The sequence below is a fragment of the Danio aesculapii genome, chromosome 24 (genome assembly GCF_903798145.1).
Source record: "Danio aesculapii chromosome 24, fDanAes4.1, whole genome shotgun sequence".
Taxonomy (NCBI): Eukaryota; Metazoa; Chordata; class Actinopteri; order Cypriniformes; family Danionidae; genus Danio; species Danio aesculapii.
The window spans coordinates 16344740-16448414 of record NC_079458.1 but is presented as its reverse complement, the minus strand read 5'-3'; the positions used below and the strand labels follow the sequence as shown (position 1 = coordinate 16448414).

At 36.6% G+C, this 103675-nt stretch overlaps 3 protein-coding genes and 1 long non-coding RNA gene across 4 annotated transcripts; all 4 read right to left on the bottom strand.

Annotated features, from left to right (window-relative positions):
• Nucleotides 1-2010: 2010 nt before the first annotated feature.
• On the bottom strand, nucleotides 2011-8605 carry LOC130218068 (mucin-2). Its single transcript, XM_056450101.1, has 3 exons — nucleotides 7297-8605; nucleotides 6977-7042; nucleotides 2011-2260 (listed from the first exon to the last, which is right to left on the bottom strand). The coding sequence occupies exons 1-3, from the start codon at nucleotides 8565-8567 to the stop codon at nucleotides 2011-2013; spliced, it is 1587 nt and encodes a 528-aa protein (XP_056306076.1). The 5' UTR covers nucleotides 8568-8605.
• A 6-nt stretch (nucleotides 8606-8611) lies between these two features.
• Nucleotides 8612-11301, bottom strand: LOC130218817 (uncharacterized). The gene is made up of 3 exons (XR_008835995.1): nucleotides 11255-11301; nucleotides 10973-11032; nucleotides 8612-9055 (listed from the first exon to the last, which is right to left on the bottom strand). It is a non-coding gene; the product is annotated as an uncharacterized LOC130218817 (long non-coding RNA).
• Nucleotides 11302-14641: 3340 nt separating this feature from the next.
• Nucleotides 14642-32600, bottom strand: LOC130218067 (adhesion G-protein coupled receptor G4). The gene is made up of 5 exons (XM_056450100.1): nucleotides 32454-32600; nucleotides 26887-26987; nucleotides 17305-17892; nucleotides 15290-15346; nucleotides 14642-14664 (listed from the first exon to the last, which is right to left on the bottom strand). The coding sequence occupies exons 1-5, from the start codon at nucleotides 32522-32524 to the stop codon at nucleotides 14642-14644; spliced, it is 840 nt and encodes a 279-aa protein (XP_056306075.1). The 5' UTR covers nucleotides 32525-32600.
• A 12532-nt stretch (nucleotides 32601-45132) lies between these two features.
• ptchd1 (patched domain containing 1) lies at nucleotides 45133-61133 on the bottom strand. The gene is made up of 3 exons (XM_056450740.1): nucleotides 60724-61133; nucleotides 54811-55474; nucleotides 45133-48547 (listed from the first exon to the last, which is right to left on the bottom strand). Exons 1-3 carry the CDS (start codon nucleotides 61069-61071, stop codon nucleotides 46896-46898), a joined length of 2664 nt encoding a protein of 887 aa, XP_056306715.1. The 5' UTR covers nucleotides 61072-61133; the 3' UTR covers nucleotides 45133-46895.
• Nucleotides 61134-103675: the final 42542 nt, after the last annotated feature.

Here is a 103675-nt window from a genome sequence, read left to right as displayed (position 1 = left end):
GTTGATGTGAGTTGTGTTGCATCATTGGGAGTCATTGGAGTTGTTGATGTGAGTTGTGTTGCTGTATTAGGAGTCATTGGAGTTGTTGATGTGAGTTGTGTTGCTGTATTGGGAGTCATTGGAGTTGTTGATGTGAGTTGTGTTGCTGTATTGGGAGTCATTGAAGAAGTTTTTGATGTGAGTTGTGTTGCTGTATTGGGAGTCATTGAAGAAGTTGTTGATGTGAGTTGTGTTGCTGTATTGGGAGTCATTGAAGAAGTTGTTGATGTGAGTTGTGTTGCTGTATTGGGAGTCATTGAAGAAGTTGTAGATGTGAGTTGTGTTGCTGTATTAGGAGTCATTGGAGTTGTTGATGTGAGTTGTGTTGCTGTATTGGGAGTCATTGGAGTTGTTGATGTGAGTTGTGTTGCTGTATTGGGAGTCATTGAAGAAGTTTCTGATGTGAGTTGTGTTGCTGTATCGGGAGTCATTGAAGAAGTTGTTGATGTGAGTTGTGTTGCTGTATTGGGAGTCATTGAAGAAGTTGTTGATGTGAGTTGTGTTGCTGTATTAGGAGTTATTGGAGTTGTTGATGTGAGTTGTGTTGCTGTATTGGGAGTCATTGAAGAAGTTTCTGATGTGAGTTGAGTTGCTGTATTGGGAGTCATTGAAAAAGTTGTTGATGTGAGTTGTGTTGCTGTATTGGGAGTCATTGAAGAAGTTGTTGATGTGAGTTGTGTTGCTGTATTGGGAGTCATTGAAGGAGTTGTTGATGTGAGTTGTGTTGCTGTATTGGGAGTCATTGGAGTTGTTGGTGTGAGTTGTGTTGCTGTATTGGGAGTCATTGAAGAAGTTGTTGATGTGAGTTGTGTTGCTGTATTAGAAGTCATTGAAGTTGTTGATGTGAGTTGTGTTGCTGTATTGGGAGTCATTGAAGAAGTTTCTGATGTGAGTTGTGTTGCTGTATTGGGAGTCATTGAAGAAGTTGTTGATGTGAGTTGTGTTGCTGTATTGGGAGTCATGGAAGAAGTTGTTGATGTGAGTTGTGTTGCTGTATTGGGAGTCATTGAAGAAGTTGTTGATGCGAGTTGTGTTGCTGTATTAGGAGTCATTGGAGTTGTTGATGTGAGTTGTGTTGCTGTATTGGGAGTCATTGAAGAAGTTGTTGATGTGAGTTGTGTTGCTGTATTGGGAGTCATTGAAGAAGTTGTTGATGCGAGTTGTGTTGCTGTATTGGGAGTCATTGAAGAAGTTGTTGATGTGAGTTGTGTTGCTGTATTGGGAGTCATTGAAGGAGTTGTTGATGTGAGTTGTGTTGCTGTTTTGGGAGTCATTGGAGTTGTTGGTGTGAGTTGTGTTGTTGTATCGGGAGTCATTGAAGTTGTTGATGTGAGTTGTGTTGCTGTATTGGGAGTCATTGAAGTTGTTGATGCGAGTTGTGTTGCTGTATTGGGAGTCATTGAAGAAGTTGTTGATGTGAGTTGTGTTGTTGTATTGGGAGTCATTGAAGTTGTAGTTGATGCGAGTTGTGTTGCTGTATTGGAAGTCATTGAAGTAGTTGTTGATGCGAGTTGTGTTGCTGTATTGGGAGTCATTGAAGAAGTTGTTGATGTGAGTTGTGTTGTTGTATTGGGAGTCATTGAAGTTGTAGTTGATGCGAGTTGTGTTGCTGCATTGGAAGTCATTGAAGTTGTTGTTGATGCGAGTTGTGTTGCTGTATTGGCAGTTATTGAAGACATTTCTGATGTGAGTTGTGTTGCTGTATTGGGAATCATTGAAGAGGTTGTTGATATGAGTTGTGTTGCCGTTTTGGGAGTCATTGAAGTTGTTTCTGATGTGAGTTGTGTTGCTGTATTGGGAGTCATTGAAGAAGTTGTTGATGCGAGTTGTGTTGCTGTATTGGGAGTCATTGAAGAAGTTGTTGATGTGAGTTGTGTTGCTGTATTGGGAGTCATTGAAGGAGTTGTTGATGTGAGTTGTGTTGCTGTATTGGAAGTCATTGGAGTTGTTGGTGTGAGTTGTGTTGTTTTATCAGGAGTCATTGAAGTTGTTGATGTGAGTTGTGTTGCTGTATTGGGAGTCATTGAAGTTGTTGATGCGAGTTGTGTTGTTGTATTGGGAGTCAATGGAGTTGTAGGTGTGAGTTGTGTTGTTGTATCGGGAGTCATTGAAGTTGTTGATGTGAGTTGTGTTGCTGTATTGGGAGTCATTGAAGTTGTTGATGGGAGTTGTGTTGCTGTATTGGGAGTCATTGAAGTTGTAGTTGATGCGAGTTGTGTTGCTGTATTGGGAGTCATTGAAGAAGTTGTTGATGCGAGTTGTGTTGCTGTATTGGGAGTCATTGAAGAAGTTGTTGATGTGAGTTGTGTTGCTGTATTGGGAGTCATTGGAGTTGTTGGTGTGAGTTGTGTTGTTGTATCGGGAGTCATTGAAGTTGTTGATGTGAGTTGTGTTGCTGTATTGGGAGTCATTGAAGAAGTTGTTGATGGGAGTTGTGTTGCTGTATTGGGAATCATTGAAGAGGTTGTTGATATGAGTTGTGTTGCCGTTTTGGGAGTTATGGAAGACGTTTCTGATGTGAGTTGTGTTGCTGTATTGGGAGTCATTGAAGAAGTTGTTGATGCGAGTTGTGTTGCTGTATTGGGAGTCATTGAAGGAGTTGTTGATGTGAGTTGTGTTGCTGTATTGGAAGTCATTGGAGTTGTTGGTGTGAGTTGTGTTGTTGTATCGGGAGTCATTGAAGTTGTTGATGTGAGTTGTGTTGCTGTATTGGGAGTCATTGAAGTTGTTGATGCGAGTTGTGTTGTTGTATTGGGAGTCAATGGAGTTGTAGGTGTGAGTTGTGTTGTTGTATCGGGAGTCATTGAAGTTGTTGATGTGAGTTGTGTTGCTGTATTGGGAGTCATTGAAGTTGTTGATGTGAGTTGTGTTGCTGTATTGGGAGTCATTGAAGAAGTTGTTGATGGGAGTTGTGTTGCTGTATTGGGAGTCATTGAAGTTGTAGTTGATGCGAGTTGTGTTGCTGTATTGGGAGTCATTGAAGAAGTTGTTGATGCGAGTTGTGTTGCTGTATTGGGTGTCATTGAAGAAGTTGTTGATGTGAGTTGTGTTGCTGTATTGGGAGTCATTGGAGTTGTTGGTGTGAGTTGTGTTGTTGTATCGGGAGTCATTGAAGTTGTTGATGTGAGTTGTGTTGCTGTATTGGGAGTCATTGAAGTTGTTGATGCGAGTTGTGTTGCTGTATTGGGAGTCATTGAAGAAGTTGTTGATGTGAGTTGTGTTGCTGTATTGGGAGTCATTGAAGAAGTTGTTGATGTGAGTTGTGTTGCTGTATTGGGAGTCATTGAAGAAGTTGTTGATGCGAGTTGTCTTGCTGTATTGGGAGTCATTGAAGAAGTTGTTGATGTGAGTTGTGTTGCTGTATTGGGAGTAATTGAAGGAGTTGTTGATGTGAGTTGTGTTGCTGTATTGGAAGTCATTGGAGTTGTTGGTGTGAGTTGTGTTGTTGTATCGCGAGTCATTGAAGTTGTTGATGTGAGTTGTGTTGCTGTATTGGGAGTCATTGAAGTTGTAGGTGTGAGTTGTGTTGTTGTATCGGGAGTCATTGAAGTTGTTGATGTGAGTTGTGTTGCTGTATTGGGAGTCATTGAAGTTGTTGATGTGAGTTGTGTTGCTGTATTGGGAGTCATTGAAGAAGTTGTTGATGGGAGTTGTGTTGCTGTATTGGGAGTCATTGAAGTTGTAGTTGATGCGAGTTGTGTTGCTGTATTGGAAGTCATTGAAGTTGTTGTTGATGCGAGTTGTGTTGCTATATTGGCAGTTATTGAAGACGTTTCTGATGCGAGTTGTGTTGCTGTATTGGCAGTTATGGAAGACGTTTCTGATGTGAGTTGTGTTGCTGTATTTGGAGTCATTGAAGAAGTTGTTGATGGGAGTTGTGTTGCTGTATTGGGAATCATTGAAGAAGTTGTTGCTATGAGTTGTGTTGCCGTTTTGGGAGTCATTGAAGAAGTTGTTGATGGGAGTTGTGTTGCTGTATTGGGAGTCATTGAAGTTGTAGTTGATGCGAGTTGTGTTGCTGTATTGGAAGTCATTGGAATTGTTGTTGATGTGAGTTGTGTTGCTGTATTGGGAGTCATTGAAGAAGTTGTTGATATGAGTTGTGTTGCTGTATTGGCAGTTATTGAAGAAGTTTCTGATGTTAGTTGTGTTGCTGTATTGGGAGTCATTGAAATTATTGATGTGAGTTGTGTTGTTGTAATGGGAGTCATTGGAGTTGTGGTTGATGTGAGTTGTGTTGCTGTATTGGGAGTCATTGAAGTTGTTGATGTGAGTTGTGTTGCTGTATTGGGAGTCATTGAAGAAGTTGTTGATGTGAGTTGTGTTGCTGTTTTGGGAGTCATTGAAGAAGTTTCTGATGTGAGTTGTGTTGGTGTATTGGGAGTCATTGAAGAAGTTGTTGATGTGAGTTGTGTTGCTGTTTTGGGAGTCAATGAAGAAGTTTCTGCTGTGAGTTGTGTTGGTGTATTGGGAGTCATTGAAGAAGTTGTTGATGTGAGTTGTGTTGCTGTATTAGGAGTCATTGAAGAAGTTGTTGATGTGAGTTGTGTTGCTGTATTGGGAGTCATTGAAGAAGTTTCTAATGTGAGTTGTGTTGCTGTATTGGGTGTCATTGAAGAAGTTTCTGATGTGAGTTGTGTTGTTGTATTGGGAGTCATTGAAGAAGTTGCTGATGTGAGTTGTGTTGCTGTAATGGGTGTCATTGAAGAAGTTGTTGATGTGAGTTGTGTTGCTGTATTGGAAGTCATTGAAGTTGTTGATGTGAGTTGTGTTGTTGTTTCAGCCGTCATTGATGATGTTGATGTGAGTTGTGTTGCTGTATCGGCAGTTATTGAAGAAGTTTCTGATGCGAGTTGTGTTGCTGTATTGGGAGTCATTGAAGAAGTTGTTGATGTGAGTTGTGTTGCTGTATTGGCAGTTATTGAAGACGTTTCTGATGTGAGTTGTGTTGCTGTATTGGGAGTCATTGAAGAAGTTGTTGATGTGAGTTGTGTTGCTGTATTGGGAGTCATTGAAGTTGTTGATGTGAGTTGTGTTGCTGTATTGGGAGTCATTGAAGTTGTTGATGTGAGTTGTGTTGCTGTATTGGGAGTCATTAGAGTTGTTGTTGATTTGAGTTGTGTTGCTGTATTGGGAGTCATTGAAATTGTTGATGTGAGTTGTGTTGCTGTATTGGGAGTCATTGAAGAAGTTGTTGATGGGAGTTGTGTTGCTGTATTGGGAGTCATTGAAGAAGTTGTTGATGGGAGTTGTGTTGATGCGAGTTGTGTTGCTGTATTGGAAGTCATTGGAATTGTTGTTGATGTGAGTTGTGTTGCTGTATTGGGAGTCATTGAAGTTGTTGATGTGAGTTGTGTTGCTGTATTGGGAGTCATTGAAGAAGTTGTTGATGGGAGTTGTGTTGATGCGAGTTGTGTTGCTGTATTGAAAGTCATTGGAATTGTTGTTGATGTGAGTTGTGTTGCTGTATTGGGAGTCATTAAAGTTGTTGATGTGAGTTGTGTTGCTGTATTGGGAGTCATTGAAGAAGTTGTTGATGGGAGTTGTGTTGCTGTATTTGGAGTCATTAAAGAAGTTGTTGATGTGAGTTGTGTTGCTGTATTGGCAGTTATTGAAGACGTTTCTGATGTGAGTTGTGTTGCTGTATTGGGAGTCATTGAAGAAGTTGTTGATGCGAGTTGTGTTGCTGTATTGGGAGTCATTGAAGTTGTTGTTGATGCGAGTTGTGTTGCTGTATTGGCAGTTATTGAAGAAGTTTCTGATGCGATTTGTGTTGCTGTATTGGGAGTCATTGAAGAAGTTGTTGATGTGAGTTGTGTTGCTGTATTTGGAGTCATTAAAGAAGTTGTTGATGTGAGTTGTGTTGCTGTATTGGCAGTTATTGAAGACATTTCTGATGTGAGTTGTGTTGCTGTATTGGGAGTCATTGAAGTTGTTGATGTGAGTTGTGTTGCTGTATTGGGAGTCATTGGAGTTGTTGTTGATTTGAGTCGTGTTGCTGTATTGGGAGTCATTGAAGTTGTTGATGTGAGTTGTGTTGCTGTATCGGGAGTCATTGGAGTTGTAGTTGATGCCAGGTGTGTTGCTGTATTGGGAGTCATTGAAGAAGTTTCTGATGCGAGTTGTGTTGCTGTATTGGGAGTCATTGAAGAAGTTGTTGATGTGAGTTGTGTTGCTGTATTGGGAGTCATTGAAGAAGTTGTTGATGTGAGTGCTGTTGCTGTATTGGGAGTCATTGAAGTTGTAGTTGATGCCAGTTGTGTTGCTGTATTGGGAGTCATTGAAGTTGTAGTTGATGCCAGTTGTGTTGCTGTATTGGGAGTCATTGAAGAAGTTGTTGATGTGAGTTGTGTTGCTGTATTGGGAGTCATTGAAGAAGTTGTTGATGTGAGTGCTGTTGCTGTATTGGGAGTCATTGAAGTTGTAGTTGATGCCAGTTGTGTTGCTGTATTGGGAGTCATTGGAGTTGTTGTTGATGTGAGTTGTGTTGCTGTATTGGGAGTCATTGAATAAGTTGTTGATGTGAGTTCTGTTGCTGTATTGGGAGTCATTGAAGAAGTTGTTGATGTGAGTTGTGTTGCTGTATTGGGAGTCATTGAAGTTGTTGATGTGAGTTCTGTTGCTGTGTTGGGACTCATTGAAGTTGTTGAAGTGAGTTGTGTTGTTGTATTGGGAGTCATTGAAATTGTTGATGTGAGTTGTGTTGCTGTATTGGGAGTCATTGAAATTGTTGATGTGAGTTGTGTTGCTGTATTGGGAGTCAATGAAGTTGTTGATGTGAGTTGTGTTGCTGTATTGGGAGTCAATGAAGAAGTTGTTGATGTGAGTTGTGTTGCTGTATTTGGAGCCACTGAAGAAGTTGTTGGTGTGAGTTGTGTTGTTGTATCTGGAGTTGTTGTTGATGTGAGTTGTGTTGTTTCTGGATTCACTGAAGTACCTGTTGGTGTGAGTTTTGTTGTACTTGGATACACTGAAGAAGTTGTAGTTGATGTGAGTTGTGTTGCTGTATTGGGAGTCATTGAAGTTGTTGATGTGAGTTGTGTTGCTGTATTTGGAGTCATTGAGGAAGTTGTTGATGTGAGTTGTGTTGCTGTATTGGGAGTCATTGAAGTTGTTGATGTAAGTTGTGTTGCTGTATTGGGAGTCATTGAAGAAGTTGTTGATGTGAGTTGTGTTGCTGTATTGGGAGTCATTGAAGAAGTTGTTGATGTGAGTTGTGTTGCTGTATTGGGAGTCATTGGAGTTGTTGTTGATGTGAGTTGTGTTGCTGTATTGGGAGTCATTGAAATTGTTGATGTGAGTTGTGTTGCTGTATTGGGAGTCAATGAAGAAGTTGGTGATGTGAGTTGTGTTGTTGTATCTGGAGTTGTTGTTGATGTGAGTTGTGTTGTTTCTGGATTTACTGAAGTACCTGTTGGTGTGAGTTGTGTTGTACTAGGATACACTGAAGAAGTTGTAGTTGATGTGAGTTGTGTTGTTGTATTGGGAGTCATTGAAGAAGTTGTTGATGTGAGTTGTGTTGCTGTATTGGGAGTCATTGGAGTTGTTGTTGATGTGAGTTGTGTTGCTGTATTGGGAGTCATTGAAATTGTTGATGTGAGTTGTGTTGCTGTATTGGGAGTCAATGAAGAAGTTGTTGATGTGAGTTGTGTTGTTGTATCTGGAGTCGTTGTTGATGTGAGTTGTGTTGTTTCTGGATTTACTGAAGTACCTGTTGGTGTGAGTTGTGTTGTACTAGGATACACTGAAGAAGTTGTAGTTGATGTGAGTTGTGTTGCTGTATTGGGAGTCATTGATGTTGTTGATGTGAATTGTGTTGCTGTATTAGGAGTCATTGAAGTTGTTGATGTGAGTTGTGTTGCTGTATTTGGAGTAATTGAAGAAGTTGTTGATGTGAGTTGTGTTGCTGTATTGGGAGTCACTGAAGAAGTTGTTGATGTGAGTTGTGTTGCTGTATTGGGGGTCATTGAAGAAGTTGTAAATGTGAGTTGTGTTGTATCTGGAGTCGTTGTTGATGTGAGTTGTGTTGTTTCTGGATTCACTGAAGTAGCTGTTGGTGTGAGTTGTGTTGTACTTGGATACACTGAAGAAGTTGTAGTTGATTTGAGTTGTGTTACTATATTGGAAGTCATTGAAGAAGTTGGTGTGGGTTGTGTTGTTGTATTGGGATTGATTGAAGAAGTTGTTGATGTGAGTTGTGCTGCTGTATTGGGGGTCATTGAAGTTGTTGATGTGAGTTGTGTTGCTGTATTGGGAGTCATTGAAGAAGTGTCTGATGTGAGTTGTGTTACTGTATTGGGAGTCATTGAAGAAGTTTCTGATGTAAATTGTGTTGTTGTATTGGGAATCATTGAAGAAGTTGTTGATGTGAGTTGTGTTGTTGTATTATGAGTCATTTGAGTTGTTGATGTGAGTTGTGTTGCTGTATCTGGATTTATTGAAGTAGCTGTTGGTGTGAGTTGTGTTGTACGTGGATACACTGAAGAAGTTGCAGTTGATGTGTGTTGTGTTGCTGTATTGGGAGTCATTGGAGTTGTTGATGTGAGTTGTGTTGTTGTATTGGGAGTGATTGAAGAAATTGTTGATATGAGTTGTGTTGTATCTGGATCTATTGAAGCAGCTGTTGATCTGAGTTGTGTTGTTGTATTGGAAGTCATTGATAAAGTTGTTGATGTGAGTTGTGTGGTTGTATTGGGAGTAATTGAAGAAGTTGTTGATGTGTGTTGTGTTGTTGTATCTGGATTAATTGAAGTAGCTGTTGGTGTGAGTTGGGTTGTCGTACTGGAAGTCACTGAAGTAGATGTTGATTTGAGCTGTGTTGTTTCTGGATTCACTGAAGTAGCTGTTGGTGTGAGTTGTGTTGTTGTACTTGGATACACTGAAGACGTTGTAGTTGACGTGTTAGTATTCATCGAAGAAGATGTTGATGTGAGATCTGGAGGATTTGTTGTGGTTATAGGTTGTGATGTTGAACCAGGAGAGGGATTGATGTTCTGATTCGTTATTTGGTTCTGTCCTGTGTAAGAAAATGAAAGGAATTAATTTTGATTACTACACCATGTATGTAGTCCCAAAATGCACTGTGAAAACCAGGACAAATCAATACTTACTACATGCCCTTAACAGAAGTTAACAAGCACAAAACATGAATCACGTGAAAAAAAAATCATCAAACATAATGGCAATCGAGAGGTGCTTTCTAAAAAGAACCCGTTTCTTTAGTTAACATGAATAAACATAGCTAGACAAGTTAATATATCAAACAGTAATAAATGATTAATGACTGAAATTTTGATGGTATATTCATTCATTTTCTTTTTGGCTTAGTCCCTTTATTAATCTGGGGTTGCCACAGCAGAATGAACCACCAACTTATCCAGCACATGTTTTACACAGCGGATGCCCTTCCAGCTGCAACCCATCTCTGGGAATGTTGATTGTATATGAAACAATCAAATTATTTAGCAATAATTTGCTTTTAAAAACGTCATAAAATGAATTTATAAAGCATAGTAGTTCTGCTGTTTATAAAATCCTATTTGGATATTGTACAAGCACACTGTCATGTCACACTCAATGGGCCCTATCATGCACAATAAGGCGAAAGATGTGTTTGTTGCGATTTGTTGCTATTTTCAGACCAGCACAACCCTAATTTTCACGTTTTGCGCCACATTGTTTGAATACCAAATCTATTTGCACCACTTTGTGGACTCATGGGTGTTTCAGTCTGAAAAGGAGGTGTGTTAAGGCGCATTGTTGGCACGTTGCTATTTTGAGGAACTGGAGACATATGCCACCACCATATGGGGCATAAAAATAGGATGTGTTTCCTAGTTATTTTTGTTCATTTTTTTGTTTGCTGGAAATTAGAATTGGATTTGGAAATAGTTTTGAAACAAATCTTTAAGCTTAACAAAAAAAATTATATATGTAGGCTAATGGATGTCTTTGGTGAAGTGCGTACAACACCATTTCCTTATCCACGAAAGTAAAGGAGTAAAGTAAAGAGAAAGTAAAGAGGCTGAATGGAGTAGCCTCATTCTTTATCCTTTTACAAAGACTGCCATTTAAATAGCAAATGCGCCATGGCGTGACGCAACGGACTCTTTAAGGGAATGGGAGATGAGACTGATTGGTTTAATGCACATTATGCTCAAACGAACCCATAACTCATTAAGAGAATAAGCACAACCGTGTTATACCATGCGCCAGGGTGCAGAGCGTATTTTTCCATCCTTAAAATAGCAAAAGTGGAATTGGACATGCCCTTGATGTTCTTGCACCATGTGCTTTAGACTTTTCGCCTAGATCATTAAAGTAGAGTCCAATGTGTCCCAATGTGTAGTGAATCAAGCTCATCACTATCTCTACCAGGGCCTGAATTCATGTACACAACCTACTGATCCACAACCCTGTAAGCTATGAAGTTGATTGAGATTCATGTTGTGTATTAGCTTTGTAGTCTGCTGCTTTAAATCCTTGAGTTTGTTAAAACAGGATGGATTCTAATAGGCTGTTTTTATCATTCATAAGATATAAAAAGTGATTCTAACAATATCGTTCTTGCATTATCATTATAATTATGATGTCAACTGCTATTCTTTTAAGGGAGTACTACACACAAAAAGGACATTTACCCATTTTCTCTCTATGTTGTACAGAAAAAAGTTGTTTTGAGCCAAGTTAGTATCCTGTAGTCATGGATTTCAATAGTATAATATATTTCCCCTATTCTAGGAAATGCCCATGCCAAAAATTTATATTTTTTTTGTGTTCAACAGAAATAAAAAAAATCTTATTATGGTTTGGAACCACTTGAGGGAGAGTAAATTGTGATTTAATGGCCCACTGACTAAAGGCGATTTAGCACTCACACACACACACACTTCAGCTTTTGATATTCAGCAACATCTTTCATCTGTTTACTGACCTTGGTTGATGTTGGTCTGTACATTCATGATTACTGAACTTAAAAGTGAGTAGAGCGGACCTTTGAAAGGCAAAGAGGAAGAAACAAAATATGATTCCACACAGCACCAAACAAATGACATGTAAAAATCCAAAATGCAAATTTATACAAATTACATTTTTTCATGAAGTAAACACAACAAAATACACTGTATTTTATACAAATTTCTTTACCCACAGGTTTGTGTTTAAGCTAGTTTTTGGGCCTGTGCTACTGTTGGTAAAGCAAAGATGGAACACATACTTATTGTTTGAGTAATATCCCGGCTGGAAGCTGCACTCTGGGATGCTGAAAGTAGGGAAAAAACATTTAAAACTTTAAATCAAAATAATTTCTAGCAAACAAACTGGTACATTTAATTAAGTACAGTGAAAGAATACACAAAGAAGACGTTTTTGTAATTGTGAAAAAAGTGATCGGTGGTTCCCAAAACATGGGTCGCGGGATTAGGCATAGGACGATAACCGTATTCAAGGTACAGCAAGGTACTGCGGTTTGGAAAAGTCAAGGTTTTAAAACCGTTAACATTTTCTGCTATACCGTTCCTAAGGTATGAGTACAATTTTTTATTTACATTTTCTTTTAGGACAACAGTGTCTCCAGCAGAAAAGGTCCCAAAAGATGCCATTTTAAACTGTAAAATAATCTGTGTTTCTAAAACAAATAAAGACAGTAGAAGGCAATCATTGTTTGAATTAATTATTTAGCCTGACATGTTTACTGTTCCAAAATATTTAAAATGTTTACCAAATTAAAATATATTGTGTCCAAAGGGGGAAAAGGTTTTGTATTTTACCCAACAGTAATCACAATACCGTGAAACTGTGATATTTATATCTAAGGTTATCATAACGTCAGAATCTTATACCGGCCCATGTTTATGCAGGATGATGACAGGGGGTTTCTTGGTTATTTCCAAAAGTGAAATAAATTTGATTAAACTATTAGAATGACCATATTTTATCCATAACCCACAGAAGATATAAATAGTTAATAGTTACATAAAAAAAACAACATGCAAATGAAAAGCCATCAGCCTTTTAATTCTTTTTATTTCATTGAATTAGTGCGTTTACGTCAGAATAATAATACAGCAATAGCGTCAGATGTGGCAGATTGATTTTATAGCATCAGGTTAAAATTTCTGACACCTTTGTGGCAATCAAATACATTAAAAACAAATTCAGACCACATCTGAACATTGAGAATGATCTCTGATTGGCGGCCTCCAAAAATAAACCAAGAATAGACTTATGCTGAAAACACTGTGCCCACCAGTCTCTTTAGGTAAGGTTAATATTAAATAAATTAATAAATGACTATAAAATTATATGGTTGTTAGACTGATGTGCTTTTTTCTGTTATCAGTATGCTTGTGTTTATGTAGGCCTATTGTTGTGCACGCAACATTTGTATATTTATAACCACCTTATAAGGAATAGAGGAATTTGGAGGTCGCGTGTCACTGGCATTGTTATTTTGGGGGTCACGGGCTGAAAAGTTTGGGCACCCCTGATCTATATAACTATTAAACTATTATAACTATAACTATTAAAGTATTTTTTGCTCTTTGCACTTGTGAATTAATTCAGATTCTAAATTTCATGTTGATGAATATGATATTAATGTACAGCTGATAGATATACAGTATACTCATATCAGTTTCCTTCATCGCAGTCAAATCTATCAACATCTGAACTTTTCCTCTATTCAAATGTACGCATCTGATGCATCTGTTTGCGTCATGCATTGTACAAGGGAAAAAATGCCTGTTCAGTGCAGCATGCCATGAGATCGAGAACAAAAACAATTTGCAGAGGAGTAGAAATGACATTTGACGTTAAAACAAACACTGACATACCTTCACTGGAAATGATCCAAATCTTATTTTTACTTGTAAACTATCAAGTAAATAATGCCTTCTTAAAGGGATAGTTCACCCAACAATAGAGTCCTCACCCTCAAGTGGTCAAGTTTCTTTTTTCTGTTGAACACAAACTAAAACTATTAAAAAATGTTGGAAGCCATTGACATCAATAGTAGAAAAACAAAATGGAAATCAGTGTCTGTTTTTGAGCATTTTTTAAAATTGTTTTGTTTGTGATCAACAAAAGAAAGAAACTCAAAAAAGGAACTGAGTAAATGATGACGGAATAAATTTTTTTTGGAGAACTATCCCTTTGAAGCACATTAATGATGATTGTTGTGTAAAATCACGGTAAATTGTAAAGATTAGCATACTGTAGATGCATCACATCTTTAATGGTAGCCTACAGATAAATGAAACAATTTTATATTTCCAGCTGAGTAATGGTAAAAACACTGATGTCCGATCAGAATACATTCTGCAATATGTGTTTCAAATAAGCAGAATGATACTGTTAGCTGGTGCGGGCATTAATATAGTTATGATTTTTAATGCAAGCAATTGTGACAGGCCAAACTGTGTTCCATTAATCATTCATTCATTTTCCTTCAGCTTACTCCCTTTATTTATCAGGGGTCACCACAGCAGAATGAACCGGCAACTCATGCAGCATATGTTTTACGCAGTGAATGCACTTTCATCTGCAACCCAGTACTGAGAAACGCATTCACTCTCACATTTACACATACACTATGGCCAATTTAGTTTATTAAATTCACCTATAGTGCATGTCTTTGGACTGTGCAGGAAACAAGAGCGCCCAGAGGAAACCCAAAGGGAGAACTCCACATAGAAATGCCAACTGATCCAGTAGGAACTCAAACCAGCAACCTTCTTGCTGTGAGGCGACAGTGCTAATCACTGAGCCACTGTGCCACCTTGTTACATTAATGCTTTCTGACGATGCATTCAGATCTAGATTCACAATCTAGGCAGGAAGAAAGAAACAAAAATGAATGCTAACAATTTTGTTTCATTCTGCCCTGCCTAGATTGTCAAAGCAGCATATTTTTAAAAAAGTTTTTGCGTTCCCTCGCAAAAATGTTTTGCATTATCTCGCAAAGATGTTTTGCGGTTCAACAAACACTTTCTATTCACTTCATACATGACAATCCTCATGTTTTTGCTGGGATTCTCCCGTATTTTACCATTCATTCCTGCTATCATCCAATCATGATGTATTTTCCCATATTTCTCCCATATTTTTAATCTTGAAAGCATGTTTAAATTAATATAAAAATGTCTGCATTTACTTTCCTTTTATCAAATCTGTGCATCGATCGTCGCCCTTCATATGCAACCTCTGAATCAGTATAAGCGCTGACTGACAGATGCGCTTCGTACAATTCATGGGGGTTCTCAGTACTGTCTCTTACCTAAAACAGCTGACTTTGTTTATGACAAGTAAATCCAAATGTGCATTGCTGCTCCAGGAGCTGTTTGAAAACCATTTATTTAAATGAACTGCTTCAGAGATGTGTTTGAAAATTCACCTAAACATTATTAGGGACTATTTGGTATTTAAATTTTTTTTTTTGTTAATTGGAATTTGTGCAATATCTGTTTAGTTGTAATTGGGTTAGATGTAGTAATGGATTAGTTCACCTAAAAATTAAAATTCTGTTATGAATCACTCACCTTCATGTACTGCCAAACCCCTGAGACATTCATGCATCATCAGAACACAAGTTAAGATATTCTGATTAAATCTGAGAGCTCTCCCGTCCTTCATAGACACAAGGGTCACAAGGTTCCAGAAAAGAAACCAAAAGCATTGTCAAAACATTCATATGAAGCTCCATGATTAATTTTGTTAGCAAAATTGTCTCCCGCATTAGGTTAGGATGCAAGGTTACGTTGTACTGCCTGTTGTAAACTCAGACCCTGACCTGAAGCAGGAGGGAAGATATAGGCAATACGTTATATCTATATATCTAAGTTATATATATGTTAGTCTATATCTAAGATAATATATATACAAGGTATAGTCATATTTACAGTTTTTTGGCACACAAATGTTTTTATGGAGCTTTTTCAGTTGATCCCCTGACGTCACCTGAAATATTTTGACAATATTTTGTTTTTGGTTCCTTTTCTGGAATTTGTCTCGTGACTGTTGCTGTCGATGGAGAATGAGAGAGCTAAAATATCTAAATTTGTGTTCTGATGATAAAGAGGCTCTCTGGAGATTGAAGTAAGATGAAGGGGAGTAATTAATAACAGAATAATCATTTTTGGGTGAATTCTTTAAGGTTATTCAATCTTATTATTCTATCTTTCCCAAGACATTTAGCCACAACCACACTACAGTACTACTCAGTGAAGTGAAATCACACTTGCACTGCACTTACCGTTGATGAAGGACGGAATTACCGGTGCATCGCGTTTCTTACGCAGATGCTCTATGCCTAGAAGATGAGATATAGAAATAGCATGCACAAATCATAGAAAGTCAAGAGCAAGAGTGCTGCTACCGCTGCCCTTCTTGTACTCTGCATCAAAATCAGATCTGATCATTTCAATCAAGACACACTCGCCGTCTGGCTGTATTTTGAAATGTTTCAAATATCCTGTAGGATATTTGAAATTGATTTGACTTCATAATTTCCTGTGGAGGACAAACTCGTGTCTTATACACTGAGCTCATGCCCTTCTGGAACAGAGAAGCCAGGTTTAATCAGATGTGTATTGGATGCATTTTACTCGCTGAAATACCACAAAAATAATGTTAAATAAATTCTGATGCAGGTAACAAGCAAGGCTAGTAATGTTGGAAAAATCAACCTGAGTCAAAAACTGTGTTTCAGAACATGATAACTTGTTTTTAGCTAGTTCAAGATAGTCATTAACTGTACATGACATGGTCTTAATTGAACATTTGCTATCCCAGTCTGGTAATTCACTAGTGTTTGCTCATTGTTAGCTGATTCTAGTTAGTCTTTAGCTGATTCTAGTTATTTTCTGGCCCTGTCTAGCCATTGGATAAAGTAAGCTGATTATTATTCGGCCCTGTCTATTCATTAGGTGGACCATGCTGGATATTATCTTTCCATGTCTAGTCATTAGGTGATCCTATTTGGCGATAAGGTGATCCCAAATATTAGGTGCACCAAGTTGGTTATTTTGTGGTACTATCTTGTCATTGAGAGATCCAACTTGGCCATTAGTTAGCTAGGAGTTATTTAAGCTGTTTATCATAGGGCCCTGTTTAGCCATTAGGTGGACCAAGCTGGTTATTAGCTGTCCATATCTAGTCATTATGTGATCCCATTTGGTCATAATGTGGTCCTAGCTATTAGGTGGACCAAGCTGGTTATTTTGTGGTCCTATCTAGCCATTAGGATATCCATCTTGGCCATTAGCTAGGAGTTATTCAAGCTGTTTATTATAGGGTCCTGTTTAGCCATTAAGTGGGCCAAGCTGGTTATTACTGTATGTGGTCCTATATAGTCATTAGAAGATCCAATTTGGTCATTAGTTGGTCCACGCAAGGAGTTATTCAATCTTGACCAAGCTGGTTATTATCTGACCATGTCTAGTCATTAGGTGATCCAATTTGGTCATAATTTGGTCCTAGCTATCAGGTGGACCAAGCTGGTTATTTTGTGGTCCTATATAGTAATTAGAAGATTTAGCTTAGTCATTAGTTGGTCCAAGCTAGGAGTTATTCCAATCTGGTTATTATGGGGCCCTGTCTAGCCATTAGGTGGACCAAGCTGGTTATTATGTGGCCATGTCTAGTCATTAGGTGATACAACTTGGTCAAAAGTTGGTATTAGTTATGAGTTATTCAAGCTGGTTATTATGGATTACTGTCTAGCCATTAGGTGGTCTAACTTAGTCATTAGTTGATCCCAACCAGTAGTTATTCAAGTTTGTCGTTACCTACAATCTAATTCAGCAGCAAAAATATGGTACCAGCTAAAGGTGATAACCACTTTAGACCAGCTAGAAACTAGCTACCATGTTCCAAAAGCACAGCTACTAGCTAAAGCTGATATTTCCAAGAAAAACATTTTATCTACAAAAGAACACATGCATGAAAGAGACTTTTCTTCAGAAGATAAATCATCATGCATGTTATGCATCATAACACTACATACAGAATGTCCCCAACAATTCACATGCTGTTTATTACAAACAAGACATCAGTTCTGATAGTTAATTCATCTTTAAACAGCTGGAGAGAAAAATACTTTGCATACTTTTAGTTCAGAGAGAAAAAAGTGCTTGAGGCTGTTGCAGAGTTGATCTGACGCTGTCTAATACACAGTCATTACGCAAATAATCATTGTTATTTTAAGACTGTCTCTGTTATACACTACCGGTTCAACAGGCTTTCCTCTTGTGAATCAGTGTTACTCACCACACTGCAGTGTGTAATCTTGGACTCTGGCCTGGGCTCGTGTGATAGCCCAAATTTGTGAATCCCAGCCAATCACTGTCCCATCTTCACAGGCCTTGTGGTCTCCTACATCATCCCATATGCGGAACAGGTAGAGCTCAGTTGTGGCCATTTTTACCCCAGGGGAGGCTTCATTTGGTTGGCAACCCAGCAAAAGACTCCCAGAAGAGGGGATTGCTCGCGCAATGGCAGTGCGCTGATATACTTCTGAATTTCCGCCTATTGTCAGACTAAAACTCTTGCTAAAGGCATCCCATCGTAGGCATATGTGATGCCAGCGTTGAGCGGTCAGCTGGACAGTGAATTGGTGTCGTACACCCAACAGCCAGGCGTACAGGTTGTTTTGGTCCCCCTGCAGGGCCAGTTCATATCGGCGTGTCGGCGCTGAGACATAGCTAAATGCAGTCCATGTTCCTTGGGAAAGGACCCGTATGTTCACACATATCGTTGTTTGGAAGAGCACAGGCATACGGCTCTGTCCCTGGAAGGTCCAGTGGTCATCGCATCCTTGCAGGACAGCTTTAGCATCAGACATAAAGAAGCCATCAGCTTGAGAGAGAGAGAAAGATATTGTAAATATATATATATATATGTAAAATGTAAATATAAGGTTTTTCATAGTACATTTTAAATCATATGTATAATTTAGAAAAGTAAGCAATCAGAGATATGAATAAAGTCAATTCAAACATGAATTTCTATTATCAAATGTATGTTTTTTTTCTCTGAAACACCTTTTTATCTTTTCAATTTTTTAACCCTATACAGAAAAACCAGGAGCATCATATGAGCTTCACATGTTAAAACCAAATATTAAAATCATAAGTAAAACAATGGTTAAATGTGGTTTTGAGGAATTTTGAGATGAAAATGTTCCAAAACTACATGTGAAAATGCTTCAAAACAGCACATGATATGTGTAGTTTTTTTATTTCAATCATTCATAACAGGTCTGCATATACACTCATTTATATACACATATACACATTTTAGGTACACCTGTCCAACTACACGTTAACGCAAATGTCTAACCAGCCAATCACATGACAGCAACTCAGTGCATTTAGGCATGTAGACATGATCAAGACGATCTGTTGCAGTTTAAATTGAGCATCAGAATGGGGAGAAAGGTGATTTAAGTGATTTTGAACATGGCATGGTTGTTGGTGCCAGAAGGGCTGGTCTGAGTACTTCAAAAATCGCTGATCTACTGGGATTTTCACCCACAACCATCTCTAGGGTTTACAGAGAATGGTCTGAAAAAGAGAATATTCAGTGAGTGGCAGTTCTGTGAGCACAAATCCTTGTTGATGCTAGAGGTCATAGGAGAATGGCCAGACTGGTTCGAGCTGATAGAAAGGCAACAGTAACTCAAATAACGACTCATTACAACCGAGGTATGCAGAGGAGCATTTCTGAATGCACAACACGTCCAACCTTGAGGCGGATGGGCTACAGCAGCAGAAGATCACACCGGGTGCCACTCCTGTCAGCTAAGAACAGGAAACCGAGGCTACAATTTGCACAGGTTAACCAAAACTTGACAATAGAAGATTGGAAAAACATTGAGTGGTCTGATGAGTCTCGATTTCTGCTGCAACATTCAGATGGTAGGGGCAGAATTTAGCGTCAACAACATGAAAGCATGGATCCATCCTGCCTTGTATAGTCAGTTCAGGCTGGTGGTGGTGGTATAATGGTGTGGGGGATATTTTCTTGATGCACTTAGGGCCCAGTAGTACCGATTGAGCATCGTGTCAATGCCACAGCCTACCTGAGTATTGTTGCTGACCATCTTCTGATGGCTACTTCCATCAGGAAAACACACCATGTCATAAAGCATAAATCATCTCAGACTGGTTTCTTTAACATGACTATGAGTTCACTGCAGTCAAATGGCCTCCACAGTCCTCAGATCTCAATCTAATACAGCACTTTGGGATGTGGTGGAACGGGAGATTCGCATCATGGATGTGCACCTGACAAATCTGCAGCAACTGCGTAATGCTATCATGTCAATATATATCAAAATCTCTGAGGAATATTTCAAGTATCTTGTTGAATCTATGTCCCAAAGGCTTAAGGAATTTCTGAAGGCAAAAGAGGGTCCAACCCAGTACTGGTAAGTTGTACCTAATAAATTGGCCGGTGACTATTTAATATATCAAATATTACAAATATATCAAATATCTTGGTAAAAGGCCTTGTTAATATTAATAATAATAAAACAAACCAAAAAACAATTGAGAGGTGGGGCAAGTTATTACATATTGATTAAACATTACAATGAATTTTTTGGAATAAAGATGAGGTGACATCTAGCATTGTTGAGCCGTATACTGTAGGCATTTAAATAGAATTCCAGACATTCTGAAATTTAATCATGATGTGAATGATTTCCCCATGCAGATTTTGCAATGGGTGTAAACTGGTCACATGAATTCGACACGAAGCTATTTGATATCCAAAATGACATCTGTGGGAGTTGTGCTTCATGCTACACCATTAACAACAGAAATATTACATTTTTGCCTATGAAATTTTATCTGAATTATGCTTTTGTAAACGCATCTAAACATGCACTACTGGTTCCAAACAACACCTGATATTAGAATGTAAATGGGGTCAGTGCTGGTTTCAGTTAAATTTAACTTGTTATTTTTAAGAAAAGGTTAGCATCATCTAGAATGACAACTTCTATCAAAGGCTATAACTGTCTGTTTGGCCACTGACATTTATTATATACAACCTACAATATGAACCACAAAATGTATGAAGACAGTGTAACCTTTCGTCTGACAGTAAAAATTATTCTGCTCTGTTAAATCATCAAAAACGTACCCTCGCACCTCTCCCTTAGACCTGTGCATTTTGCTCGCCACTTCCCCATGAGGCCTGTCAGTTTCATAATGCTTCTGTTTGGTGCTTTGACAAGCAAACAACCAGCTAAAACAGGCTGGCCCAGATTTAACTGAAAGGAACAACTTTAGCTCCCCTGACTGGCATATGTTGACTGATATTACATGTGTGAGAGCGTGTGATTCAGGCATTCCATGAATACTAAAGGCATGACGTTACACCTAGCTATGTCGAAACAGAGCTAGCTGCTAGAACTGAACCAGCATTTCCTGGACCTTAGCCAGTTTAGATGACATGTTTAATTATGATGGATAGATGTATATTCTGTTTATGCAACTTTATATTATCCTTTATTTAATTTCATAAAATGTCAATGTTGTCCTTTCTTTAACAAAGGTTTACCAAATTAGATTTCTAATTTACTAAAAGTAATGATGCTACTAACTAATCTTCCTTTTTAATCACGGTATAATATCGTTAATATGGCCTTTGCAATCTTAACTTTTTTTCCCCTGAAAAGCAGCAGCTTAATGTGACCAGGGTAAGGATGGAAGGATTAACCAACACAATCTCACGGCAATTCGTAACTTTTTCATTTAGTGGCTAATTCGTATGAATTCGTACGATCTAATTCGTATAATTTTGTACAATTTGCTCATCCCCCAATGACGGTTGGGTTTAGGGGTGGGGTTAGGTGCCACGCCTCCTTTTTAAAATCGCACAATTTCGTACGAATTAGCCACTAAACTGACAAAACGTAAAATACTTTCGTTTTCTCGTGAGATCAGGCTGGATTAAACGATTTCACTGTTAACTGTGCTATAATTCGCCACAGTCAATTAATCGTAAAGGCTTCTCAACAATGCGTTTCTGTGTGGATCAAAACTGCTGCAACTAAACAAAGTTATGCCAGCTGTGCTCTATTTAAAGTTCCGTGCTTGTACACTGAGGCTAATATGCACGCACACCGGATTAAAGGCTGATTTTAACTATGGCTGAGGCCGGGGGTGCAGCTGGGGCAGAAAAGTTTGGATGACAGCCAACGCTGTTTTGGGGCCCCCAGAGTTACTAGAGTTATGCTTTTCATAGGGCCTGTACCAGCCAGCGACGGTCTATTAACTAAGGGATGTTCACATTTCCGTCTTTTGTGCGGGCAAGTTTGTTGTTTCCACTGGAGGTGCGCGGCTGTCATTCATTTTTGTCTGTCGTTTATTTTCAGTGTAAAATTATGACCTACTGTATGTGTAAATGCCAAAAACTTTTTCAGTTATCGTAAAGTCCAAAGAGAAATGGACTACTGTTTGTTTTATTATTACTTTGTTAATAACAAAAGAGTTTTGATGTGATTTACAAAATTAAGTGTTTTAAAATTATGAATGCATAAAAATCATGATAACCATGATTATTTCTCAGACTATAATTGTACAACCAAAATCTATAATCGTTGCATCCCTAGACCGGGTGGTCGAAAGTAACATATTACAACTACTCGCATTACTGTAATTAATTATTATTTTCCAGTATTTGCACTCTTTTGAGTTTATTTTTAAAACAAGTACTTTTTTACAAATGTATTTCATTATTCTACTCTGCTACTTTTATAGGCCCATAGAAACGAACTGCCAGTCCTTTCACTCATCATTGCATGTAAAACTGAGCCTGTTTTTTTCCCTTCGCTATCGTCAATTGGTGAAGTTTGGGACTTCTGGAGCTGTGCATGATCGGATTTGTTCTTCAGTGTTTGGGTTTTCAGTAGTGAAACTGTAATTACACTAAACTGAACTAAATTGAACTTCAACTCAAAACTGGACTGAAGCAGTTTCAATTGACTAGAACTTCTATGTTAAGCGCTTTGACACAATCTACATTGTAAAAAATGAGGGGCAGTTCTAAAGGCCCACGATGTTTTGGGGCTTCCAGAGTTACTGTAAGGCTGACATTCTCAGCTTGCATCATCAAGACTGCATCCAGATATTATTGTCCGAGCCTGAGCACACTTACGTCATTGATGATGCGATTCAGTTTTTATTACAGTTTGTGTTCATTATAAAGTAAGAATGATAATAAATCCATGTAAAACAGTCCCTTAAAAGTGACGTCGGGTCAGTGCCAAAGTCCAATCGAACCACGCTCTGGCACACCTCTTCCAACCAGGCCAGGATCGGACAACTAAACCGCGTCTGGGCACGATTCGGAGCACTCAAAGTTGTCAAACAAACCGGAAAATGCACCCAGGCATTACACCCTAAATTGACAAAAAAAAAATTCCTCTTCTGAATGTGACTGTATAGTACATTGTTTTTTCTATGACTAACTGATTTTAGTGATCTGAATAGAGAAAAAGCTTTCTCTCTCATATGTAGTGTTGGTAACTGATTTTAAAAAATGGCTATTCTAGTCATTTAGGATGCAGTCACATTTACTGCTGCACTGCATATTTTTGCTAGTGTAATAAAGGCTGGCTGGTGAGTGCTGTGCTGGTCAACCTCACTCCACTGATCTCAAGAGGTGTTCTGGTGACAGACACTAGAGTCTGTGTCCTTTAGCCTCCTCATTAGAGGTCAGACCCCACATGACAAAATCGCAGGTCCAAGCCCCACTCGAGAGTGTGGGTGGATGTCAGACTAGAGGGGTTACTCTAGCAAAATCCAGTCATTCCACCAATCAGTTATTTTGCTTAATTATACTAACGGTTATATAAAAAGCTTAATAGAGCACAACAGTTGGGTTTTGCAAGTAGAAACGATAGTTATCACCTTATTTTTAAAAGTAACTGATTTCTTGTTATGTGCTCTGAAGTTGTTTCATGATTGTTTATACACCATTGCTGATCCTCTCTTTTTGCATTTTTAATTATTAAAACATGTAATATATATACTGCAAATTTGGCAGTAAACCTGTTATATTGTTTCAATAGATGCAGCTTTAAATGAATAGTACTGTAATTATTTCCTCTATTACAGCAGTTTAGCAGTATACAGTCTTGAACCTTTGTCTTGTATGAATCATAAAGCATTGACATTAATAACACAATTTTTTTAAAATAAAAAATTCAACATGTTTAATGTTATTGAAAGATGTATCTTACATTTTTCACTTTCTTATGCTAATAACATTAAACAAAAAAGAATATATTTCTGTGATGGCAAATTTAACATTTATTTTAAAAGATTCTGACTCTATTTCTTGTTATTATCAATGCTGAAAACAGAAAAAAAAGTTTTGTGTGAAAACCGAGATACATTTTTAACAAGATTCTTTGATGTGAAAGTAGAAAAACAATCAATTTTGAAACTTTAAAAGTGTCTTTACTGTTGCTTTTGATCATGTTAATGAATCCTGCTGAATACAAGCATTAATTACTTAAAAGAAAATACTGGCACCAAATCTAGTGCCCTTTGTTTATAATTCGAAACACAATCAGACACTTTCAACCTCTGCTCTCTAAGTGTTGTGTTAGTGCTTTCTCTTGGGGAATGAGGAATGAAATGGTCTGAATCACTTAGTCTTCACTGTGATCACTACTAATTAATTCATTAAGGCTAGGAGGACCATCATGCTGCAGGGCACTGGACTCCACATTATCTCATTCACTCTTTCTCTTGTTCTCCTTCAGCTAGTCACCCCCGGGGTGTGTGAATTCTCCTGGTAATGTTAGTAATTAATATTAAATCTGAACCAAACGTGATCAGAATGTAAAATGATATTATAAAACACAGTCCTCCTAAAATATGTGGCGAGCTTTCTTCAGCATAGAGTAACTCTTCGGCCCAGCTAACTTGTTTCTTGCAATTTACAGCATCCTTCCAATGCTATTAATCATTTTACTACTTGAACAAGTTTTATAGACTTGTACGGAACTGCTGGCAAGCGATTAGGCAAATGCAGTCTCTCTCTCTAGTTCTCTGTTTGTGCATTGCTCATGCAGAAACAATAATGATTTAATCAGCTTAGCATCTATGCGAACATCATTTGTCAACAAGAAATAAAACAATCTTAGATGCTGTGTGCATAAAAACACTAAAAACTGAAAACTTTGCATCTGTTCTGGGCTGGGTTCCTAGGTCCAATAAGATTTTCCAGCCCATTAACAACACAAAACCTATCCAAAATGAATAAAACTTAGGCTATTTTTTTTCTTGGCCAACCAGAGTCAATTGCTAGTATCCCACAAAGGAATTGGTTTACCATATCTTCTCTGATGTCTTGTAATACACATCGGGCCCCGCACATTCTTTTTTTCTCAAAAAGTGGACCTTTTTGCAATTATACGCCTCATTTTCTATTTAATTATGAAATTTAAGTACTGCATTTTAGTGACATTTTAAGCAATATTCTGAATTAGCTTGTCTGATGGTCATCATAACTACACTTTTTGACTATTTTAGCCAAAGTAGTATTGAAATCAATTCTAATATGGGTCACTTTCAGTGCTTCACACCTTTTTATTGGGGATTTTAGTTTTAAGAATAAGGTCCAAGATTTACAATAAGTGAAGTTTATTTCTAAATTAATTTCAAGAGGATCACGTGCTTATGAGTGTTGATTGATTTTCCGATCAAATGATTTCTAACTCACTATAAATAACCAGAGTTTTTTCAATATCTTCATCTTGATGAACCCACCCACTACCCAACCACCCCTATTCCCCCTCCTTTCCAGATGGGCGACACCGCGGTCTAGTGATTAGCACTGATGCCTCACAGCAAGAATGTCTCTGGTTAAAGTTCCTACTAAACCAGATGGCATTTCTGTGAGGTTTGCTCGTTCTCCCCGTGCTTGCGTGGGTTTTCCCTGGGTTCTCCGGTTTCCTCCCACAGTCCAAAATTAAATTGAACATACCAAATCGATACCATAGTCAAGCTCTTTGCGAGTACACCTCCCCTCAGCCATTCATATCCGTCATTAGCCAGAAGTAAGCCGGGGGGAGAACTACCTGAGCCCAAACTCCCCTGTCACCTTGGAAACGGGAGGGAGCCCAGGGCTCGAGGATCTCTTAAGCTCAGTGCTCTCACCCGGGAGAGCATGCCAAACATGCTTTATTATCAATCATCAGCTTAGTGAAGAACAATATAGTAGCGAAAGAAGACTTCTCTTACGTCAGATTGTATGTATAGCGGCATTTTGCTCTAAGCTGCTATCTCAGTAAGGGCAAATAATGACACGTGAGTCTGTTGTGAAACCTTTTTCATCTTTTATTTTCGTCACATCTTGTGCCGTCAAATCAGTGAAATAGCTCCATTGTTAATCACCAAATACCAACTCACGGTCTGAAAATTGTTTCCTTTTCCCTTACTCACTCCACCTACTACCTTGGCTGCCTTAAATCACAATTTGCATCGATAGAATAAAAGTCTAAATTCATAAAATCAAAACAATAAAGCAAATACTCAAACTTGAATAATATACAAAAAGCAAATACTCAAGCTTGAATAATATACAAAAAACAAATACTCAAACTTGAATAATATACAATAGTTAATCAAACGTAAACGTAATAATGATCAAATCATCCAATTGACCTATTTAGTCCAAACATAATAATAGAAAAAAGAAATGGCCCCAACAGTATGTTTTCTTGCACAGCTGGATGTTGGACACATGAAAAATATCTGTTAGCACTGGCCAAAAGTGATTAGCTGAAGTTACGCCAATAGAGGCTTGATCTTAAATCTTTTTTCGATGGGTTATTTTCACCATGATGGCATAGCTGTCAAAGTAGGAAAAGATGGTCCAATATTTATGCAAATGTGATCTTAGAATCGAGAAGCAGCACGACTGACAAAAATAATTGTGTTCTATTGAGGAAAGCAGGTGAATACCAAATGAGAGGATGATCACTCACGCGCACAGGTGATGTGATGCGCGCAACAGTTAAAAAGTGTATATATATATATATATATATATATATATATATATATATATATATATATATATATATATATATATATATATATATATATATATATATATATATATAAAATTTTTAAATTCTAATTTTCTTAAAAGGGTTCGACAATAAGAATGGTCCATCCTTATATATATATATATATATATATATATATATATATATATATATATATATATATATATATATATATATATATATATATATATATATATATATATATATATATATAATATATAATCCCAACCAATAATTATTTATTTTTGGTGTGGTCAGTCATAAATTTGGTAAATCCGAAATTTTGAGGCCTGAAAAGTCATGTGAAATAAAAACTAATTGCAATGCAACACTTTGCTCATGCACACTGAGCAAGCTCATACACAACACAAAAAAAGTAATATGAATGAGGAGGCATGCGGACATAACACAACATCTAAATCAAGTGATTTTAGCATGTCAAACTCAAATTTATGCATAAAAAATATATTTTCCCAACAACAAAAGTGTGGCTAGTGGAAATCTACTAGCCACAGTGGCTGGTGATCAAAAAAGTTCATGTCAAGCCCTGCATGTGATCAAGTATCAAGACAATGCTGTAGTCTGTACAAAACACTTCTCAAAATTGCAAATGATAAAACTTTTCAGTTTTTAGCTCATTTTTGTTCATGTAAATGTACTGTAGCCTGAATACTGTAAAAACAAAGTGTGCTGCTTTAGATCACAAGTTTGGTCTTTCTTTTCTCTTTTTTAGCAAAACTGCAGTATATTGTACTAACCTTGTGGCAGAAGGTGAATCCAAAGACAGAGGAACCAAACAAAGTGATGTTTGGACTTCTTGTATCGTCCACTCAGGTGCTTGCTATGCTTGTAAAGCATCCTTCCAAGAAAAAACAAACAAAAGAAAACTTTTCTTCAGAACGAAAAGAAAAAGTGTTTTCATCTAACAATAGCAGGGTGTAACTAGGAAAAGATCAGTATTGCTGTGAAACTTTAGAGTGTCAGACAACATGAAATAAAAATGGACCCTGTCTGTGTTCAGAATACACATTTATGGCCTAATGCTTGTGCTTGGGGTTTAATATTATCAAAATTATTATTTATGTAGGTTACATTCGTTGGAAGTACAATTTGCAATTCATGCGTCCTGTTCAATGCATTGTCCGAATCTCTATGTATAGAATTCTGCAACATTACAATATTTTCATATGTTTGATTAGGTTCTGTATTGTTTTGACCTTTCTAGCATTACTATATTTGGTTTAACCTTCATGAGAGAGGTATTGTTTAAGAGGCTTAAGCAGATGCCATGGTGTATGCCACATCATTTGACTATCTTGTAAAATTATAGACAGAATGATTTCTGAGTTATTATTAAATTTAGATTTAATCACCTGCAGACACTTTTATGCAAAGCGATTACAGAATAAAAAACACAGACAATACTTACTCTGCCTTACTGTACAAATTAGAATAACTTATATATTTGTTACACACTTATTAATGGTCAACACAAAAGAACAATTGAAAGATATTGGAATGTGCACTCAAGTCCTGTGAAATAGGAGTTTTCTGTGTCCTGCAAAAGTCCATGCTCTATAAAAGGGGATAAATGTCTTACTTGATTTAAAGATGGAAAGGACAGGAAACGTAAAATGTCTGAGGCTGGTTTAAAGTAATAGGACAGACTGAGATGCTTTGCTGTTGAAAGTGATTAAATGGATGTGCGGGGGTGTTTGAATAAGACTGATGAATTTCTGGTTTACTGTCCAGACAAAAGCAGACGGGCTTTACTAACTTTGTACGAGAGGCAGTAATTCTGTCTTATGTAAAATGGCACCCTTTCATCAAATCCGTCTGGCCGTTTATTTATTTAGGAACTCACACATATCAATTCTTTTGCTTTCTATCTACCTTAACATTCTCTTTCTAAACATTATACTAAATGTAATGTCTAATATCCCTGGCTGTGCATTAGCTTTGCCATTTATCTTAATGCAACTGCTCTGTTGTAATTTAATTATTATGGAAAACGACTTTTGAATAGCTGTCAGTGTTGAAACCTTCGTTTTTTTTCACATACACTCCCTGACAAAAGTCTTATCGTCGATTACAGTTGTAAGAGCAACAAATAATAACTTGACTTCTAGTTGATCATTGAAAAAGTGGCAGAAGGTAGAATTTTCAGATGAATCATCTGTTGAACTGCATCCCAATCATCACAAAAACTGCAGAAGACCTATTGAACCTGCATGGATTCAAGATTCTCAAAGAAATTAGTTAAGTCTGGTAAAGGAAAAATCATGGTTTGGGGTTATATTCAATATGAGGGCGTGCGAGAGATCTGCAGAGTGGATAGCAAAATCGACAGCCTGAAGTATCAAGACATTTGTGCTGCCCGTTACATTACAAACCACAGGAGAGGGCAAATTCTTCAACAGGATAGCACTCCTTCTCATACTTCAGCCGCCACATCAAAGTTCCAGAAAGCACAGAGGGTCAAGCTGCCCCAGGATTGGCTACCCCAGTCACCAGAATGAACATTATTGAGTATGTCTGGGGTAAGATGAAGAAGGAGGCATTAAAGATGAATCCAAAGAATCTTGATGAACTCTGGGTGTCCTGCAAGAACGCTTTCTTTGCCATTCCAGATTACTTTATTAATAAATTATTTGAGTAACTGCAGAGATGTATGGATGCAGTCATCTAAGCTCATGGGAGTCATACACCATATTAATTCTTTTTACACGGCACCATGACTTTATATTCTCTACTGTACATTATTTCTGTTAAGTGACAAGACTTTTGTTTAAGTAAAGTCAGACCTTACTGTTGTAATTAAATAGTTAAAAATCAAGGCATGATCATATTTTATTTCAGTAAAAAAAGTATAATCTAGAGGCCTTTACCTTTCATATAAGGCAATTCTGATACCAAATGATCAACCAAAAGTCAAGTTATTATTTGTTGTTCCTAAAATATATATAGGTGACAAGATTTTTGTCAGGTAGTTAAGCAATTGGGATAACAACAAACAAAACTTATACTTCAGGTACACTAAAGCAGGTGTCACAAGACTTATTCCTGGAGGGAATCCTGCAGAGTTTAGCTCCAACCCTAATTTAGCGCACTTGAACAAGCTAATCAAGCTCTTACTAGGTATACTTAAAACTTCGAGGTAGGTGTGCTGAGGCAAGTTGGAGATAAACTCTGCAGGGACATCGGCCCTCCAGGACCGAGACTGGTGACCCCTGCACTAAGCTGTGTTCACAATTTAATTAGTGTCTCAGGATGTCTAAAAGTGCTACAGGAAGGTAATTTACATTAGGACAATGAAACTCATGGCAAAACTATGGCATGATACTATACGTAATGTCTGTTATATATGTTATATACACTGCATAACAAGTTTAAATACTGTAAATCTATCTAGTGTGTATCTGTGTGCAAATACATGGTTGTGTTTGATTAAATGAATTAAACAGACTTTGTTAGTAAATTAAAGGCTAACTAGTTTGTGCCGCAGGGTTTCTTTTTTTTTTTTTTGAGGAAAGTTTTTTTATTATACTCATTATTTATTCATTGTTAAAGTTTGCTGTTTGCTGTTAATGTGCAATGACACTTACACAGTGTCTTTCTTGCCAGGAATTTCTTGCCTGGGTAAATCACTAAAGATTCTTTCTACTATATGTTGGCTGTAATTTTTATATTTTTAGTTGAATTATTTAAGATGTTTTAGAACTAAGATCTTACTTGGAAATCACAATCAGATATATGTTATACACTCACTGGCCATTTTATTAGGTACACCTTACTAGTACCGGGTAGGACCCCCTTTTGCCTTCAGAACTGCCTTAATCCTTCGTGACATAGATTCAACAAGGTACTAGAAATATTCCTCAATGATTTTGCTCCATATTGACATGATAGCATCACACAGTTTCTGCAGATTTGTCAGCTGCACATCCATAATGCAAATCTCATGCTCCACCACATCCCAAAGGTGCTCTATTGGATTGAGAGCTGGTGACTGTGGAGGCCATTTAATTACAGTGAACTTATTGTCATGTTTGAGAAACCAGTCTGAGATGATTCACGCTTTACGACATGACTTGCTGGAAGTAGCCATCAGAAGATGGGTACACTGTGGTCATAAAGTGATGGACATAGTCAGCAGCAATACTCAAGTAGTCTGTGGTGTTGACGTGCAACAACCTGCCACAATCAAAGTCACTTAAGTCATTTTTCTTCCTCATTCTTATGCTTGGTTTGAACTGCAGCAGATCATCTTGACCATGTCTACATGTCTAAATGCATTAAGTTGCTGCCATGTGATTGGCAGATAAAAAATTTGCGTTAACGAGCAGCTGGACAGGTGTACCTAATAAAGTGGCCGGTGAGAGTACATCTATATATGTTGTATTACTCCATGTCAATTCTGTTTTATTTGCATCTAACACTATATTGGATTTATTATACATGTGTACCAAAAGATAAAATGAGGAAATAACACTAACTGCATTATTGTAGGTAGATCGTGTTATTGTCAAGAGTTTGAGGAAAATGCAAAAATATATTTTTTAAAACTGTGATACATTTTATCACGTTATCCTCATTGTGCAGAGGTGGATGTTATTAATAGGTTAAGCATATGCCATTGTTTTATCTTCAGAAATTTAGATGTAAAACATCAGATTAAAGAGCCTGCTGGAGAAGTCAAATCAATACAGTGTGTTATTGATGTTTTTGGTATGCAAACCGGATAGACAGGATTTAAATGTGCTGATAATCTTCAGACTGTATTTCAAAGACAGTTGACAGAAACACTGCTTTAGACTTTTTGATATTAAATGCATATATTTAATTTCCTGCCAAACCAAGGGTATGAAAGCCAAGATAATTCAACATCGAATTCCATTCATAAATGCATATCTGAAATAATTTACCTGTCAAGAAACCCCACATCTAATAATCTGTCTATCAGTCTATCTATTTTTCTGTCTATCTATCCATCGGTCTGTCTGAAAAATAAAACCTCAGTATATATAAAATAAACTTGAAATTATCTTAAAGTTTTCCAATGTCTTGTCACTTTACCCTTCCATGCCTCCATCACAGTAGTATGTCAGTGCACTTTTTATTTATATATTTTATATATACAGTTGAAGCCAGAATTAATAGCCCCCTGAATTATTTAGCCCCCCCCCCCTGTTTATTTTTTCCCCAAATTCTGTTTAACACATTTCTAAACATAATAATAGTAATAACAACTCATTTCTAATAACTGATTTATTTTATCTTTGCCATGATGACAGTAAATAATATTTGACTAGATATTTTTCTAGACACTTTTATACAGCGTAAAGTTACATTTAAAGGCTTTACTAGGTTAATTGGGTTAATTGGGCAGGTTAGAGTAATTAGGCAAGTTATTGTATAACAGTGGTTTATTCTATAGACTATCGAAAAAAAGCTTAAAAATGTTTTTTTTTTTAAATTAACAACTGATTTTATTCTAGCCGAAATAAAACAAATACAACTTTCTCCGGAAGAAAAAAAATTATCAGACATACTGTGAAAATTTACTTGCTCTGTTAAACATCATTTGGCAAATATTTTTTAAAAAGAAAAATAAATTCAAAAGGGGGCTAATAATTCTGACTTCAACTGTGTATATATATATATATATATATATATATATATATATATATATATATATATATATATATATATATATATATATATATATATATATATATACAGTTGAAGTCAGAATTATTAGCCCCCTTTTGTTTATATATATATATATATATATATATATATATATATATATATATATATATATATATATATATATATATATATGTTTATATGTTTATATATATAAATGTTTTTATATATATATATATATAAACATTTATGTTGGTTTAATTTAGTTCAGTGTAGCCTACTGTATGACATAGGGAAATCGTTTTCATATAAAGTTATGCAACTGTTCACCATTATTCCAGTGGTCTATAGGTTACATTTTAAACCACATATATTAAAATAGGACCCCAATTAATCAAACATTTTAGGTATAATAAATTAAAAAATAGCTCAGTTTTGTTCATAGCTTTAGATGGAGTGCGTGACGCGTCATATCACCAAAACCTGTCAATCATTGTGCTTGTCGTTCAACTTCTCAATTTCTACTTATGCTTACCTTTACGTTTTTTTTTACCTTCGTGTTGTGCATAAACTTTCAAACAGCTTCTTCGTGTTAACAAATATCAATGAACCCACTTATTTTTCATTTGATTTGGGCTACAGTTGTCAGGATTTGTTCTTTAAGTCTCGCACTTACCTGGTGACTTCGTGCGTGATGCGCCTGAAGACATCCTGAACTCGCGGGTCTTTTCCCGCTCTTAACTTCATCCAAACCGACCCGCGTGAAGTAAATCCCGCTGTGGATCGACGTGGTCACAAGCAGGTAACGAAAAATAACAATGAAATCAGCTTAAACTCGGGTGAAAGCTAAAATACAGCTCTTGGGGTTGAAAAAATGTCGACACTCCCATTATTATGAGAACTTGTTTCCAATAAGAGGATGACACGCCTTCCTATGTGACTTGGTGACATTTCAGTCAGCATTTATAATAATGTATTCTAGCTTTTCTTTGTCAAAACCAAGATAGTTATTGGAGTAGCCTATCCATCTATGCTGTAGCAAAATTGCACTGCATCGTAGGTGAACGTTTTCATCATTAAGGCTTAAAGATCAATAACTGTACAGGTTATAATTTTACCTGAAAATTTTATTTATTGGCTTCGAATAATATTACATTAAAATGCTGGGTTTGTCAACTCTTTTGGCAAGACACAGCAAATGAGCAAGGTAAACAAAAACTAGTTCCCTTCTACTGCACCACCATGCCTTGTTACTCTAGATACTCTTTAATGACATTAATTACAAGATTTCTAAAATTGTATATTTAAATATGCAGATTGCAGATTCATTACTTTATTAAATATGTACTCATTTCACATCTTTGCATACCTTTCAAGGACAAGAATCTGTAAATTGCGGTGACCTATTTGTTTTTAGAGCTCCAAAATTCTGAAAACGTGGAAAAAAAGATATTGTGTATATTCACGCAAATTATATCTGATTCTAAGTAAAAAATCTTCATAATACAGATATGAATAAAATGGTAACGTTTGGTGTATGTAAGTTGCTGCAGTGAATATTTAAAAAATATGTATACTACCGGTCTAAAGTTTGGGGTTCAAACTTTTTCCATGTTTTGTTTTAAGACAGTAATTCTGTACATCAAGGTGGCATTTTTTAAATGTAAAAAAACATTGTTAAACATTTATTACAATTTTAAGTAAATGCTTTCTTATTGTATGTAGTTTCAAATGAAATTATTACTCCAGTCATTATTGCTTTTACTTTTACCATTAATAATAATAATTAATATTATTATTACTATTATTATTATTATTAATATTGGAATGATTTCTGAAGGATCATGTGACTGAAGACTGGTGTAATTAAGCTGAAAATTCATCTTTAAAATGACTGGAATAAATTATTAAATTAAATTATAAACTACTTTTGAACATTTATTTTATAGTACAATAACTTTTCACAATTTTATAGTTTGTACTGTATTTTTGATTAAATAAATGCAGCCTTGATGAGCAGGATAAGCTTATTTTAAAGCATTTAAAAATTATACTGACCCCAAACTTTTGATCGATAGTGTATTTTAATTTAAATCTAGACAGAAAAAAGTCCCAAGTGTATTTTAAATGTTTTCTTTACATTAGACTTAAGAAAAAACACACAAAAAGCCCATTTTTTACATAGCCATAGCTTTTTTTGACAAAAGCCCATAATTTAAGAATTGACAGGTGGATAAAGAAAAGCAGTGTTTTGCCCACAGTGTCTTACTGGTAACAGTACTCCTATTGTGTTTCACCATGGATACTAAGAGTAAAAGTAATGTGGTGGCAATTGGTCTTTCTTTTAGACATAGCAGGGAGCAGGATGTGGACTCAGACATTTCCTGGACCCTGGGCAGTCTGTCAGTGGAGGTAAAGCAAGCCCATCTGTGCATGCCTTGTGTCGGTCCCTCAGGGTTGCTGGTTTTGTGATATTTTGTTGTGAGTAATGCTGACGTCACAGCAAGCACAAATATTTCATGACATGGCAGACGAGCAATTATCTTTTTAGGCAGTAGATGGTTTATGTTAAAATCATAGTTGACTAAAAATAACATTTGTTGTTATTTACTGGCCTGCAAACAAGCGAAAATAGTTATAAAAAATATCTTGCATCTGCTTTTTTTTTTTAAATTGAAAGTTAATGTTCGAGGCTTGAACCAGCAACCTTCTTGCTGTGAGGCGACAGCACTACTTACTGCGCCACCGCGTCACCCTTCATTTGTCATATGAAGATAAAAAACTTAATTAAAGTGTAAATAAACTGAAAAGTATTTCATTGATTAATTGATTCGGAAATTCTGTTTATTAAGCCTAAACTTTGCAATCATGTTGATTTACATGTAAATTTTATGTATTGCCAACTGGAGAGGAATAATAATGGAGATTCTGTTCATTTGTGCCGATGACTTTTCTAAAAAATAAAGCTGATATACCATATACACTTATCAGCTACTTTATTAGGTACACCTGTCCGGCTGCTCCTTAATGCAAATATCTAATCAGCCAATCACATGGCAGCAACTCCATGTATTTAGGAATGTAAACATGGTCAAGACAATCTTCTGCAGTTTAAACTGAGCATCAGAATGGGGATTTAAGTGACTTTGATGTGGCATGGTTGTTGGTGCCAGACAGGGTCTGAGTATTTCAGAAACTACAGATCTACTGGTATTTTCATGCACAACCATCTCTAGGGTTTACAGAGAATGGTTCGAAAAAGAGAAAATATCCAGTGAGCAGCAGTTCTGTAGGCGCAAATGCCTTGCTGATGCCAGAGGTCAAAGGAGAATGGCCAGACTGGTTCCAGCTGATAAAAAGGCAACAATAACTCAAATAACCACTCATTACAACCGAGGTATGCAGAGGAGCATCTCTGAATGCAAAACGTGTCGAACCTTGAGGCGGATGGGCAGCAGAAAACCACACCGGGTGCCACTCCTGTCAGATAAGAACAGGAAACTGAGGCTACAAATCACACAGGCTCACCAAAACTGGACAATACAGGATTGGAAAAATGTTGCCTTTCTGGTGAGTCTCGATTTCCGCTGCATCATTCAGATGGTAGGGTCAGAATTTGGCGTCAACAACATGAAAGCATGGATCCATCCTGCCTTGTATCAATGGTTCAGGCTGGTGGTGGTGGTGTAATGGTGTGGGGGATATTTTTTTGGCACACTTTGGGACCATTAGTACCATTTGAGTATCATGTCAACGCCACAGTCTACCTGAGTATAGTTGCTGACCATGTCCATCCCTTTATGACCACAGTGTACCCATCTTCTGATGGCTACTTCCAGCAGGATAACACGCTATGTCATACAGCGCGAATCATCACAGACTGATTTCTTGAACATGACAGTGAGTTCACTGTACACAAATAGTACTGGAAATGAATATTTCCAGTACTTGCTTGAGTCTAAAAAGGGGGTCCAATCCGGTATTACTAAGGTGTACCTAATAAAGTGGCCAGTGAGTGTATGTCAGACTAATAATCAAATTCAAACATATTTTCTTCTTTATTTTATTCATCTCCAGCTCCACTGGATTGATTACAGTGATGATGAAGGCATCTGAAGAATAAATTTAATTTCTAACAGATATACTTGTTTGCATGTAAACATAGCTCATGAAGCGAGTGTGTTTTAGTCTTTTATAAAATGTATGCCCATGGACCAATTATATGGTGTTATCGTCGTTTTGGAGAATGACAGCCACTGGTTGCATTACTGGTTATGAAAAGCACTGTAGTATTCCATGAAAGAAAGAAAGAAAACCAATACCTTTTATTTAACAACATGACAAAGTTTTCATTTCGGATGAACTACTCTTTTCGACATAACATCTTTATATGTGAATAGGATGTGATGTGGGTTGGTAGAAAATGGGACTTGAAAATGTGTGAAGCATGGTGTTTTGTGGGCGAAAGTGACAGAGATGAATGATGTACAGAGGGACACAGACCGGTTTAACACCCCCCCCCCCCTACAATCTCCGGTTAGCCTCTCTGTAGTGGCTCACTCACAGACTAACAAAGGAACCTGTGAAATCAGCCCTCGCACTTGCAGTGGATCACCTTTTCTATTTTGCAGGGTGTGGATCCCTGGGGACACTTCATCTCCTTTTTCCTTTTGTCAAGTTATGCAATAAGAATTGTAAGTTATTAACCGTGAAATATATTAAATGTACCATTTTCATGTATGTTAATTTTATTTATATAATTTTATTTGTATTTTTATTGATTATTTATATTATGGATAATCTTTGAATTTAAAATATTGCAGTAAATCCTTAATGTATTTTACTTTCATTTTAGTTTCCCAATAGTAATAACACTGTATCTTATTTGGATAGAATTAACATTCTACAAAGTAAATGATCAAATAGATGATAATATATTCTACTAACCCTATTTCCAACAGTGTATTTAAAGGGATAGATCACCCAAAATGAAAATTACCCCATTACAATCTTCCTTACGTTGTTTTAAACTTTTATGAGTTTCTTTCTTCTGTTGAACAATTGTTGAAGAATACTAATTGGTGGCAACCATCAACTTCCATATAATAGGAGGGAAATAACTATGGAAGTCAATAGGTCCCAGCTACCGGCATTTTTAAAAATACCTTGTTTTGTGACCAACAAAAGAAAGAAATTCTGATATTACACACACATTGTCAAATTATTGAATACACAAACACAGTTTCAAAATTGATTGATTCATGTATGACCCTCAGTGTGTGTAAAATTGATGTATGGACTTGGTGTGAGGTGCAAAGTTAGTAAAATATTTATTCATTCAGTCATTTTCCATTGGCTCAGTCCCTTATTTATCAGGGATTGCCACAGCGGAAAAAAACGCCAACTTATCCAGCATATATTTTATACAGGGGATGCCCTACCAGCCGCAACCCAGTACTGGGAAACACCCCAATATTTTCACATTTACACACTCACTCATACTCTGCGGTCAATGTAGTTCATCCAATTCACCTATGGCACTACTCCCACACTGAAAAAAATTATTCAAAGATGATTCCTTGCATTTAGTCAATTTTTTTGCGTTAAGTGGTTGTAAACAATTTATTTGGGCATTGCTCAATTTAATTTGTTTGTTTAAATTCAACACAAATAAATTGTTTGCAACAGTTTTGCATGCAACATTTTTTCAGTGCAGAGGAAGCCCACACCAACACGGGGAGAACATGCAAACTCCACACAGAAATGCCTATTGGTCCAGCCGGGACTCGAACCAGCGACCTTCTTGCTGTGAGGTGACAGTGCTAACCACTGAGCCACCATGCACAAAATAATTCTATTTAATTGAAAGGTCCCTCGAAGCGCTGTGAAATATGCATTTTTATTCGATGTTTGACGTAATCTCAACCTAAACAGGAAGAGAGGGTTGAACATAGTGTAGCTCCTCCCCTTTTTAAAAAACAGCCAATAGCATTTTGTTTCATCACCGCCCTGCCAGTGAGAGTGGTTGAGCTCAAGCACATCAAATGAAAAGCAAATGAGAAGCGTCTTGAAGGGGGCAGGGCTTGTCAGATACTAGAGAGCATTTGATTGGTTATAATGTGATGAGAAACTGTAGTATAAGGTGATGTGAATAAAACTGTTGATCCACTGCAACTACTAGCATGTTATTATCAGTTTTATATCTTCTAAATGTGAATTTTGTCACTGTTTTTGGGCACGCTAACTTATAGGTATGCTAAAACGAATAATACTGATACTAACATCGAAAAAACTTTATTTTAATTTCATGGGACCTTAAAGATTTTGAAAATGATATCCTCATAACAATGTTTGGCAATACTGAATGTTACAAATTCTATATTGTATAAATTATGATGTGGCTTTACTTAAACTTTTTTTTTTCAGGATTACATTTGGAACACTGCATGTAGGAAGTGAGATATATCATCAACAGAAGTGTGAGTACTGAATAATGTCTTTATTTTTGTGATGGAGATGAGCTTTTCAACAAGGTTTCTATGGTTACAAATCACACCTAGGTAAAAAAAAAGGCTAAAACGAAAAGAACAGTGGTGCACTTTTATTTTTTCACATCTACCTCTTTGTCTGTTTGCTCTTTTAAAAATCCATGGCGAATAGAGTTCATTTGTATATACAGTTGAAGGCAAAATTATTAGCCCTCCTGTGAATTTGTAATTATTTTTCAAATTGAGTAAGGACATTTTTGCAGTATCTTCTATAATATTTTTTTTCTGCAGAAAGTCTAGATTCTTTTAGTTTGGCTGGAACAAAATGCAAATAAAAAAAAAACAAGCACATTTTTAATTTCAATATTATTAGCCCACTTAAAGGGAAGATATACACAAAAATGAAAATGTACTTACTATTTACTCTTCCTCAAGTGGTTTCAAACCTTTATAAGTTTCTTTCTTCTATTGAACAGTAAAGACGGTATTTTGAAATAAATTGAAAACCTGTAACCATTGACTTGCATAGTAGGAAAAACATATACAATGCAAGTCAATGGCTACAGGAACGTTCTTCAAAATATATTATTTTGTGTTCAACAGAATAAAGTCCAACAGGTTTGGAACTAGTGTAGAAAAGGGCGAGTAAAGGATGACAGAATTTTCCTTTTGGGGTGAACTACCCTTTTAAAAAATATCCTTTTTATTGCCTGCAGAACAAACTACTGTTGCCTAATGACTATTTTCCTTCCAACACTAGTTGCAAAATAACAAGTAAAATACTATGTACTGTCATCATGGTGAAGACTTAAGAAATTAATAACTAGAAACAATTTATTAAAAGTAGTATGTTTAAAAACGTGCATAGAAAAACCTTCTTTCTTTTAAAATATTTTCAAAAGAGTTCACCTGCCTATTAAAAGCCATTTCCATTGTCTGATGTTCTCTGTAAACTCTGATGGGAGTTCTTGGGAATTTTATAGTGACAGAGAAAAAATTAACCTGGACAAAACAGTATTACATTACTTTAGTAAGACGGCACACCCATCGATATCAGTGTCCTGTTCTATAATCTCTGCTCTTGATCAGTCTCTGTGGGCTTGATTAAAACCCACCCACAGCAAATAAGAACTAAAGTTTGTGTTTGCCACACAGGTTGTATTGTCCAATGGGCATTATGGAGCGCACTTGCAAAGGGAAGACAAAAAAAAGCTAATTTTACAGTGTCTATTCAGGCTTAGTGCAAATAATACACCTTGTTGGCAGAAGCTATTTTTATTCTGTCTGCACATCACATGTCTGATCGACACAGACAACATTATATATAGATACACTTCTGAAAATCTCTTTTTGTTGTAGGTCGAAAGGCGCCTGGCAAAAATGTTTTACATAGTGTTAAAAGAACCCATTGTTAACAGCATCTTGGTAAATTCAAAATAGAATGCATTTGTATTTACATTTTTGTAGTCGGTTGTTTGTTTGTTTTTCCTCCATAAACATTTGGGATGAACCGATACCACTTTTTACAAACCGGTACGAGTATGAGTACTTTAATTTGTGTACTAGCCGATACCGAGCACCGATTCCGATACTTCTTAGATTTGGTTTCAATGAAAGTGCATTTAATTTTTTGCCTGTAGCAAGGATGAACACAAAAATCTTTAACAGAAGGCTGTTCCAAGCCAAAAATATACACACATTGTTGATAACACTGAAAATCGATAGACCTCATTGATTACAGATTTGGACATTTAAAGGATAAGTTATCCTTGTGTTGACATGCATCCATGACTTCACACATTACATAATCAAATGAGATTGCATATTGGGACACATAAAACCCCGTAATGCGCAGTTCTTCGTTATATTCAAGAGTCCTGCCGTTAATTTGCAGATCAGGTCATCAAAAAGTAGGCTACATGATGTTTAACTACGGTTGGGAGGCACTTGGATTTATTTAGCCTGTACTCTACTATATAATAGTTTAGTTTTATTAGGGATCGATTAGACCGATCAGGTTTTTAGCCCTCGAGTCCGAGTCTAAGTCACTTGATTTTGAGTATCTACCGATACAAAAAACCCGATCTGATACTTCTATAATACATAAAGGATTTGTAGAGACATGGGAGCTATGGAAGAACTCCATAGGTCTGTTGTGAATGAAACATGGGTTACATCTTATCAGAACAAGTAGTTGGTCAGAAGTCACCTTTTAAATGGCTGGCAGAGCTTTTTCAGAGAAATAGTGGAGAGACAGCATTTCAATTTGAGGTTCTACGTTTGTTTTTTGAGGTGTCTTATCAGGTTTGTAGCTTTCCAGCTCTTGCAATGCCAAGTTTACATATTTCACAATGTTGGCAATGGCAATGTTGGCAAAGGCAATGTTGTCGTCATCAACTTTATAATACCTCCAGAGCGCAGACATACTGGCATTTTCCGATTCAAGCTGCTTCCGTGTTCTACTTTGACAGCATTTAACAAATAGCATCTCTGCAACAAAGTGATATCATGCAGCAAGGGTTGCTGTTTCTGTGTGAAGTCAAGAAAGAGGTCTAACTCTGTGCCACCGCATAACTATAGATGTGTTAAAAAATAATCAGAATATATACATACATAGTCGAGTCCTGATCGGGAGTTAACGTCCGATTCCGATTGAGTCTGAAACCTCGTGATTGGGCCAGATTTCCGATCACATGATTGGATCTGAAATACCTAGTTTTCTTTAAATATAATGTTCCATTCCATTTTATATTTAAAGTTTATATATAAAATGTGCGCGACATTGTTTCGCTGTGATCATTATGCAAGGATCATATTGCATATTTGGTTTAATTTTTAGTGGCCTATAGAGTTGTTAATAAAGTATTTTATAAACGGATTGTTTATAATGTCTAAGCTATTAATATATATGACATTAATAATTACATTAAGACATTGAAGTCAGGTTGGACAACAAATCACATCTGCGTAGTAAAATACTGTTGAGTGGTATCGGTGCGTGGTTTCATGTACGATATGAGTATGAGTATTTTAATCAAGTATGAACAACCCGATACTGATATCGGTATAGTTGCATCCCCCATATAAAAATACAATGGTAAAAGTTATATAGTTTTTTATACTATATTTTTATACTTCAGTACCGCTTAAGTGCACTTAAACAAGTATACTAAATACCACATTTTAATTAGTTTTATTGGTATAATTCTTATAAATAGGTTGAAATGCTATAAAAAATAGTCAAATCTATGTAGACTATATATGTACAGTATAAGTAAAACACTTCAGTATGTGGTTTTCTATTCCCAATTGGAGCAGGGTGCGAAGAACTGGAAAGAATACATGCGTACACTTAAAAACAGGGTTCTTATGCATGGTAATTGCTAAATGTGGCTCAAAAGTAAAAAAAAAAAAATTACCTGGTGACATACATTACCATCAACATAGCATAATCAGAAAGATATCAACATAGTTGCACTACATTGTAAATTAATTATTTATAATAACAAAGAAGGTCAATACATTAGATCTTATTTATATATTTTAATGTATATCTTATATTTTAATTCATAAGTGTAAGGGGGTCCAACAAGGCATTGTACTTGGGGCCCTCTGAATTCTTAATCTGGGCTTTTTGCCAAAGCCACAGCATCTGCGTGACAGCAAGTGGCGTTAAACGAAGGAAATGTGTCATATGAAATGCAATACACTGTGTAATATTTCTCTCAAAGAAGTGAAGGCTCCCCTATTCTTGTGTCTTTTTGTGCACACGCTCACAGTCATGCCGCTGCTCATATAGCTCTTGTTGCTGTAGTAATGAACCCTTTACTAATGGTAATGACAGCCTAGCAATTTTCACAGCTCTCTACACTAAAGAAGTCCTCTGAGATTGTGAGCACTCTCAATGTGTAGAGCCTGTTGGTAATGTCACACTGTGGGAGTTGTTTCCAATTATGTCTGTGAGTTCCTGTGGTTATACTCCAACACTATTAACCTTCATGTAAAAATTTTGCGTGGTGTTGTATTTTTAATGCATCTTTTGTTTAAACATTTAAAGGGATAGTTCACACAAAAATGAACTTTCTGTCATCATTTACAAACTTCTCACTTGAGTTTCTTTCTTCCGTTGAACACAAAAGAGGATATTTTGATAAATGTTGCTCGGAAAAAAAGTTTGAACCCACATGAGGAAGAATAAATTAGGTAAATTTAACAATGTCTTCTTGTCATAAAAATGTTATGAACACTAGATGGCAGCATTCTGCTTAACTGAAATAGAGCACAACAATTTATCTTAATAATAGTAATGATAATAATAATAACAACACAAACAAATGATGATTTTATTTCACCCTCTTTTATTTAGATTCTTTTGAAATTCATAGAAACAGATTAAAAAAACAACAACAATCATCTCCAGAGGCATATCAGTCAGGTAGAATGCATGTAACCTACGCTAAATTTGTGTATGTGTGCAAACCAGTGTGGGTGTAGCATATACTTTTTTTCACTCATTCTTCCCACTGGCTTTGACATCTTCAAAGGGCCTTGTGCCAATACTGCTTCACAGCAATCACATTTGGACTCAATATAATAGTGGAGGTGTTGTACAAACAAAATAAAATGATGTAAGCCTGAGTGGATCCGTATGAAGGCAGAGGTATGTGAACAACTTTGCACTGAATGTTCAAATCCAGCAGTTTTGACAAGTCAAGGAGGACAAATAAGAGATCATATTAGACATGACCATTTAAGCTTCATTTATAAAATGAAGATTGTTCCAGGTTCATGATATTTCTCTTACAGGGCACACACTTTCAAGTACAGTCGAATACAGATAACTGAAACATTTCACCCACAAAAAAACCACACTGCTGATTCCTACAATATGAAGACTATCAAGATAGGTGGATATACTGAATCATTTTAATTAAAGGGATCATTTCCCCACCCTTCACTTGATCGAAACCTATTTATATATATTCTGAAATATGCTGTTTGCTGGCACCCATTGCTTACCCATTGATTTAAAAAAAAAATTCTACTATGGAAGTTGATGGGTGCTAGCAATAGATATATACTGTACACTAGATATCGCATACAGACCCTGAGCATGCATCAATAGCGCTGCCACATTTGTACAGTGCTTCCAGGACAAATGTCATTCAACCGCACTAGTCAAGACTAAGGCCAATCTGAAGAAGCTGGACTTTTACGCTGTGTACGGGTGTAGTATCGAGCAAACAAAGAAAACAAAGCATAAAGGCATAACATTTCATAGGTAAGATTTCGTTTTTTACGTTTTTTGTATGTTACAAACTTTTGTGCTAAACAAGTCATGTTATTGATGATAATACAGTCACTTACTGCACTGACCATGAGGAAAAGTAGCACCAACTCGCACTAAATTCTAGGCTTATGCTAGTTTTGTTGAATAAAATCAGCAAACAATGTAAATGAAATATGACAAAAACCAAGCAGGCACACACCATCATAAGATGTTAATATTAGGTTAGATTTAGGTCATGATGTCAGGGGACCAAAATTCAATGTCTAGCCAGCGTCTAAGGACAACGTTATTTTGACGTCCAATAACGAAGTCAAATTACATTGATATTTGGTTGATTTTAGGTTGTGTTGGAAAGTGACCAAAATTCAACATCTGATAAATGTCATAGTGATAATGTCCACACGACGTCAAGGTGTTACATGATTAGACGTTGATATTTGGTTGATTTTAGGTTGAACATTGGACATTGAGGTCGGCCTGACTTTGGGTTCTGCTGTCAACCCGATTTTTATTTCCAATCAAAATCGAACATCCCCATGACATTGGGGTACAACGTCAATATGACGTCATGTTGACATCGTGTGCCTGCACGGAAGAAACTGCTGTACCAGAAACGTGTATTATTGTTGGCTAAGTTCACGAACGTCACAAAGTTTTTGAAGTAACCTCAATGTGCATACTGTCCACCATAAATTATTAAATATTACCAATGTTATACCATTTAGATAAAAAAGGTGGATATGCACATTGAGATGCAGGGATATCGATGGTTCACACGAGTCGTTCATAACGGAGATTTATTCACAAACGACTCACTCCCTCCATTAGAATTAGAAGTGAAAGAAAGAGAGGAGGTGTGTTTCAGGACATGGATTAGATCAAATTTAACAGGGAGGGAGGATAATACATTTCTATGCACACAAACAGACTCTTGGCAATGCCTGTGCGATCACTTATCCATCGATGTAGAAAAGTGATGTAAAATTACAATTTTCGTAATTTTAAAAAAATATTTGCGTACTGACCAAAGGGAAAACTCCCAATCATAGATATATGTATAAATGTGTATATATCCATGTGTATATGTCCCTCCACTACACCTTGGTCCCACATTCATTTCAAAGGAGCGCTACCCTGTACTAAAATGGCGGCTCTATTGATGCATTCCTTCCAATAGACAACAACAGCATAGGCGACATTCAATGTAAATATCTATGGGTGCTAGCAACCAACATTTTTCAAAATATCTTCAACAGAAGAGAAAGCAACTCATAAAGGTTGAAGCCACATGGGGCAGAGTAAATGGTAAGGTAAATTTTTGGGTGAACTGTCGCTTTAAATATTGAGGCTTTATAAGATATTCTTGAAAAAACAAATGTTCTTATTTCATTAGCAAGCTTAATATTTTGTGTGCTTCAAACACGAAAATAAAAATAAAAATCAGATTTATTCTTTGAAAACAAACTTTAATACCTTATCAGTTTTGCTTCTTGTGCAAATTTAACTTCAAGAAAGCTTAGATAAACAAATATATGAATTAAGTATAATTGATTTGGGCCTGTCAGAATAGTGCTGAACAAACAGCATGCATTTATGTATTTCAGTGCTTTTCAGAAATCACCAAGAGGCCTATTTACAGCACTGTTCTGAGATCAGACAGTCAGAGCAGCTTTTGGGTTGCTGATCTGAGGTCACTCAGAGATCTTAGAAGACTTTAATTAAATTGTTGAGAAAATCTTTCAGAGCACTATCCTTAGATTAGTCTGAGAGAGTATTGAGTACTGGCTACTGCACTGAGATCAGTAAGATCAGCCGTGAGAGGCTTTAGCACGGTAAATATATATAGGCTGATTTAATTAACCATATAGGTGTGGGAATATCTCCAGATGATTGCGGGCTGAAGTGCTACTTAGGAGGAGAATGGAGTAGGTGAGGGCTAGTGGTCAAATAGATGGGCAATGATCAAAAACTATTTTGCAGATGCCAGATTATGATTGCTAATGTGTCTGATCATGTGTACGTCTTTCCACCTTTCTTGGTCTTTATATTTGTGTATATATAATCAGCACCAATTTACAAGCTGCTAAAGACATCTCAAATATATCACGTCATAAAACCATACACTGGGTCTCCTTTTCTGCACAGATACTGTTAAAGTACTGCACAAAGTCTGTTTAAACTCTTGACTGATTTGACATCAGTTGCTTTTGGCATAGAGGAGAATTTGAAAAGTAGATTTGATCGCCAGATGCTCCTTTCCCATGCTCTAGTTTTGCCCCAGTTCTCTTTATCTCTCTCTCTCTCTCTCTTTTTTACAGAGGGCAAAGGAGGGTGAAAACGAAGGGACTCTGGCTCATGCATATTGATGAAGAGCATTGTCTGTGACAAGGTGATTTTCAGCATTTTTAGAGACAAACAGAAAAAGCAAGGAGAAGCAGGCATGAATCCTTCAAAGAATATACTCTCCGCTGTGATCACATTGGTGATGCTCTAATTGAAATAAAACATACACTATGCAACTAAATTGTGACCATGAATTACCCTGGAAGAATTTCACATCATATCAACCTGTCAGCAGAGGCTTGCTGCTTCTGTGTATCTCTACAGCACATCCCCACCCCCTTCTGTCCTTCACTTTCTACCAACCAATTTTTCTCTCTCTTCTTACATTCTTTTTAAAAAGACCAGTCATATATGTCTCTAACACATTGGTCATTGTTGGGGAGGTGGCTTTCAGTTTGAAAAGATAATATCACTATAACCCACAAATATACAGTTACCAAACCTTTTGGAGGAGGTGACACTGGGTGTATTAAAGTCATGGCTATCAGCAGGTACAAATATGGCTGCTTGGCCCCCGAAATTATTGGTATGGTTCTTGGGGCATCAGAAACATTATACGTCTCTATCTACGCCTTGTCAGAGCAATAGCTTGTTACAGTATCTGCTTTACTGCTGCTGTAATACTGCAGACCAGAGGATCCCCCCTCTGTGATTATCTGCAACTGCGCAGCAGTGTGGTTCATCTGGCCTTCCTCGCTCTCATCTGAGCTGCAGCAAAACCTGCATAGGGCTTTTGCCATCACAATGATACATCTCAGCATCAGTTACTCAATCTTTAACTTGTCAACTGCTTTTATGATCAAACAAAAGCCTTGTTTAAAATGTAGGCTTGTACCTGTTTTGTTTAAGTACACTTGTAAGGTACTTAAAAGTCATCTTTGCCCCTAAACTTTAAAGCCCAGCTTTCTCAGGACTCTTTCCATCGCCCCCTGGGGGTGTTTTGGCTTTTCTATTCTTGTACATCCTTATCTGCCTCCCTTTTAGACATGCCATGCGGTTAGACAGTGGTAATCTGATCAACCACACGAGTGCTGTCCACCATCTCCACACACTCAATTTCTTCCCTGTTTTCTGCAGCATTCTTTCTTTCCCGCCTTTTTTTCTTGGAGGGAGGCAGGAAAGTGAGCAGGACTGGGAGAATGGCCAAACAGTGGAAGGCTGTGATTATGGCGGTGAGAAAGAGGCACCTAAAGAGCGTACGGGTGAGGTTTGAGGGCACGGCTGCAAGAGGAAGCAGAGCTGCCCCATAACACAAGTAACTCTGCAGGGCAGGGACCCCATGTTGCTCCAGAGCCAGTTTCACCCAGCGTGTTCGAGTGGATTCACGGCCTAGAGCAAACGCTGATACAAGTGGAGCACTGGAGTCCACGGCATAGTTCACCCCGTAGATCAAACACAGTACTGAGACGCAGTCCAACTCTACCCGCCATAGAGTCATGAAACCAACCAGTCCAAACTCAACAGAGGCTACTGTCACAGTCAACCAAGCATTCACCAGTGGGTCAGCTGCCAAGAAGGTGGAAAAGAAAAGCAGAAAGAGAGCAGCGATGCAAGAGTTCTTCAGTGGTGCTCCAACTGATGAGGCATAGCGGTCCATATACACAAAGGATGGATTGAAGATGATGAATTTTACCCTGGAGGTCAGGGACAGTTTCCTCAGTGTGTCAAGTAGGATAGACATCTCCTCTCGTTTGTTTTCAGTTGTTTTAGCAACGAGAAACATACGCGAGGCCACCACGTCAAATTCCCCATCCGAACGTTTGGCAAAGATGATATCATCTGTGAAATGCACGTATCGGGCTTGGCGCAGAAATCCAGAGCGCAGGCGCTCTGTGAAGTTGCTGCGGGACAGGCTAGTAGTGATGTTCAGCCCATGAAGATAGTTGAGGTAACTCTCGAACCAGGAAATGCGTTCAAAACCTTTAATGTACTCTAGTAGGTCCTCTTGCACACTGGTGTTCCAGTACTCAATGGACTCATAGATGTAGAAGCCAATCACTGGGCTGTAACTGCTGAAATACCGCTGTTGGGCACGAGTATATGCTATAGTGCTTGTTTCTGTGGCAACCACATTACTAAGATCTGACCCTTCGCTGACCTGAAGGTAGCCCATGAGGGCAAAGGAAACATAGACTAAGTAGAAAAGAACCACGAATGGTTTGACATAGGTATTGGTGATCCAGTCACAGTAGTACCGCTTCATAAAGGCTACCAGCAGGTGGCTTTCATAAGCACACAGCGGTCCTGCTTCTGTGGCCTCCTCGTTGTAATGTGTGTACATAAGGAAGCGGTACCATGCTGGCTTCTGCTGCAGCAACTCGGGCTTTGGTACACGCCTGCAAAACAAACTGTGACGGTAGTTGTTTTCCAGGTATCCAGCAAACACCAGGTTGGAGCCATAGAAGGTGAGGATGTAGAGGTAGTTGAAGAGGACTGAGATACAGGCGTTCCGACAGAAGAGACGCACAGCTTCAATGTTTGTGAATGGACTGGCCCCGATGCCAAAGGTGACTACATGCAGGGCCGTGCTAGCTGTGAAGGGCAGCATACAGTCAGAAAACACAGCAGCAACTCGCTCTTTCACATGCTGGTCCTCGCGGGTCCGTCGCCAAGACGACAGCATCTCAAATGTGCCAAACAAGCCATGACCTACAAGAGATGAAGAGAGAAAATATGTCTTTCAGTGATTTATAAAGATTAAACGAAAACGTGAACTGGTCTAAGCATAGCTTAGAATGATTTTGGCAGGCAACTCTTTCAAGTGACATAAATGGCTGCTGGAAAAAGAGGAGACATAAATAATTGAACAAAACAGTGACAAGACAGTCATTCTGCAGCTGCACCGCAACAATGGATGTGATAGAAAAACAGATGCTCTCTTTTCCTTCTGACACTGCTTTTTTATTCGTTTAATGTACGACAATTAAATGAATGGTATACAATGCATTAATTGCACATTGATTAATTAAATCTGATTCTTGTCAGCCAATACATTCCTGCTAGAGACTATAGAAAAGCACTTTTCCTAATATACAGCTCATGAGAATCAGCAATGCAATTTACTAGAAAATCCATCAAAATAAAGAAAGTATTCAGTCTTGAAAGCCAGGCAAAAAAAAGCCTCTTAGCCATCACCACCTTTATTTAAAGAGCGCAGTCTAACTATAGCCCACTCTCTCCTCCTCCATCTTCTCAGCTGATGAATTTGCAACTAAATAAATCTCAGTCACACTCACACACGATAGCCACATGTCATGTAAAATTGATCTGATGAAAGGAGAAAGCCTTCCGGATGTAAGGAAGGCTGACAGCCCCTGTAGCCTTGGGACCTCATAGAAGCACAGAAGCCCAAGACATTAGGCAAACTGGGTCAGCCTACTTTTAGGAGTTGACATAAAGGAAGCCAGGGTCCTAGAACTAAACATAAAGTCAGGATCTAAATGAAGCTCTGCAACATATATTTGGTCATGTTTAACTCATGCATTCACCTTATGCTGGTAATTTTTTCAGATTGAGTGTATTTTCCTCTCTAGGTTTTTGCATCACTCGCTCGTGCAGGCGGAGTGAGCAGATGGCTCTTACCTACAGAGTTGCCACGGCATCAATGACTCATCATTCATGACGGAGGTTCCCTCAGTCAGATAACACCAGTACTGCCTCTTACGCAGACTTGGGATGTGTGCCCGACTCAATATCTAGCAGAGTCACCAAACAGCACTGACCTGAGGTTGCCGCCTCCCCAACTGGATAAAAGTGTTGGGATTTTTCTGCAGAGCTAAATGTCTCAAATTAAACTAATGGAGCGGTAAGAGAGGAGTGTTGCTAAACAGAACAATCAAGAGTAAACAAAGTGAGAGAGTAACTATAATTTCTATTCTCGCCTGTTCTCTCCTACTTTCTCTGCCACAGTTCTTTTTCTCTTTATTAAAAGAGTAGACTATTTCACTTATACTTATCTCTAAAATAGAGTTCCAGTGTGACTCAAACCAAATCTCACCCAGCAGGCACATGAAGTTAACATGTGGGGGACGTTGCATTTTGTTTGGAAATGAAAATCGAGCTGACGTCAGAACCCAACGTCAGTCCGACGTCAATGTCCAATGTCGGACAAACGTTACTTTCCAATGCAACCTAAAAACAATAAAATATCAATGTCTAATGATGTTACAGCTTGACGTTAGGTAGACATTACTACTATGATGTCTATCGGATGTTAGATTTTAGTTGCCATACCCTATCAATAAGACCCAATTCCAATTCTACCCCTTAGCCCCTTACCAATTCTTTTTAGCTTGAAGGCGTAGGGGTAAGGGGAAGGGATAGATACCCCTTTGAACAAAGATTTTTCAGGACCACACTCGAAACCAAGGGGTAAGAAAATTTCCCAGAATACACCAGCCACAATGGCAGGATAGTTGCAAAACACAAGAAGTAAGGACATCCACAAATTAGTATTTTTTTGTCATTATTCCGAATTTTTACAACAAACAAGCATGTTTTAATACATTCATAACGGCGTTCGTGTTTTACGTCATGCTTTTAAAAAAAACACTAAAATTATCTAAAAAAATAATGTTAAGGATCTGTAATCCTTAATAATAACTACTGTATAGCAGTTCCACAATATTCTGACACTCAATGACACTCGAATACCCTGTCAGAAAAGTCTAGTGGCTGGGAATGGGCTTTTTTACAGTGTCTGGTGTAATGTTAATGTTGTTTTTGGTGTGTTTACATAGATGAATATGGCCACTGTGTATATGCACAGTATAGTTACGATCTTTTTGCCACATTAGATCGTTATGATAACATGATATATGCCTTCAGTGATTTCATGTAGATAAATACCAAAAAAGAACACAATTTGAATAACTACAGCAGTCGCGATCGTCTGATCTCATATGAAGTAAGAGATCGTGATGACATCTGATGACGTGTGCAGGTGCTGTAGTGTATTGTAGTGTTCTATTTCTTAGGGGTAAATTTTGAAGCCCTTCCCCTTCACACTCGGTTTTAAGGGCTAAGGGGAAGGGGTAGGGGTACAAAAATGCAATTGGGATTAGACGACATTTAAATATTTGACGACAGTATGACATTGGTTTAAGATGTAGGCTTGACGTTGGATTTTGGTCACTTTCCAACACAACCTAAAAGCAACAAAATATCAGAATTTAATGATGTTACAGCTTGACGTTGAGTGGACAATACCACCAGGGCTTGACATTAACACCCGCCAGCCCACCAAATGCGGGTAGATTTCAGCTGTGGCGGGTTAGACAGACACCCCCATTAGCCACTTTGGCTGGTTGAAAATTTTTTTTAAGTTGCCAGTGCTGCCTCGTCTCTGAAGATTAGAATTTTAGTTTAAGGCTGTTTGTTAATATGCGTGCAAATGTGATCATGTGAAAAAAAGGCACGATTGATGACTGTTCACGTGAGCAAAAGAAAGCAGGTGAATACCGAATGAAGAGACGTTGTGAGTGAGGCACAGCTGATATAAAGCACACGAGTGCTTAAAAGCTCATGTTTCCTTGTGCGAAACAACCGTGCCTGGAAACACAACTGGTGAGATCATTTCTCTTTGAAATAGATCGGGAAAAAGCGGTGCTCGTGCACCCACAATCCTGCTGCTTTCAACAGATCTCCAGATTTTTTGTATGCAGCAGCTGTTGCCGCTTTTGCTTTTACCATTCTTTGAACAGATTATTGATCATCATTTCACTATCACACACAGAATGTTTTTCAGCTGCTTTCTTTTGCTTGCAGTTATTTTTGTTAATATGGTTTAATTATCATCCTTTACAATAATATTGCTTTAATAGGAGATTAACTCTTCATTTATCTATAGTTACCTAATGATCTAGGACCTTTAGCCTGGACAAACTACTGTGTATATTTTTAGATAAATGAGATTTTTTTTAAATGTCAATTCTTTTTTAAGAACATTTTTGTTGAATAAAAAGTGTATGGCTACAGCTATAGTTAGCTTGTTTGACACATTTTTTTTATTTGTGGCAAGGAAATAATTAGTTTAATGTGACCAGAGAAAAAATGGTAAATTCTTAGTGTTGAGCCCTAAAACGTCATGCGAAATAATTTTTAAACAAAGATAAGGAGGCATGTGGACATAACACATACTTTAAATCAAGTAATTTTAGCATTCCAAAGTCAAATTTATGCATATACAATATATTGTCCCAACAACAAAATTGTGGCTAGTGAAAATGGCGAGTGGCTAGTAATGTTGGAAAACTACTAGCCACAATGTCTGGTGATCAAAAATGTTCATGTCAAGCCCTGGTTACCATTATGATGTCTATCAGACGTTAGATTTTAGTTGCCATACCTGACGAATAAATGTTAGTATTTGATGACAGTATGACATTGGTTTAAGATCTTGGCTCGATGTTGGATTTTGGTCACTTTCCAACACAACCTAAAATCAACAAAATTGCAACGTCATTTCACGTCATTATTAAACGTCAAAATAACGTCCTTAGATGCTGACAACCTAAATCTAACCTAATATTAACGTCTTATGACATTGTGTGTCTGCTGGGCAGTATGCACATCCTTTATCAGACGAACATCTCCACCCATCTCCCAAGACACAGCACAGTCTCTTTCTCTTTATAAACATGACATTAATCATAGCAATTATGTCCTATGATATCTCCTCCTCCTATCTTTCCATTATCATCAGAGGACTGTCAGATGGTCTCAGTTGACAGCTAATATCCTTGTAATGGAATTTGTTTTAAATAAAAGGCCAGTGGCTTACAGAGATAAGGCTTATTGTTTTGTCTGACATCCGTCATGTCGTACATATTGCTTGGTGCTCTTCTCTGAACCTCATTCAACCCAGTAGGAGCAACATGCAATGACATTTACATGCAGCGACACTGGGTGGCTCTAGCAAGTTCTGCTTTATTCTAAGAAAATCCTCTGCAGGAGAGCTTTGCTGTCACTCTTGCGACGCAATTGGAAACTAGCAGGGAGAATTTAGAGGTAGCTGACATAGAGAGGCACAATTGTCGTGGTAAAGATTGAACTGTAGTGTTATAAGAAGGACAGCAATGTCACTGTTCTCAAGATAGAAATACAATAGTAATTTTGTGGAGTGGGTGGCATGGGGGTCAGTCTAAACGCATTGTCTCTCAGCCCTCTTGTCTTCAAGCCTTTCTTTTCCATTTTTTTTTTTGCTTCTCATTTCTCTGTCTTGCGCTCCAGCCTGTTATTTTCACAACAGAAGCCTCCTCCCACACGTGGCACTAATTGCTGTGTGTAAGAGATGGCCAACAGGAGCGAGCTAGATGGATGTGATCTGTCAGGATGCATGCATGTGTGTTGGTAATTAGTTGCAAGAAATCTGCTTGTGTAAATCTGTTCCACAGGGACACAGCTGATTCACCAAAATGGCTAATGGACAAAAGAAGGAGTTGGAATTCCTCTAAAGGCTGTCTTTTGGGCTCTGTTAGGAGTTTCTTTGATGTGGAGCAGTTCATTTTTAATGATACACCTTGACAAAGGGCAACTCAGAGCTTCACGGTCAGCCAAACGCTGTACTCGTTTAACCTGACAGGCTGTAAAACTACAAGCAGTCAGAGTATGGAGGATCAAAAGAATGCAATGAATATGCAAAAGGCGATGGTGACTAGTTATTCAAGAGAAAAGAGCACATTGGCAGGATGCATATACACTTCCATTGATAAATTTGGGGTTAAAGTGTTTTGTCTTTTGAAAGAAACATATGCTTTCCTTCCTTTCAAGAGTTCACATTTACATAATGCTCAACTATGATCGCAGGTTTGGCATGCTGTCCCGGGAGAGAACCCTGAGCTCGGAGATAGATGAGCACAAGCTTCCCGTCTGGTCAGTGAGCATTAAGAGGGATACGAGATCAGGTATTTCTCGAGAGCCCCTCAGTTTCTATTTTGTCTATACTTTGGTTAATATGGTAGTTCTAAATGATTCAGTATGCGTTAAGAACTTGTGACTGTTATTACAATTCACTTATGTACATGTTTTTAGACTGTGGGAGGAAAACGGAGTACCCGGGGAAAACACATGCGAATAGGGGAGAACATGCAAAAACTCCGCGCAGAGAGTACTGACTGGCTCAATTAAAACTTGAACCATTGGTCCAGCCACTGAGCCACTGTGTTACCCGATCATAGAAATGAGGAGGAGGTAGAAGGATGGGAAGGGGAGTTTGGGGGGGGGCTGTGCAGGGGGTTTCCAAAATGAAGGCAGGGAATGAAATTTAGGCAGGATATTTATAGTAGTTTTGTAATGATCTGATAGACTAGCTACAGATTAGCGATGAGGATCAGCTTTAGTCGATCATATCACATGCTCCTCTCGAAATTATGCTGTGGTCACACTAGAGTTCTACTGTACGGCGCTGCGAAAATTGGCAGGATTAAACAAAATTATTAAACATTTAAAAAAAACAAGTGGTTGGTCCATGTTTTAAATTCTTGTCCAAAGAGGTCATGTTTTGATCTTCGATTGGTCTCACGCAATCATGTGATGTGATTTAGCAGGTCAGAGTTCACCAAGCTTGAACTTTCCAACGCAGCGAACTGCGAAACTTGCCGCACGACCTTGCGTTTCTGGTCTGACTCATTTGTGTGCGTATGAAAGGAAGTCTATGGGGAGAAAAGTGCAGTGTGACCACAGCTTTAGTTTGTGAAACTTTACTTCTGAAGAAAGTGATAAAGACTTTCTATTTGTAACAAAAATTATGTTCAAGCATTCTAATTATCAGACAAAACACAAAGAATATTAAGCAGCACTCAGTTTTTGATCAAATATGCATAAGAGGCTTCGATCACAAACATTAAAACCACAAACTTTTGAAAGGCAGTGGTCATTTTTGCATAATCCAAGACAGAAGAGTATAATCTCACCTAACATGACAAAAGGGATCCCCAGGTACGTTGAATTGTATTTCCCTCCAGTGAGGTTTAAGATGCCAGCAGAGGTAAGTGTGGCAAGGCTGACGGTCACCAGAGCCAGCAGACCCAGCCAGGGCTTTGTACGCACACAGTCTCGCATTGAACAGCACAGCATGGCCAGAGAGAGACACACAGCCAGGCTAAAGAGCAGCGGCCGCTCTGATACCCGACTGGTTCTTTGAAAGTCCCTCTGAAGGGAAGAGGAGGTGAAGGGGTATAAACTAAGCTCCGGATGAGCCTTTCCAAAGTTCTCCAACTCCCTGCAGAAAAGCAGCTCCCAGCTGGCCGCAACCACTTCATTCAATGGGCTGACCGCCTGCAGGTAGTATGTGAGTTGAAGGGCTCGAGCAGAACGCACCCCGTCTCTCCCTCCGCCTGCCAGGACTCCGCCCAGTTGGTGACCAATATAGGCCTCCCGTCCATCTTTGAGCTTGGTGATGGGATAACGCAGAGGAGGTACTGAATGGTTGAATGCCCGAGCCGATCTCATCTCTTCCAGAACCCGCAGGATGTCGTCCACAATGCAGCTCTTGCTCTCATCCAGCAGACAGAGGTGGGCAAATGTGTAGTTGAATCCCAGCATAGGAACCTGGATCTGAGTGATAGTGTTGTGAAGCTTGGGGTGGAAAAAAAGAGGCACAGAAAATATTTATTTCACTAAGGTAGATTCAAACTAAATTGATGTTTATTAATCAATGAACAGATTTAAATGACACTATTTAATTGTTTGGAGTTTTTTAAGAAACCTTTAAGAGCATTTCATTGGTCAGGAATAGAAGGATTAGTCAGAATATTGCATTCATTAATTCACTTTGGCTTAGCTCCTTTATTCATCAGGGGTCGCCATGGTGGAATGAACCGCCAACTTATCCAGCATATGCTATACACAGCGGATGCCCTTCCAGCTGCAACCCAGTGCTGGGAAACATCCATACACACTCATTCACACACACCAATTTAGTTTATTCAATTCACCTATAGTGCATGTCTTTGGACTGTGGAGGAAACCGAAGCACCTGGAGGAAACCCATGTGAACACAGGGAAAACATGCAAACTCTACACAGAAATGCCAGCAGGGACTCGAACCAGAGACCTTCTTGCTGTGAGGTGACAGTGCTAACCACTGAGCCACCATGTTGCCCCAGTTAGAATATTTTGAATAATACCACTGTTTTTAATTAAAGGTTTTAAATAGTATTCCTTCACAAAAAGAAAAAAAACATGAGCTTTACATGTGAAAACATGTTTAACTCACATGTGGGTATAGTTTTGGATCATTTTCATGTGCTTAAAATATGTGACAATGTAGGCTGTACAGCACATGATGAAAATGTTCTAAATCCATGTTTTACGTGGGTTTTTAATTTGTTTTTTTCTGTAGGGTATTTTTCATTTTATGTAATGCAGACATGCTGATTTGGAGCTCAAAATGTCTTTTTACTATCAGTGCTGAAACAGTTATGCTGATTAACCAAAAAATCAAAGCAGAAATTTGTGAATTTTGATCAATTGAATGCATCCTTGCTTAATTTCTTTTATAACAAGTTCTGAAATGTGTTTAGGATATTATGGCACTGGCCTGTAGCGAGCCAATTGAAAGGGTTTTTTCTCAAAAGTGTTCCTTTTTCAAGTTGTTTGCTTCATTTTCTATTAAATTATGTGGTTCAATTACTGCCTTTCACTGATATTTTAAGCACTAATATTTGCTAGATTAGCTTATCGGATGGTGATTATAACCACTTTTTTTGATGCAACAAAAAATTTCCTACATTACCATACTATTTTACTACAAAGTGTTTATTTACAAATGTGCATTTAAACTGTACCAAAGACTAAAGAATTCACAGGACGTGTCACTATAGTTTTAAATGGGGTAAAAGTGTAATGGTCAATATAATGAATAAAACCCCGCCTACTAGTATAGGAGCCAATCATCGATCACTATATGGCGAATAAAGCGCGCCTTCTAGTACAGGAGTCAGTCATTGATCGCTATAGACTGATGGTACTCTGGGAGAGGGGCTTAGACCAGATGTGAGTTTCTGCAGATTTTGTATGATTTGCACATTTAGAAATTAAACTAAAGAGACAGTTGTTGTTTAACTTTATTGGTGATAAGATACCTAATATGAAATTCAATTGTAAGCTTGGCAAGCAGTTTTGGAGAATTTGATGTTTCCCCATTGAAACAGAATGCCCGAGAGGTGTTTCAAAAATGACCGCAGAGTGAAATGGCTTGCCTTAAAGGGACTTTGGTAATGGCAAAGAGCATAGAATCACCAAGAGGCGACACTCTAGTGCGATTTGGGAAACAACCACTAGATGGTGCAGCGGCCATTTTAGAATGAAAATGCCAAATTATAAGTCTGTTAGAAGTCTGTAAAATAAACTATTAAAAGTGTTGATGATTGTGACAGTAAGTGTTGTATTGTCATCTTTTAGGCTGTATCTCAGCTTTAATGCGCTTTTCAAATAAATAAATAAAAAACAAAGCAGCTTCTTGCCATCGCAACAGCAATAAGATCCAATGGACAGCCGATCACTTTCACTCCAAAATGGCGGAATTCGGGGCTGTTGCTGGGCGCTGCTGTTGCAATGGAACGTTCTATTGAGTGTCGCCTCTTGGTCATTTTAAGCTCTTTGGCAGATTTTGTGTGATTTGGACATTTAGAAATTAAACTAAAGACACAGTTGTTGTATTGGTGATTCCTAATATAAGGTTCAGTTATAGGCTTGGCAAGCAGTTTTGCAGAATTTGATGTTTCCTCAGTCAAAAAAAAGGAGTTGACTATGTTATTACAGTTCTATAAATAATGTAATGAGATAAAAATTTTAGATTAAACATTTTGAACAAAAAAATGTAGAAAAAAATGCTTATTTTAAAAATACAAATAATCATCCATCCAAAAAACAAAAACAATTAGGAATCTGTTCAAACTTGTTTTAAATTAAAAACTGTAGCCTATAGACCCCCAAACTTTTTCTTATGAAGATCTAAAAACCAAATTTGATTGAGGGTGATAGGCCGAAAGTAAATATACCAAACTCTATTACATTAAAGTTGCCATGAGTAATTTCATAATATATTTAATATTAAAAAATGACTAGAAAACATTGCTTTATATTAACTAATGTAGTATATATATATATATATATATATATATATATATATATATATATATATATATATATATATATATATATATATATATATATATATATATATATTTAATTGTACAATGGACTTATTACAGTAGTCAAGCTGCACCTGTTATTGCCTTGATTTGCTCGCCAATGTCTTCTGCGTTGTCCTGTATCTGATGAGTGTCAATATTTATATTTTTACAAATTTGATTAAGTTACAACATTTCATTTCAGTTTGCTTTTTTGTAGCTCAGGAATAATAAAACAAACAAACAAACAAACAAACAAAAAATGTTACATTAAATTAGAAATGACTATCTCTGTAAAAGACCCTAGCCCTGCCCATCATTCTCACTCTCTTCTCAGATGAGATGGTGAGCCAAATAACAGGTTATCATGGGCCAACTTTGACCCGTGAACCCTAGTTTGGGCATCTCTGCTATAGACAAATTACTAACTGTCCAGCTCATTTACTCAGTTACAACTTGTCCATTTAAGTAATTACATTTTTAATTTGTCTTAAAGCCTTCTTCTATTGGATATTTTCACAATTTATGATGGCATACTGTCAAAAATGGGGCAAATGAGCAGTCAAATTCTGGACTTTGTAAGTGTGTGTGGGTGGGAAGGGAGGTTACTTGTTTAGTTTACTTCCTGCTTTAAATCACTGCAAGACAAATGCAATATAAAAGGAAAACTTTTAAAACTTTCTTCCACACCACCCTTGTGAGAGGAGGATTGATTGTCCTCTGAGGTCAGTCTCTCTGCGTTGTTAATGTCAGACTGATTAGACCGTGTCAGACTCGGATCACCGGGGGAGGTTGCCTCCTCCAATGCTCCTTCGGTCTCCTCGAGCAGCTAAGAAATGTCAGACACACACCAATCAGACCTTAATTGCTCAAGCTTGATAATTAACCCTCAGTTGGAGACTAAAGCATGACATCTGCATGCCCACAAGCTCTGACCTATGTGGATGTTCTTTAAGCAAAGGAAACAATAGGCTTAAAAAAGTATTGTGTATATATATATATATATATATATATATATATATATAAAGAGAGGGTCGCTGGTTCTAGTCCCTTCTGTGTCAGTTGGCGTTTCTGTGTGAAGTTTGCATGTTCTCCCCGTGTTGGCTTGGGTTTCCTCCGGGTACTCAGGTTTCCCCCACAGGTTCAAAGACATGTGCTATAGGTGAATTAGGTAAGATAAATTGTCTGTAGTGTATGCGTGTGTGAATGAGTGTGTATGGGTGTTTCCCAATGATGGGTTGCAGCTGGAAGGGCATCCGCTGCACAAAACATATGCTGGATAAGTTGGCGGTTTATTCTGCTGTGGCGACCCCTGATGCATAAAGGGACTAAGCCTAAAAGAAAATGAATGAATGATACACTTTATGGTATATAGGCTTTTCACATTGCAGTTGACTCTATTAAACCTCTTTCCCAAAGGTGGTCTATTGCTGTGATACAGTGAACCTGTTGTTTTATGGTGCAGAAAGAATATAAAAGAGGTTCTATTTCTGGAAAATACAATGCAATGTGAATATTAAAAAGATGTGCTTACTGCCCACAGCTTGGGCTTAGTTCGATTAGCTTAGGAAAATTGAAATGAATGTTTGACTTAGAAAGAGAGTCTAAATGCACATAAAGCGAATACTTTGCATTTAGTAATAAAGTGTCTACGCTTGCAAAATGTCAATCTGAAATGTGAAGCCAAGATTTTGCATAAAAAGAGGTGAGGCGCTTGTTTGCTTTTTGCCTGCAGTTATTATTTCTTGGAAGTACAGTTTTAGCAGAAGTTGCCAGCAACATATTTCATGTTGGTGGTGTCTGGGGGAGTTAATTTTGAAGCTGGATGGGGAAGCTGTTTTACAGGATGATAAAGTAGGCCACAAGCTGAAATATTTTCATTGCATGAAGTATTTCTAATATATATATATATATTTAAATGTATATACAATATCCGTTGAGACAGCTTTCCTTGAAATCCACTTATTCCATATAGAACACACAAATATTGTAAATCAAATAAAAACTAAAACTATACATAAAAAATATGCAAATGGGGTTTATTTTGCATTTTAAATATTGAGAAATCTAGCACTTGAGAGGATTCAGCCTTTTCACTATGATGATGACATCAAACTGAAGTTACTGTCGGAAAGAAACTGTCCATGTTTACACTTGACATTGTGGACAAAAATAAACAAATATTTTGTTAATTGCAATGAATTTTTTTAATAGGAGCGTAAACAGCAAATCATCTAATAATGTCAAAAGGTTCTGAACCATTTTTGTAATGAGTTATACTTTTGATGGCATAAGTGTTTAAGCATAACCTAAATCTGTCAAAAAATAAAATACAATTTATATTAAAAACACTTTTAAAATACTGTTCACAAGATCCAGTGACTTCTGTAAAGAAAAAAAAAACTTTAAAGAACAATGAATGACTTCAATATTACATAACACACACGCGCACGCACGCACGCACGCACGCACGCACACACACACACACACACACACACACACACACACACACACACATCTGACAGACTTGGAAAAACTAAATACAAAACATAATACTGAAATAGCAAAAAACTAAATGTATAGTGCCTCTGAACCTGCCGCAAAGTAGCTAAATGACCAAAATATTGATTCATGGAGTTCTGACAACGTTTTAAGTCCGTTCTTGTAAATCAAAGCATTTTTGTTTCTCACCTTTAAGACTGAGTTGACGTGATGAGGGTCTAACACGCTCCCCCTGCGCGAAGTTACGATGACCCGGCCATATCTCCCGGGTGTTTGCAGGTCCGAGTAAAGCGTATGTTTGGACCGGTTGACTGGGAACAAACTATCCACCAAGTTCCCCTCGATCTTCGCCAGGCTGTGTTTGGGGGCTAACAGGTACTCCACGTTTTCCTCAATGCGGTATCTGCTGAAGCTCGCGCCCAGCAGGATTGAGATCAGCACGGGCGCTGAGGCGAAAAACACCGGGTGATTGGCGACGAAGTGGCCCAGTTTGTGGAATGACGTCCTGAGCCCTTCGTGCAACACTTGTCGCAACATCCTAGAATGCAGCAACAGCGCAAGGGCGATGAACCAACATCAGCAACAGAAATCCAGAGCATCAGTGTTCAACCCACGCAGCTGGATCACTGAAAGGATGAAGCGTTGCGCTGAATCTCATCAGGTCCTGCTAGGTCAGAGACACTTGGTTAGTAGCCTACTGTATTCACTTCAAAGGAAACAAAGTCAGAATGAAATTACACTGGACAGCTTTGGGTGTTTTTGTGCATTTGCAATGCCATAGTGCAAAATATTCAAAGACTTTTCAAAGGGCACGACTTTTTTCTTTTTGTCAGTAGGCTAATTATGGGGCGCAGTCAGCGCAAGCCAAAGAGTCAGCCTAGGTTACAGCTGGCTAACCTTTAAATAAAAGACATTTTAATCTAAACGCTAAAATAGTGTATGACATGTAAATCGATAATGAAGTGATAAATCTTGAAGCTGTTATGATTAATGATCCCGCAGCGAGCACCAAAACGTTGCTATGGTTATTTTCGGACGACCGTGATAACGCACGTTTGCGGACCTGCAGTTTACTTTACCTGAATTTGAGAAATACAGCTATGTGCTGATGTAAATAATGCATAATTTTAATACCCATCCAACAGTTGCTCTGACTTGCATTGGGGTTCAAGCTTTGATCATGGGGTCAACATCAGCTCTGCTCTCCATCACATTATTCACACCCTTGGCAATAATGGTCACTTTTCAAGTGTCATATACAGTATTCCTAGACTATAGCGTAAAATAAAACAACAATCTTAAACCAGCCTGGTGAGATGAAAAATGTAAAACCACTGATTTAAACTGTTATTTTTATGACAGGGAAAGAAATTATTACCAGTCACGTCTTTGCAGTTTCATGCCATCTGAGAGACCCAATTTCCATAAATACGTCGTTGATCCTAATGCCAGAGATGATATGCTCATTTCTTGTAATAGAAGCGAATCACTTTTCTCTATACAGTATCTCCACGGCGTCTTTGATATGATGCATCCAGTAGGTACAAATCGGTGTATTTTAACAGTGAACTGGTCATGTACTTACAAACAGTTCCAAATGCGCAAATACAGTTTTGTGTAATCCATTATCTATGAGGTGTGTGTCATTGATCCATATTAATCCCGCACCGCGCCCAGCACGACCGCTATCCGCTGTTACCAGTCTGAAAACACGAACGTTCACCACCGACCCGCGGTGCAGAATGCGAGGGGCTCCGCGCAGCTCCAGCCCTTTCACTTGTGTGCATTTCCTTCCCGAGTTAAGGCATTTGTTATTGCGCGGAGCACTACACAGCTCCTAAAATTCACAATTGAGCCCGATGCAGCACTTAATTGCTCAGTTACGAAGCAGATTCTGAAGTTCCAGTTTCTCGAAGAGCCGGCCGGTGAATGCCGGTGTTGCCCCCACCCCCACTACGGCTTATCACGGGAGTGGGGGGTTTGGAAAGACGAATGGAAAGCTTTTCTGATTGGTCTGTTACAAGAGATAATAACACACATTAAGACAGCGATTATATGTGACGGAATGCGTTTTGCGTGCCAGCAACATGTTATGACGACTTTAGAAAGTATTTGCATTTACTACTATGCTAATTTACACCTATTATTGTATGTGAGTTCTGACACATCAACATTTATGTGATCATGTGAACGAGCACTTAACATGGTTTTACTAGTGATGCATTACAATTCTTTCTTTAAAGGTATATGAAAGGTTCTGTGGGACACCAACAATTGTCCTTTACCAAAACAAAGGTTCCAAAAGTTTTATGTTTTAAATTTGATACAATAGAATAACTAATCTGGGTTCCCAAAGAACCTCAACAATTCTTAAGAAAGCCATTAAGGAAGAATCAAATGATCAAAATAACCTTTTCACACATTTAAAAATATTTACTGTAGGTTCTTTATTGGTGTTGGTGACTGTTTAACTTATTTTGAAGGTTCTTCATGAAACCATCAATGCCATAAAAAAAACATTATTTAATAGAGAAGACACCATTTCCATCACACAAATGCTTCTTTGGACATTCTTGGAGCCAGCTTTCATGAAGTCTTTTAATCTGAAGCATTTAATTGAATCATTTTGCATTCCCTTAGCACCTTTTCATCGAACAGTTCTTAAAATAACAAATTGTCTGTGTATGTGAATATTTGAACAAACTAAAGAATCTTTTTTTCCAATATAAAGAGTCATTTGTGCAATGCAGATGTTCTATTGTTATTAAAGACAACATTACACATCTTTATACCAACATTTGGCATGGAAAAACAGGTTGCAAATATGAAGTAAACTACATTTAACACTTGTTCACACTGACCTAACACCCAAGCCTCAGAGATGAGAGAAAGTACTCAGAAATTGAAGTCCAGTTTCAGCACCATGGACAGAGATGAATGAAGTTCCACTCCAGTACTTTGGTGTTTTTGAATGATTCAGAAAACCTTTGAAGGTGGAATTGAGATCCATTACGTCAATGCGCTTGAAAGTTTACCATGAGCTTTTCCTTTTGATGCGCTTTTGATATTATTGGCACTTTTTCAATTACCCATCTTCTCTCCGAAAACGACTCAATTTTTACAGCTTGTATCCTCTTATATTGAGCGGGAAGTTCAATCAGGGCCAGGGTTAAACGGTCCCTTCTCTCTGAATTCCTCAGACAGACAGACTGTCTCTGGCTGACAGATCATTTAATAACCCTGGAACAGTCTGCTGGAGTGCAGGGGCATGGTTCTGGATTCACCCATGCGTGTCTAATCAAGAATTGAGCCCATGATTGAACACAGCTCCCCTACCTGGATGATCCAGTGCCTTCTGCTCTTCCTTGAGAGATATTTCTTTTCATATAATCAAATGTGCATGACTATTTTGTGTGTGGTTATTTTGAAATCCACAGAGGTTTTTTATTTTTATAATGGAAATGTTATGCTTCTTCTTCCTTCCTCTACCCTTTGACCTGTGCAGTAGAGACAAAGGCAGGGCTTGTAATGATCATCACTGTTTTATGTGGTTATTGCCATGGCAACCATTGCTGATGCCTCCTGTAGCCCATGCTTTGCCATATCATTCCAGCAACCCAGCAAAGACTGGTTTCCATGGTTACAGCTTTAGGGCACCATTGTGACTAAACAGCTGAAAGTGCTGGTTGTGTTATTGTCTAATACCTGCCAGAGTAAATGTTTGGACTCGTGTTGGATTATTGCTTCAACAGTAAATTATGCTGGCAGCACATGTCACTAGCAGCACCAAAGCAATAGATTAGATTCGACACACATACCTGCAAATGTTCAGCTTGAATGCATAAGTTGTTTTGATAAGAGATTCTGCAGAAATATGGATAGGACTAAACACAAACTGCAGAAAAGTCTAGGCTGAGTTTTATTTAGGCGACAAAAGAAGAACTGATGTTTGTTGCCGTAACAAGGTAGAGAAAGTTGTGTTTTGAAAGAGAGGTGGGAGTGTGTCTCTGGTTGTTTGGTCTGCTGCAGTGGAAATGTACAATAGGTTGTGGATGCAGTCAAAGATCAGAGCTCAAATCTCACTTGAGCTGTTCGGTGTTCAGAGGAAACCTGAAGTGAATAAAGCTCAGTTTGCTTGCTGTGCAGAGGAGTCTGGGGAAAAGTTGATGTGAGAGGAAGGAGGAGGAGACCTGGATTGAGAGAAGAGGAGAAAGAGAGCAAGAGTGATGGCAGGGAGATGGAGAAGCAGAGAGACGGAGGAAAAAAAAGGCAGGGAGGAGAGATGATGTGAGCTGAATGTCAATGATGTCATTTTCCTTTCCTCTATCGTTATCCTCACTTTACCTCAAACTTTCACGATCCCTTTTAATAATCAGAAAAGTTGTCCTGCTTTCCAGGAAAAATACAGACACTAAGTTGTCACTCTGGACCACAAAACCAGTCAGAAGTTTGGATGTTGATGTGCATTTATATACACCCACTGGTCACTTTATTAGGTACACATGTCTAATCAGCCAATCACATGGCAGCAACTTAATGCATTTAGGCATGTAGACATGATCAAGACGATCTGCTGGAGTTCAAACCGAGCATCAGAATGGGGAAGAAAGGTGATTTAAGTGACTTTGAACATGGCATGCTTGTTAGTGCCAGACAGGCTGGTCTGAGTATTTCAGAAACTGCTGATCTACTGGGATTTTCATGCACAACCATCTCTAGAGTTTACAGAGAATGGTCCAAAAAAGAGACAATATCCAGTGAGTGGGTTCTGTGGGTGCAAATGCCTTGTTGATGCCAGAGGTCAGAGGAGAATGGCCTGACTGGTTCGAGCTGATATAAAGGCAACAGTAACTCAAATAACCACTCATTACAACCGAGGTATGCAGAAGAGCATCTCTAAATGGACAACACGTCCAACCTTGAGGAGGATGGGCTACAGCAGCAGAAGACCACACCGGGTGCCACTCCTGTCAGCTAAGATGGTGGTGATATTTTCTTGGCACACTTTGGCGTCATTAGTACCAATTGCGCATCGTGTCAACGCCACAGTACCTGAGCATTGTTGATGACCATGTCCATCCCTTCATGACCCCAGTGTTCCCATCTTCTGATGGCTACTTCCAGCAGGATAACACACCATGTCATAAAGTCTGAATCATCTCAGACTGGTTTCTTGAACTTGACAATGAGTTCACTGTACTCAAATGGCCTCCACAGTCACCAGAACTCAATCCAATAGAGCACCTTTGGGCTGGAGATTCGCATCATGGATGTGCAGCCGACAAATCTGCAGCAAATGCTCAATGCTATCATGTCAATATGGACCAAAATCTTTGAGAAATATTTCCAGTCCCTTTTTGAATCTATGCCACAAAGGATTAAGGCAGTTCTGAAGGCAAAAGAGGATCCAACATAGTACTAGTAAGGAGTACCTAGTAAAGTGGCTGGTGAGTGAAAATGAGCTGATTTATTTTTTATGATAGGACAATATTTGGCCAAGATAAAACAATTTGAAAATCATTTGAGGGTTAAAAAAAAATCTAAATATTGAGAAAATCACCTTTAAATTTGTCTACATTAGGTTCTTAACAATGCATATTACTAATCAAAAATTAAGTTTTGATAACTTAAAGCAGGACAATTACTAAATATCCTCAAAGAACTCTTTAATTAATATTCTAATGATTTTTGGCAGTAAAAGAACAATAAAAAAAATTGGACCCATACAATGCATATTTGGCTTCTGCCAAAATAATATACCCATGTAACATAAGGTTTTTTGGTCCAGGGTCACAACTCTGATAATAGCCGATTCACTTTTTTTCTTATTTTAAAGTTTATTGTATTTACAAAATTAAATGTTGTTGCCAGATTAATTCTGTAAAAATACAGTTAATAAACAACTTATTTGTTTTACAGTTCAGACAAACGAATGAACGTTATTAAATGTCCTGTTAAATTAATTAACTTACCTATGCAAAGGAAAATACTGTTAACCAATAACAGTTTTTTTAAACATTTTTATTGTAAAATTACAAAGAATATATGACAAAATAATTTATTTTATTTGTTTTATTTAGATATATTATTAAAAAAAACATGGAAGACTTTTTTTACTTTACAAGAATTATAACTGTAAGGATCACTGCAGTAATTATACTATATTATGCCATACTACCATACAAGCTATGCACACTTACATTGCTTATTCTACACTTAATCTGCAGTTTTATCATCCTTTTCATCAGCTTTAAATGCTCAAGCAGAATAATCTATACTATCAGATCTAGTGACAAATATTGCACTGAGCCACATCAGCTCCTGTTTAAATAGGGGAATGACTGAAATTCATAAAAACATCCCTCCACTCCTCCATCGCTCCATCTGTCTTTCCTTATGACGATTTCATCCCGAGAGGGAAAGCACAAATAAGAGAGAGATTGAGGGTTATGTGTTTACAATGGCGGTACTTCATATCTCAAGGCAGTAAAATCACTCCATTTGAAGGTGAACAAGGCAAGACAACTGATAACTAACCACAGAAGGAAAAATCTGCATAGCGACAAAACAGGAAAGGATATGCATAATGAGAATGAAATTTCCACTTTCTGAGAATGTAAATCCTAAACTTAAAACTGGGCTCAAGAATTGCATTGGTACTGTAATCCTACCACATACTCATAGGAAATAAGAGACATATTTACAAATGAGTGGATTCAAGAATAATCACATAAACACACACTGATATCTTCAGATAAAGTAGTATTGGATTGATATCTGGTGACTGTGGAGGCTATTTGGGTACAGTGAGCTCATTGTCATGTTCATGAAACCAGTCTGATATGATTTACTCTTTATGACATGGAGCGCTATCCTGCTGGAAGTAGCCATCAGAGATGGGTACACTGTGGTTACAAAGGGATGGACATGGTCAGCACCAATACTCAGATAGGCTGTGGCGTTGACACAATGATCAATTGGTACTATTGGGCTCAAAGTGTGCCAAGAAAATATTCCCCACACCATTACACCACCCCCACCAGCCTGAAACGTTGATACAGGGCAGGATGGATCCATGCTTTCATGTTGTTGATGTCAAATTCTGACCCTACCATCTGAATGTCGCAGAAGAAATCGAGACTCATCAGACCACTCAATGTTTTTCCAATCTTCTATTGTCCGATTTTGGTGAGCCTGTGTGAATTGTAGTCTCAGTTTTCTGTTCTTAGCTGACAGGAGTGGCACCCGATGTGGTCTTCTGTAGCCCATCCGCCTCAGAGTTCGACATGTTGTGCATTCAGAGATGCTCTTCTGTATACCTCGGTTGTAACGAGTGCTTATTTGAGTTACTGTTGCCTTTCTTTCACCTGGAACCAGTCAGGTCATTCTCCTCTGACCATTCTCTGTACACCCTAAAGATGGTTGTGCGTAAAAATCCCAGTAGATCAGCAGTTTCTGAAGTACTCAGACTAACCCATCTGGCACCAACAATCATGCCATGTTCAAAGTCACTTAAATCACCTTTCTTCCCCATTCTGATGCTCGATTTGAACAGCAGCAGATTGTCTTGACCATGTCTACATGCCTAAATGCATTGAGTTGCTGATAAATTGATTGGCTGATGAGAACGAGCAGTTGGACAGGTATACCTAATAAAGTGGCCAGTTAGTGTATATATATATATATATATATATATATATATATATATATATATATATATATGTACCCAATCTACAGTGTCAACATAGCATACAGGTTTGATATTAGGTCAAAATTATTAGCCTTTTTGTGAGTGTTATTCTTTTAAAACATATTCCTGTTTATATATTTTTTTCTTTTATACTGTTTTTATCTGTTTACATTATTTCAGTTTCTAATCAATTATAAACCATAGTTTTGTCAAAGCAAGAACATTTTGACTATTTCCTATGATTTTTGTTCTTCTGAAGAAAATATTTTTTCTTTTAGTTTTGCTGGAATAAAAGCAGGTTATTAGGCTCCTTATTTTTTTTTGAATTGGCTACAAAACAAACTACTGTTGTCCAATGACTTGCCTAATTAACCAAACATGCATAATTAACCTTATTAGTTAAGCACTTCAAGCTAACATCTTGGTAAATTTTTAGTAAAATATGTACTAATTATCATGACAAAGACAAAAGAAATTAGTTATTAAAACTTTTTTTTTAACGATGTTAAAAAAACAATTTTCTCCATTTAAAAGCACTTGGGAAATATTTGAAAAATTATACAAATTTTACAGGAAAGCAAATAATTTTGCCTTTAACTCAACAACTTGCCTTTTATCATTTATTTTTTGATGCTGTGTTATTTTAGGTTAAGGGTTAAAAGGGCTTTAAGTGCAATACAAATAAATTCTACATTGTGTGCATTGAGGTGGTATTGATCACTTGCAGACATCGCTCCAACATCTAGAATTTTCAAGTCAATACTGATGAATTCTCACGCGCATCTTCCAAGCACGTATGTTTACAGCATACTGAGAGCTCTCTGTATCCACTCAAAAAGTAATAGTATATTCAGCACCTCTTCTCTTTCTGTGCACTCTGAATTTTACATTTCTGTCACATACTGTTCAGCTCCCTAAACACTAATCCCTACAAAATAGGCAGATTTAAATTCCCAATATTTGTTTTCCTGGCTTTGCAGTTGAAAGCAGAAACAACAACAGAGGCACAGTTTGAGAAAGTGCAGTAAAGTGGGTTATAATAATAATAACAGCTTTGCTCTCATTGGCCAGGCAGATAGAGTGAGCTAAAGCAGAAATGAGAGCAAGATTGAGACATCTGTGCGAGCAGCACAGGGAACACTTGACCAATGAGCCAAAGTCTTTATCTTCATCATCCTTACGTTCCTTATTAGGGGATTAATAAGACAGCTATTACACTTTACCATGGGGAACAATTCACACTTTTCACTGGTAGCTGGTTACCTGACATAGGGTATTTTCAAAGCACTTACAATTCAATTCAATTGAATTCTTAGCTCTCCTGTGCAATTGTAATTCTTTAAAAAATCTCTCCCAAATGTCTCTCCCTTTAATAATTTCTTTGTCTTTAGCATGATGTCAGTATATTATTATAATATAATATATTATATAATATTATTCAAGTTATTTAGCAAAATACTAGTATTCAGCTTAAAGTGCAATTTAAATGCTTAACAAAGTTATTAGGTTAACTAGGCAAGTTCGGTTAATTAGGCAAGTCATTGGATGGTTTGTTGTGTCTTAAGGGGGCTTAATCTTAAGGGGGCTTAAAGTATTGACCTAAAAATCTGTTCAAACATGTTTTAAACTTTATACAGGCCAAACTAAAAGAGACTTTCTCCAGAAGAAAAAAAAATGTTATAGGAAATACTGTGAAAATGTCCTTGCTCCTATAAACATCACTGGGGAAATATTTGAAAAAGAACAAACATTTCACAGGAGGGCTGAAGGCAAAACATTTAGTCTTCAACTGTATAAATGCCTTTTTTTGCAAGACCATATTATTCATCCCTTGATCATTTCCTATACTGTACATCTAAACTTATAACAAATACCTTGCTAATTATTAATAAACAGTAAATCAGAAGTTTATTGAGGCAAGGGTCGTAGATAATAGTCAACCCTTGTGTAATTGACTACCCCTTCATTAGGTTCGTGGCTGTTTTTGCCCCATTGACTTCCATTATACCCATGACACCATGTATAATCATGCATCTTGATTGTTGGTGGTTTTTCCTGTTGGAAAAAGGGTAAAATGTGTCATTTTTACTGTTGATCATCAGTTGGCACCATTAACCCTTTAGATTGACCTGTGCAAAATAGTTTCTGGCTTTTATATGGAGTTATAACAGCAAATTATAGTTTGCGTGCATAAATGTTTACTATGTTCTGAGAGCTGAGGTGCTTATTTTGATTTTCTCTGACACTATACTCCATATATCTCCATATAAAGGACAGAAACTAAGCTTTTTTTTTTTTTTTGCACTGCAACTGATGATAAACAGTAAAAATTACAAATTTGATTTCTTTTTTAAAAGAGAAAACCACCAACAATCAAAAACCCCAAAATGTCATTATAAAGTCAATGGGGGCAAAAACAGCCAGCAACATATCAAAATGGTATAAATTTGCCCAGAGTATATTGTTGAGTTTTTGAAAATTTTCAAAGCACTTTCCCATAATATGTGTCAAAATAAGATTTGCCAGCAAAAATCATTTCATTTGCTGAAACACAAAGAAAGTTGTGGCCAAATTAAGACTCTAAATCATGTCAGGGTGGATAAAAACATCCCCAACAACACACAAGGGTTAATTCAAAAGTCTTACCAAACATTATTAAACCGTCTGGATGCACCTAAACACTACATTCATATTAGCTTTAAATGATGAGGAACTATATACTGTATATATCCTGTTTTTTTATCTGATAAGCATTTCAATGAGCATTAAAACCATGAGCATAAATAGTCAGTTTGTCCTCTCCTTGCCTTAGTGTTTTAATTTAATCCACACTTTTAGCCATATTTGTCCATATTAAAATGTACTAATTAATTAAAAGAAAACACAATTTTTATGCAGTCTTAAGTTTGTATGCAGTCTGAACAAGTTATGATGCAACATCTGATTCAGACTCTGTCACATTCTTTTGGTATTTTAATTAATCTCCACATGAATAGTGTTGTTGAAAGTATTAATAATTTAACAGATGTTTGACTTATTAACTGCTTCAAAATGCTGAAAAAATTCAGTTAGCCTAAACTACAAAACACATTAAGGTGTATGTATTCTTGCAGATCGTTGGAGAACTACAAATCTGTCACTGAACCGGACTATATCATATTAAAAATGATTTCATATTATGACATATTATGATGTGAAATATGTAAATTAGCCTGTAAGTTTTCTAGTATGTTTTTTACATGCCATTTTGAATTTAAAAAGTGGCAGCTCTATTTAATACACGTTATGTGCTTTGCCTTTGTTGTCCTGATTTTATGTTAACAATATACAATACTTGATATAACTGTCCTGAAACAGTTTTTTTTTTTTTTGTACAGTATTAAAATAAATACTTAAAAAAAAGGCTCATTTTACAAGTCCCCTAGAGTTAAATAGATGGGTTTTACCACAGCGTAATATGTTTAGCCAATCTCTGAGTGTGCTAGGAGCGCTTTTATGAAAGCATAAATCATTGAATAAAATTAGACTATAAGCATCTCGCTTTAAAATGAACAAATCTGTTGAAATATTTTTCCTTTTAAATGGATAGTTCACCCAAAAAAAAAAGAAAATTGTCATCATTTACTCAACCTTTAGTTGTTACTTTTTTCTTCTGTTGTACACAAAAAATATTTTGAAGAAAGCTGGAAACCTGTAACCTTGTTTGTCCTTCTGTGGAAGTCAATGGTTACAGGTAACTGATGTTTAATAAATATGTTTTGCTAATGAATCAAAGAAACATAGACTTGTCGTTTCTTTGCCTACTTTTAAAATGTGGGTTAAGTGGGTATCAGTATCAGTATCGGTACACCACCTTTTTTTAGGACTACACCATTGACCCTAATGAACGTATAACTGAAGAGTATGGGATCAGATGTATATTAAAACTCTAAATTAAGCCATAAATGCTGAATGTGATCCGTTCATTTAGAAATGCAGTCTAAATTTGACAATCACTTAAAATTGGAGTCAGATTAAATTTTGAGCTGGAAAATAAATATAAATAAATTCTAATAAATAACAGAATTCTTTTAAGAAGCACTCGAAAAGGCTTACACGCATTTAACCTTCAACCATGCTGTTAGTTTCGTCATTGGGCTCATAGATGGACTTCTACACCTTGATGCACTAATGCATTTGTGAACATCAGATTGGCAGACAAACTAGATCATTCGTTTTTTTACTGTGAAGGATTGTTCATAATTATCGAATTTGCTGAAATACTAAATTCCAAATAAACACATCTCATTGACTTAATAAATAGTCTAGACTTGCCATACAGAAAATTCTTTCTGAGCAATTTACCTTCCCACAGCAAGACCTCTTTTTCTCTTAGTTTTCTGTGCATATGGTTCAGAACTAATTTGGTGGTGGCGTTATGAATGTCGTCTAATTTAAATGAGTCACTCTCCAGCTCACTGAGAGAGTTGATGTTCTTGTTTAATACACCACCTGCATTTGTAAAAGAACGAGCACGAGAAGGTAATTCACTGTCTCAGGAGGGGCTGAAAATCAGAGTCCATTAAGAGAACGCAATTAATGCTTAATAAGTTAATAAGCAAGATAACAAGCAAGTGCGTGATTGCGATTGGGATATTGCAGATTATGCACCTTTTTAGTTTATAGCACGGGGACTGAGGGACTGTATGTGCAGCCTTCCAGGTTGGGCTACAATAAAACCGATGGAATTAAGCCATTCGTCACAGTAATTCACTTTCTATCCAGAACCTTTAAGTCAGGCTAATAATTCACTGTCTTATTGTCCTATGATTAATTCAGGTTTGTTTGGAGGAGAGCACACCCGTAGGGACTGTCTGAGCGAGTCGATGAACACGAGCATGAAAGAGAGGAAAGCGAGAGGATGGATGGATGAAAAGATGGATGATATTCTGGAAGAGCTCTAGGGCTTTTCTGAGAGGAGACACTGCTGTTACATGATCTCCAGCCAGCCAGAAGCATGCACAAGGAGGTACTCTGAGCTGACATAATTTACTCACTCTTATGTAGTGTTAAACTTGCGTGGTGTTGCGTTTCATGTGTACGTTGTATTAGATTCAGGGGAGTTTATATGAGAGAAATGCATTAAAGGGCACCTTTACATATTTGACCCCTTTTTCAAGATTTATGATGAAGTCTTTTGTGTCTCCAGAATGTGTCTGTAAAGTTTCAGCTCAAAACAGCCATCAGATTATTTATTATATCTTTCAGAATATTAGGATTTTCTGCTCTGGACACAATGTAGCTGTTTTTGTGGCCTGTGCCTTTAATGCTAGTTCTCCCCGCCCACCGTTCTCACATGCCTGTCAGAGTGTGACTCAGATTCTACCTCAGCTGCATCAGCTAAACAGCACAGTGACAGACATGAAGGAAGCAGATCTCACGTAACGTTTGTGGTAAATACTACAGTAAGAACTTTCCCAGTGATTATTTGATGTATTTGTTGTGGAGCTGCAACAATGAGTCACACACAATGTCGTTACAAAGCTCACGCACATACACACACACAGCGGACACACATTAATATCCACTGCTAAATGGATATCCGTTATGTTAATGTACAAAATAAACCTGATTTAAACGTCCACAAACCGGGATTGGAGAGTCTTCTTTTATAATTGTACTGACATGCGGCTGTAGTGATAAAGACGGTAAAATTGCTGTAATTCATTACAAACATGCACTGTTTTAAAAACGATTTAAACTTGTAAAACTCACTCTTGATCACATCTGATGATGATTGATGATCACAGCGAGCTGAGCAGATCTTTTAATCCCTGTTGCTTTGCACACATCCTGTCTTGTTGATATAATTATATGTGTTACTTTGAAGACATGTTAATACATGACTGTCCATCAATTCAGTGGGCGGGAAACATCAGTAAAATTAAAAAAAGAGACTTAGGCCCAATCCCAATTCCACCCCTTAGCCCTTCCCCTTACCCTTACCCCTCGTTTTGTGTGTTCCCGTGAAGGGGTAGGGGTGTCCCAATTCTCTTTAGCTTGAAGGCGTAGGGCTAAGGGGAAGGGGTAAATACCCCTTCGAGCGAAGATTTTTCAGGACCACACTCGAAACCAAGGGGTAAGAAAATTTCCCAGAATACACCAGCTACAACGGCAGGATAGCTGCACCCGAAAGTAAGGAGAGCCACAAATTAGTATTTTTTGTAATTTTTACGAATATTTACAACAAACAAACAAACAGACACTTGTTTTAAAATATTCATAATGGCGTTCGTGTTTTATCGTCATGATTTAAAAAAAAAAGCTAAAATAAAAAACGCTAAATTTCGCTATCTATAATCCTTAATAATAATTCCTGTTCATTAGTCCCACAACATTCTGTTACTCGATGACACTGAAATACCCTGTCAGAAAGTCTTGTGGCTGGGAAAGGGCTTTTTTACAGTGTCTGCTATAATGTTAATGTTGTTTTTGGTGTGTTTACATAGATGAATATGTCCACTGTGTACATGCGCAGTATAATTACGATCTTATTGCCACATTATATGGTTATGATAACATGATACATGCCAAAAAATAACACAACTGGAATAACTACAGCAGTCGCGATCGTCTGATCTCATATGAAGCAAGAGATCATGATGACATATGATGACGTGTTCAGGTGCTGTAGTGCTGTCCCATTTCTTTTTACAGGCCAAGGGGAAGGGGTTGGGGTACAAAAATAGAATTGGGATTGGGCCTTATTGGGCCTTTATATCACCCCAACCCTGTGGACACAATATAACACACTTCTGTCCAAACAGCTTACAAAAGATGATTTTCATCATAGGTGCCCTTTAAAACACTTCAAAAGTCTTTTAATAGTCGTAAAAGTAGAATGTTTGACTTGTGTTTTGGGGCTCACGTATTCTAAACCTATATCAGTTTCAAGAAATCAACTTGCACTTTCATGTCCAAAAACTGCATTTTTGAATTTCTATTTTTATTTTATATTATTTCTATTGTATTTTTATTTATTTAAATTATTTTTTTTATTATTGTTTACTTTTTGTCCTACTACTATTCACTTTGTTTATTATGTATTTTAAAAATATATATATATATGTATGTTTTCGGGTGATGCTGTGGCGCAGTGGCTAGCATATTCACCTCACAGCAAGAAGGTCGCTGGTTCGAGCCTCGGCTGGGTCAGTTCATGTTTTTGTGTGGAGTTTGCATGTTCTCCCCGTGTTCGCGTGTGTTTCCTCCAGGTGCTCCGGTTTCCCCTACAAGTCTAAACCCATGTGGTATAGGTGAATTGTCAGCAGTGAATGAGTGTGTATGGATGTTTCCCAGTGATGGGTTGCAGCTGGAAGGGCATCTGCTGTAAAACATGTGATGGATAAGTTGGCGGTTCAACCCCGAGTTAATAAAGGGACTAAGCCGGAGAATGAATGCATGGGCTTTTTAATAGGTGGCACGGTGGCTCAGTGGTTAGCACTGTTGCCTCACAGCAAGAAGGTTGCTGGTTTGAGTCCCGGCTGGGTCAGTTGGCATTTCTGTGGGGAATTTGCATGTTCTCCCTGTGTTCGTGTGGGTTTCCTCCGGGTGCTTTAGAGATGAATGAATGTTCTTTTTGATAAACTTTATAAAAGCTTTGGCAATACATTTGTCATGCCATTAAAGAAATTACTGAATTGAATTGAACTGAACTGAATTGAATTGAGAGACACATTTATAAGTTAAATTGATAAATAAGCCACATTTTAAAATATAAAATAGGATCTAAAATATAAAACAAGTTACCAGTAGTCTAGTAGATTAATAATAGATTGATGTTAAATAATTTTTGCAAGGAAATATTTTATTTTATTGCTTAACTTGTCATACTGACTACTAAGCTACTGTAATCAATGATATTTTAAGTGTGAAAACAAGCGGAAATGACAAAATATAAATGATTATATCTGATAAAATATATAAAAACTTAATGTTGAAGTGTTGAAAAATACAAACAAAATAATGACAGTACAGATACTCAAAAATTGTGAAGTAAAAACACTTAATATCCATCACTGGTCACAGCATGTTTTATGTATGTACAGAAAAAAATGCAGAAATTGCTTCTGATATGGTGACACGGCGGTTCAGTGATTAGCACTGTCACCCCACAGCAAGAAGGTCGCTGGTTCCAGTCCCATCAGTTGGCATTTCTGTGTGGAGTTTGCATGTTCTTCCCGTGTTGGTGTGGGTTTCCTCCGGGTGCTCCGGTTTCCCCCACAGTCCAAAGACATGCGCTAAGGGTGAATTGAGTAAACTAAATTGGCTGTAGTTTATGTGTGTAAACGAGTGTGTCTGGATGTTTCCCAGTAATGGGTTGCAGCTGGAAGGGCATCTTCTGCATAAAACATACAATATGCTGGGTAAGTTGGCGGTTCATTTTGCTGTGGCGACCCCTGATGAATAAAGCCAAAGGAAAATGAATGAATGAATGTTTCTGATATTCTTTGTTTCTGATAATCTTGATCTTCCTGGTGACTAAATGATGACAAATTAAGCAAATCCTTTTATTGTCAACCAGTGGCCTATTATTGTACCTGTAAAATGGCACTCAGGCATTAGCTTGTGTGTGTCACAGTAATGATTAAGTCTGGTACTTACTGTTCTAATTGGTTAGAACAGATAAAAATGTAAATGATTCAGCTACAGTACACACACACACACCAACACAAAGACACACACACTTGCGCACTCACACATAAAACAAATAAACTATTTGAAATACATTTTATATATGATGTGTCCCACCGCTTCTGCATTAGTCACCATTACTTCCAGCTGTCAGTTTTTAATGGAGAAAAACTACAACTGAAGCACTGAGAGAAAGAGAGATCTATTCTTATACAATGACTCAGCACATCCAGTCTTTCTCTCTTACACACACACACACGCACACACACACGCGCGCGCGCACACACAAACACACACACTACTGCATTTGTACATTACACTTTCTTTGTCCTACTTCGTATGTTTCTGTCTGTTAGTTGAAGTGTCAGGTTTTGCTGTAAAAGCATTATAGAGTGCTCATGATTGGAGCAGCGTTATCTCTGGATGCTGGTGCAATTTAATACCACAAATTGTAAAAAAAATGTAAATAATGCAGCAATTCACTGAGAGCAGCAAACTCCATTTATTTATTTATTTTTACTTATTTATTCTTAATTCATTTTCATTTTTTTATTAATTAATTTCTCTTTCTTTATTTTTAATTCATTTTCTTTCTTCTTCTTTCTTCTTTCTTTCTTTCTTTCTTTCTTTCTTTCTTTCTTTCTTTTTTTCTTTCTTTCTTCTTTTATTGATTAATTCTTAATCATTTTTATTTACAATTAATTCATTTGTATTTATATTTTCTTTATTAATTTTCTTTTTTTCTTTCTTTATGTTTATTTATTTATTATTTATTAATTTATTAATTAGTATATTTATTCATTTATTTATTCTTAATTCATTTTTATTTTTTTTCTTTGTTAATTTTTTTCTTTCTTCCTTTTCTTCTTTCTTAGTTTCTTTCTTTCTTTCTTTCTTTCTTTCTTTCTTTCTTTCTTTCTTTCTTTCTTTCTTTCTTTCTTTCTTTCTTAATTTATTTTTATTTATTCTTAACTAATTTTTATTTATTTATTCTTTATTTTTTATTCTTCTTTCTTTCTTTCTTTCTTTACATTTATTTATTTATTTATTTATTTATTCTTAATTCATTTTATTTATATTTTCTTTATTAATATTTTTTTCTTACTTTTTCTTTCTTTCTTTTATTTATTTATTTATTCTTAATTCATTTTTATTTATTCTTAGTTCATTTTATTTTTTTATTAATTTTTCTTTCTTTCGTTCATTCTTTCTTTATTTTTTTTTATTTATTTATTCTTAATTCATTAAAAAATTTCTTTATTAAATTTTTTTTAAATGAATCTTTCTTTCTTTCTTTCTTTCTTTCTTTTTTATGTTTTTATTTGTTTATTTATTCTTAATAAATTTTTATTTTATCTAAAAAAAAAAAAAATTCTTTCTTTTTCATTTATTTATTTATTTTATTAATTTAGAAATGTGTTTCCAGGTATTTTACTATCCCAATAATATAATTTGTCATTTCATTAATAAATAAAAAAAGAAAAGCATTTTCCCTGGTGGACTCAAAATTCCCCTTTGCATTGTTTACTTTACTACAATATTTTCAGTTATTGCTTTTTTTCTTTAAGACGCAGCGTTAGCTTTTCCAGCTTTTTGCCTTAATCATTAAACCTGACATTAATCCCGGTAATAAAATCATAGTATCTCTCAATGTAAAAATACAGAGGTTTGAAGAGTCTGTTACAATGCAATATGTGAAAGAAAGAGAGAGATCCAGAGAGTTGGTCTTCTGTTTTACCTCTTCTTTCAAGTGAGTGGGCACACGCTCGGCCCTGTCGCCCACCGCCTGCCACGTTATTTCACACCATTCTCACACACTGCCAAAGCTGAGGTCACCAGGCTTTTTTTTCCATTTGAAATTCCTGTGCGTCGTCACACCAGTGCCTGTCTTTGTGGGTCTGTGTGTGTGTGTGTAGGTGTTTGATTCTATGGAAGAGCGTGACTCATACAACTCTATAGAAGCTTCTAGTTGCCTTATAGCACAGCTCTGCCTTCAAAGCACACGATAATCAACTTCTCAAGGCTTTCTGCCGGTGACGGTGATCAGTGGCACAGAAAAAGACAAAGCACAATAACAGCACTCAAATGGAACTCGGTTATGTGTGCCGAGATTGTTCGGAAGATGGAAAATGGTGAATTGTTGAAGGTTGAAATTTAACATTGAATACCTTTTCTGCTTCTAAGATGGAAGAGGACAGTCAAAGATTTGTTACAGGGTTTTAGGGGGGAGGGGGGGTGGGGGGTGGTTAGACAGAAGATGATTGAGGTTTGATTGTAACTTCCATATAAATTCGTTATCAACACTGAAGTTCTACAACCAACCAAACAAATAAAATATAACAAAATCACAAAATATCTTGCTTGCAATTAAGTAAATATATATCACTAATAACTAAAAAGAACTATATGAAGATATTTTTTCATGTATCATGTTAATATAATTATAATATGTTTTTAATTAGAATTAGAATGAGTTTTATTGTTAAATTTAGTCTGATTGTAATTTTAGTTTGCTTGTATGTTTTTGTCATTTTAATTATTATTTTTCTTTGTTTTGATTTCTTGTTTTTTTCCATTTGAAGACAAAATGCAGCCATATGTACCTCTAGCTGCATAATGCGCGATCTCCTGAAATGTATATAGAGCTACGTTTTCAGAATGGCCTGTGTTGCCTAAAACACACAAGACTTGGACTTTTTTTTTTTTTTAAGCAATCTGGAAAGAAACATCTTGAGTCCAAGTCAACATTTCAGCTCCAGAACTCATTTTGTTTTAGCAGTCTTTGATTAATACTACTGTATATTTCTCAGTGAATCTGACTCAGAGTTTGTCATTTTTCATGTAAATCCATCAGTCTGAACTTCAGACTTCATCTTTCAAACCCATCCGCACAAACAAACGCCTTCAAGTCATTAATAGTTAGAAACTACAAATATTCCATGACTTGTTCTGCTTAACACTCGCTGTTGTGTTTTGTACTCTTTGGGAACACAATGACTGATCAGTCTGTCAGCAGGATCAACAGTTTGCAGTTGTTAACAAGTGTGTCTGTGAGCGTGGTGTTGTTGTAGTGTGTTAAGGACGGTGGGCGTTCGGCTGCTGAGAGCAGAAAAACGCCTCATTATAGCGGCTAATGGGCAGGACTCCTAACATGAGCCCTTCGTGGGGACCGGACATAGTCACCACGGCAACCCACCACAGCAACCACCATCACAACTCACGCATTTCCAGCGGTTGGAGTGAAGCACTGAGACCATATGATGCTGATATTAAAACAAACACTTCAGGTGTCAAAGTCACCTGGTCACAACCAATATTTTGATTATTATTTATTTTGCTTATATTATGAGATTTGCAAAAATATCTCAAGCATTTCTTGTGAAAGAATGAAATAAGGCTTTCTGTATGTCAGCAACTGCCTCGATTGTGTCTGATTTTATTTCTCAAAGGAAATTTTAAGACAAGTATCTCCACATTTACACTTGTAGATCTTATAATTTGTTCTAAAACTGATTTAAAAACTGTTACAGTTGCAATTTATTCTGTTTTTTATTTTTACTAGGCCACAACTATAAGACCCAGTTGCAGTTCTATTTATAACCCTACTCCTACATGCTTACCCTTCCCCTTGCTCTTGAAACAAAGTGTGAAGTCGTAGAGATGAACATATTCCACTAAGAAACGGGACACTACTCTTTACACATGCCATCATAAGTCCTCGCTAGCTTACATGTCACATTATGTCATTCCAGAAGGCGCAAGAACCAGATTACTCGCTCACCAAGTGGTTTTGCGCTGTATTTTTATATGAACACTGTTCATTTTCAGCTCAAAAGCGTATGAGCCTCCGGGTTTCCTCAGGCATCCCTATTATGATTGGTAATCATGTTGAGAAGCACGAAACTGTACTGTGTATTTACACAGTGCTCATATTTTCATGGATGTAACTACAAGAAAACAATATTAATGTTTTATCAGACGTGATATAAAAATCAAATTCCCTGCCACCAGACTTATCAGACAGACTGGCCTATTCTGTCAAGTAATCAGATAACAGTATCAGAATTTAAAATATGTTGTGTAATTTTTTGCGAGAGTTATTATAAAAGACTATTGTCAATGTTCCTTTAAAGCAAGTCATTTCACTCGTGGCCATCTTTGAAACGCCTCTCGGGCAGCATGCTTGGCATTCTGTCTGAAGGGAAAACATCAATTCTTAGTCAAGCTTACGATTACATTACATATTGAAATCACCAATATAATTAAACAACAACTGTCTCTTGTTTAGTTTCTAAACGTTAAAATCAGCATATTTCAAGTGCATGCACACTGAAAGAAACGAGATCACGACACCAACCTCATTTTGGCCATTCAACACATTATCATCCTCTGGATAATGATCGTCAGGTCGCGCTGCTCTTTGAAGTAATCCACTACTTGGTCTTGATGGCGAATCTCCTCAGGAAATGACAGCGACTCTTTGTTTATAAGTTTGTGGGCATTTGAGTAGTTGCTGGTGTCATGTGATGTGCGTTTGACAGGACGAACTGTACCTCGTGTTTGTTTCATACAGATTACAACACCAGAAAACTTTTGTTTTCAAGTGCACTTGGTAAATTTAAAAGTGCGTACGGATTTTCAAGCTACTTTGGAATATTTCTTATGTCTATGAAGCAAGTATTCGCTGAGATTACAGTGTGTTGTTGACCACATGAACTGTCGTGAAAGCACAGTCTGGTCTGAGCTTCTCCCCGGAGAATTGTCAGTCTATAGCAATCGATGATTGACTCCTGTATTAGTGGGTGGGGCTTCATTCACCATATTGACCGTTACACTTTTCCCCATTTTAAAACTATACAAGTGATTAGGCATGGGACAATAACCGTTTTCAAGGTATACCGCAGTTTGAAAAGTCAAGGTTTTTAAAACTGTCAAAATTTTCTGCCTATACCGTTCCTAAGGTATGTGTATGATTTTTTATTTACGTTTTTCATTAGCAGAAAAGATATCCAAAGATGGCCATTTTAAATTGTTAAAAATCTGTTTTTGAAACAAATGAAAATGGCAGAAGTCAATAATTCATTTAGCCTGACATGTTTACTCTTCCAAAATACTATACATTCTTCTCAAAATAAAATATATTGTGTTCAAAAGGGGAAAAGTTTTTGTATTAAACCCAGACATTTAAAAATAATATATTTTAAAGCGGTAATCACAATACCGTGAGACCATGATATTTTTATCCAAGGTTATCATACCATCAGAATCTTATACCGGCCCATGCCTACAAGTGATACGTCTTGTGAATTCTAAAGTCTTTGCTATTGTTAGCAAAAGTGATTTAAACAAACATGTTTCTTTGAAAATCTTGACCATAACACATTAACGCTGTTATGATTGGGTATGCTCTTCACTAGATCATTTGCAGTACACTAAACTGAACTGTACTTAAACAGTGACATTTAGACTGAACTGAACTGTTTCGGTGTAGATCTACACCAGCAATCCACACTACTCTCCTGCCTGCCTGAATTGCTAGAATGTTGCACAATTTGAAATATTATGGCTTTTACTCTATTTTCTTCATCTGTTAAGCTGCTTTGACACAATCTACATTGTAAAAGCGCTATAGAGATAAAGATGAATTAAATTGGATTTGATGAATTTATTAAATCAGATGCTTGTTTGTAAAAATCCTTATTAATTTCTTTTTTTGTGGGTGTTCTTACTTTGTTGCAGCTGGTTTATCCCGGGAAACTTCTCATACCCCTTCCTTTGTAGTCTGGTCCTGAAAAATATTCATTTAAAGGGCTATACAGCCTTTCCCTTACCCCTACACCTCCAGGTAATAGAGACATTTTGGGGTGAAATTGGGATTGGGCCTAAATAATAATGCAGAAAACTATCCGTCCTATGACGTTGTGTGCCTGTTGGGCAATAACTAAATGCACTACAGAATGTTACGTTTACACACATCCACAAATTACATGTAAATGCATCAGCTTTTTACAGTGTACTACTCACTACTGACTACTATTCAGTATTTTTGAAAGGTCTTTTTACTCTTACTTTGAGTAATATTCAAAACAGATACTTTTACTCTACTTTCACTACATTTTTAGGCAAGTAATGGTACTTTTACTTGTGATTTTTTTCAGTACTCTTTCCACCACAGAGCTTATACTGTAGATATTCTTAAGACCAAAATACTGATACTAACATCTAAAAAGCGTTATTTTAATTTCCCGGGGACTTTAAAAGATGTCAATCAGAATACAGTGCTACTAACATTTCTCATTAAATACTGCCAAAACCAAATAATCCTTACTGCATATTAACAACTAACACATAATTTTACACTAAGTAGGGTTTTTTACTCAATATATTTAACATACTAAAAGCAAAGTCATCAAAACGGTTGATCCATACTGACAGAAATGAGAGAGTATTTATTGTGAATGCCTATACTGTAAATGAGTTATGAATAAATGGCCTACAATAGAGAAACCTCGAATCAAAAACATTTCATTTTGGGGATGACAAAGAGAAAGGTGGTGAAAGATTATGGGAAAGTGGACAGGTTAGGAGATGAGACTCAGTCCTTAGAGATTCTTGTCACGCTCCCTGTCAAATCAGATTGGAACAAATCACTCAAAAGAAAATCATATTTTCCAGCTTGTTACCGTGGCGATGCTGGCTGAATCAAAAGTTTCAGCCGATGCACTCTCCCATCAATCACCTCTCTGTTATCTGCAAGCACCTGCCTCTGCCTATACATGCACTACATATTGCTCTGAGTGCGTATATAGTTGACGCTCTTCTGGTCAGGCTCTTGCGCACTTTTCAGTGATGGTTTAAAATAGCTGCCAGGAGTAATGCAATATGACTTATACTGTATAATTCACACCATCTCATCTTATCTGAGTGAATGTATCAGGTTCATTCCATCTATGCCAAGACAACATCAGTTGGTCTGATGTTTTCCCCTTCTACAGTATCTTGGTCTTGATTTGCTTCATAGTAGACCTTGTTGTTTAATATGATTCGTCACTCCTTTTTGGTCTTTCTTCAACTGTAGACAATTTTCAATCTCTTACCAATTGGGTATATGCACAGCTAGTTTTTTTAGCCAATGATAAACTTTAAGTAAAAGCTTAATGTAACTATTTTCAATTTCATACGTTTTTTTCCCCCCAGAATCGATGTTGTACTGTAATTACAATACATTCAGTAAAATAGACTTGAGCATTCATTTTGTTGTTTAAGCATAAAACAATATGAAAGACCGTGTAAGCACTTGCGCCATCAGGATCAGCCTGCGAGTGCAGAAACTCCATTGAAAATACTGGGGTAAAATAAACTGTCATATTTTAAAGACATGGTGGGGGAAATGGAATTTAATGCAGTGCTTTTGTCCAGTCTGAGACCCAATTTATATTGGATATCTATCAGGCAGTGAAGATCACTGATTTTTAAAGAAATCAGACCTTAAACGTGGTAATTTTATTATGGAAAGACAGTTCACAGGAAGCACTGAGGCTGGCTGACTGAAATTAATAGTCTGTGTGCATATATACCCCATTTAATCTTAAAATAAATAAATGAAAATTAAATTAAATTAAAAAGAAAAGAAAAATTTTAAAAAAAGTATATATTTTTTTTTTAATAAAGTAACCTTTTTGCCACCACTTACCTGAAACATTTTTCAGTGTAGATAAAATAAAATAGAAAAATATTATAATTTTTTTAATAGAAATTATCAACATTTGAAATTTAGTTGAAAAAACTACATGAGACATGCAGAAATTTTTACTTTTTTACATTTATATTTTTTGTAACATTACATTAATACACACACACACACACATCAATACACACACACACACACACACACACACACACACACACACACACACACACACACACACACACACACACACACACACACAGTATATATATATATATATATATATATATATATATATATATATATATATATATATATATATATATATATATATATATATATCAAGCTCTTGTCCTCTCCAAACTGGACTATTGCAACACTCTGCTAGCCGGGCTACCAGCTAGTTCTATCAAACCTCTTCAGCTGCTTCAGAACGCAGCAGCACGAGTGGTCTTTGATGAACCCAAAAGAGCACATGTCACTCCGCTACTCACCCGTTTGCACTGGCTGTCAGTTGCTGCCCGCATCAAATTCAAAGCTCTGATGTTTGCTTACAAAGTGACCTCTAGCTGTGCTCCTTCGTATCTGCTCTCACTTCTGCAGATATATGTGCCCTCCACAAACTTGCGTTCTGTGAATGAACGTCGCCTCGTTGTTCCATCCCAAAGAGGGAAGAAATCACTTTCCCGAACTCTCACATTCAATCTGCCCAGTTGGTGGAATGAACTCCCTAACTACATCAGAACAGCCGAGTCACTTGCTGTCTTCAAGAAACGACTAAAAACGCAACTGTTTAGTCTCCACTTTCCCTCCTAATCTGCAATTGCCTCTCTGGCTATACCACTAACTGTGCCCTCTTTCTCTCTCTCTCTCTCTCTCTCTCTCTCTCTCTCTCTCTCTCAAAAAAAAAAAAAAAAAATTTCTACTAATGTTTTGCTTCTTAGACTTTTACACACCTGAAACTTGTCTATAGCGCTTGTTCACTGCTGCTCTTATAGTTGTGTAAATTGCTTCCTTGTCCTCATTTGTAAGTCGCTTTGGATAAAAGCGTCTGCTAAATGACTAAATGTAAATGTAAATGTATATATATATATATATATATATATATATATATATATATATATATATATGTATATGTATATATACGTAGTTTGAGACAGCACAATAAAACAAGAACATAAAAATAATACCTATAGATAAATGTCGTTTGAAAAGAAGAAGAATTGAAGCATCATTATAAAAAAATCCAAGACAACAAAACAGAATAAAGCTGAAGCAGCTGCCAGGATATAAAATTGGCTATATTTGAAAAAGCCATTTACCTTTCTCCCACAATCTCTCTCTCTGCCTTCATTTTTGTTCTTATTTCCCCCTTAATTATCAGCCTCTCTCTGTGTCTCTTCAGTAAGAATGGCAGCGTAAAGACGACATGCTTTTAGCTGCAAAACCATGATGGATAAGAACCCTTAAAAAGGTCTGATTTGGTTAGATGCAGAGCCCTTTCTTTCTCGAATCTATTTATTTTACCTCAAGGCCAGAGACACTACAGTCTTTTTAGAAAAACACTTTTTTTGTTTAGCAGCCAGGAACAGCAGCGCAGCCAGTGAACGCAGCTTAGTAAGGAAGGATGTCTCGCTGAGGGCGTTGTGTTTTTGGATTTATATTCTGTGAGAGCAGGTGATTAGAGCAGGCTTTTAAAGAATCGTGAATCATCTGTGTCTTATAGCTTGTAAAGGCAGCAAGATAAAGTGATGTCAGAAGGGCTGACGGATGCATGACGGTTCAGTCCGCCAGACCCCGAGGCGATGTGCTTGTCAATGACTGATCCAAGTTATCCTGCTGACTTAAAAATGGCACACCACTCAAATCTGGAGTGGGGGAAAGACAAGGGAATTCTGCAGAACAGATTTGCATAAAAGCCTTTTTTTTACGTTGATGTGAACATTTCACTTTGATAGGTTGTGTTTAGGTCGGTGTTCATAAAATGGTTCCTTTTATGTCTGACGTGACACTATAATGTAACACTAATGGCCTCATTTAGAGCCTAGCTCGCTAACTTCTGATGGCCTCGGCTACATCACGCTTGCAATAAGTGTGTGTGATGCAAGTTTTGTCATAAGAGCAGAATGAACAGCTATACCGCATGCATTTGGGTTGATTTTTACTGACCTTAGTTTGTCCACAAGGTGCATTGACCTACAGAACAACAATTAAAGACCAAATTTCTTGTTGATCATAACTTGTGGAGAGAAAAGGCATAGACACTCAATAAAAGATGAGAATAAATCTTTTTAACGTGCATGTTTTGAGTGCCTGTGTTCTATATTTACTAAAATTACAGAGCGATTGCTCATGATAAGAGGTGTAATCAAATCTATTTATGCATAAACTTTATTTAGATTTTTTATATTGTTTATTAAAGGGTTAGTTCACCTTCTCAGTACTCATGACCCCCTTTATGAGAATTATGTAAAAAAATGTAGGGTTCCACACAGTTCATTCATGTTGTCCCAATACAAATCAACAGACTCTGGGTCCATTACAATGAACATCACATGTCAGCCCATATTTTTTGTGGTTCCTGAGCATTTCATCTAATTTAGAGCCTGCAGTCCATGAGAGTGGATGATTGTCATCCAATCAAATGGCAGTAATGCTCAGCATGTTGTAATTTGTAAAAAAAAAAATCACTACACTGAAAGCAGCATGGCATCACTTCACTCTAGACACAGATGTAAGCCACATTTACTATGTTTTTATTCAGACTTATTGATATGTTCGCCAATATTTCATAGAATGTATGTAAAAAAATACATAAAAAAAGAGGGATAGCACCTACTAATTAAAGCTTAAAATATTTTATCTTTTAGATCAGGATTTTTCAAATATGTCTCTCCATTAGGATGTACAATAGGTTCAAGATCTGATACTGAAATTAAATCTCCAGTATTGCAGATTGAACTATATATATATATATATATATATATATATATATATATATATATATATATATATATATATATATATATATATATATATATATATATATAGATGTACTACTTCATTGCTGAAACAATTTCATATGCAGAATATACAGATAGCAGATTGAAATATCTCAGATGTGCACAATATGTGGAGTGATGAAGAAGATGAAGATAAATTTTGTTATAAACAAGGTGCAATCTATACACCAAAAACCGCAAAATTAAAGTAAAAAATGTTACAATCTTAATGTTTGTGATTTTGAAAATAAATTCCAAGATTATCATGTATGTTTTTTTGTATTTTATGTTGGTAAAATGAAAGTACAACTGTTTTCACCTGATGTCCATTGAAATGGAAAATATTTATATATACTTAAAGAGTGTTGAATTTTTAATATTTTAATTTAGTCTCATTTATAGAAGCCTCAAGAACAGTGAAAACATACTTTTACATTTTCAGAAACTTTGAACATAATTCAGATCTGAAGGCATAACTTCATAAATCGGAAGTGGATTGAACAAAAAACCCTCAAGAATTGTTGTTTTAGCTCATTTAGATAAGACGTTTGGACAAGCAGCAAAAAACTCTGTAGTTTAAGGGTTACAAATATAACAGATAGCATTTTGGTGATACACCAGTTTACTGACAGCTAAGTTGACCATTTTAATAATCCCTAAATGAGCATTTAAATACAGTGTTGAAAAACCCGAGGTAGCTTCTAGCATTAAGATATTTTTTTCCAGAATTTCTGCCTTTAACACCACCTACTGGCAGAAAGTGGACTTATGCTTTCATAAGGCTGTCTGCGGTTTTTATTCAGACTGCAGATTAAATCTAGAACACTAGATTTAGATTGAACTTTTGTGCAATATTTGTAAATATTAAATTAAATTGAGCATATTGTGCACTCTAAAAATGTATAAACATGTACTGAACATCTTGGTAGATAACATTTTAAGTCAACCAACCAACATTTATCTTCATTTCAAGAGTTCACACTTAGCTGATGATTGATAAGTAAAAGCATGTTTGGCATGTTGTCCCAGGGGAGAGCCCTGAGCTTGGAAGGTCCTTGAGCCTGGGGCTCCCTCCCATTTCATTGGGAGCGAGGGGAGTCTGAGCTCAGGGATAGGTCTCGAGAGCTCCCCTGTATTTAGCTAAGAAAGAGAGGGAGGAGTCAGGGTGGATGGGGAATTTTTCAATATGAAGATGACTTACGGCCTGTCTCCACTGAGTAGTACAGTAAGGTACGGGTCACCTTTACCAGGCTTGTGTTTCCACTGCCTAAAGGGTACCAATGGCATGGTGTAGAACAGAAAGTTTCGGTCGACGTCATTCTCGTTCAAGGAAATGTCAAAGTAAAGTTGTACGGGTTGTTCACATATCGTATGAGAAGCGCTTCTCACAAAAACAGAGGCTTTATACACATAAATACTTGTGTAAATGTTCATTATTTTTATCGTTCATTATTGCCTCGTTATTATATGTATATATAATATTGAGGTGTAATGTCTTGGCTGTGTATTAAAATGGCACTTCCTTTGTTTTCATTCTCCTGGCTTGTGCACGAGCTAGTGACGTATCTCTGTAAACCAATAGCGTTCAGCTGCGTGTCTCTCTCCGTCTTTTGGGACCCTTTTTTTGTGCTAGGTACCCTTCCGAAAGGTTACCCAAAAAGTGGTACAGTACGGTTCGCTTTTTGGTACTTTTTGGTACTTTTTGACAGTGGAAACTGCCATAAAAGCGTACCGAACCATACCGGACCATACTGTACCATACCACTACCATACCACATTATTGGTGGTATGTGGTATGCTATTTATGTGTGTTTGGATCCATCTGATTGGTATATCATGTGATTGCTAATGCTAGACTAGCCATGGTTAATCATAAGCATGTGATACTCTCGAAATTAGTTTATAAATAAACTTCACTTACAATCTGTCCACCATTGTTAAATATTTGCGATAATTAAAAACCAAACAATTGTTTGTTTGATTGTTTTTTCATTCTTTTCTGCAGTTTTTTTTGAGGGGTGAGGGGTCAACCTCTTTATTCCAGGACAAAAAATGACTGCCATGGCATTGACCAATAAACAAGCCTCCAGTCTGCCAAACAAACCATGATATTCTTTTACAGGAGTAAATGTCCATACATTTCACTACCACCCAGTTTTATCTAACGTGATTTGAGTGTGCCAGCATGTTCCACTCCAGATGGTATTTTTTTCATGAAAGGCAGAGGCAATAATTTTGTTCTCCTGGATTGCTGTTCATAAATCATACTTGAGATCACTCACATTGGTTTCCGCCTGACAGCTCATGTGTTACTCTGAATACCTCCATAATCATTCCCACCTCTCAGTCCATTCTCCATCATTACCACCAACAACAAGCACGTGCATGCTAGAAACCAGGCGATTTTCAAAAGCATCACATTTCTCAAGGGCAAAGATAAGAAACTGATCTCCAGAATAACTCTTTTAATCTAAAACGACAGCCTACTGGAAGAAACAGATGTTTTCTGTCCTTGTGAACTTTCTTTGTGTGAATTATTCACCCATACTGATGAGTGCATTATTGATGCTGTATAAAAAGTGTCATCTAGTTGATGCTTTCTAAGGCATTGCTTACAAAAATGGCCGCATGCTGCATTTTAACCGTACACATCTATAAATAATTCTTCCATTTCTTGGCTGTTCCGCTTTCAGCATATCTCCAAGAGTATTTATTTTGGATAAGTCCTTGAGGAGAATCCAGCAACCTGACCCTCTCAGCGGTGCAGTCCCAGCTTAGCTCCTCTATACTTGATAGAATATTAACGGTGAATCTGTCTCAACTCTACCGGGCAGTGATGGAAAACATAATGTCTACAAAATCCTGTGGGCAGATAAACTGTCTGACCCAAATGTTCCTCCTGTCATGTTTTCTGGCTGGAATTCCTGCTGTTCTGTGGTTCATAACTTGGACCACCTGGGAAGGATAATGTCAATTCTCTGCCACTTAAATGCCACCGGGAAGCGCTATGTGCATTTAGAAAATGCTTGCAGTCTTTTATTAATCGAGCATTAACTCTCCTGATGGACAGATTTTCAGTAAACGGCTAGAGAGATGAACAAATTTCACATACCTTTTATTTTACCTACTGTGTACAGTTGTTTTTGTTTCATTCCCTCAATCTGAAGCAACAGAGGTAATCAAAATAGTTTAACTGTATTAATAAACATACAGTAGATAGATTAGTCCCTTTATTAATCAGGGGTTGCCACAGCAGAATGAACTGCCAACTTATCCAGTTTTACGCAGTGGATGCCCTTCCAGATGCAACCCATCACTGGGAAGCACCCATACACTCTTGCATTCACACACATACAGTACAGCCAATTAAGCTTTTTCAATTCACCTATACCGCATGTCTTTGTACTGTGGGGGAAACCGGAGCACCCAGAGGAAACCCACACCAACACAGGGATTTTGGACATGCAAACTCTACACAGAAATGCCAACTGACCCAGCTGGGGCTCGAACCAGCGACCTTCTTGCTGTGACGCGATTGTGCTACACACTGCACCACTGTGATGCTCCTTGGCTGGTTATCCCCAGCATAAAACATATGACAGAGTAATTGGTGCTTCATTCCGCTGTGGCGACCCCTGATAAGCTGAAGGAAAGTATTGAGTGAGTATTTATTATTATTATTATGTTTTTTTTTAAGTTTTTTTAAAGTTAAAAAAGTTGGAATTCAATCCTTAACATATCTTAACAGTTGGCAATTAACCTAAAGAATGTTGTGCAAGGGCTTCAATAAAATTCCTTTGTCACTTCTTCCCACATAGCAAATGTTTTCTGGCCCAGCTCCGGGCCACACATTAACTTTTCCCTTGGCCCAAGTACTACAAAGAATGACGGTCCTGAAGTGGCCCATAACTGGATTAAAGACAAGGGCCACACATGGGCCATAACCGGCCAGAATCAATTTATCACCCTTAACTGGCCAAAACAGGTTTATTATTGGTACCGATTCTCAGCTATACTGTAAGTTTATAGTTTAACCAGAAACGCCAAAAACTGAGCCATAACCCAGCCTAATGTTACCTAAACAATGTGAACAATTGCTACACTGATCTGGGCCACACACCTCCCATCCACAACTGGCCCAAATATAGTTTGCCGTCATGCATGCAGTGCCATGCATAGCCCACCTTCGGCTGACATTATGCATGCCAGTGCCGGCAACACACCAGCAGTGCCATAATGAGGCCACATTTGGGCCAAGTCCGTTTGCTATGTGGGTTATCACAAATGCTGCCATGTGTTTACTCAAATCATTTTCCTATGCTAAATATGTTGTAGTTTGTACTTTGACTTTTGACAGTCTGAGAAATGTGAAAACTATGTGTAATAAAACAACAACATATTAGCACTGTTTTAGGTAGACTACCAAAGATTTTAACTAAAGTTTAAGTTTATTCACATTTTAAATACAGACCTTTGTGAAAAAAGTCGCTTCAATGTAACTAGCTACTTTTAAGAAGTAACTTGTAAAAAAAAACTGTTTTCTGTATTTTGTAATTCGTGAAGTTTATTTATAAAGTAATTTTTAAGAAGATCACATGCTTATGATTGACCACGGCTGGTCCCGCATTAGCCAATGCATGATTCATCAATCAGACCATTCCTAACTTATTATAAATAACCAGAGTTCCTTATGAGGCACTGTTGCCTCACAGCAAGAATCACTGTCGAAGAAGTCACTGGTCGAGGTCCCTACTGCACCATTCGACATTTCTTTGTGGAGTTTATTTGTTCTCCCTGTGCAAAATTTTAACCTTGAAAAAGTGACTTTTATGAACATTTTTAGTAGTTTAAAGTGATATATTGTCTGTGTTGGTGTTGTAGATTACGGTACAAAAACCTTGTTAAAAAACTGCCTGTACATTTTCTGTTATTTTACAGACTTATTTCTATATATGTAGTTTTTTATACATTATATTATTTCAAACTACTAAAATGTCAATAAAAGTCATGTAAACTGTAGAGTTCATCAAATGAACCATCAAATGTCAACAAAGATCAAGGTCCCGTAATGCAATTCACAGTCATAAATAAATGGAAAACACTTGTGAATCACAAAATATAGAAACTGCATGTTAATTAACAGATTTACAGAATAACTGTAGCTACTTTTGTTTATAAGTGTAGTTTGATAGCAGGATATTTACTTGTCCTGATGAGTCACTTATATAGCTTCCCTAATGCCGAGTTCAGACTGCTTGATTTTAGCCCCGGTTTTGACTCGCCGACAGGCTTTGAGAAATCACAGTCAAATCGGTGCTCGTTCACGTGAGTAACAATCACACAGTGTAAAATATCAAAGATGTGATCTGAGAAAATCACTGATGAGTCGCCGACATTCGTGAGATATTTGGCATGCTAAATATCTTGGTCTGACAGCGATTCAAATCATGCTGTATTAAATGTATTCTGATTGAAAATAACATCGGCATTGCCTACAGCCAGTGAGAGAGCAGCATCCACTAGTGTAGGTATCTGCAGGCCAGCGGGAGGTTGGGGGAGAAGTTAAAAGCTCTCATTTTCAGATTATTTGGACCAAAGAAATGGAGAAAATGTCATTTGAGCAATACCACAACCAGGTCGAAACAGAAAAAAGTTAAAGAAAAAATTGCTAATTCCCTTCAAAGCCAGGTGAGCAAAATAAGTAGATTTTCTACCCCACTAAAGGATTCTTTCTCATTATGTGGTTAATAACAAAAGATACAATATTTGCCTCGCGTTGTTTCCATGTCACTTTTCGCGTGTATTTGGTTGTGAGACGTAGTTTGGACAAAGTTGTCGGCGATTAAAGTCATGTGGTGTGAAACACTTGGTCTCCGATCCTTCTCGCAGTGTAAACAAAGCAGCGACGAAACGCTACCCCATATAGTCATGCAGTGTGAAAACATCTGTGACACGACTACTTTAAAAAATCGTGCAGTCTCAACTCAACACTGACTACGTTTACATGGACATCAGTCATCAAATTATTTTCCATAATCTGAATAAGACAATAATATGATTAAGGTGTTTACATGAGTTACTTTCCTGTTTCACATGTTATAGCACATAATTCGATTAACATCATTGCGTCATGCTATCCACATGTCATTTCGAGTGTTTCATTTGTCAACTGGCAGTTTGGCACTTTCACCTACATATAGGAACATTTCATGCATGCCCCCGTGTCAAACGAGATATTGGATGCTGGAATGCTGGATGCTCATTTCACGATGCAGGTGTCTGTGGTCCTACACTGACTTAGTAGGTGCAGAGAATAGTGTCTAACAGCCGTGTGTGTGTAGACTATCCTGTCAAAAATTGCACAGAAAATCCTACACAACGGTAATAGTTTGATTGCTATGTTTACATGTCTGTACTGCACTCCATTAATGCCACTAAAATCGGCATACTTTACTTTTTAATGCGATTTATGTTTAGTTCGATTATAACCTTAAATTAAATTAATCAACAGCAAAAAATTCACTGTTTACATGTAGACTCTTAATCAGAGTATTGTCTTATTCGTGTTAAAAACAGGTTATTGATGTCCATGTAAACATACACACAGACAGACGAAAGACGGATTGATCCACAGATCTTTCTTCTTCATTCTCTCTACGTGATGAAATAAGAACTATTTCATTGAGTGATTCAGTATATATAGTCGGTGAACGTGAAGGTCTGGGTGTTCAGAAAGTTCGGTGCACTCCAAGCCCATCCAGCTGTGTTTAATGCTTTCAAAAAGCTCTTAGTACCCCTGTTTGTATCTCTGCGTGCCGCTCAGGGCTATCAGGACACCACTCAAGCTTAGCGAAATTAAACTCCTGACAACAAACCAAAGTGAGCCTATCTTACCCTAACAGGTAATATCTGCGAAAAGCAAAACACAAGTAGCTATTTTTATTTGTAGGCCAATGGAGAACTCTAGGACTGCTGCAGAGTTCTGTGTGATGTGTCTCTAAAAACGCAAACATAACAAATCTCCTATAGAGTGAAATAGACGGCAAATAGGCCTATAAACACACACGGATATGAGAGACCTATCTCTGAACGGCAGAGTTCTGTTATCAAAATCTGAAGGTTTATCTAGATTAGTGTACATTGCAATGGCTATAGACATTTCAAAACGTATCATTAACGAAATAAATAAATGTATATATAACTTTATTTGGAAAAATAAACTTCATTATTTGAATAAAAAACACTTTGTAATCTATTTAGTCAAGGTGGGCTAAAAAGTACTGGACTTTGAAATATCTAACACTACTTTTAAAATTAAGTGGATACAAAATTTTATACATGACGATGCTGTGGTGCAGTAGGTATTGCTGTCACCTCACAGCAAGAAGGTCGCTGGTTGGGTCAGTTGGCATTTCTGTGTGGAGTTGGCATGTTTTCCCTGCATTCTTGCGGGTTTCCTCCGGATCCTCTGGTTTCCCCCTCAGTCCATAGACATGCGTACAGGTGAATTGGGTTAGGTAAAATTGTCTGTAGTGGATGAGTGTGTGAGTGTGAATGAGTGTGTATGGATGTTTCCCAGAGATGGGTAGCAGCTGGAAGGGCATCCGCTGCGTAAAACATGTGCTGGATAAGTTGGCGGTTCATTCCACTGTGGCGACCACGGATTAATAAAGGGACTAAGCCAAAAGAAAATGAATTAATGATGAAAGTGATATACGCTCAATATGGTATTACATCCCTAATATTATTTTGAAAAAGTAGGTGGCATTGAATTTCTTCTTAATTTCAATTTTAATATTAGTAAGCTTCCCATAAAACGTCCTAATTTTCACAAACAGGCGTTGTTATCATGGATGATTATATACAAACATAATTTTTCCCTTCACAAATACTTAATTCGGAATAATAGATGTATTACACACTGAAATAAATCTCTATTTTTAATTAATTGGTTTAGAAATAATATTTTGCTGGTTTCACAACTTTAAATAGTAATGGTCATGTGCTTACCTATGTAGAGTTTCTAGAAACATTTTCCAGAAAAACAATGGTAATTAATAGTACTCCCTCAGAACTTAAGAAGTTATTAGAAAATGATTTAGTTCAAAATACAAATTTAGGTTTTAGTCTTAATTTGGAAGGTGTAAATATAAAAGAAACAAAAATAATAATAAATATCTCAGAATGATTCGCTAGCTTGTCAGTGTTCCTTCAGCCATTGTTTTTTTGGAGATCACAATATCAAGATGTCAACTGGAACGAGACTTAAGATTTCCAGACGTTTTTGTAAAACAAATAAAATTAGAGAGGTATCATTTAAAATTGTTCATCATATTTATCCTGTAAAACCGGTAATTGCTACATTTTGTAAAGATGTTGAATTAAAATGTGCTTTCTGTAAAGATAAAGAAGAGAGTATTGTTCTTTATTTTATGATTGTATTTATACACGATTGTTTTGGTGTGTTCTTTTCTTTTTTGTTAAGCAGAGTACGAAATATTGCATTGAAATTCAAAGAAAAAGATGTTTTTGAGAAAACAGCCGACTTCAAAATTTGGCACATTGTTAATTTGCTCATTATATATGGAAAATCATTTATTTATAAATGTAAATCGGCAGTGAAAAAAACCCTAATTTTACACACAGAAATAGGTCATTACCTATGCATAATAAAAGAAACAAAAAATACCAAAGCAAAAGAACTGTAGAATATTTTAAAGCTCTAAATTTTGTCATTGAATAATTGTAATGTTTTTCTTTTCTTTTTATATTGTATTTGTTTTGATGTCAATATAATGTTGTTATTGGCCTTGTATGTTGTATGCTGTGTTCTTATATTGCAATAAACACACACACACGAATATGGTTAAATCTCCCTCTAGTGGCCAACCAATGAAAACCCCTCAACCCTGTTTTACCTTCTAAGCATGCGTTGTTTTAACTGACACCAAATCTAGTCATCCAACAATACCTACAGTAGATATTCAACTACACAAAGCTACGAGTCAGTGCAATCTGCTTTTAATTCACTATGGGTGTGATCACTGAAAGACTGATGGGCTTGTTCACCGCTGAATTGATTATTGCTCTTTCAGCTCTGAGACGGTCCTGTTTCCTCATTAGGCCAAGCCACCAGTTGCAGTGCATTATGGGAGGAGTATGTGATCAGTCTGAGTGAAGATGATGCATAAGCGCTGATAATATAATTACATTCTGCTTTCTCAGAGACATCTCGACCCCTCTATAAACTCCACAGGTTTAAGTGCACCCGTTAGGGCCCTTTGTTACCATAGGAACAGTATACATAAATGCACGTAATTGAGTTATTGTCCTTGTTTCAAAGATAGACAGACAGGGGTGGGGGGGGGGGGGGGGGGGGGTGATAAAGAGGCCAAGAGAAGCAAAGGAAACCGTTAATTGAGGCACTGTCATTCGTTTTTTATTACTGTGATTAGTTTGAGGAGACTTGTGTATGTAATTTCTTTTCGGATGATGGTGAATTTCAAGTGTTAGATGCAGAGACTGGATAGGAAAAAAATGAGGAGGCTGTTGTTCAAAGTGATTTTAGGTAACAAAAAAAAAATTAAAAATTAAGAATATTCTAAGCTTTATTTAGAGATGTACCAAGGTCAATGAATAAAACAATATAGTCTATAATGAACCCTTGTGCACTGTTCAATTTTACTACCCTTCTGTTATGTTTGGGTTAAAAACATCCACTGAATTAAACTGCTGTAAAAATGCATCACATTTTCTAGAATTGAAGATTAAATTTTTTTTTTGCATAAATCCAGGGGCTATTTTAGGACTTTCATCTCAGGGGGGCTCAGCTCCTGAGGTTAATAAAAAAAAATAACAATAATAAAAATTAATTTTAAAAAATTATAAAAAAATAAATTATTTATATAATAAAACATAAATAATAATAAAAAATAAATTATTTATATAATAAAAAATAAAACTAAAAATAAATAATAATAATAAATAAATTATTTATATAATAAAAAATAATATAATAATTAAAAAATATTATTTATATAATAAAAAATAATAATAAAATAATAATAAAAAAATAAATTATTTATATAATAAAAAATAAATAATAATAAAATAATAAAAAATAAATTATTTATATAATAAAAAATAAATAATAATAAAAATAAATTATTTATATAATAAAAAATAAAAATAAATAATAATAAATTAATTATTTATATAATAAAAAAATAAGAAAAAATAAATAATAATTAAAAAAATATTATTTATATAATAAAAAAATAATAAATAAAATAGAATAAAAAAATAATTATTTATTAATAAAAAATAATAATAATAAAATAATAAAAATAAATATTATATAATAAAAAAAATAATAATACATTATTATTTATATAATAATAATAAAAAAATAATTAAATCAATAAAAAATAAATTATTTATATAATAAAAAATAAATAATAATAAAAAAATAAATTATATATATATATGGTGATGCAGTGGTGCAGTAGGTAGTGCTGTTGCCTCACAGCAAGAAGGTTGCTGGTTTGAGCCTCGGCTGGGTCAGTTGGTGTTTCTGTGTAGAGTTTGCATGTTTTCCCCGTATTCGCATGGGTTTTCCTCGGGTGCTCTGGTTCCCCCACAGTCCAAAGATATGCAGTACAGGTGAATTGGATAGGCTAAATTGTCCGTAGTGTATGTGTGTGTGAATGGGTTTCCCAGTGATGGGTTGCAGCTGAAAGGGCATCCGCTGTATAAAACATATGCTGGATAAGCTGGCGATTCATTTCGTATGTGGCAACCCATATATATATATATATATATATATATATATATATATATATATATATAATATTACATTTATAAGTATAGTATAGTATATTAACAGTTAAAATGTTAAATATGGTAAAAAAAAACTACTGCAAAAACAGAGAGCCATGTGAGTTCTGAATGAGCCAAACAGGCTCAACACACGTAGTAAAAACCACTTTCTATATTTAAGTATATTTTTGTTTCCATGTATTAAATAAATAAAACTGCCACTTTTCTAATTAAATGGCACGTTTAAATATATATTTTTAAACCTACAGGCTAATTCACACATTTCATGATCTGAATCACAGTAATAAATAAGAAGTTTTTAATACTACACAACCCATAGTGTTTTTATCTCTGTCAGTGACTCTGACAGTTAAAATGAGTACATTCACATGTCACTGTTTTTAATCCTTTCTGTGCAAGACTGTATGGTATGGTTAATGCCACATGCACTAACACAAACTATTGGTAGTTCATTTTGAAATTAAAATAGTGAAATGTTTTATAAGAGCTACTTTTTCGTGGAAACAGCTGTGATTATGAGGTGAGCACCAATGAAACAGTAGATAGGGAAACCCGATGGCTCCGCCATGACATTGGGGTACAAGTGATACAAGTGTATCTATAGCAAAGAACTGCAAATAAGCAGATATTATAGGCCCAAGTACTATCGTAATCTAGCGATAAACACACACCTTGTTCTCTCACTCTGCACAGCTGTAGTTCGCTGATCAAATGAAAAACAAAAGACTGAGAGGAGCCCAATTCTTCCGCTGTTTTTATATCAAATTTAAAGAGGACTGAGATGATAATTTAGTGTACAATTTATGAGCTAAATCGCAAAGTTTTAGAGGGGATGAGTAGAAATATAGGAGGGCTACAGCCCCCCTAAAATAGGCCTAGCAACGCCTATGCATAAATCTGTTAATCAACCTCAGTCCTGATCAACACTATTAAATTGTTTAGAAAAGGATTGTAACTCTTTAACTGACAAATTCATAAATGATGTCACTGATTTGGTGAAAAAACCCCACAAAATGACGTATTTTTAATATAAATAGTAATTGTGGACTGAATTTTTTTTTTTTACCTTTTATGACTTGAACATGTGAACGATTAGCAACAACTCTGGCTTTGATGCGTTGTTAGATTTTCTTTTTTTCTTCGTTATTTACTGTTGGAGGTTGCTCCATTGACCTCCATTATAACCACATTTGATGGTGCATAAACACAGTCTTTGTTTTTGTTTATTCCATGTAGTTCTGAGAACTGAGATGCAGATTTTGATTTTCTCAGACATATCAAGGCAAGTGCGTAAAGGTCACTCTCACACCCAGGCACACACATACACACACTTTAATTTTCTGTTGTATAAAATCCAGAAACTAAGCTTTTTTTTTTTTTGCACAGGCCTATCTAAAGGGTTAATGGTGCAAACTGATGATCAACAGTAAATATGACAAATTTGACCTCTTCCCAACAGGGAAAACCAGCAACAATCAAAAATGCAAGATTATATGGTGTCATGGTTTTGTTTGTTAGTGAAGCATTTTCTTAAAATATGTGTCAAAATAAGATTTGTCACCAAAAATCATTCTGCCAGCTGAAACAGAAAAACACACTCAAATCACCCCAGAGTGGATGAAAACATCCCCATCAGTACATAAGGGTTAAAAAAATAATGATAAATGTATAAAAATAGTGGTAAAGAGCACAAATATAGTGGTGGCACAAAGAAAATATATCATTGAAATCATTTTCAGAACATTTTTTATTAGTATTAACCACACACACACACACAAAAACAGTTCTACTTAAACACAATTATAAATTATTTTCAAGGGGTCTTATATATATATATATATATATATACACATATACACACACAGTTGAAGCCAGAATTTGTAGCTCCCCTGAATATTAGCCTCCGTTTATTTATTTTCCCAAATTTCTGTTTAACAGAGAGATTTTTTTTCAACACATTTCTAAACATAATAGTTTTAATAACTCATCTCTCATAACTGATTTATTTTATCTTTGCTATGATGACAGTAAATAATATTTGATTAGATATTTTTCAAGACACTTCTTTACAGCTTAAAGTGACATTTAAAGGCTTAACTAGGTTAATTAAGTTAATTAGGCAGGTTAGGGTAATTAGGCAAGTTATATTATAACGATGGTTTGTTCTGTAGACTAATCGAAAATAAATAGCTTAAAGGGGCTAATAATTTTGACCTTAAAATGTTTTTTAGAAAATAAAAACTGCTTTTATTCTAGCCGAAATAAAACAAATAAGACTTTTTTCAGAAGAAAAATATTATCAGACATACTGTGAAAATTTCCTTGCTCTGTTAAACATCATTTGGGAAATATTTAAAATATTCTGACTTCAACTGTAGATATATATATATTCTTTTTCCCTTCTTTTTTCTTTTATAGTTTTTTAATAGCTGCATTTATCCTGTAATCTTCAAAAATGTCAGTAATTTTTACAATCCTCTTTCCTCAAATAATAAAAGAAAACTCCATGATGATGTTAGAAATACTTTCAGAAAAAGAAAGAAAATGTGTGAGACTGATGATGGCAGCCAGAGGAGAGAATAATGTCAAATTTACTGTCCCATTGACGTTGCATTAGAAACGCCTCACACAAGCGGTAATTCATTTTTTGTATTTTGAAGAAAAAATTATATACTACATACAGAACTACATATAAATTATACATTTAAAAAAAATCTAAATATTAAAACCTTTTAAGGATTTAAGATGCTGATGACCCGGTAAATGAGTCTTAACAGGCTTGTGAAAAGGGTCCATATTTGAAAAACAACAATTATTAGTAGTTATATGAATACTAATACAGACTATTTTAAGAACTGTTCACCCAAAATGGTAATTATCATTGCTCCAAACAAATCCCTTTGAAACCTTTATTTTCAACCCTTCAAAATTTGGGTATAACTTATGTTTAAATGTAAATCACCAAAATCTATAGAATCGCACACAAAAAAAACAACAACAAAAAAAACAACAACAACAAAAACAAAACAGATAAGCCCAGGAAACCTTTAAAATACCCCCCCCCCCCCCCCCCCCAAAAGTGATTTTAAAGTATTTTTACTTTTAAGTATCAATTGTACTATTTTGAAATGGCCAGTTAAATGTTCACACATATACAGTTTATATAGGGAAAGTGAGCTTGATATATATATAAAGAGAGGTTTTTAGGAGCTCAGGTGTTTTTAAGAAAATAAAAAGAACAGAAACTAGACTAGACAGTGTTAGGGGATCTAGAAAGTGTTAGGGGTGTTAATGTAAAAGGGGATTAGAATTTTGTTCACTAAGAAAAACTAAAATATATTACTGGGAAATCCATAGAACCAATAATAACTTTGAAGTGATTTTTTTTTTTTTTGTGTGAGCTGTACGTCACAGAATATACTGTGGTCTTAGGCTTGTGCCGGTATTCGGTAATGCGATAAATCACGGTAATGAATATGCACGATATTGTTATCGCGGGCACTTCAAAATACCGTGAAAAATAATAGATCCGAATTTATATTCTTAGAACGCGCCTTAGCTTATTTCCATCAAACCGCTTGAAGAAACACTGCGTATATGCTGCGCAGAACTGATGCGCACTCTGATGTAAACAATCCCCGCATGTAGAAGCACTGTGTGCACGCAGTGCGCGCCGCCGCTGCCACCGCTCTCTAATCCTAGCACAGAAGAAGAAGCAGATGGCGAAGGGGAACGCTGCCGACAATTTACCCATTCAAAAAGGTTCAATTAAAAGGTCCAATCTCCACGCTTAATATTCATAAAAGCAACGAAAATGTTATTTAAACCAATTTTAGAAGAAGTATAGCATGTGTTCCTGCAGGCCAGTTGTGTTCTCATTCACAAGCCTATGCTTCAGTAGATGAATTGGCCGCCTCCGGCACTGCTCTATAAAACTCCCTCTCTCTCTTCCTCCAGCTTTCTGTCTCTTCATCTCCATGCAGAATGAAGATTTGGCCCCCCGGACATTGAACCCATTATACTTTGTCGCTCTCTTTCTCGCTCCTTAGAACGACAGCAAACACTACACACACACACACACAGACTGACAGATGCATCTCCTCAGCAGCTCGGGGTTATTTTTAGACCTTTCCCTTTTAGCACTCCAATCAATGAAATTCTGTTTTTCACTCTTTGGTCCCCACAAGACTTCCTCTTTATTTCTGTGTAAATGGAGGTCAAAGCAATTGATTTTGGTTCACATCCTATCTCCATTATTGGACTTCTGCAGGCGTGTGTGTGTGTGTTTGTGCTTAATTCATGCTGAGTTTATATCCAACAGGGCTGGTTCCATTTTTCATTCATCTAATTTCCCGCTGCTGGCGTAGACCGTTGTAGCGTTCTTTTCCTGATTGGTCAGGTGATATTTGCATTGATTCTTGTTTCGCTCTTATTTTGATTTATGGTTCCATCAAAAGCACTGATTTATGGAACAATGCGCAAAAGGTTTCTTAATGGAATAGGAGTTATTAAAATATTCATACCAAGAAAAATGTTTTAAAGGTTTGCTAAAACCTATAATAGCTCGTTTTTTGAAAAATACAGAAAGCCCTCATTTTGGACAGTGGTTACAGGATTTGTCTTGTTTGGCTTTAAAAAATTACTGTATACGTTCAAGAGAAAATTTAGAAATCCCTTTGTACAGTAAGATGCTTGAAGGAAGCTGATACAAATCTTTCTTTGTATAACATTATTATTATTTGTGTGTTCTAGTTTTGATTTCTGTAGTACATATTAAAAGCTCCTAAAATACATCTGCGCCAGTGGTGTAGTGGTTAGTGCCTCGACCCATGCACTCCAGTGGTCACGGCGACCTGAGTTCGATTTCTGCCTCATGGTCCAATGCCGATCCTTCCCCTCTCTGTGCTCCCCATGCTTTCCTGTCAATACTCTACACTTTCCTGTCCATTAATGGTGAAAACCCCCAAATAATAATTATAAAAAAAAACTCCTAAAATGCTTTAAAAAAAAAAAAAAAAAACTCATATATATATATATATATATATATATATATATATATATATATATATATATTATATATATATATATATATAGATATATATATATTATAATATATATATATATATAGTATATATATATATATATATATATATAAATAAAAATTATATAGGGAATAAACATTTTCTACGTAACTAATCCTTGACTGTGGTTTACTACTACAGAAGTCAATATTACAGGGGGCCGTTGTTT

What these genes read in the sequence shown, in the direction of transcription:
- ptchd1 (XM_056450740.1), bottom strand. Translation starts at nt 61,071, where the DNA reads ATGTTGCGACAAGTGTTGCACGAAGGGCTCAGGACGTCATTCCACAAA. An exon ending in ACGTCAACTCAGTCTTAAAG is followed by an intron (nt 55,475 to 60,723) that starts GTGAGAAACAAA and finishes TTCCACCCCAAG; the next exon opens with CTTCACAACACTATCACTCA. An exon ending in GATCCCTTTTGTCATGTTAG is followed by an intron (nt 48,548 to 54,810) that starts GTGAGATTATAC and finishes CATCTCTTGTAG; the next exon opens with GTCATGGCTTGTTTGGCACA.
- LOC130218068 (XM_056450101.1), bottom strand. Translation starts at nt 8,567, where the DNA reads ATGACTCCCAATACAGCAACACAACACACATCAACTGCAACTTCTTCA. An exon ending in CCCAATACAGCAACACAACT is followed by an intron (nt 7,043 to 7,296) that starts CACATCAACAAC and finishes CTCCCAATACAG; the next exon opens with CAACACAACTCACATCAACT. An exon ending in AACAAAACTCACACCAACAG is followed by an intron (nt 2,261 to 6,976) that starts GTACTTCAGTGA and finishes CTCCCAATACAG; the next exon opens with CAACACAACTCGCATCAACT.
- LOC130218067 (XM_056450100.1), bottom strand. Translation starts at nt 32,524, where the DNA reads ATGAAGTTAAGAGCGGGAAAAGACCCGCGAGTTCAGGATGTCTTCAGG. An exon ending in GATTCACCTTCTGCCACAAG is followed by an intron (nt 17,893 to 26,886) that starts GTTAGTACAATA and finishes CTCTCTCTCAAG; the next exon opens with CTGATGGCTTCTTTATGTCT. An exon ending in AGATTACACACTGCAGTGTG is followed by an intron (nt 15,347 to 17,304) that starts GTGAGTAACACT and finishes CTCATCTTCTAG; the next exon opens with GCATAGAGCATCTGCGTAAG.